The sequence below is a fragment of the Melanaphis sacchari genome, unplaced genomic scaffold, assembly GCF_002803265.2.
Source record: "Melanaphis sacchari strain LSU unplaced genomic scaffold, SCAv2.0 Contig44_pilon_pilon, whole genome shotgun sequence".
In the NCBI taxonomy this organism is placed as follows: domain Eukaryota; kingdom Metazoa; phylum Arthropoda; class Insecta; order Hemiptera; family Aphididae; genus Melanaphis; species Melanaphis sacchari.
The window spans coordinates 3,067,441-3,211,619 of NW_020271295.1; the positions used below are offsets into that span (position 1 = coordinate 3,067,441).

Here is a 144,179-nt window from a genome sequence, read left to right on the forward strand (position 1 = left end):
ATAATACAAATAATAATAATAATAATAATAATAATAACGAATGTCCCTGATTGTGGCCCAAAATGATGTTTTTTTTCTTTTTCAAATCTTAATTGCGGGCCCATAGATTTTAGGTAAGGAATTTAATTTTTAGTGATTATTAAAACTAAATTAACATCTTAATTATTTTTGTACGTATTTTGATATAAAATATAAAATACAACGTATTCACATAAACTAATAATATACGGTGCAAATATTCTAATAATAGGTATAACAATTTTATGAGGAATTCAATTCATTATTTTATACATCACTAAGTATATTCAAATTTTAAGAAAAATAAAAGTAATACCAAATATGTCTAATATATAATCATATTATATTAATTTTTCTATAAAAAAAAATAATTTAAAATTTTTGAAAATTATACTATGGTTCAATGTATTGATTTTTATTTTAGACTCATAACTTTTAAAATTTTATATTTGTATGATGATGATTAAAAAATTTGTGATAACAGCATATTTTTATAATTGTTGTCTTATTTATAGGTTAATACATAATTTTATTAACAAATGTAAACTAGGGATATTAGGGTGCAATTGGGATGTTGAAATTTTCAGGCCGCAATCAAGCATCTCCGATAGTAATAATTATTTGCTCTCACCGGATGATTTCACGAGAATTGAGCGATTGTTGAAAATGAAAAATAATAATAATAATACAGTTATATACAAGTCACGACGATGGGTCATTTGGATTTCCGGTCGCTGATTTTCGGATAATATTATACAATGGCACGCGGGCGACGGCGGTGAGCACCGGTGTAGGTGGTTTAACCCAGGAACGGGTAGCCTCCATATGGGATGAAATTGGGGAACTGTGCAATGGTCGGCTGAACGGCTACAGACTGAGTGACGTACGACGTGACCTGGGTAGGCACCACGGAGCTGGAGTAGATGGTAGTATATGCGGTCTTGGCTCCGAACGTGAGCTTCAGAACCTTGCTGTCGGTTTGCGTAACCATCGACTGAGTGATGATGGGCGTAGATGTGATCGCAAAAGATGGCTGAGCTGGGAACAGTGTCGGTTGCACCGGGAATATAGATTGTTGTTGCTGCTGCTGGGGTTGTTGCTGTGGGAATATGGGTGTTTGCTGGAACTGGAAAAGTGACGTGGGTTGGATCTGCGGAGGTTGTGGCAGGAACGGTAGCGATTGTGGTTGAGGTATAGCTAAAGTGGTAGTGACCAGTTCATAATCGGTTCTAGTAACTGTGCCTACGGGTCGTGAAAGGGTGGTGTAGTACGTAGCACCGCCGTTGACCACGGGCAAGGCGTGCGTCTCAAAAACGGTCTCGTACCGTAATACCGGTCGAGAAGTAGTAATGACTGGCGCTGGTATAGGTGCGTTTGGGTTCAATAGCCTGTACAGGGCCAATTGCTGGAGCTGTTCAGGGCTCATAGTGGGCGCTTGCGGCTGCTGTTGGTATTGATGTGAAGGATGTTCAACTGACGACGAGTTTCCTGACGCAGATGCCATCCGGTTTGCTTTCTTCAACCTCGGTCCATTAACCTTGTCCATCTGTGATAGATCGAACGCCGAGCCTACGTTTGATAGGTCCAAGCTGTCTAAGAATGCCTTGGCTGCGCTCGGGTGCGATGACTCATCGTCATGGTTTCCGTTGTCACCATACTCAAGTTCTAGATGTAGTTCTGACCCGGCCTCGTCAAGCCGCGTATTGAACTCGTTAAGTGTTTTACTAGGCACAAACTGGTACACTTCCATTGGTGGCAACGTTTTGACTGCAGTAACCAACCTGGTTACCTTGTACGACTGGACAAGTGTTACACTACTTGTGTCTGTTCCCCGAACTACTGGCAGGATATGCGTTTTGAGCATTAGCTCGGTAGTGCTAAAGCTCTCAGTCATCGTCTCCAGTGGTGGTGTGGCCTGGTCTGGTGATAGGGATATAGGAGGAAGCGTAGCTAGGCTCGAATCGATTGGCTGCTCGCGGCCGTAGAGGTTGGGCGCCTGGCTGGCCAATATATTCTCGGACAGTGGTTCCACTCTAGTAGGTGCTGGGCTGTCAGTTTGTTCTACCAAGCTCTTTTGAATCGTTGATGTCACCGTTATAAATCTAGTGTTCTTCACAGAACCCACCTGCAAGACACAAAAATATCGCAAATATAAAAACGATTACGTAATGTCACCATTTATTTTTTACCAAAAATGAATTGGCAGATAGTAAAACATACGTTAATAGTACATTATAACTTTTTAACACTTACATGTATAAATATTAGCATTAAATTTAATTACATTCTATGTACGATTTATGCAAATATTTAAAAAATAATTTTTAAATTAAAATCAGTTTCTGAATTTAAATTTAAACCAAAAATTTATTAAATAATTAAATCGACTTTGAAAAAAATTATTAAATATTTTTTAAGTAATATAAAATAATTTTTAGTATAATTTCTTGTGTTTTTGTGTGTAATAAAAGTATTTTTCAAGTTATCATATTCTAAAATTTTAATATTAATTAACAAATTCTTTTAAAGGGATTTTTTTTCAAAATGTTAAAGAAGCAATTTTGTACAATTTCTATGAAATTACTATCCGATGTCAAGTATTATAAAATATTAGTTGTTTTAGTGTTTTTTAATTTATAAATTGAACTATTTAAATTTTTTTCTTCATATATATTTTATCTTTTATAATAACATTATAATATTGGTATATACCATGTTTTAATAATATACATTTGATAAAAGTAAGTAAAAGTAAAGTTGTACTAATTATTTTGTAATTAATAAAATAAAAAAAATTGCTTAACTTTTCAGTAAAGAATTTAAAAAAAAATTAACAATAAATATTAGTATCTTAAGAATATGACTAATGGACAATGACAACTATTTATATATTTTTGAAGTAAAACTATTTTTTATACCATCGTGTTTCAAATTATTTCTAGCTTTCCACATTTATGTTAAAACTTAGAAGTTTATTTATATGCCAATAAGATATATTAATAAAATAATTGAAATAATATACTTGGAATGAGTACGGTGATTTGATTGTAGCAATTTCGTAGTATATGTCTTTGAATTCAGCTGGAGTAGAAATTTCCACTCGGATAGTCTCAGCATTCGCTGTCGGGCTCACATCTTGAACTAAAACATCGTTGTCATCATCGTGTTGTAAAGCTGGTAATAAACCTGAACCAGCCAATGCTTGGTCTCCGTTGTCAATCTGTACGTCAGGAAAATGTGGTGTCAATGGTGTTGTAGCATTTTCCTGTCCATGACGGTTTTCATCAATACGACGAATGGTAACACGAGGTTTGGGAGAAGTTTTGTATTCCCAGCGTCCAGTTGGTCGTATGAGTTTGGATTTGAATGTCAATGGAGCTGTAGGGATAGGTTGTGGGCTAGATTGGGGAGATTGCTCTTGTTGTTGAAAATGCTTTTTGAAAGCTCGACGGTTGGCTGGTGTGACTACAGCTGCACTCGTGTTACTGTCGTAACGCTTAACACTTGGCTGGAACCTTCTTTGAGTGCCGGATACTTCAGTTGATTCTACTTCTGGCTCACTAGTGGTTGGCCTGTTAAATCGGTTTTGTTTAAAATTGGGAACTCTCTGTGTTGAAGTTGTAACTTTCGAGGTAAATTTAGATCCTTTCCTGTAACTCGGAGTTGTAGGTTCATTTTGAGCAGAAGTAAATTCGTTTTGTTCATCATCGGTACTCAAATAGTCTTCGAATTCTTTTGATTTACTTTTTGGTGTAGGCGTGTACTTGTTTTTATTGAATCCTCCACCTATAGCCGGCCTCCTAGATTGTCGAACTAAAATTGAACCGGGTTGGGAGCCTACTAATGACTCTAAAGATTCGTCATCCAACCCTGAGCTAGCTGGAGTAGCTTCAACGTTTGGTGATCTGGTAGAAGGCTTTGGTGCAGCTGTTTTTAGGATTCGAACACCGGATGCAGATGGAGATATTTTTACAGCTACTTTTTTCGGTGCTTTATTTGTTGTAGGTTCTTCTTCTGTATTAAAGTTTGCTACTGAGTTGAAAGCACGGAGTTTTCCATCGGGACCTCGACTTTTTTGAACGAGTACGTGTCTTGATATGCTAGGTTTTAAATCTATTACTTTAAATGTCTCATCCACAACTTCTGATGGCTGTCGAGATAAGAAATCATATTCTGGCGTCGGTTGTAAATTGTTTATGGCCACTTCCTCGACCGGTTCACCAGAAATCACTTCTACTTTACTGTAAATTGCTTTTTCCACTACTTTTGATGGTTCTGGAGTATTTCCCTCAATAACTTCTACTTTAGTGACGATATTTTCTATAACTTTAGAACCATCCAAAACTATAACCTTTGAGCTTACTGATGATTCTTTATTTGAGATTCCAACTGGTTTTGGTTTTTGAGGCGATGGCGTAGTTGGTTTCGTAATTGTTTTTTTTGTTGTTACTGGAGTTCCTGTTGATTTTTTTTCTTGTTCAGATTTTTTTACTGAACTTTTTGTTGTTGGTGGTTCTTTTGTAGTTGTGGTAATTGGTTCGGTAATAGTTGTTTCCTTTGTAGTCATTATAGGCTCATTCGAAGTCACAATTATATCTTCATTTTTTGAATCAATCGGTAAATTTACTGGTTTACTAGGAGTAATTCCAATAGACTCAGCTTCTAGCTGTTCTTTTGTTATAGGTTTTTCTTCGATAGTAGTGATTGTAGCTTCTGTAGTTAACGGTGCATCAACTGTAGTACCTAATAAATAAGATTTATTTTATTTATACATAATCATTTTTATTAACGTTCTTTATTTTTATGGTTTAGTATTTACCTGGTGAAGCAGATGCACTTTGTGGCATAAATACCATAACAGTGTTACCAATCGTTGTAGTAAAGTCCAAAAATCCATATACCGTTTGCGTGATTTGAGAATCTGATGACACTACTTGCGAAGCGATAGATTCAGGTTTTTCATAAACTAAATCTGGATTGATATACACGGGCCCTGGTGATGAATCACCGTTGACTAACCCAAACGCTGAAACTAAAACATGAGATACTATAAACATTGATTTAAATTACTGTAAACATATTTAATAAAATTGTTTCTTAAAAATATTTTTACTTAAATGATCCGTAATAAGTACAAGGATTATTTTGCCTATAAATAATATAACTATTTCAGTTAACTATAAAATTATTTTCAAACTTATAAATTAATACGATTTAAATTAGAACATGATATAATATTTATATGTATAAACGTATTTTATAGATTAATCGTTTATTATTTCAAAGAAATATTATAGTTTAAAATAGGACTGTCAATTATAAAAAGGGTTCGAATTGTATAGAGGACGATGTGAGAAATTGATAGTAGCTAAATCCGAGAGATCGTAAAATTATTACTGATGATAGATAAATACTCGTACATGGTGGATAAACAAAATGCCGTTTAGTTGTGGATTCCAATAACATAGGACACTATGCACTATTGCGTTCGAACAATAGATGGTCATTAACTCTATATACGTTTTATGCATATATACATTATACATATTAGAAACGTTAGTGTTTATGTGTATTTATGTACGCTTGTGTCAGCGTATGTTACTCGACCATGGAAATTTATAACTGCTACACGTTGACTGGGGTGACAATAATATAATGTAATCATAAAATATACGGTTTGTGAGCCGAACAGTAGAATTCGTTCTTTTTGTGCTCACCAACACGCTTCTCCATTAAATATGTATAGTTGTCTATACACTGTAACGTTGGAATTTATATATAATTATAAATCTTATGTATTGATTATAAAAAATATGAATTAAATTCTAATTATATTTCAATGGATGATTTTTTTCGCTTTGTCAGAAAAAATATAAACAAATGATAAAAGTCAATCCTGAAAAAAAAATCTAAAAATATTGTAAAATTTTTTTTTCTAGGCTGTTGTGTATAATTAAATTATCAAAATTTAAAATTTACTTGCATTAGAATCATTTTAGTTAAATATTTGACGTACAATTAAATGAGATTATTAGAATATAATAATTAATAAAACCATAAAATCAACTTAAACATTTTCTCAAACACCAGTTGAACATTTAATAAAGATAACATAAAATAAGCAAAAACATGTGTTAATCGTTGTTTATGAAATAAATAAAAATAAATTAAAGATGTAGAATAAATTGGTTTCCATATTACAGAAACATTAAATTTCCAGCACAGCACTATGATTGATGATTTGTGACTTATTACATAATATATAAGGCTATTCGCTATTTTATTAATGAAAATAAAAATTAAAGGTAATGTACCTACATATAACTGTTAAGTCATTCAATAACAACTTTAATAATATATAATATATACCATATACTTATTAGAAACAAAATTTAATATAATAATACACTTTAAGACAAATAAAAAAATTGGGAACATTTTTCTCAACACCTAAAAACAGAATAGTGAAATTCACCTTCTTGAGATCAGTTAAACGAAAAATTTTAACTACTTTAAAACGAAAACCTATAATGGAAACAATTATTTTTTAATGGGTTATATGCATTAATGTCTTAGGAGTATTTAATTTTTCCAATGATTTTAAATTAATTAAGTAAATTAAAGAAAAATAAAACACAACTTCTCAGCTATTTTATTTTTATAATTTTCTATAAATTTATTAACATTTTTAGTTAATTACTAGCTATCAGGATAGGATGTATTGACATGGAATTTTCAGTTTGAAAAATCAAATTTTACTAAATTATCAACTATTATGGGTATTTGTTATAATATGTGTTATTAGTTTTTTTTTTCGAGTTCACTAGACCGTACAGGAGTCCAAATAGACCCGAGAAGTGCATTTTGAGATCACGATCTTGCTCGCGGTTCATGGCCCCATAACATAGCATGCTCTGAACTGTGTCAATACTTAATAACATGCTTTTTGTACGCCTGGACGAACTATGCGCTTGAATTCAACCACACGTCTACGCTGGATTTAACTAACATTAAATAGATCAATGATAATACAAATAACAACGATATTGTTTTTAACTCACGTGAATTTTTATTATACGAAATAATTATTTTAAAATTAAAACTATGTGTAAGTGAAAGTTTAATGAACAAATTTTATGACATATTACTTGGTTACAATTTTGTTGGTATTAGATTTTCCAAGCTTCGAATTAGCGCACTAGTACAACTGGACATATAATTATGAGCAACTATATTCGACATGAATACTATTACTATAAAAAACAATTACAATAATTGATGGCACTTATGAAATAGGGGTTCGTTAAAAGTTGTTGTTTTATCATTTTATGATGTGTAAAACATATACTATACACCCGAAATGTATAGAAAATAAGATAAGTAAATGTTAAAATGTAAATTTTAAAATAATATAGAAAACCAGAAACTATTTTCAGTTGAGCATTTTTAATTCACTGTGTGTAGATAAATAAATTGTTCAAATCAATAAAATTTGTTCTGATCTTTTTGAACATTTAATAAAAATATTATTGTATGAAATTTGATACGTGAAAAAAAGACAGAAAACTCTTTCCTTAAGTATATACCAAAAATAGAATTTATTAAATAAAATTGATTGAATATTTATTATTGTAATTTTTAATTTAAAAAAATCATTTCAATATGTTCACCATATCGTTAAAAGTTCCACCAACTTAGTTCAGGTATTGCTAATATAATTTAATTTGTTCAATGACTGCAGGTTGAATATTTATACTTATTTTTTAGCGTACATGTTAAAATTAAAAAAAAGTTTTATAACACTAAGAACGAAAAATGAGGAAAACTGCTGTCAACAGCACCACAACTTATCCAAGGGTTACAAAACATGTTTCTATACAACAATATGCAAATAAACCTAAATTTAAGGAAAAAAAAATTAATAGCTGATGACAACATTTCACTCATTTCAAAACTTTTCATATATACCATAATACATTTTCTATTGAAAATGTGCCAATAAGTTCCCAATAATCCACTAGAATCAATGTTTATAATGAGCAAAATATTATAATTTAATAGTTTGGATCTATTATTCATTCCGTTTTTAATATCATAGATATAGTTACTGATTACAAAGTATTTCACGGTTTTTATACATTAATTTAAATCGAGAAATAATACAACAGTAACTTACTTGGTTCTGTGTAATTTAATTTGTTATTTAATAAGCTAAACAAAATGAAATTAAGAAAGTTTGGAGTTATAACTGACAATAGACAGAAGAATACATGTCAAGTTGTCTTTAAAAACATTGAATCTTCTAAACTATCATCTAGAATTAATTTATTTTTTAATAACTCACAGCTGTGTTTCTAGACAGCGAAAATAATTATGAAAATTATTTCAATCACCAATATTACAATATCTTTTAAGTTGTCTTAACAGATGGTACAAAATTATATTGAACTAAAATAAATATTAACAAGAAAAAAAAAACATTTTAGTTTTTATTGAAAAACAAATAAATAAAATAAATATTAAGTAAATAGTTTTTTTTAAAACCAACAATTTTATGAGGTTTTTTTCCTGTTAATCAATTTTAATGTTGATTAATAATTTTTTTTAACAAATAAATAAACGTTTTTACATTTCATTTTTTTTTCTGTATTAAAGATTTTATTGGAAACTAGATATTAAAAAAAAAAAATGTATCATTATTACGTTATAGTGTTCATGAAAACAATAATAAAGAAAATTCAAAAAATTTACCCAAATTATATTTTTGAAAAAAAAAAGAATTTAATTTCCATTCTGTACCAACAATATATGCACGCTTTCAGATTAATGGAAAAAGTTCACAAACCACTTTGATATTAGAATAGTGTTTTCACTTAAAATAAAAATAAAACTGCTGTACCTAGAAAACAATAGCCCGAATAAATATGAAATAACGATTTTTGTTTTTGAGTACATAAAATTAATTTAGCATCAGGTGGGCGTTGCAATTAACTTTACTAAAAACATGTAAAACACATTAAAAGTTCACCAACTTTAGTAGTATAAAATGAACTTCTAATAATTTAATCAGTAGATGTAGTAGTATAATATTAAATATATTATAATATGCAGAAAATACATCAATAAAATATACAGTATATTTAATATTATATTATGTCAACCACCACGAAATTTTGTACACAATAGTTATTTAAAATGGACGATAGTTTGTACAATATCAAAACTATGATGATCGTAAAAAAAAAGGAAAAATATTACCACAGCCGTTTTTTTAAAACTTTTACGCGGCTACGTATAGTAACTAATCGAATAAGGAGTTTTCGTGCTAGGCTGTAATTTTTTCGAAATTTAAGATTATTTTAAGTATATACTCGTATGATGAAAAATTAGATAAAAATGTCAAGCTATTATAGAAACAATTTACGACGATAATAATATTGATAATCATATTAGGTTATACATAAGTTCTACGCTTTTTAGCGACCTTGAACCGATATTGTTTCCCCTGACCTTAATTATACTATCACAACTATTTAACACTAAAAAGAATATTACAATAATGTAAAAATTATGTGAGCCAGGATAAGCTGTTGCGCTGCTCAAGGGTGTGTGTCGTACATACATTATTTAATAAATGTGTGTGAGAAACCTATGATTTCTTCATGTTCACATCTCACGCTTGTAATAATTTCGCTGCATTTTTTAAATCTCATAAACGTAGTTTTTAGTGGTATTTATCATTTAAATTAAATTTGCATTGTACCAGGCGCACAATGGCCAAGGCGGATTCGTTGATGAGATTTATGAGTACAGCGCCGCAAATTTGAGAGAAAAAAAGATCGCACGAACCCGACCTGCGACCTAGATCCACCAATGACATCGGTGTATAATTAGACCAGGGAGACTCAATGACGACAAAGACGATGATGATGAGGAAGATGATGATGATGATAATGATTATCGTGTGTGCGAAAATGTATTCTCACGCGCAAATGACGATATACCATTGTTATGACTAACCCATTATACAAAACGTTAAACGATCGAAATCTGTGGTAACGATGAAATGTAATACACTGATCATAACGGCGATTATGATGATAATAATAATAATGCTAAAATATAAGTATAATAGATAAGTGGTAATGTCAGTACAAAAATCTTTCATTCTGGTGAGCTTATTGGCCGGGGTGTAAATCGTTATTGTTGTGCTCATCAAACGGTCTGACCGACTAAATCATGATTATTTTCTATCTACTTTTCAACGCCGTATAAACCATAACCAAAATTACTATAGTCGAACGACAGTTCTCCATTTTTACGAGCCCATTAGATCATTTTTTATGAATTCAGAATAACTACTGATGATAATTCAAAGTTTGTCGAACCAAGGAGCTCAATTATAATATGCATACAATTTACACGGATTGAACCGCAATCTGTGTTTATATTGTGCAAAAGTGCAGTAAAATGTGTCAATGAACTAAAACATATTCTCGCTCTTTATTGTTATTTAAAACACTGTCCCACGAGACTTTAATTCCAAACAGTTTATTACGATTCATCGATATAGTACGCAAAATTGGTCTATTGTAATGCTCTGGTAAAATATTGTAAGATATTTCTTCTATAAGCTGAACCAAATCGAAACTTTAATTTATAAAAAAATAAAAAAATATTTTTAATCTGTTTAAATTATACAGCTTAGTGATCATAAAAAAAAAAAATATAGTTATTAAAATTATAACGATACGAATACAGACACATATTATATATATAATTATATTTATAGCATACTCTCGAGTAAAATAATTCAATTTATCAAAATAATAATTTTCATTATTTATTAATCTGTGTAGTATACGCCTGATGGCTTTTATATTTATTATTTCATGTATCGCATTAACTTATTCACTAACTAAATTTAAAAAGAAAACACAAACAACTTGTTTTATAAAATGTAATTTACGCATATTTAGAACTACCTATAATGATTCAAACAGACAATTTTAATTATCAGTTTATGAATATTCGTATGTCTTATTAGAAACTAAAAAGTAATTTATACTTAAGCTTATAAGATCTGCTATCGCCTATTGGATATTTGTATTGAAAATTTTAAATTACATTATTATTTTCTATAGATACTCTTATACTGACGTATTTTCTACGTTTATATTTAACTATTTTTTACCGTAACCTATTTCGATGACAAAGCATGCCTAATTTAACCCAGTCTGGTTATGTATATTTGAATGTGGTTTTATGAAACGTACAACTCATTTTTGATCCAGTAACGTATCTAAAATTGTGTAACTACAATGATGTATTATATTGTCTAAGGTTTTTGTAAGAAAGCTTAAAAATTTTATGATATTTATTTAAAGATTGAAAATTGAGGACATATTTGTATGGTACTAAAAAAGATAGTTTTTTTTTTTTTTCAAATCTTAGAATACAATTCTGAAAATCATCAAAAAAATTATGGAAAACAAAACCTTTAATCAAAATGCTAGGAAATGTAATAGTAAAAAACTAGATACAACCATTTACTTTAAAAGTAATAGTAATAGTATTTAGAAAGCGAATTTTATTTTATTAAGAGGTTATCTGAACATTAACATTCTTAAATTGGATGCGTTATAAATAATTGCAATGTTTTTACAATAGGTTGTACATCTACCAATGACATTTTTTCATATGGATTTAGTTTAAAAGGTAACTGTAACAACATAGTTATACGACATTATTCTATATAATTTACCGTATAGGTATAAATTATAGCGCAACAGCATAAAATATATACATATATATAAATTAAAACCTTAAGTGCGCTTACTAATTTATACTGAACAAGAAACGTGTGGAGGTATAATCGACGAAGTAATCAATCTTACTAACTATTAGTATTTATTAAGCGTAACATTTTAATGAAATCGTCACATATAATGATGTGTGAATGACGTTACAGCGTAATTTCTATTGCAAATGATGTCGTATTGATAAACGATGATGACAGGCATGGATTCAATTCCACAGAAGACATTCGTGTCTCATATTGGATTGTGTACATTATACTTAACCAATAATCAGACACACTATCGTCAACAAAAACTGTTGATAGTTTCATTTAAAATCTATAAATTCTATCATAGAAATCACTTAAAAAAAAGTTTTAACATGTAATGTAACGGTGTGCGGTTTTCATATCAATCACTATGCCATTAGGTATAGTAATACGTATCGTATAACTTATAAAACATACCCGTTAAGCTCACTTAGATAACGCATCAAATATCGAATTACGACTGAATAATGTCTAGTTTCAAAATATTATAGGACTTAAGTTGAGATGTTAAAATTATTACTAAAATATAGGTAAGAAAATTGCGTTAGTTACGTTTTATTGCGTTTAAAAATTACATACACTAAAGTTATTTTATATTCAATGTTAATCCATTTAGAAACTATTGTAAAAATTTAATCATACTGATTCAATACAGATACACTTTAGCGACTAGTGAAAAGATATTTATATATTTTTCAATAAGAAAAATGATATATTTGTTATTGGGTGTGTAGTATTTGAAACTGAATAATTAAATACCAAAATTTTCAAATTAAAAATTGTTTAATATGAAAAGCATCTTGTTATATAATTTACATAAACGTAATATTTAATAAAAAAAAATAAAATTTTGATCTTTACTTGTAAAATAAATAGCAGTAGAATTATAAATAATTAATTACTATTTGTAAATATAGAAATATTAGTATGCTTAACTTATTAATACAATTAATTATTTTTATGATTTTATGCCAGTATCCATAATTTTAGTTCAAAACGTTTAATAAATTTTAAATTATAATCGTTTTATTATAATGACTCTATAAGTTCAATATAATGATTAAGATGTACAAATGTATTTTATTATGTAAATAATCAAATATTTATCTGTAGAATATTTAAATAATACACTGATAAATTTAATTTTAACAAGAATGTTTATTGAAAAACATTAACTTTTCACTTAAATTTTTTCTTAACATTCATACACATTTGAAAATTTTTGAAATGTATTAGTACTCTTTTAAAATAATCTCCCATTATGCAAAATAATTAATAATAATGAATTTCTATACTAAAAATGATATATCATGAGTAATAAACGTTTATTAATTTTCACACTTTATTGTAAATAATTTGTATATCATACAATTATTTTTTAGTAGTACATTTTTGCTTCATGTAATTAAAGTCATACTAACAACCATTAAATTATTATACTGTTGTTTACCCAGTCAAAGAGAAAAATACTAATTGAAATATATTTTATTATTTTTAAAAACGTCACATTATATATTATGCAAATTTATGTATTTTTAATTTATAATAAATAACTTACAACATACAAAAAAAAAAAAAAAAAATGTTTTTTGTTTGTCTCGATCACCGTTGATACTTTATGTGTAATATTTTTCGAAGAACTATTATTGCAACTGAGTACCCTCAACTTGATTTTGATTACCTATACTATAGTAAATTTTCTAAAAGTCCGAATCGTCAAATTCCTATAAAATACATTCCTTCCTATTTTTACATAGTTTTGAGCTGTGACTGTCACATTGGTAAAAATATAAATGTGTTTCCAATAATTAACTATTTTATTACAGTAAAATATCACTAGCACTAATTAATTCATTACATTTAATGTCTCAATAATAACCACAAATACATGTATTTACCATATGAAACAATTATTTTGAAATTTTTTTTAGAAAGCTTTGAATAAATTATATATTTACTCACTTTTTGTCAGCAGTAATACAAAACACAGCGAAAATGTTTTCATATCGGCGGATATCATATTGACGAACACAGACGACCAAATATTGCGTGTCAATGTGTTTATTTTGTGTTTTTCAACTCTTTTCAACTGTGAAATGACAAAGTGTATAATAATATATACACCTAGATAGTAATCACGTCTGCGTGTATCTCGGATGCCTTTCAGTGTTGTAGTCTTCGCCTACAAGAAGTCATCTCAACAAGCCAACTGGCAGTAGATATATATGTGCGAAAATCTGAAACGAAAAAAACAAAGATAAACGTGAAATTATAATCAAATGTGAATTACTACTAGTATATATTTAATTAAAAACCACAGAAATACCAAGAATTTTTAGTATAAAGAATTCCACGTAAAAATTATACACCAACCATAATATTTTTTTTTTAAATTATTCATTTTTAAATGTCGTTATACTTAGTTTATGTCAGAAAATTGTTATATTATATAACATGAATTATAAATACCTACTGCGATATTAATTGGGACGTATAAATCGTAATTCTCACACCTTTATCTATAATTTAAAAGCTGATGTATAATACTTTTCTAAAGTTATTGATGTACAAAATAATATAATGCCATTCATATTAAGCTTTTTATTATTATTATTCGTAAACATTTAAAGTATATATGAGCATGTGTCATGCAATCAATTTATCTTTGTGCCTATAATATAAAAACCCTTAACATTTATAGACAAATGAATTGGCACAAGTATATAATAAACTATATTTTATACGTTACAGAGTATAGAACGACTATATAAAATGAGACAATATAATGATATATTCAACATTTTCATATAAACGAGTTTTTTGAGCGAAAATCTAATAGGGTGTCGCTCTCCAGCCAGAGGCGTATACGGAGTGTATATATATATAAAGAGAGACAATGTATATATGTATAGTTGGAATAGCTGGGAAAAATGAAGAAGATATTTCCTGGGAAATTTAAAAAAAAATGTATATAGGTACCTACATATAATAATATTGCTTCGGTATTTTTTCCACTCTTCCGAGTAAAGTAAAGCGCTTTTTTTATGTATCGCGAGTAATACCACTACCACTGCCACTATAATACCATTTCTACCACTACTAACACTACAATACGTGTTCTACGTGCACGCGCTTAAATGTATGTGTGTGTGTGTGTATATGTATGTATGTATATAATATATATATGTATACATTATCGACGTCAGACCCGAAACGGACCTATCAAAAAACGGAACGACGGCGGGCACGCGAAACCCTCGTGGCTGATGTACCGTAAACGCGTGCATACGTTTAACACCGTCGGATTTGATCCCCCACCATTCCATCCATTCCTAACTACTCCATACCCACACGCGAGTACACCGATCTGGCATATACGAATACACACGAAAGTAGATCCTAACAAAGGCACTTTATTAGTTTCCGGGTGCGCGGGTTTTGCGGGTGTGTGCGAACAAGCGAACGTTCTATATAATGTGCGCTGATCGTATTTTCCCTAAAGACATATAAGCGGGTCGGTAGCGAATGCGGGTGGACCGTGGAAATACAACTTAGGGTCGATGGCGAAATTGGCATTTTTGTTGTTTTTTTCACCACCCCCTCAAACCCACCACCAGCACGAACATTTCTTCCCCAGACGCTATTTTTTTTATTTTTTTTTACAAAGTACGCGTTTGCTCCCTTTCAATTTGCAGTAAATCCGAGTGCGACAGACGTTATTTACATACGCGTGATGCTTAAAATGGCCACGGAATAACAACGCATACGACCGACGCTCTCTTGGATGGACGCTTTAATCCTCGAAGCCGGAACGTTTATAAATTATTTTAATGACGTCAAACACGCGCATCATTCCAGTTCGGATAATTTAAAATTTTTAATAATTCACACGATATTATACGTTGAATTTTACGCATGAGCGTATGATTTGTATTAAAGTTTATCTATATTAATAAAATATGATGTTTGTGTGTGTGGGTGTGGGTATGTTTAAGCGGTTCATGGTCTAGTCAATTACACACATCTAGTGTTCTAAAATTTACTAGTTCTACATAGGTAATCCAATACTTGAGTTTGTATACTTTGAAATCAATATTTAAAAAACAGTACCACACAAGATTTATTAAAATTAATTAAAAAAAAATAGTTATCATAAATATATATATGATTTTAGATGTAATTTATATTAAATAAAAAACACCCAAATTAATAATATGTTAAATATATATATATATATATATATATATATATATATACTTGTAGTTTTAAATACAATCAATCCACTGACATTTGTCACGAGTTACGTTGTAATGAACAATATACAATTATACTGACATCGGAAGTGAGTGGCTGGTCATTGCGGGATTACCAATTTGGTAATAGTCATATTTTGTGTCAAGCTTGAGTTAATGTGCATAACTGTTAACAGATTTGAAGAGTAAGATATATTAACTAATAAATAGTTAACTATTACTTAAGTATATATTTTTTTATAAATTGCACTCACTCTACTAATAACTGTATAATAATATACATGAAATAAAATTGTCAATTTTGAGTTGATACGCCTATAACATTAAATTAATATTTTTATTTTTTTTTTCCATCTATATATGTTATACGTTATCTTCTAACCTGATGTAAGACTAAATTATCTAATTTTACCGAGTTCCAATAGTTGTTCGATTAAAATACTTAAAATATCTATTTTAATGAACCATATAAATATAATTTTGTCAAGACTGCAGTAGGTCGATAAAATATTTACCAATAGTATAACAAACGTGTTAATAAAGTTATTGTTTTACGTGTTTATCAGGATATTTTATTAGGTGTGTCGTGTGTATATTATTGAGAAATTTCACAGTTTCAGCAAAAAATTATTTTACAGTTTTCACCATAAATTAATAAAATTAATGTCCACAATACTATAAGATATATAAGGGATTCAATCCATGTATTTTACATAACTTTGAATCCAAGTTGATGATATACAAAATAAATACTATGTTTACTTGCACATAAACATAGTGTTTGAAAATCAATAGCTTTAAACTTTAAAATATCCAATGTACAACGAATTTTAACCGTTGGTTTATGCGATTAAACCTAATCGAAAAATGATAAAGTTTAATTTTAAATTAATTACTTTCAAATTAATTATTGATTTATATTTTGAGATGATAGAAGTTTCGGAATAAGTGATGTAATAGGTAGGTGAGGAAATTTTCTTATTAATGTAATACCTTTTATGAGGTAGGTAGAAAGTGCGACATTCTAAGGCGGTTTGCTAATTATTAGTATAATTTAAACAGTTATATAAGCATCCGTTTTAAATTAAATGAAATAGTATAAAATAGGTAATTACAAGTTGTTTTTTTTTATTAAACCAGTAAATATTGTTTTTTATCACATATCTACTGTCTGCTAGTTTTAACGACAAAATATAGGATTTCTAAAAATTGCCAATGAATTAAAATTGTATAACGCTACTTGTATAATAGTAATATATTATATTTTATATGTATTTGATCGTCTTGATTTTTTAAAATAACAACATTAATTCTACGAATGCAATACAGTCGTTTTAATATGTTGATATTGATCCGCAATATTATTGATAGCTTACGTTTACCGAGATGATTTTATCCAAATTATATATTAGTCTTATATCATATTGGAATGTTATTCGACAAAGATAAAACAAAAATAAACATCAACTAAATCGATTTCTGCGTTTAAATTCAAATTAAATCGATCTCTGCGTTTCAATTCGAATTCTATTGTTTGCAAAAGCTTTTATTAAAAGGTACAACGATAAAAAATGTATCCAATTGATGTCTCCAGGAAAAAAAAAACATTGTGACTGTTACAAAAAAACCTATCCTCTGTTTACAGTTCCATTGTGAAAAATCCATAACACGTCGGCAAAAGAATGATTTCGACGAACGTTGATTTGTGAAGCTCGTCACAAAAATGTTAATAAAATAGAAATAAAAAATATATCCTCGCTTAATTGATAATGAATATTGATGAAAATATTTACTCGGAATCTATCACCGCCGTGACGTCTCTGACCGGTATAATATACGATTTACTCGTACATATTGGATTTATATCGTAATGGTAAGAATCACGTTCTGCACACTTGAATTTAAATACGTTCCGGGGGCCGTCTTAACATTTGCAATATTACCATTATTATGTAGAGATTTATTAAATATAAATGTGTGTACTGTACAATAAGTATTCGATCATTGCATTTAGCCATAATACATACATAATATATTATGATTGAAATTTATAGTAGCTTGTGGATTTGTTTGTATAAACGTTGATGAACAATTAATAAGCGATGATTTTTAAGCGGTTTTGTGTTTGAAAAAAATAAAATTATCAAAGACAATAAGGTTTGGTTAAGACCTGAAACAACCATCGACAGACGAAATTTATTACCCATCGGCCAAAATCTTAACACATAATACTAATATACTGGTTCCCGTATGTTCTGACGAAAGGACATACACACGACCGATTACTTACGTCACGTCAGGTCTAAAAATCCTGAAAAATTAGTCAACAGCAATAATAGCGACAACGATGGAGAGTCGACTGGACATCGATAATAATATATAATAATAAAATGTATGTAAACACTGGTGATAAAATCAACTTACGGTCGTAAATTATACGTGGATTACGCGTAACAGGTAGTCCACAGTCACAGCGTGCAGAGATAATTTAGATAAAATTTCCGATTTTATTAGTTTTTAAATTACATACGAGCACACAATATAAGCATGTCACATACATATTATATATGTGTGCAGCCGTGTTTTTCTGTAAATTCCTCGTTCCTTACCGACAGCCGAATGTCGTTTTTTTAACAACTTACTTTCACCCAATCATCGTGCAACCTTATGAGTAATAAAACTCAAAAACTAATAAATAAAAATCACAAAATAGCGTATTTCATAGGATTTTAGTATAATAATATTATTATAATAGGTAGATAATAACATAATAACAGATTTAGATTTTATTTTCGTTATCTCTTAATTGTTTGGCTATGCTAGTTTTCGACGGAGAAACATCATGGTATACATTATATTAACTAATAATTCATTCAAGATGTTGTATACCAATTTGTAATCTATGGAATGAGAACATATATCAAAAAAAAAAAAATAATATACATATATATATATATATAATATCGTATCAAAAATTCTATATATTTATATAAAAATTCAAATATTTATTTATATAAAATATTTTATTTTATTTTTAAAATGGAGAGAAATATTGAAATTAGGTAATATAGACTGAAAAAAGAGTTATAAGATATACAGAAATCATGATATAACAATATAATATATATCATTATAATATTATAATATTTTATATAAGATCCATATTTTATCAGCTAATCTCAATAACTTTATTTGTCAATGTTTGAAATTTTTAGTATTTTTTATGATATTTTCAACAAGTTTATCTATTTTACGGTATCAATTAATTTTTCTAAATAAAACTACAACTTTTCCGGTTATTCAAATATATATTTTCTTAAAATTCACTGAAATTGCCTATATCAAACTCCTTTAAATTTGATATTTTCCTTATCAACATTATTACTGTATTATCATTACATACTAATATAATACCTTACAATATTTTATCGCAGGAGATTTTTTAGATTTTTAATTTTCATAAATTATAAGCAGTAAAAGACAAAAGCTTTTCAGACGACTTTGATGTTTATGTATCTAACGTTGAACAGAAGCGTTTTTCTGTCAATAACAATATTTCATAAAACTATAGTTTAAATAAGCGTATAGCTCATAAATTATAATATAGTAATATACTTTACTATTTAAATACCCCTCGAAAGTTGTGAAGCGTTTTTTCACTCACCATGAACACTGTATAATATACACAATATGACATTACTCAGAATAAATTATTGAATCGTTAAACTACAAGTTACAACGATATATCGTGTTGAACAATAATTCACGTGAATCCGCACCGCTGCAGATAAATTAAACCGTCGTGACACAAAAGTAAAACCGTACACGTATTATAATATATCCACAACAACTATTATTGTCTCATGTGCTTACAAAGACAACGGATAATTGTAAATTTTATAATAATATTATTACTGTGATTATTTTTCCAACAGAATGCTTCGGCTATATTTTTACCATCACATGTTTATTAATAGAATTATATTGGTAATAATGGTAATGGTATCATGTTTCGACTTCAGTTTTTTGTTGCGACATGCATTTGTACATGTTGTTATATATGTCTATAACACATACGGATTAAAAGCATATTGGATCCTTGATCTATGATCCAAACACCTCACGCCTATATTGTAAGCATAAAGTACTATAATATGTACATGCAAACGCTTTAACTGAGTTAAACGCGTCAATTTCTAAACGAGCTCTTATAGTATAGTAAGTAGATAATTTATTATTTATATAAAATATTAGGCCATCGACACCTTAGTCGGGATTGATTTTCATCGTATTAACATCATGTTAAATATATTTTAAACCTCTTAAATCAAATTAAAAAAAAAAAAAATGTTATTTCTTATTATTTTATATTGTTATTACTAGGGTTAGGATGTTTATGATTTTGCATATTTTTTTTTAGGTTTTCCAATAGCATCCATTCTTATACAGAAATATGTTTCATGATATTTATATTCAAAATATCAAAAGTTTATTTTGAATATAATTGCATATTTTGACATTTTTTTAAATAAAGTGCATAATTTGTGATTTTTTTCCGTTTTTAAGCCCATATTTGAAGGTTTTTGGTGCAAAATGCTGAAAAACACTGTAATTTTTGTATTTTACTGAATCTTATATAAGTTTGATTATCTGTATTTTACATATTATTATTTATCACTTATTTATTGTTGAGAATTCTATATGGTTATACCTATACGGGATAAAAGTAGAGGTACCTACTTAAATAAAATTTTTGATAAGCCTCCTCAATTGTCACAGTCAAAACTTAAAACTCTTAAAACTGCGAGCCATTAAAATTTTATCAGATATTTTAACAGAACGTTTAATAATTATAATAATAAATTATAATTAAATAATAATAATTTAAATAAATACAATTTTTTACATGAAGTTTTTTTGTTTAATAGATTCAAAAACGTATTAGCACCAAACAGACGAAAATTTACAGCGGAACATTTAAAATAAACTTTAATTATTCAATGCAACTCTTTTTAATTTTTTTTTCAGTTTTTTCAATTTGTCTATAATAATAAATGTTTATTGCATTTTTTTTCCAAATATTTCTTTATTTTTACTGCATATTTTTCAAATTTCCCATGCATATTAACTGATTTTTAGTGCATAAGTGCATACATATTATTTATACATTTTTTAGTGCATAAATATCCTAACCCTAGTTATTACTGTAATCACGTTTGATCGTTATGTGTATGTAGGATGCTGTAAGTTAAATACAAGTTAAATTTTCACCCTAGCAAATATTAAACTTGGTTCATAACTAATACGAACAGTAATCGTTACGGTTTAATTGACTATAGCCATAAACACACAGACGTATTATTATGTATTTACTCGTATATGGTCATCGTATATTATACTCGTAAAACTAATCAGACGACAATATAACGACTTGGCGGTTTGACAATATCAATATCAAAGTGGAGGTTGACCGAAGCCGCCATCAATCAATATCGTTTGATGATGATTTAAAGGAGAAGAGCACTATAATAATAATTATAGTTCTATTCCGTATACCTTGATATAATAGTATAATGCTGCAGTATTATAAATTCGTTAGTCGTACCCGAAATACGAAGCCTACAGAGTGCACAACACGTCACTATACAAAATAGTATGTATATATTATACCCAATAACGGCGTCTTTGTGCTGCACAATAGGACTCGTTGCACAATTGAATGATAATAATAATAATATTATTATTGTTACAAGAGAGAATACCCACGTCTGTCTACGGCGCCTACTACAGTGTTTATCCGTTTGAATTGAGATAATATATTTTTCGGAAGATTCCCGCTACCATAGTCTGACTCGCCGTCGTCCTGACACGATATCGTTACGCGATATAATTTTATTATACAATACGTAGATGTATGGTTAGTGGTGGTTACCATAGTTGCTCACTACGCGATAGAAACACATTATTATTGTCGCCTCCGGTTCCAATATACCGACCAAGATGCCGCACAAAGTCCGTCATTTGACGGTTTCCGCTAAATCTGTTATGTTGATGTAGATACTACAGTTGGATCATTACAACGCGCTAATATTATTATTATTAAATACACCAATATATCTATACATACACATACATATATATATATTTATGTACCTGTATACATTTCTATTTCTCTGAATGCAATGGTCATGCATGAAACAGCTAATATTGCGATACTGCTCTTTAGCTTTGCCACTAGTGCTGTTTCAGTAAACATTGTTCACGTTGATATTAACTCTACTGCACGCTAGCGTTAGATATATAACTATTATACTAGGGTCCGGATTTAAATGAAAATAGCATTATTTCTTGCTTGATCTAGAACACTGTATTTCAAATAAGTAGGTACATAATAATATGTTGTATGTAACAAAATAAACTTCAAAGATAAAACTTTTATTTCATTTTTTTTATTTTTTGCTTTTTTATCATTTTTAGTTGATTTAATTAAGTTTTAATGTATATTTATTTTATAAACCTTTAGTAAATAACTGAATAAGAGAATAAAAAATATTTTATCAAGAAATATTGTTTTTGTAATATGTGCTTCAATAGTTTTTACTTTTTAGATATTTTTCATCCATATAAAATGTTCTATTTATTAATACGATAAAGTTTTTATATATGTATATCGGTTATCGGATTTATTATTTTAGCGATACTTGAGCAAATAACAACGAATATATCAGTTGGTTGCATCGCGATTGCGTTTATTTCGAGTATACTGTTAATTTATTGGGCATGCTCAAATTCAGTATTTTGTTATCGTATTATTGGTAATTTAGTTAAGACAAAGAAGTGTTAAAAGTTTCAAAAGTTATTAAAAATTCGTTTTCTTCTAGTTTGGTGTTAAAATAATTTGAATTATTTTGAAGTTCACTAATGCGTTAAAAAAATATTTTTAGTTATTATTTTGAGAATTTTTTGTTAATTTTTAAGACATTTAAGTCAGGCTATTAAATGTATATTATATATATATATATATATATATATATATATTCATTACTATTGCACTTACAAGACTACGCAATTCGTTTATTTTTCCGGATTAAATCTAATATATTGCCACCAAGTAAACAACGACTATTAAACTTACGACAAGATAGGCACTATAAAGATGGCGATGCTCGCGAGTCGCGATCATACACGTCTTGGTATCCGCGAGACAAAGACGGTAAATCAGCTACAGCCAATAAGTAATTTATTTATACGGCAAGTAATAATAATAATAATAATTTTTAATAGAGACGTCTACCTAATAGAGTATATGTTATAATGATAACGTTGAAACGTGATACAATTATTTTGCTTTTTAATTTTTGCACGCGTAATTGTAATTACATGCAAAATATGTTAAAATAATTAAACAATTTATTGCGCATTCGGTTGTTAATATCCACAGAGGTTACGAGGTGAAAATAATTATAATAACACTGCTGACCACGGGATGGTTAGATTCACATGATATCATAATATTAAAATATTACTGTTATGTGTTCGCATCGGTCATTTCCGTTTTGCACACGTAATTTGATTGCGATCCAAAAATGACTTCCAGAGACCCAATTCTACGAGTGAATATCATATAATAATGTTAAGTACAATGGGATTGTCGCAGGCAAATCGTACATGTTATATTATAAATTATTATTGTTGTGTGCATTTATTTTATTCTGAAATCGACGTCGGCGACGAAATTTTAATATAGTCACGGTTTCGCACGCGTCTCGAATCCGTAAACCGAAGAGTTCAATGATATCACAATATAGATATAATATTATGTTATTATTTTGTGATGGTGACGTCGTTGATATTCGCACATAATACTCGGACACTGACCTCCGGGTCGTTCGATCGGTTGACGGTCACATGCTCACATATTACTCTTGTATGATGTGTATAATTCTACGCTCAACCCATGTAGGCTAGTTATTAAATACAATTTTAATCAAATCACTCGAATTAATTTGTCAATGGCTGCTATGGAATACTGCTGCAGTCGATTAAAACGTAGACTGTTACAGCTACATTGTATACCGTAAAACAGATCGCGAATTTGTAGTCAGTGATTTTTAAGAGTGGAGATAGAGAGAAATGTTTTTTTTTTAATAATTTTTCTTAAAATTGTAATAATTTATTTTACACGATGCATCATATAATAAGATAATCTTTACTACGCATTTTAAAATTACTGCGGGAGCGACGCCGTTGCATTATATCAGCGCGTTTATACGCGACCAAAATAATCGTAGCAAATTAAGCACGGAAATATTTATCGCTGCCGATACGGAGAAAGTTCACAGTCGAGTTTTCAGATAATATTTCACTTGGGAGTAAGAAGTATAATAACAATAATAATATATCTGGCCGAATGTTTCGGCGACGGTTATTTATACACTTTTTTTCGTCTAAATCGCGTATAAGACTATTGGTATGCGCACAGTTTGTGCACAACGCACTTTTCCAAAACTTCCATTTAATTAATAAAGTTGTGAATATCTTGTTATTTATATACTTATTATTATAGGTGGTACATTCCTAAAATATCATAAAATATTTAATAAAATCCACTGAAATGCACAACAAACATCATTTAACAAATTATTAATTAGTAGATAATAATATAATCGTAATTTCTGTTATTTATTGTTCTAAATATTATGAAAAATATAACATATTTTGAATTATAGTTATTTTAAGGTTATAATCAATGTATTTTTATATAATTGTTTATGCGTAAACTCACCATCAAAAATATAACTGCATAGATGACTTTGTTGCAAACCACGTAACGCAAACATTATAAATTATGCTTAATTTTTTAATATTTCATAAAAATATAAAGTTGTGGTGACGTATTTAAATATCGACTTTATTGTGTTGTATTATGTAAGTATCTGTAATCTAAACTTTTGGTTAAATTGACAACCAAAATGGATAGAAAAGTAATACGTTCATTACAAAAACGAACATCCTTATAATAAAATTTCAAAATAAATATTATACACAAAAATATATTACATTGATATTTATGTTTAAAGTTCATGAATAGATATTTTCCTGAAAAATGGGTTAAATATTTCATTTTATTTCTTCGTGATTGAAAAAAAAAACAACGAACGAGTGACGTTTAATAACGAGGGAAGTTGAAAAACTCACATATATAGAGGTTTCTAAAAAGGGTTTTCTCGGTGATCAAAATATAAAAAAGCTCGAATTGAAATATATATACTACCAAGCGTTTCCCATAACACCTGTCACAGTTCACGAGTGAGAGGATATTTTGTGTTCTGCGATCGCGCGTGGCTGAATGTGAATGGTTTCAAAAGACGATGTGATATGACCAGCGAATTGAACACCGGCAAATGCAAACACAAAAAGCGTAAGGAAATGTCTCGGTAGAAATTCTTTAGAAACGAGTGGTACTTACAAACGACTGCGCCAATACACATTTTGTTTGATTGGTTTTATTTGATAGCTGTCAAATGTAGCATTCGACTGAATTTCGCATCAGTAACCTGAACAATATTACTGTAAAAAATATATTTTAATACAGGAAAAAAATAACAAATATTCAATAGAACGTGATGGCTATATAATATTTTTTCTAATAGGTAGTATAATAATTATTCACACTAGTGAAATAATAAATCCATTTATATTCAGTGTAACTCATGTGATTACAGTAATATTTTAATCGTTTCTAAATTTTCAAGAATTTGTTTGATAACAACATTTATGTTTTATCAAAACACATTGTATAATTTAATTTGTCTGTGCTTGCACAAAAACTTGATATTATATATTAGAAAAAAATATAATTATATAATTATTTTAAAAGTGTTTATGAGTGCATAACTTATAATAATATTAGGCAGGTATTTGCAGTGATGATTTTTTCATGGAGGTGATTTTTCCTTTAAAAATACATATTATGTGGTTTTAATTATAAAATATCATTGGATTAAATTCGTATTTTTAAAATTCTAAATAAGCGAAACAAATAAAATACTAAAAATATTATTAATGTACTATAAATATACAAATATAATTATAAAGTATACTAAAGGTTCAGTAGTTTAATCCTCTTCTTAATAAATGTTGTTTCGAGTGTAGCCTTGGAAGTTTACCACTTATATGTGAAATTTTTATATAAGGACTCTGTATCACGTCTTATCTTCATACTCATATCAATTACTAGCATGTCAAAGCACAATGATAGTGTATGGTATTATATTATAATAAATTATATATCTGTATTTAATAACAAACACTCACTCAATAGACATTAGTTGACACTTTTAAATCTTTTACGTTAATATTTATTATCACAATTGTGTTACAGATAAATTACAAATAAACATTTATAATATTATACTTATGTAATAATAATAACATAGGTACTTCCTACATGTTATGCAAAGTATTTGATCGTTCACGGTCACTCGAGCCTGCAAGCTTAGAATGACCAATAACAATTAACCATGTACCACATGGTCGCGTGATAATAATTATCTTATGATGTAGATGTAGGTACTCGTACGTCATTCGCCCGTGTTGCCTAATGCTTTCGTCGAAAGTTCAGCAGTAAAAGAAATTAAAGTAATTATGTAGTCGCTCCTCCTCCAAAATTTCACCGTGAGTGAAAAAGACAATTTACTTTCTTTCACATAGCCAACAAAAAACCGAGGGACGCACGTCAATTATTAAAATAAATAAAAATAATATTAATAATAAAAACACAATAATATGATATATGTGTATAAAATATCCATTCTCTTGAAACGGAAAATAAATCGTTATCAGTGGTAGCCATACCATTTAATATCTGAATCTCATTCTCATCCAAGAGTAATAAATATATAATAATACTACGTAGTAATAATCGTTATGGTGTTATAATTTATAGTTGCAGTAATGAGTTTACGGATATTCACATAGGCTCGTACGCGTGCACTGATCAGCAGTAAAACGTGTTTGGATGTATATATCTTCCCGGTCGGTCTTAGCATTTCTTCAAATAATACAAATTAGTGAAAAAAAGATATAAACTTTTAAAGGAAAAATAAAAGTGGAGAAAATGTTTTTGAAATTTATTCATTGTGCTAAATTTACACTAAAACATTGGAAATTAAATAAAACTTTAATTTTTGAAGATTACATCACGAACATGATATCCATTTTTCGGGTGTATTTTGAAAGTGTTTCATGACATCACATAAAGTTTCGGGAGGTATTATTGCAATATCCTTAATTATTCTAGTTTCAAGTGTGAAATCATGTTCTTCAAAAGACTCTCTAAATAAAAGTCACATACTGATAAACTAAAAGAACCTGACCGCCTGACACTTTGCCTATCAGGTCATGCGCAATTCTCAAAATCGACCAAATGATGGCAAGGTGGACATTATCTTATCATCATATTATCTTAAACACTTAGAATATGTGCATTTAGAATACGTTAGAATACATTTAAAAATTGTTCTCTACTTTTTTTTTTCTTCAAAAGTTTCATTCATTTTGTGGCACCTATATTATAATAATTTTTATAAGCTCGTATCACACAATTCGTTATATAAAATACACAATATTGTTAAATAGGACCCTCACTATGAAATATCGTCCTATTTTTAAGTGCAGTTAAGAGTGTGTTGCTCATTGGTGATATTTTTACCAATAAATGTTAAAACTTAAACTTGTAAATATGTTACGGACAATGTACACATTACTTAGTCAATGTGGTCCTACCCGTACAATGTGAAATTGTGAGTCATGATTTTTATTTTTTTAACAAACTAATATTACTGTTATTTTTTTTATAAATAAAATTTTATTATTACCTATTTATAATATTGATTTTTTTTATGAAACAATGATTATTAATTTTATTCATATATCATATTAACAAATATTATTATCTTATTATTATTATAAATTTTAATATCGAAGACGTACCGGCTAATTATATTTCATTACGAGAAGCAGCCCGCTTCTTTTCTAATTTGGGAGGATAGGGATATGATCGGTGTACTTGTACTCGGGATTGCAAAACGAATAAATGCAAGTGTAGAAAAGCAGACAGACTATGCAATTCCGAGTGTCATGTTTTTAAATCTTGTGCAAATAAATAGGTAATAATAAAATTATAATTCATGATAAAAATAAAATGATAATATTTGTTAATTTTTTTTTGTTATTCCATAAAATTATTCGTAATATTATGATACGTGAATAAAATTAATAATCATTGTTTTAAAAAATAGTCAATACTATAAACAGGTAGTAATAAAATTTAATTTTTAATAAAAAAAAATAAAAATAATATTTGTTAAAAAATCTAAATTTGTGGTTCACAATTTCACATTGCCCGGGTAGGACCACTTTAACTAGGCAATGTAGTACTACATTTTCCGGGATTTCACATTGTTCGTAATATATATACTGTTATAATAATATATATACGTTTATTAGACGACGAAAAGTTTTGACCACCGAATCTAACTTGAATTGGCATCTATTATTCGTTCAAAAATAGCGAGTTTAAAAAACTTGAATATAATAATTAATAATATACGTGTACATGGTTGGCCAGGCGAGGGATGCAATAATTAACGGTATACGTCGAGAAGTTCGACCGTCTAATGAATTTATGTAAGCCTGCCACTATGCGCGTATTTATGTTTTCGGTTCGGAAATTTATGGTTTTCCGCAGCGGATAATAACAATTATTATTCTTCGTTTTTGTTGTGTTTTAAGCTTTGAATTGATGGCGTCCATTAAAACGACGACCAAGGCTATAGAATGTTGAGAAAGTGAGAGAGAAAATAGCATTGCAGTAGCTCACGTGGGACGAAACGAGGGAAAAAACAATCGGAAGAAAAGCGAAACCACCTCGACAATTAAAAATGACTGAGACTAATAAATTCACGGGGGCCGAAAACAAACGTCTCTTTGGAGTGAGTTGTTGCTAGTTGTATAAGAATCGGCGAATATATCTTTCGTTTTGCGTACTCTCCCTGCCATTTTCCCATCATCTCACCATCTGACACCCGTTTCGTTTTTATTTTCGTTCGCCTTTGCCTAATGAAATGAAACATAATCGAAAAAAAATGATAATAATAATAATAATAAAAGTAATAATAATTCAGAAGTATTTTATCGACCATTCCACGGGTGAACAGATGCCTCCAGTCTCTTTGTCCATGTTTTTAAATATTTTACCTACCCCTGGAGTGAAAAAACCACTGTGTACAAATATATATATATTGGTCGCAGGGATCTATTTGAATTTACGTTCCGTTTAATGTGTTTTTTAAGTACGACATTATTTTGAAGGAAGATTTAATAACCGTTTAAATTACTTTTTTTTTAAAAAAAAAAAAAAAAAAAACATTAATCTGCATTCGCGGTTTTTGCCCAACAAAATTATTCTTCATGCTATCGCACGCCAAGTACAAAATATAAATAATGTAATCGCTTCTCACGATACTCCGGTACAACACATTTCATCTAGATTATAATATCATATTTCATTCAAATACTAGTATATAAATTATAAGCCTCGAACGATATGACAATAACAACTGTATCGTTATAAACACAATAATTACAATTTAGTCAAAACGACTAACGGCTATAATGATATTAAATGTATTTGTATAATAACGTGAATTTACATAATAGTATCTAAACTCATAGAGAAAACGTTCAATTGTTTGTAAATATTATCATATGCTACAGTTTGCTGTCTGTATTCTCTAGTACAACACATGCTAAAATAAGAAATTATTTAGGTACCTGTTGAAATATTATGTCGATAAATTACCAAAAAACCTGTTCGGAGTTTTTAATTTTCTGAAATACTGATATAATAATATAATGTAGGTTCATACAAAATAAAATAAATTCCCTGCAGAAGCAGTAGTGATGTTTTTTTAGTTTTTGTAGTTGTTCTTTCGACTTATGTCTGCTAGAAATTTCATACCTACGCATTTTTATATTTTTAAGTAACCATCATCAGTACTCGGTGGATTATGTTAAACCTTACAGATGTGACAGGTAAATTCGAATGATGTTTAAAAAATGTGTTTATATTAAAATGTATTTTGATTTATGCGTTCTATAAGTAAACAAAATAAATTAATAAAATATTACAACCAGAAAATCATTTGAAAACAACAGTCTATAGGACTTTTATAATGGTAGGTTTTTTATAGTCTAATTTGCGATTTTTATACAGTTGTAAACTCTATAAGTAATAAAAATCGAAATGTTTGTTTTTAGCATGTTAATTACATGTACACCGTTGCATATTATTTCGTGTGTCTTTAATTTTTAATAAATAATATTGCGTTAGTAATTTTTGTATAAATAAAATATCAACACATTAATAAAAATCTAATTTTATAGTTAAATGTTCACTTCTACACGACAACATTAAATTGGATGAATTATGAATATTAAAAACATAATGTCAACGTTGATGATGTCATAGGAACACCTTTACACTATGAAATCACTGTGACATAACAAGAAAATAATAACTATTATGCCATTTAAAAATCTAAAAATCGTGTACAATAACTGTAATCAAACAACGTAGTTTTATTGGTATTAGTTTAACGCGTCATTTCTCAACATCGTGTTTTTATAAATGCACGTCTTACAAAAACACGCGCGCGTACATATAGTATTTTTATTAGTTATTAAACATAATAAAATACTGTTATTAATCTACAGACAGAAAATAAAAAATAAAGTCACATGGCATACCTATATTTCTCCGAGTGCTAAAAGTTTTCCGGACGATAAATTCGAAAGACGAGATAAAGGCGTTCTCGGCCGTTATTGCTTATAGTAAAATAAAATGACTCGATGGGTCAACCCTTATGGATGACTGGATACGATTTTTTTTTTTACATTATGAACGATCTGACTACAATTTCGTATCTTTTATTTAAATAATTAACTATCAAAATTCGCTGGGTCATCGGATTAATATATTATATTAAATTTACCACAAAAGTCTGAATTATTTTCAACCAGTTTACTTCTACTCATCTTCGGTCAATCTGAAAATTAATCATTTAGTGTAGTCCAGGGGTGGTCAACATTAATAGGTCTTTGAAACACTTGGGTTAATACAATGATACCAAGAGCTCTAATGTGTATAGATATATTTTAATGATTCGATAATTATTTTTATGTAATGTGTATAACTAAAAAATGAAAATGTATTATTATAATGGTAATAATAAGTAAATGTCGTTGTAATAACATCAAGAGTCCGCATCTAACGATGACAAGAGCCACATATAGCTCACAAACCGTAAGTTGACCATACCTAGTATAGGCTATATATATTATAAAAGTCAAACATGCATTCGTTATCTACAGGGTAATTCTCCATGCATGTTTAACCCGATATTTTCATTTAATAATGTAGTATTTATTCAAATTCTGATTTTTCAAAAAAAAAAAAAAAAACATATTATCTTTTTATTAAACGAATATATTTTTTTAATATTGATGGTACGTACATATTTATAAACAAGCCGTTAAAAATGGTTTTACTGAAATTTTAAATAGAAATCAGTATTTTTATATTCGAAACAAGTTTAAAAAGTATAAATATTAATAGATAAATATTAATTAAATACATTTTAAATTCCCCACGAACTACATATCTTTCAATATCATAACCATGAACATAATATATTACTCTTATTGCAAAAAATTTAATATTTCAAAAAAATATTTTTTTTATATAAGTACAAAATAATATCAATATATTAAAAATTTTAAAAATCAGTTATTTTATTAGTACAATATATAAAATAAAGAAATAGGGAGTAAGCGTACTTGTTGAACTAATCTGTTACCACAATAGATACATATTATAAGTTTCTTATTTATATAATATTTTAGAAAATTTAATCGTTTTAAATCAAATAACAATACTCAAATTTTTAAATGAAATAAAATGTTATGTACATTCTATTGTACATTGTTATTTTGCCATTCGTGTTCTTGTTGTTTGAATTCATGACAACAACCCTCTTCCCAAAATGTCTGTCGTACAAGCGTTGTCAGTTGTCATGGTAAATAATATACATTTACCGATCCTAATTGACAACGCAAATAGAAGAGCAACTTATGTGAACATTTCAAGAGACATATAAGTCATAGTAAAAATGAATTGATCTATCTAGGGTTCTTGCAGTTCTAAATGCAAGCACACACGTCTTTTAAATACGAGGTTCCGGGTCTTTATATCGTGTCCGGCTCCGCATTACGGTTTACCCGGTTAAAACGTGTATCGGTAATGTCTGTATTCAATTTCGCGTACGTGTGCCAAATCTAAAAACACTTTTAGAAGAGTTTTAATAACAACGCCTGTACACGCATACGGAGATATATGCAGCTACGGAGTGGTTGTTTGAATAGAATTTAGGGTGTGTTATGAGATCGTGTGCGATGGATGAGGGACATTTCCTTTATTTTGATTTCGCTGAAATAACGTCTGCCTCCTAGTTCCAGCCACTGCTATATTATTTATATATAATATATATACCTATAGGTACTATAGACAATATGCACGTGTGTGCGTTATCCAATTAGCGATTACCGGACGGAAGCATTTAGTGGCGGGTGTAAGAATACGTCAGAAAATATTTGAAACCTACCCGACTTAGTCAGATGACGGTTCAATATTAAACATTAACTTTTCCACTTCGTAACGTTTTTGGGCACAGTCGCTTTGTACTGCTCTTTAAGTTGTGTACTGCAGCCTACTTCGACTACCACCATACAATATATATGTATATATCACGCTATACTGGTATTAATGGTTGCAAATAAACCTTAACTCGGTCGAGACTAATGAAGACAAATTACAACGGACCGGTATATTGCTATGTATATATGTGTATAACGTATCGTAACAGACAGCGGAAAAAGCAATACAGTCGTGTGTGTGTGTATTTGTTTTGTGTGGTTGGGGTAGGAGGTGGAGAGAAAACAGTAGAAAAAATTTAGCAAAACGACAAATGGTGTTTCGAAAACAAACTCGCCGGCAGATAAGCAACCGATTTGTCAGACTGAAAAAAAAATTCGTTTCGTAGGTGATTTTTCGTTAGTAGCTATAGTCACAGGTATATGCACATAATATTCTATTACATGGGTACCTTTCTCGTAACGTTGTTAATAGTATAAGCCCAACAGTTAGACGGCAGCAGAAAACAGGAGAGTGGCGTGAAACACGCACATATGATACGCTACTATAATTTACTATACTGAATAATGATTGATTAAAAAGTACGCGGATAAACCGGTCCGATATAATACTTATACATATTATTATAGTAATCATTTTTTTTTTTTTATTACGATCTATTATAAATGCGGTAAATATGTAATATTATTAAAGGTTATGCGTTGCAGCTAAGTGTGAGTGTCATAACACCAATATTCATTAGTTAAACTATAATGTGACAGGGTGGTTTTGTACTAAACATAGATGTATCCTCTCTACTTATAGTTATTGTTAAAACAACTTGTGAGAAATATTGTTCGTATAAAATATAATAATATTATGTATAGCTTATATTATAGCCGAAAACTTTTCTTTGTCAGAACACACCTTAATATATTTAACTATGTGTTTGTCAGTATGTCACAACTTACAAGAAAGCTTTAAAATTTTTAAATCACATATTATATATTATAATTTACGACAGCAAAGCATGAGTGAATCATTATTTCATCATTATTTGTAGGCACTGTTATAATGCGCATTCGTTCATAGTGACGTCGAATCTAATATGATAAAAATAATCCCAGCAGGCTGCTATTGTGTACCTCGTACAGAGATTAAAAAATCGATTTTTTCCTTCATTTTTTAATCAAACTGTAATTGCGGCGACATAGTCAGATTATCGAAGAAATTCTTCCAGGTCACAGTTCACGTGGCCGATGCCGAAGTCATTGGTTATGCCTGAGGAAAATTGCGACAGACCGTCACGACGGATATTCTGTACAATACTGTAGTATCTACGAATACAACGCACGAGGTCTCGGTGAACACGCGCTCGTGCTTGTACGCCACCGACACAGTTTAACCCGAAAATTTTTTATACGTTTCGCATTTAAAAGCGTTATATTATTATCATTGTCTGTACGTCGCGGTATCATAATAATACATATATAATACACACGGAATAATACACAACGATCGTGGGAGTTTTAAAAAAGTCGTGTTTTCTTTTACCGACGTGAAATAACGATAGAGCATACAGACATATATACATTATATTACATCATTTCTTCGAGATCGCAAAACATCCCCAATGACCGAAGAGCGCGTAAATCTTCGAAATAGCTAACTTCTATACTATAAATTGTTGTTGTTATTACTATTGAGTCCGACACACGGACGGCCGATTGCCCACAGAAACGGGTATGATACGCGCATATACATTATATTATACACTTACGATTTTGTAAATTCCAAACCTCCCACGAAATGTTTATATATATTATATTATCGTGTGTACCGTATCGTAAATTCGATTCCGTCCGTTGGATATTCCGTTTGTTTCGGTATATTCCACTAACTGCGCCGTGCTTTGTACAAAGTCGTTGTCGCAAGGAATTGATATTCCTTTCGGGTCTCTGGCCTGTAGATAGGGTGCGAATTTTCGCAGTGCGTTAGCCACGCCGAATACAAACGACTTCATTAATCGCGTGAAGCCGTGGCGGTTATCGCCTTAGGTTGGATGATGGCCGGACGGTTCTGAGTTTACTTCACTAGTGTGGGTGTTGGATCGACGGGTGTGGAGAAGAAAGACTGGGCCTGGAAATACGATGTTTTTCCGCTTCCCGCTAACAGACTCGCGCAGGCGGCTCACGACGCTGACCCACAAAACCCCCACGTTTGTTGGATACGACCAAAAATTCGATATAATATTATGTTGTTATATAATATACTGTCCGATGTGGCCTATTTTTGTATTTACCTATAACTGCCCGCTGCTATACGTGCAAGATCATCGTATTTGATCGCCCACTGTCGTTCACCATGCAGTGTCAGCAACTTTCAATTATTTAGTGCTTAAGAAATGTTTTTACGACTAACGAGAAGACCAGAATAGTCTGTCTCTCTAAACAGTCCTCAAATTATCGTGAAATCATCGTATAAAATACCACAGTAAGTATCTATAAGTTTATATACCATACATGTTCCACAAAAATCGGTGGTAAATATATAGCGGCTGGTATATGTTAAAATGTAGTCTCCTGATAATAACGATTCATATATAATTTAATATGTTATCAATGTTGCTGCTAGTAAGTGGTAACTATGACTGATATGGTAGTTGTCATGTCCGGTTTTGGACCTTGCATATATATAGCGTGTAATACTATTAGACTCACCGCTGTCTAGGTTCCAAAACAGAATTGCAAATGCGTACACAAATCATACTAACATATAATTCCGTAATTGTTCGATGTACCAGTCATTGAATAATACATCACTATCGTATTATAAGTGTGAACGTCCTAATCAAGACGCGTTCGAAATCACCACAACTACCTACGATCCCGGATTAGGAGTGTCTGTAACAATAAATAAGCCGGTATGCTGTAATGGGACACAACGTTGTAATTAGCTGTATTATAACGACAGCGATGTAATTATATATTATATTATGACGATATAATGTATGTAAGGATCTTTAAAAGAAAGTGGCAGCCTCATGTGTTACTCGATTGATTGTTAAACTGTGAATTATAGATAATGTATTTAATGTATTACACCTACAAATATATATTAATTAACGCACGTCTGTTGCATAACTTCAAGAATGATATCATATAGGATACTTAGGGGTGTCATATTATAGTATCTGATTTTCTTGACGTGTCGTAAAACCGCAGTTATTGATCATTTTAGCACCAAATTTTGCATACATCAATTCTTTGAGTACTTGATCGGCCTATACGCTATTTTTCATCCTGAAATTCTATCCTTATAATATGTTGGCTCATACAAGCATTTTTTTATAATTTCTGAAAATCGAATATTTTTTTTCATTATAAAGAATACAGAAAATAAAATATTTTTTTTTTTTTAATTTTATATTACTTATTCTAAATTGTATAATTTCTGTATACCTAGAGCCTAAACTCAAAATCTACTCGGCCGACTTTGAAAATAATTTCATGAAATAATTTTGATTAAATTTAAAAATATAGCAATAATTATATTCAATTCATTATACACAGATTTCTTATCTCAATTTAATTAATTAATGAAGCGAAATATAGCAACATTTTTTATATTATTTAGCTCAATTTTTCTGGACGAAGTTAGGTTATACGTTCAATATTATAATATAAATTTATACTTGTACTGAAGATGTTTACTTGTGCTACTTGTCTGTAACTCTGTTTAGTTCATAGATGCACGAGTAAATATCTTAAGCAGGCAACCTGATGATGTGTATTACAATTGATATTTCGTATCAAGTCTGATGATTATTATTCGACCGTAAAAGCGATATGAATGTTATGATTATTTTGCAAGTATAATATAATAAGCGTTGCTATATTGCGTGACAATTGGATTTCCGTTAATAATTTATTCGATGAAACTCATCCCAGGAGTACAATAATAATATTTTTAAAACAGTTGTTTATAATAATATAATGCCTATTTCATTAAATTTCCCAAGTGGCTGAATAAAACGGCAAAACTTGGGTCCATTTCTCGTTAATAATATATAATCGAGACGCATTATTATTGTCGGACCTGAGCATATTTTACCGTATTGCAGAGTTGCATTATGTTAACTTACAATCGATAATATTCAATAATATCATCACCGGATTTAAATATTTTATTAAATACTATAATTTAATCGATTTAATCTATTTTATGCACTCGATACAATAATATTTAATATGTAATAAATAGACTAATAACCATTAAAGACATCAACTCCGAGTATCCTATCTTTCTAATGTTTAACTTCTCTATAGTTTGTACATGACACAAAAAGGTTAATAGGTATGTGTGTTTCGTTGGACGATGTTTCATTATATTTTAATAAAGAAATTATAACACAAGTTCAATAAAATTATATTAGACTAAAAATAATTTTCTGGTTATTTCTATTTTGAAAAAAGTGGGATATGATTGCGTTTACAAAGCTCGATTAGGTTTCCATGTATATTTAAAAAGTAATTATCACGTGCATAAAAAAAAAATACATTAATTTGTTCGAATGACAGTCTAAACGCTGAATGAAAATAACAGTATAAAACGAGTTAGGTACTCAGTTAATTAAAAATACGTTGTTTTTTTTTTTTACTAACAAATGTAAATATATTTTGTTATTTTTATTTTTCTTACTGTTTAAAATTCTTAATCACCGTATCATAATAATATATATATATAAATATATATTATTAAACATTATAGTTCTTTAAACCTTTGTGGCTTGAGGGACTTGCGCGAGGAAAGCATACATCCTCCGCGTAGACCCAACAAGGAAATCGATTTACGCAATCGTATAATATTCATAGCTATACATTATATAATAATATAATTGCATGGCCCAAATCGAATTACAGTATTGTTATCGAAACACGGACCAAACGAGCTATGCATTATATGCTTGCCGATCCGAAGAAATCTGCTGTAGCAACTCGACCGAACGCAATGAGTATACGATTTTTAAATCGTTTGTTTGTCTGTTAGTTTGATTGATGTAACATGATTGAAGAACGAGTGACAGTATAATTACTCATTTCGAGTTCAATCAGCATAAAGAAAAAAAATAATAAATATAAATATTATTTTGCCAATTGTATTTATTTGTATTTTTATCTTTCACACATATACAGTCACACAGAGAATCTTACAATATTTAACTACCATACACGAAATATAACCGATTTATCTGTTGTGGTAATAACGTATTATAAACAGAAGCTTATTAGAATATAAAATATAGAATATAACACCTAAATAATGGAAAATTATCTATACCATCACGTTATCTGACCTAGCTTTAGAGAATCGTGTGATCGATACGTATTGTCCTAATTATTTTACTGTTGCTCTTCTAATATGTTTTTTTTCGTGTTTGCGGGAGTCTGCAATTTGAACTTTGAACCCAAAAATTATTCACAAAGTTGACTGAATCCTTGAATCATTTTTCAGTTATAAGTTTTAACGTTCAACGATACGAGTAACATTGCTATTATTATGATCAATGTAGTACACTTATACATATAAATTATAACTTTTGAACATAATCCATTGACAGTAATTTAGTAATTTTCTTAGAAAGAGCTGACTGCTAAATTTTTTTTCGCCAAAAATTTCTAATAAATACACTAGCCAATAATTTTATAGCCAACATTACGATATGTTACTACACTCTGTTCACCGAGATAACAGTAGTATGCAGCGGACGAAAATTTGTCGTTTTTCTACATTACAGCACAAAAATATTAGGTTCATCCACTTACCACCAGTTGCTCTCTAGTGAGAACAAGTAATTACCATCATTTGTAAGCGCAAATCGCTACTATTTTTTCGATGAATAGAATATATAATATTTTATGCTCCATATTATACGATACAATATTTTAGTTACGTATATAAATAAAAATTGATAGTTGATATTAATAATATTGTATATTGTAGACTAAAAAAATTTATATACATACAACATTCTTACCGCCATTGATTAAAAAAATGTATTTATTATGCATGTAATCGTATAAGTTTTAACTATTTAAGAGATATTTGATTTTACATAACGTTTATTTTGGGTAGGTATTTGAAAAATTATTCAAAATGAATTTAATTATTACATTAGTTATTTTTACAACATAGCTCATAGTATAAAAGGATGAATATAGGTAATGATTGAATATTTTAGGGAGACTAATTAAACATTTTAAAACTTTTGTTCTGCTTTTTTCACATTCCAATTTCTATTTTTGATATAATAAATGCTTGTATTTATAAATGTGTATATATACATATATATTATATATATATGTAATATTACGGGTAAAATCGAATGCGAAACGCTTGTATAACGGAATGTTTATGTGGGAAATTGAATAATGTAAATGGATGGAAAAGGTACGGTCAATTATTATTATAAATAGTAATTCCACTTTATACATTTTTTAATTTATTTTTATTTCCTTTTCATATTCTTTAACAAGTACTTTAAAATTATATACGCAGTAGCAGTTGATGATTTGCGCCACATGGTGCAAAATTTAGATGTGGTGCAAAGCCTAGACAATCATATCTGTAATATATTATTTTGCTTTCCAGCAGTACCATGATTGATAATTGTTTTATGGCCTTTCATCGCGTATATAATTATATCATATTAATTAAATTCTGTTTAGGCTATAATTTAAAACTATTTCACATAGAATGTGTGAATAGATGAAACGCAGTTCCTTTGTATCAGCTTATAAATAATTATACTTAAATATTGTGTCATCAAATATAAATTGGATGAAATAGCGTAAAAGTATATTGTATTACCATTAGAAGTTTTTGAATGGTTGTACTTATGTAAAAATAGTTAAGAATTGTAAATTTGTTCTGCATGGATATATACACGTATTTGCGTTACACAAAAGTCTTAAAAAAACGTTACCAGTTTACTGGTATGTACAATATATAAACGTATAATAGTAAAAAAAAAAAAGGTTAAAATTTACTTTAAAAATAGACCGATAAGTAACGTAAAATTACAACATAATTTTGTCATGGAAATGTACTTAAAAACTTATGATTTTTATAAAGCAAAAAATGTATAAAATATGTATTTAAATTTTATATTGATAACTCGGTTATTATTATTTATGTTTAGAAAAAATTCACTGTTGATGTTTTCGTGCAAACATATGATTGCTTGAAATGTTCACGAAAATTTAAATAGACACAATTCCACTGATGTAATCGTAAACAATTTAATTATATTTTTACGTGAAAATGAATAAAAATAAGTAACCACTTTACGCAGGTTGTTTACAAAAAATGTGCATAAAATAAAAAATTAGAAACATCCATTACGGAATACGAAATGCAGACAACTGCCAATGTTCTTCACGATAATAGTCGTTGATAGCGCTGTACATCCATGTTTATAATAATAATAATAATAAAATATACCTTAAGCATGTATACCTTTATAATTTAAAGCTGATTTATTTGTATTATTTCATTTTCCTCGAATGTATGTTTACTGTTGAATAAGCACCATAAAAATTGGAGAGTCGTGTGTGCGCGAGCGCACGCGCGTGTATGTCAAGGACCGAAAAACAAAACTTAGAATCGTTAAAATTTACAAACATGCATGAATATACATAAAAAAAAAAAACAACAACAAAAACACGTCCAGTAATATTATAAGTCACGAGATTTTAATCGGCATTGTTTGATGCATAATATGTGTGTGTGTGTTGTATTTGCATGATGTCGTCGAGCTGATAGACCATTCAGTATAGTATGTGCTATGAGGTATACACCACACAAGAAATACATCAATGTTATGCAAGATGCGTGTATAAAAAAATCATTTAAAAAAAATATATTAATTGTGAGCTTATCCTTTTTCTAGTAACATAACGAAATAAAAACTCACGCAGTTAGGGCTACCGCGGTCATCAGGAGTTCAGAACCTACAGTTCTCGGAAATAATCGGAAAACTTGTAAAACTAGGATTAAAAAGAGGATTATTTAAATTTAACGTGTAAACATAATGAAAACAAAATCTACGATATTATTCTGTAAGAAAAATAATATACTCTAGATTACTAGTGGTTAAAGTAAATTTAATGTAATCAGATTTGATACTATTTTGGGAACAAACATAAATTTCCGCGAAGACTTATTTAATAATATAATCTATGTCACACAATAACTATTATAAGAAACACATTTTAATATTGTAATCATTTTTTTTTATTTTATTATTTTATTTATTATTAGTGCACAGTCATATAAATATATAATATGTTTATATTTTTATTTTTTTCTATTATTGGAATATTGTAACGATTAAATAATTATATAACTAAATTTAGCATGAATATATTTTTACAATTTCTTCAATTTAAAATAAAAATTATTTTTAAATCACCTCATTTCATCTTCTATCATTAAGTTATTTTTAGTTTTTATATTTTTTTTTTGTCTATGCAACAAATAAAATTAATCAAACACACGCTATTGAACGAATTACATATTATTCTACTCGGAACGACTTTAATCTTATATTGCTCATTGCATACAATTAATGCAAAACTAATAATTGCTTTTTTTTTACTTCGTTTCTAAAATAAATCGATCGTACTGGAAACCATGAAATAAATGGTGGAAAAGGAAAACTTAATTATTTTATTAATGACAACGTTGTGCGCGATGATGTTCTTTTGATAATTATTGTATTTATTAAATATTTTGTTTTTACGGGACCGTAAGTTTAGGTGCTCTCCAAGAAGTGTTGATATAATAATAAATACGTAGTTGATAGCATATTATTATTACTTCTGAGTGCACGTGTAGACTTTTTGAAATAAATTACGAAAAAAAAAAAATAAACAGTTGTGTATATTTTATTTCCAAGATATAATTTAAAAATATGAAATGGAAACCTTCACGCGTATTCGACGATGCGCATTTGTTGTGACTTTAAAGTACAAAAATAAAACGCAAAAAAAAAAATAAGAACTGATAAAAAAATAGAAAACAATCACAAAAAGTTTTTGGGAGTAAAGACCGAGACTTGAAAAAGTTTTTAGACATGTTCTTTTCTGTTTTTTATTATTGTTGTATTTATTATTCCTTCCAAATGAGATCTGTATTACTCTTATATTTTTTAACAAAGTATACGTGCATTATACATAACATATTATATTAAATTAAAATAATTATTATATTGCATAAAAAGGAGTACATTTTTAAAATTAATTGGAATACAACTTAAAAACATATTGATAACGAAAAATAACCTGAAAATGTTGTAGTATGTGGTATACTAATAATTATATAGTTAAAAAAAATAATCATAAAAAATAAAAATCACTCGTTTTTAAATGTATATATATATATATATGTATATAAATATATTTTATGTATTTTAAAATTTAAATCATATATATAAAACAAAAAACTGTCAATATTTTTATAGTTTCCAGTCACAATATATTGCCACTTTATAAATTTAATTAATACCATAACTTTCAGTATCAAACAATTTTCAGTTTAGTGAAATGTATTAAATGAAAAAAAAATATAGTGAATATATATTGGTAAATATTTTTTTTTTAAACATTTATATATATATTATAGAAAAGAAAAAATAAGAATATTTCTCAAGTCATAGTGATCTTTTTTTGTCTTAGGATGTCTTCTTAACAAGTGCCGTTTTAAGATATCAATACCTAATTTTTTAAATGTTAAATAACAATTAGGTATATTATATTATAAAAGTATACTTTAAAATGGTGTAAAAATAAATAAATCAATAGAAAATAGTCTGAAATGTAGAAAAATAATATTCTACGAATTGTGATTGCAAGAAGTATTATATACGTAAGTTCCACAGAAAACTGTACAATATAATGTAATAATAATTAATAAACGTTTAATTTAAAATTAAACACGAATGGAGAAATTACTTAAGTATATATATATATATATATATATATGTATTTATCAGGAAAATATAATAACATTTTTTATTTAATTATCCGTAGTTTTTTAAACAGACGGTCGGTTGTTGGCTACGAATTATACACTAAGTAAATTCCGCCCGTCACGCAAACTTGCATAAGTTTTGCTCCCCTCTCGAAGACTTACGGATTTTATATTGTTTTATTTATTTTTTTGTATAATGTTATGTAAATTTTTGCAAGTAAGGCAATCTAATATTTTATATACTACTTGAAGGTTTTGGGCGTGTTTCCCTGATAAAAGTACGATGTTGAATATAATAATACGAAAAACTATGTTTACCCTTTATAATTATTATTACTATTATCATCATTTTTTTTATAGTTACAATTTTTAAAATATCGGGGGCTTAATATTTTTATCAGAAACAAAATTTCCGTGTTATTTTCTAAGTTATTTTGTTATGGTCGTCGATATTATTGTTGTATTATTTATCTGTTCTTTATTTTATGTCTGTTGTTAAATATATAATTATATCGTATTCCTCATCAGCTATATAATATACTAGTCAAACATAACATTATCATAATCTTTTTACGTAAAACCATGGAAGTGAAAGAATATGTCAAGCATGTCAAGGTTTCCGTAGTTAATTTCGCTTAATTAAATCGTTTATCTGATTTGGCCTAGCTAACGTGTTATCTTTTTCTATCTTAAGCCATTTAATTACATTTCGCATATTCGCGCATATAAGTAGATGCGCAACATAATCCCATATTATCATCCAACGGACATTTTGTTAATGAAAAACAATTACGCAATTTTCGTTCTTAAGTAAATGAAAAGAAAATTGTTATTTTTGAATTTAAGTGATAAATAATAATACTATTATAAAGTCGGCCGTGTATTTTAATGATGTCTTTTAAATATAGTACTTCTGTTAATACAATTATTAATTATGACTCGATAAAGAAATTTTTTTAATTTGATTAAAATATTAAAGTAACAGAGTAACTAATAACAATTATATATTTTAACAGATAATGTGTTTGGTTTGATCGAAATGTATAATTGTTTGGAAATCCATTATCCATCACTTATTTCAATAAATTGCTGTGGGCCAGCTGATGTCTCAACTGGGAACTTGTATATACTCAATTTTGTATAGTTGCGGTACACAACTCTATTACAGAAAAAGATTATTATTATCATATAGTACGTCGCTTAGTCCCTTTGGGATCATCGTCTAGATTACGTGAAGCCGTGCAGCGTACGTCTGTTGAGACTTGAGTTTGATGATTAAAATCTACATTATACGAACACACTTTACAACGCATCATGGTAGTAAACTCCGATAATTTGGAGCAAATTCTCTCCAACCCTTTTAAACTACCTATGTGGTAAGGTTACATACATTTAAGTCAAATCTACAGAGTGTGTAAATGGTTAATAGTATTTCGTACAACAGTTAAAAATATTGGTTAATACGATGTTGGTATCGGTGACGAAAATTACAATTTAATAGTAGGGAGAATTTTCCACTTACTAAATATATTTCATTTATTTTTATAAACATAATTGCTTATAATTTAATGAAATATTATAAATTAATAAAATAATATAATATACATTTTCAAAATATAAATTATTTTTTTTATGTTATCTCGGGTAAAGGTAATAATACTATTATTAATAAATTATAATACTAATGTATTATATTATATAATACAATAAATTTGATTCATTTGTGTATTTACTATATTAGTTAATATTATACTTAATCATTTTAAAGGTTTTGAATGACTTTGACACTTCCCAACGATAGCATTATCTTTAACTTGAACAGTGGTATTTTGAAAACTAAATCGTGATGAGTTCTAAGAATGTAAATTAAAAAAAAAGATGTATAATTAAACAGAAAAGTTTAAAAGTAATTAATTAAACTTTACTTTTTTTCAGCTATCAAAAATATTAACTTATTATTAAATGATTTGTGTGATTGCATTGTTCGAATATAAAAATTTTGAACTTAAGTGTAATTATTCGACTTAAAACAAAATTCAGTGTATTTTTTATCCAGAAGCGATTCTGACGTGATTTAGAAATTTTGGTAAGCAAACGCTGAACTATAGTTGTTATATTATTTTATAACTAACAGTTGTAGGTAGTATGTTAAATTTATAAACGAATAACTGGTGGGAATCACGGAAGCCGACCACTGCTGCAGCGGCCGACGATGCTTATCGTCATGAATAATACAGAGTTTTAGTATTTTGCACGCCACGTAATATTTATTTTACTATTTACACGATTAAAATCCTGCAGAATTGTTTTATGTTATTATTATTATTTTGGTCACAAATGATGAACAAAACGAATAATATGTGTAAAAATGCTCCTTATCAGCGGCGTATGTTCAAACAATTTATTTGGATCACCAGGGAAGTTGAGTTATAATATACCTAATATATTTTGTATATTATTTGTAAGTAGAAATAATATCTCAGTACGCGTTTTCGATAATAGTGTTTAGCACGCAATTTTGACGTTATATTTAATACCTATAATAATATGTGAAAATTATCCACCTCCTTTAATGGTTTTACACGGCTGAACACACATTTTTAGTATATAATATATTATAAATGAGTGCATAAGTACAATCGGATGTATAGCTTTGCAGATATGGTTTACGCATAATACATTATTATATTTTAAAGGTTAATAATACATCAATAAAATAATTATTAAAAAAAGGTGAACAGAATGATAGGTTGTAATATTATCAGTTCGATTTTAATACCATTACCAAATTTTTTTATTTTTTTTATTTGTAGAACGCAATTAAAATAAAACAATTGTTTATATTTTGTTGATATTATAGATTTTTTTTATGTAAAAAATCGTCTATCATAGTGTTCGATAACTAAATGATGATTAAAGAGATATACTTATCTTATCTATAATTTTTCTGTTTAAAAAACCAAATTTGTTATAAATATGCTTAACCCAAATCGGTTAGCATCAAAAAGAAATAGCTTCTATTAAATAAACCCCACATTATTATTATAATACAATTATTAGTCGACATATAACTAAGATACTATATTAAAACAAAATATTTTCTTAAAAGTGTTTATGTTATGAGCCGTTTATCATAAAAATAGATAACCTATTATTTTTGTTAAATCACTGTCGTATTTTCAAACAGAATCGATTTTATTTCTATGAAAATTGATTTAATTTACTAGCGAGCAGAAAACCGTGAAATATTTGATTTACTTTTAATTATAGACGATTTTAAAGACTGATCAAAAGAGAAACAATCATATTATACTCGTAAATTTATGGATGGTATACTCGGTAATCAGATTAATACAATAATATCTGTGTCTTTGGTAAGTCAATCTGATGAAACCATGATCACTAGTCGTTTTATCCATGTTCGCTTTTTCAATGAAACAATTTTCAATATATCAACAACCAACATTGGCAAAACATCATTTAAAATTGTTTGTTTATATTGAAATACATAATTGAATATTTAAATTATGTTTTATAGCTTATATTTTTAAAAGTTAAAATCTGTGACCCTGCTTTATGATTTTGAGATCCATTATGTATCGTTCGGTACACTGGTTTAGTGCTGGCAACCGAATCATTCAATACATTTAACACGAGCTTTATTATTTTTAAAATCCTAATTTTTTCATATATATATTTTTTTTTATGATTCATAGGATAAACATATTATGCGGGAAAAACCTTATACCTATGATATTGTATTATTAAAATACATCTTGATCGTAGGATTTCATAAATAAAAAATTAAATTAAAAGAGAGTTGGTGAACAATATCTGAGCTCAGCTTGCGATCTGGTACCTAGACGGCCGCACGCAGTGTCAACCAATAATATGTAACTATTGTAGCCTTGAACTTCACTGGCCAAAGGAGCGGCGCTGGTCTTGGCAACCGGTCGCGTCGGGGAATGCCGGCTGCTGCGGCTACGTATACGATTATTTATTGACTATTTGTATTCTGATTTTTTTTTTTCGTTTGTCTTTACCCCGGTCGAGTGATTCCGCGACTGCTCACCAAACGATATTGCATGTGACATGCTTGCGAGAAAAAAACCCAAAGAGAAAAGTAAACACAAAAAACGTTTCAATTTCACTCAGTCCAGCGGTATCAGCCATCGCATTCCGTAGCGTTTGTCGACGCGACGACCACGTTGTCCGCCCACCGACTTGCAAACAACCAGACCTGTATAATGCTAATATATATTATACGTATAAGCGTTCAACGACTGTATATCGTAATACTTATTACGTGCCGTGAAATATATTATATTATTCTTATTAATCTTATATTATAAGTTACAAGCGGCACAATACTTTGTTACTTATTATGGAGGCAGCTATTATAAGTAATATACACTGTGCGATTTTTCGTACGTGAAAAAAATAATATTCACAAGCAATGCAGATAATTTGATCATTATCGTTTTGTACGCTCGTTCAAACTACAAAATTCTTGACAGGGTCGTCTTTAACATAATCTAATGGATGGGTTTGCTAAAAAGACATAAAAGAGTAAAATATCCACTTTATTGAAAAAATATAGAATATAAATAAATATTAAGTGAAAAATTCTTTAAATATTTTAAAATGTTGGAGGCTTTTTAATTTTTTAATTTTGTGTAGTTACAAAATTTTAACAATCTTTCAACAGAGACAAGTTACTTAAATTGCGTCATCATTTACAACTCGATATACAATAAATCATGATCATTTATAAACACAAGAAAGTTAGAAATTTTATTTTTAGATTGTATCAAATGAATCTTTATAAAATATATAATAAGATAATGGTGTTTATAACGATAGATTTTTCTGAACTCATACAAAACAAATTATTTATTAAACATTTTCCCGTATAAAATATATTTTATAAGGTAGATATTTGAAATTTATTTTAGTACTTTTTAGTATACGTTTATTAATATAGTTCTATAAAATTATATTTTTAATCAAACAAGTAATTCCATTTTGTTATTACGTTTCTTTCAAAGTACTTTAGGGCATTGATTTGTATTACCATATCAATGAAAGAACAGTACCTATAATATTCATCTTAAATAAATAATCTTTTAATTCAAACAACTTTTTAGTTAGTAGTATTTTATAAATATTAAATATTGATGTCAATACAAATAGAGCACAGACGCAAATAATTAAAAAGTTTTCATGTTTTTTTAAGAACTTTCCAATGCAATTTATTAAGGTAATAATTGCGTAGCTCAACTTCTCGAACTAAATATAAACGTTTAAAAAGAAAAACTAGTAATCATTTATAACATAAGTAGCTAATATTGTGTATATTTTGTGTACCTAATATTATAACCCGGAGCGTCATAATAATAAACAATTTGATAATATAATAGTTTGTTATTAAAATGGTAATGGAATAATATAAGCATCGTACTTACTATACAATATTAAAATGTATGTTTATATAATATAGTCAATATTGATTATATTGTATGAAATGTACATCTATACACATTATATAATACATATGATTTCAACGAATTACGCATCAATAAATGTACACAGACGTGCGAGTATAGCTAGTACGGATATACAATATAATATATAATATAATTCGGAAATAATAACGAGGAAAGAGAAAAAAAGTAAACATACTATTATAACAAATTGATACGAGTGCGGAAGACCGGAAGAAAAGCAAAGCTTTTCGTTTACCGTAATAATTGTAGTGCGTAAATACTAAATAATGATATAACGCAGTTATCTAACGGGGCCGGTTTTCCATGAGGAAATTTGACTTCAGAGTAATAATATAATTATTGTAGTACTATAAGTCGTTATATATCTATATATATATGTATACATAATATATAGGTTCCGAGTACTTACGTATTAAACAAATATTAATTGTCTCGAGAATCGTTGGTTCAAAAGTGCTTATTGGACGCTACCGCTGAGTTGGTCTACTCCGTAGGTCGTAACCCATCTCACTAATACGGAGAAACGTTAAAAAATCGAAGTTCACTGCTAAGCATATATATATAAGAACACACACATAGACACAATAACGTTATAATATCGTCTATGGGGATGAAAAATACCATTTATATATATCGTCGTCGGCGGAAATTGCGTTGCATCGTTTTCGATTACGAAGCATCGCACGAGTTATTTGACATTATGATGTCACGCGTTCGCACAATATTATATTATATTGTTAACGATTTTAACGCGTCACAGACGTCGTCCTAACGATGATTTCGCGATTTAAATCCATTACCAGCTCTTCCGGGTCGACGAGGTATGACTGTGCGAGGATAGGGTGTCAATATTCTACGACAAAAATATTTTTCATAGCCGAGCGGGTGGCGTCATCGCCGTTGCCATGAATTCAGTGGGAAATTCATGAAAAACCGGTTAGATAATCCGCATACACAATTGTTTCAGAAAAAAATAAGATAATTATGTAAATAACTTGCAAAAAATCGCATTGTTTGTACCTATGCAAATAAATTATGTTTTCCTATTTCGTCTCGTGGATGATATACTTAATACCAATCAGACTCACGCTTATGAAGTGTCATCTACAATATCAGATCGGATCAAGAAAACCTACTCGTCATAGTATGTAGTACGTGGGGTTTTTAAACACAATATTTTTTCTGAATAAATTAAGCGATCGAAATTTAAAATCCTTTTGTTTCATTGTCATTTTCACATTATCAATTTGATTTTTAAGACGTATTATATATATATAATTATTAATAATATGAAATATAAACTTAATATTCATTCGTTATGGTTTAATAACTAATGGATTGTATGTACTTTATCGTTTTCTTTGACTTAACACTGGAATAATTTACAAACAATTTGCACCATTTGTGATTATGTACATTAGTGTTATGAACTTTGAAAATAAATCAAACGTGCGAGTTTATAAGCCTTTACTTATTTACGATAAATTTGGTTTTAACGTAAACGATATATTATAGTTACTAAATGATATTCGTATTGCATTATAGTACATTTAATAGTCAACAATAAAACAATAATAAAATGACCAAACTAGAAGTGTATATTTTCCATTCTGCGAACAATATCGTTACAAGTATTGTAAACAATAATTTATAGTATTTTTATTAGAAAAATAATCATACGTTTCCATTAAATAAGTCGTAAAAACGGCCAGCGTAGCCGAAAGTGCCCTAATGGAAACATTGTATGATATTATTGTATTACTGTTTTTACTACATATATATATAAATGCATACATACATACATACATAAAAATATATAATAGCGGGTGCTTGTTGTTTACTGTTGTTTGGTAAAATGTAATTTTGGTTAATTGTATTATCAAACAATATAGGGACATATATTCGAAAATAAATGTGGTAGTTAAGTATATGGCATTAATAAAAAAAAAATTCGCTTATGATAATAAATTTCAAATTGGAAGACGGTGATAATCTATAGTATTGATATCTATGCAAAATTAAAAATAAAGAATCTAAGACCTTTTTGTTTGGAGTATCTTCGACATAAGTATATATGATAAAAAAGTATTAATATTCTGTAATGTAATTAATAATATCTGAGTGTAGAACACGATATATAACATCATCAATACATAATCTCAGTGTCGTTGAACTTTTTTAAAAAACAAAAGTCTACCGAGTAATCATCATATCGTGTACCTATAGATACTATCGTATTGAAGAGAATATATTATTATTTTATAATATTATTATAGTTTTACTTCCCTTCTCCATATTGTTTATGGCCATGACAATTAACTTACATTATTATTTAAAACATTGTATATGCTGTACTTTGATAAATTACATGTACTTTAGTTAACTTACATAAATTATTATATTATTGTGTAATGTTTTTTTAATGACACAAATCACCAGTAAACTTACCAAAAATTTCCAACACAAAACTTCAAGTATAAATAAAAAGTAACTCGCAAATATATTAACTGAACTTAGTAGCAAATACACAGATCAATGCCAAAAATAAACAAATCGCGTAATATTATATGTAGGTATTGCCAAAATAACGGGATATAAAAAAATATTTTGATCTGTTTTCACGATTTTAATATCTTATTCTACTCTCCATCGCTAAGTCAGAACGAATGTTGCTTATTATCATTATATTATTTAAAAAAGAGCTTTTTGTAATGTAACTGGAAAAACGAATACCATTAACATAAAACGCCAAACAGTCACGACACTGTTGAATGGTTATAGGAGAAGGGGGAGAAGAGTGGACAAGTTTATATTCGGAATCGGTTGCACGCGATTATCGTTTACACACGACTACCGATCGAGCGGTTTATTTTGGAGCGTTTCCAAGTTTCAATTTCTCACTGCAAAGCAAAGAAGTGTACGCGCAAAACTTTCCCGACTGCGCGTTTCTATACAATATAAAATATATAATATTACCAAGATACAATATCTCAATAAAAAAATACTACGATAACAATTTTTAACATCCATTCTGAATGATCTAAGGATTTCGATAGAAAACTCAATGCGTATATAACGATAATTATTTCGTATCATGATTATCTATAAATTATTTATAATATTATAATCACATGGTGTATACTTTCGCACCCGCATCACGATAACTATTGACTAGGTATAATGTATGTGTAAAACGCCATGTATGTAGATCTCAGGATTATGTTTTTTTTTTTTTTATTATTGTTGGTTGTTCCAATATATGATCGTAAACATTATTATTTTATCATTGACGGATTGGCAGACCTAGTACCATAATAACACGTTATTATTGCGTTTTGTGTAAGCGCATATGAGCTTCCGATTAATTATTTTGTCATTATAGCAGTCGGTCCCCGAGGGAAATATCGTGATATTCCCTGTGATTTTTATCATACTCTAAGTACACAATTTAAAACGATATTTATCGTACTCTTAGTATACAATTTTCAAATTAATGCCTCCCTTTTTCTTCAATTATGCACATTTTTGTTCTACTTAAGAAATATCCTGTCAAAATAAAAAATTCAGTTTTAAAATGACAACCCCTCTTTCCTAGTATAAATTATTTAAAACTTATTTTTTTGAAACTGACCTAATATTAAGTCGAAATTCGGAAATATAAATTTTTGAACTAATAAATTAATATTAAATCTGATATTATACATATATTATGTTTTTATAAAACTATTATTTAAGTCTATTAAACTTAGTTTTAATATTTTAATAATTGAAAAACAGCTCGTTTAAAATTTCAATTAGGTATATCAACATTTTCTTAAAAATAATCCACTAAATATTTTACAGTAAAAAGGTAAATTTTCATTTGAAAAACAGAAATTTACCATTCAAGAAAAATAGGAAAGAACATGTTTTTGTGAATTACCCTATATATGACATGAATACAAATTTTAAATTGTTTACGGATTCAAGAATAATATACACTTGAGAACTGTCACTACAAAACATTGTGCCGAATAAGTACAACATTTATTTTCATTAATGACGTGTACTATTAATTACACAAAAATTTCAAAATATCGTCAATGTTTTAATTTTTGCGTGTGTTCTGTTAAGAATGGGAAGGGGCATGAAAGAGCGATCAATCGGCTAAAACATAATAATAATATATTTTACAACGTTACCTTCTTTATTCTAGTAGAATTATTTTAACAATAATGTGTCCGTTTAAAATGTAAACACGTTTCACATTTGATTGACTGAATATTCAACAGAAAGTAAAACCCTTAAGAGTTGACGCAAACTATAGGTAATAATACTATACAGTACGACGTCGTGTGTGTGATAAAGTAAACGTCGACCAGGTGCAATGTACACGTACCTGTAACACAAAATGAAAAAGAAAATTATTAGTTTATTTATTATATTTATTATTTTTGTCTATATATTATAAATAGTTTTCGTGTATATGAAAGGAAATAACACTTTCGCTAGGCTCACAGCTGTGTAATATAATATAAAAATATAGTATAGGTAATATATTTTTCGAGCGTTATATAGTTATTATATACCCGTCACGGGCATATATATTACTATTAAACTATTACTATTATTAGGTACGTTTTACTGCCATCAGAGCGCTCAATCAAATAAGTGCGATACGCGTTTTGTTTTTACAGCTTGGCAGCCCGATAAACCCGGAAAAATTCGCACACGCGGTGCGTCCAATTCCCCATGGCGCCACATTATAATAATAATACAGCTGTGCGTAATATATAGGTAGATAGCTTGCGTTCACGTCTTATTTATCTTCTATCGTCCTACAATATGCCGAACGAGAGAAACACGAACGAAACGGGTCGATTATTTTCGATGTATAATATACTATATACATAGACCAAACAATTCACTAAACCATAAATTTCTTAGAAAATGAATAACTTTAAAACATTTTTTTTTACAAAATAATGGTTGAGGTGGTCACAGCACAATATTTTTGGAAAAATATTTTATTTTTCTTAGAAGCACGTGCATTAAGAAAATGATTATTTGATTCTACTACTCAACTCATATTAAAGGCATTTTATAAATTAAATTATAAATTTTATGCTCCCATTTTTCATATTATACAATGCTTAGTGATGTTATTGTAAGATATTAGGACAAAGACGTACTATTAACTTCTAAGTATAATAACACTTTTTGAAATAAAAAAAATATATAAAAAAAAGAAAATGTATTCTTATCACATAAATGCGATTGTAATATTGTAATATATATTATTATATATTCACAAAAAAAAAAAAAAAAAATTATATCATTTACTTTATGTGATAAAAAACTTAATTTTCGAGAATACTTAAAAACCTTATTAGTCTTGAGGAAAAAATGAATTGTAATACTTTCAAAATATTAGTCATGAAACTCACAAGGTACATAAAATAAAATAAAAAAGTCAGTTATACCATCTATCAAATTATTGTTAAAATATTTTTTATGAAATAATTGTATAATTTTTAATTATAATAATATAATAGTAAATAATAAAAATAAAACGATTTTCATGATGTTTTTCTTTGATACTAACATAGTGTTAACAAACCTTTTTATAGTTATTTTTAATTATATATAAATATAATATTAAAATAATATAAATATTTTTAAAATAATACATTTTGGTAGTTAATTTAATATTATAGATATGTTATGTAAAGAATAGTTATAGGGACTCCCATAACAGTGCGTTGCGTATAATTACAATAGAATTATCTACTACAGTAGTTTATACAATCGGTATCCATCCAAGTGTGTTCGAAAAAAGTTAGACGATGGACGAATTTTTACATAGGAAATAATACTGTATAGAAAAAAATGTCATATATACTCGTACATATATGTATATATATAATAAATTTAACCTAAAGCAAGCTGCAGTATACTACTATTGTGGTATATATTGTTTACGCGTCATTCATTTAACTATAAAGCCGATTCAAATCCGAAATACGCATGTGTATGTACGTACTGTAATTATATGTAATATTATTATACATATATTTACACAGTAATTGCGATAAATCTACCGTTGAGAGCTGTACACGACGCGAACGGACTTCAATAGAGTACAGTCTGCTCGTCATTTGCATAATACCGATGACTATACTATATTCGTTACAAGGATATATTATATATATTTATTATACACGTGGATATTGTGTTAAATATATAAATATATATAATGGGAAACAAATCGTAAACAATAACTGCACACTGGAATAAATAAGCGGTTATATACGAAGGATAAGCAATAATATCATCATATTATTTTAACGTAAAAATATTATATACGATTCACACAAGCTAAAATACAATTGTGGCCAAGGTTCGCACGGCGAATAATAAATTAATATTGCAAACGTCTGTAATATAAAGATGCAGCAAGCGGCTGCTATGGCTTATAGATAAATGGGTATTACTTCAAATAAAAAAAATAAAACACTCGAACACGGTATACTTATAAAAAGTATATAATTTATATTATACTGTACTTAATGACAAACTCTACCCGTTTAATAATCAGCCCGTAGCAAAGAAAAAAGAAACTACGTAGACTGAGATTTCATTTCATTCCAAAAATTGAAAGGTAAACCGTTGTTTGGTGTGTATAAATTTAGTATGATATTCGCATACACAGATGATTATTTGTTGGACCCATGACCCTAAGGCGAAACACATCTATTCAATTTTAGATTTTCTTTTTTAGTGTGCCTACAAAATTAATTAGTTTGATGTATTATTCTGTTTTGAAACACTTCATTATAAATATATTTATATGGAACTGGCTCTCACGAGTACGCATATAGTTATGCGTGTATTCGTTTGAGTAATTAATTTTACGTGGTTTTGAAGTTAAAACAAAACAAAACAAAAAATATTCGCTGTTCTTGACCTCGACAATAATTCTAAAGTTTTAAATGTATAGCCCTCTGTGTGTAACTATATAATAATATTATTTAAGCTAGTTAACTTGTGTAACATATAAATCAGATGTTCTCACTATAGCAGTGCACTATACTATGCTCTGTCCACAGATCGTACGGTTTCTTTATCCTCAGTATCAACTCTCATCTCGTCGACCATAGTTGGTAACCACCTGCAGTATCAGGTTAGATAGGAATTTTAATTAAGTCTCTCGTTTCTCTCAAAAGCATCCAATCAACGAAACGCGCGTGTATGGGACGGCTAAGTCGACTCGCGTTCATTTTGAGTCCGGAACGGGCTTAAGTTCAATTTTAGTTATATGTGAGGCACGTGCCTATTCGGTATATCCAAGAAGGGCAAATCCCAATCATAGACGACGGCGCCGATTCTACCTCCTACGTCGTTTCCTTTATATACAATATGTTTACGTATACACGCTCTCTCGTTCTGCCATTTGATAAGCTTCGAATATAGTAACGCTATAATCCACGACGAGGGACAAAATCGGATTTTGGATCATTAGACTTCTCAGAGTGAGTGTACATGAAGGCGATTGCGGTGTCGTTTGAGAAAATAAAGCTTGAATGTGGGTGTTCCTACAGAACTCTTATATATATATACTGACTTCTTAATAAAACATTATATATATATATATGTATTTAAACTCACCGCAATCCTTCGTCATAGCTTTGATATTCCGGCAGTGTAAAGCAACGAATAGAAAAAAAAAGGTTGCTGCACACACAATAATATATAGATCGAATTGGTCAAATTGATCGAAGGCAAGCGGAAAGAAGTAGAAAAAAACGACGTGTATATATGATAAAAAAAAAAAAAACAAATTGTATTGTGTATACCAATAAAAAAATAAAAGGAGGAAAAAACACTTTTGGACCGACAATTGGCCGGCGGTCGATTTTACGGTTGTTAGACAACCGTATTAGCCGCCTTGGTAATCTGGAAAACGCGTGCTCACATATTTTTATGAAAAGTGCCACACGAAAAACATTATTTAAGCGAACGGATGAAAAGAAATTCTCGTTTAACGATATATGTTTCAACGACATTGTTATATGACATGGGGTTTATAAGTATCGCTTGTTTGCAAGTTCCTAAATTGTACAATATGAAACTAGTATAGTATAGGTCTGAAAAATAATTTGAAATACTTAGATTAAATCCTTTATTTTATAATACCACGATTGCGTTATTACGATAATTATGTGTATAATAATATTACGTTTGAAATTCGATAAATATTCGACCACATAATATTATCATGTTATATACGTTGGTGGCAAGAGAGTAAAATGGATGAACAATTTTCCTTGAAAATTCTGAATGAATGGTATGGAAAAAAAAGACGAAATAAATCGACGAGACGTGATGAGAACATGCACAGAACTTATTTAACTTGCTCAATTTTAGTGATAAGTATATAATATAATAATACAACAATATAATGATATTCTATAGCAGTGTGTATATACAAGTCTTTTAGAGTAATTGCATAATACCTACCTACTAGTACCTGTAGGTGTACGCAAAGGCTACTAAATTACCCGGTGCAATTTCCATAATTTGTGGATTTCGCGTACACAGGCATTGTTCATTTAATGTTGTATTACATTATAATAATGTTATGCGGTCGCGTACGAGACGATGGGATCGAGTCTTACCCATGAATTTAATGACCAAACACGAGGCAGACCAATATTATAATTTGTTAATAATTGAGAGCTACAACGCACGCATACAACTATAATGGTGTACGTGTCCCGCTACAATTATTTAGAATCTACAAATATCAAAAATTTAATAGAAATTTAAAAATATTATGATCTGCAGGCTGTAAGTAAGATTTTATTAGACACATGGATAGTATTATAGGCCAGGCGTCATCGTGTTTAACCAAAAAAATAAATATTAATTTCAAAAAAACCACTCACTCAAGATATGCATAGGTACGCAAAAACAAATGTGACAATATTAACATATACTTTATTCGTTTGAAATAATCTCAGTAAACTGCTTGAAAATATATAGTAATCCAGCGAGAACAGTTTTTTTTTTTATTCTTAATTGCATGAAAATAATTATAAATAATTGTCTTACAGATTCAGTGCACATGGTTCATCGACCAATCCTTGTAGACTTTTGAGTGGCCTTTGATTCACAAAACCTTTTTTTTTTTTTAATGAAAGATACTTATTATTTAAATAATTATATCATAGTTACTGTAATAAAATATTATAGTCAGTCATTAAGACCTCGTATCAAAACTTCTATTGATATACAAGTATACAAATCGTTGAAATAATTGAATACAATAGTACAAGTGATAAAATAAATATGTTCTGCGCATACTATATATATATTACTATATAAAAATTTCGACAAGCAAAATATACTATGATTATTAAACGTTAAGTTTGCATTAACGTACATTTTAACTACAAGGTAGAACATAAAATATAATCTCACCACAAAAATAACACAGTAGGTATTAACATGTCATACTATTTCAAAACATTACCAAAACCATAAACTTTAAAAGTCAATCGATCCGTTATTAGACGTCATAATTTGTATGGTAAAAATGTATAGTGTATACGTATATATTACACTTGGTTAAATATTATCTAATATTTTATTAATATGCTGTTTATAAATGTTGTTTAAAACGGAACTCTTATGGAAAGGAAAATGTTCTTGTTGTCACCTCTTCCGTTATCCCTAAATACACCACTGACTTAAAATGCACGTGTATAAGCAATGTGCGTATGCGAATATTAACTACAGTGATAATAATATTTTTCCGTCCAGTTTTTAGAAGACAATGACAAATAGGTAGGTGGTTTAGATTTAACCCGAATGCGACAAAACAAACGTAACAGATGGATTTTAGCGGACGTATATTATTCATTTTATTTATTTATATATACATAAAAACAGTTTTTTGGTCGTATATAGTAATATTATACTATATTGTATGCGTATATAATATAAAGAAAGAAAAAAATGTATATAGCGTTATATATTCGTTGGGTAGTCTCAGCTCCACCGTCGTCGTTTTTAACTTGGCAAAAACCCATTTTCTTTTCTTTATATGATTTATTATTGTTTCTTATTCGGTTGTCCGATATCGTCGGATGACCGTTGTGGACTCTCGAGAAAACACCTTTTTTATAATAAAAATAATGATAACGACGCACAACAACAATAATATATTTTATCTAAGTCAGCAGCGGGAAAGCACTAAGCATTGTGGCCGTTTTAAAATGGTTTTAAAAAACAGCACGGCGACTGTTCCGTCGCTCGTCAGTTAAATCATACAATATATTATTTCTGTATTCATTTGTATTTTATATTTTGTCAAAAAACAAGACAGTATACGTTTCCATTAGCATATGCTTATCGGAAACCGTGTTATACACGGACCGTAACCTGTAAAATCGAATCCAACGTTTCCATAAGTATTTTTTTCTCACAAAAGAACATAATATTATATTATTATACACATAATATTGCAACAGAATAACACGCGCAATTATCGTATGAATCCAGACATATATACATGTATATAACATTATATATATATATATATATATATATATATATATATATATATATATATATATATTACATACAAATATTGCGTGAACCCATGATCTATATCACTATTATTATAATATAACAATATGATAACCGAAGGTGTAAATAATAATAATAATACCGATAATTTGTATGGCCGTATTAACGAAATATGCATACACGTCTATCACGCTCGCGTATAACAAGGTGTGTGTAAACAATAATTTTATGACCGAGTATCAAAACGTCTATACGATTAAAATTCGAAAATACTTACGACAAATTCGATGTTGTACCTAACTATAAGACGTGTTTAATTTGGTTAGTTGTAGTACTTAAGCTAATGACTACAGGACTCTGATTAATATTTATATTAAATTCAGTAATATATACGATATACAATTGCATTAAATCTATTTATATCAAAAACTGAATTATTTAAATACCATTCAAAATAATTAATTCAAAAATTCAGGAATATAAATACTCGTAAATAATAAACAATTTATAAATTAGAAAAATTTCATATTTTATAAAGTAGTGTTAAAATGAAATTTGTTTCTCTATATTGGTAGCAGTTAAATATTATATTGTATATCTTTAAATTTTTCAAGTTAAATATTATCTGCAATTTGGTTTTAAAATAGATTTTTACCGAATAAAACAAGTTTGACGTCTTCAATCTATGCAATTGATTATTATATAGGTACTAATAATCCTGTAATAATTAATAATACAACGTATTAAACAAATTCAACAATATTATATTATATGAGAATAATCGTTTATCGTTCCTACATATAATATTTATAAAAAAATATTTATACTTTTATAATAGGATATTAGTTTAAATCTTATTTTGTTTTTACGTACATATAAATATATTATTTTTTTGACTTGATTAGTCAAGTCATGACTTGTTCAAAGGCTTACTAAGGAAAAAAATTATAAATATCTATGTATTTATAGATTCGTCTATAAATATAGAATTCAAAACTCAAAACATACTCTTAACTAAAAAACCATCGCATATTTTCGTATCAATTAATAATCAAAGATCAAAAAACAACGTAACAATTACTATTCGTGACAAATTATCTTCATGCATTTATCACATAATATGTTCTAAGTAAATATAAGCTAAACTTTTACCCACGATAGGACTGTGATATTTTCACATGTACAATAATCAGAAGATCGTCAAAAGCGGTTTATCGCGATTTTTCAAAACCATAAATAACGTAGCTACGCATACAATATAATATAGGTATATGGTTTTTTTTTTTCCAAACATGCATGTATACCTATAACGGGAATATATTATTGTCAATTGTCCGCATACCGACGACATAACGTATGTGTTTTATATTCAAATTATTATTGTTGATGTATTATTTTTTAATTCAATGACTTTTTCTCTGCACGAGCTTCGCGATCGCTGACGATGTTGTACCGATAACGACTTCAACAACCTTTGATCCCACATACCGTGTAGCATACATATCATTATGAATATTTCTACCTTAAGGTCACTATAAGAATAAACATAATCAGCAAAATGACTAAAAAACCAAATTTCCAGAATCACACGTACTGACTCACATTGTAATTTTATCATAGTACCGTCTACTAAAAGTACTAACAGATATTTGTTTATACTCAAAAAAACTTACTTCTCAACTAAATAATTGTTTAACGACAGATTTTTGTAACTACCGTAGTTGTATAAAAATAGAATGGGGATATATCATGTTATATAATTTATTATTTAGAATTCAGTCTTTACAAGGAATATTTGTCTTTACATTTTAGTTATTATTTAAAGTATACAAATTTAAAAAAAAAAAACCCCTATCATTTGAGATCATCATTTTTTTTTTTTTTTTTTTAATACCTATACTGTTTTTTATAGTATGCTTATTATACTCGTATTAGTGGTATTTTTTATAAAAAATCCTGTTTTATAGTGGTATTATATAAGTATATTAAATAATTCTAATCTTTGTTATTTCTTAAAAGCTTCATACCATGTTCTATAATGTACACAAATAAATTAATAAAAACCATAATAGTTATTCGCCTGATTATATAGCGCCATTATAAAATCACAGACTGTTACAATTCTTTAACGCATTTTGGTTTTAAACCCAATTCTGTCTGTAGAATTTCTGATATTTTTAACGTTTTATAAAATGTATATTCAGTGGTGTGCTGGATGTTGTGCTGGTTTGTATTTTATGCGTTAATATTTAACAGTATAACATACGCGCAAACTAGCGACCTAATCTTTAAAAATATTGAAGAAAATGGAATCTCGTACGTATTATAACATACAGGGTGATTTTTTTAAATTGTAAGCCCGGAAATATTATCTTAGTAAGCATGATAAATTTATAGTTTTAATTTTGAGAATGGATACTACATTAACCACTTAAAAATGTACGTCGAAAACTATAACTTAAAAATACCTTTCATTGGGTATTTCTTAAAATATTTTTAGCTGGTTAATATATAAAATATCACTCTATGCCTTCTTGGGCACTACAATATATAATTATACGTTTATAATTCTTCTTTACCCAAAATGTTTGTCTTTACTGTTTTGCGAAAAATGATTCTGAGCAGAAACGATTTGTCAGTTTATATTACTAAGTATATTTCATGATATGTGTTTTGATATTTATTTTTTTTTAACTTTTTATTTTAAAGCGTTTAATTTGTTAATAAATTATTACAAAAAGTACGAATGCGGTAATATAATATAATATAACTTGACAATAAACGTGATAAAAGTAGCCCAATGGCGACACTTTATGACATGATTAGGTTGAATTTAAATTTTACCTTATATATTTAGCTAATTGATATTTAAGTCTCTACACCACTTTCTCTTCAGTCGATGAAGAGGGTTACCAGGAATGGTATGTGTTTTGATATAGCTATTAAAATTATTTATTTTACTTTTAGCATTACAGTAGATTGATCGATTTTTTATCTAAAATATTGCAATTATTATAATAATATATATTTATACCAAATTAAATTAGCTTGTACAACTCAAAATGTAATAACATTTCCCTGCGAGCACCGTAAACAATAAAAATAGATTCATAATATAAATAGCTAGTAATATCTTAAAAGAAATAAAAAATGTAATTTTATATTGTAAAATTCATAATATATTTATGTACGTAAACATTTGAAATTCTTACGAACAATTTTTTTTTTTTATCATAACAAAATTATTCACATCACTATTTATCTTTAAATAAGTAATTTTGTCTATATTTTAATTTACAATAGTTATTAGTTATTACGCATATAACACATTTAAAAAGATAATAACGAGTTACTTGATTCTATGAATGAAAAAAATTATCTCTGTAAAATTTGTAAATACTGAGATACTGTCACTAGGGACAATATCCAATTAGGTTCAAATACAACATGGATATTGACTTTCAAGCAGTTTACACATCAAATAAACATTTAATGCACATGCAAAATAATAGCCATGGCCACTGCGATCTTAATTAATTGTGAATTCAATAAATAAGTGTTATTTTAATAGTTCTCTAGTTTTTTATACGATCACTATGTCAAAGTACAATATACAAAACTAAGCATTAAAGACAGATTTTGATATAACAGTAAACAGCTCGGTTTCCGAAAAATTATGAAAAACAGTTCTTGTTTACGGCAGCTTTGACGGTATTGCTGCGCATATAATATAATTTATATTTACGTATAACTTTGATGGTCGACGAGAAAGAATAGTGTATTAAAGAAAAAATATAATAAAGTACCAAACGTGCGGGATGGTCGATTTATCGCGCACATCTTCTGCACTGCTCAACCCACTACGCCTCAAAGATATACGAAAATTTTGTGCACTCAATGCTATAGATATTATATTATATATAAGTATCGTGATCGTAAAAGTTTTTAAGAAACGAATATGTACCCGGAGGAGTTAATATTGTGGGCGCCAGATGTGTCTTAAACCTTCATCCTTACCCGCCATAGACCCACCCTATTATAACCACCCAAGACTCTCTCGGCGCGATTTTAAACGCCCAAGTCCACTGTTGTTCTCAGACTCTGCATACCACGCCTTAGCTCTCTGGTTCATGGTGGCGCCGCTGTTGTTTGAAATTACGGCGTACTTTGTCTGTATGACAAAAACAGTTAATACTTAACACTCTATTATTAAAAACATAGTAGATATGCGAGTATCATTTAACAGATTCAGGTGCGAGAACTAATGAAATCTTATATCTAATATAATTGTAGTATTTATATATTGAATATAAAACTTAAATAGTACATAATAGAAATAGTTAGACTTAGCTAAACTCAATTTAAAAATAAGTAACGTTTCTGATAAGATTAATTCAAAAAAAAATAAAAAATACAGGTTAAAATAATTTACTATTCAGTAAGTACTCGTATTTTATGTTTGTTATTAATTAATTAAACTTAAATTTGTAAATTTTGTCGTATTACTCTTGGTTGAGAGCAATGATTTATTACTTTTTAGGTTCTGTTAAATAAAATTTTATAAATTCCAAATAAACTTAATATAACATTAAAATATTTTTTTACTTAGTATTTTTGATAAATGAATTCGTCTTATGATTTAAGCGTTCAATAACCACAACAAATTTAATCAACTTTTGCCGCTCTATTAAGCATTTCTTTTTTTTTTAACCTTACTGCAACAACTGATCTTATACTTGAGACAAACTGTAAAATATAGACTGACAATCTAATATAATACGAATGTATATTCTAAAAATTATTGCATAATAATAATAAACAATATTATTATATAGTCTAATGGTTATAGGGATAGTTTCATATCATTTTAATACTGCGATCAACTCATTATGATGTGTGCGGTCAATGTCGATGTATATTTTGTAACGAGAATAAATCGAAAGGAAATCAGATAATTATTATACACACGACCGCTACGATAGTTAAATAAATGTTAAACACTGTTGTTGATGTCAGTTGTCGAATAGTATTGTTATGGGTCGTTAAAAGTCAAGACCCGTCAAGTATTGGTATTAGGCAGATACTTACTCTTGACCCGTAAACGTTACACGTAAAATATTATGCCAAATGTTCAAGGTCTGGTGTCAGTTATATGTACGTGTGTCAGCAGGTATCGCATATTAATCAACAAGTGGCGATTGCATTTGTATAGGAAGAATATGATTTAGTGTTAACGTTAAGCCAAAATAATGTTCTTTAATCAATCATAAAACGTGTATAAATTTATAATAACATAAAAAAAAAAAATATATACCGTTTAAGCATTAAGGTGTCATTTTATGAAAAAATATTTCTGACTAAGGACACGTTTGAAATAAATGTTTAATGGCTACTCTTATATTTCAATAACACTACTAGATATAAAATATGTATATTCCAAAACCCATGCATACAAAATATTATTTTACCAACAGTTTGATTGATTAATATATTATTATAATATATATATTCGCGAAGAATCGTCGCACTCGCGTCTTATGTCACCCGTGAACAGGTTGCGGAATATTTATTACTCATAATATTATACCATTTCCATGTCTTATTCGAGTTAAACTTAGTTTCACTGCTATATGCATATTAAACAGGAGTGGTTTTATTAAAATGGTTTAAAGTCATTCCACGTATTTATTTATTCATACACAGCTAACAAGACAACAACAACTATGAATCTATGAATAATTATAAAAGTTGGGTTGTGAAATACTTTTATAACAATATAAGATTGCTATATAATACGTAAATGTATATGCGTAGTACTTGTATAATAAAATATTATATATAGGTAGTCTCATAAAAAGAAAAAAAATGATCAATGGCAGATAAAAAAATAAAAATGACAAAAATGAAAATTATGATATCTATCTATTTGATTTTTTAGTCCAAATTGTTTTTCGCTTTAGTAAAAATCCTCTGCAAATTGAATTACCTTCACTATACGAAAAAACATATAACAAAACGCCTTAAATAATAACCTTAAAAATGTAGATATTTTTATTTTTTTATTGTAAATATTTGATATAATATTAAACTATGTAGGTATAGTTTCTCTATATAGTATATATGAAGAAAAAAAAAAACTTTATAAAAAAATAAATATTTTATGAGCATCAATTAATTTGCGTACAAAATATTTTATTTTTACAACACTTTCTACACAATTAGGGTTATACCTTCTAACACAATAACTTTTTATTAAGATTTTTCGAATACTCAAAAGTCCAAAAATTCTACCATAATGTATAAAATATTTTTGAACAACATAGACTTTCCATCTCCAAATTTCTTGGTATACGTACATTAAATTTTTGTTTTTGTTTTTGTGTTTTTTTTTTTTTTTTGAAAGCCATTACAAATGAACACATCATGCTATCAGTTGTAGTTTTGTACTCCAGTTCGTATTATGGACTTTATAAAATCAAATGCTTATTATGTATCACTAGATATATTTATTATTAACTATATTATATACTATTAACAACTTCATATAATGATGATCATACTTTACATAAAGTTCACTAATAATTAATATAGCGTGTAAATTTTTGAATTTTATTTTTGTATACATTTTAGTTACTTTTTGAATAACGTGACAATAAATAGTTAAGTTTATAATTTTATTATCGATGATCATATTTTGACTACAGCTACTGCAAATCGCAATTAACATCGTTACTCTTACAGTATAAAACATAACTTAAAATCGTTTCAAGAGCTTTATATTGTTTATTGTTAAAATATTTTAACTGTGGGAAACAACAAATAAAGTAATAAAAGTATATGTTATTTGATTTTGATTTTAACCAAACATTAATATTTTGTAAGTTCATTGATACTTATACTCATATTAATATATTATTATGAATGAATTATAGTTACTAAAAATTAATTTAATTAGTGTTGGCTACAAGAAATCAAGTATAAATATGATTAGTACGTTTATATTTTAACTTTATAAATATAATACATCAACATGCTCTAATAATTCATGTTTTTTTTTTTTTTACAAAATATAATTATAAATATATTTTCATACGTGAAAGTAATAATTGTATTGCTTTACGTAGAAACTTGCACTTAACTCAAAAATAGTATTTTAAACATTTTAAATTTTCACGATCTCCCTCGTGAATGCAAAATCCTACTCTTATTATTTTAATTTATAAATTAGATTATTAATTATGTATTAATATTATGCTTGATTATTTTATTTGTTGTGACAAAAAACTAAAAGTCTTAATGAAAAAAAAAATGTCGTAAAGATTATTCCAAAAAGCAGTTAGATAGTTAAATTAGCTGAAAAAAAAATTAAAATATTTAAGAGTGTCACATAATTTATTAAAAAATATTTACATTAATTAATAGCATTGCGAGTATTGATAAAATACGTATTACATAATACATTTCATATTAATTTATCAAATATAAATTTAAGAAGCTATAGAAAAGCTGTAAATGTGTATTTTAAGTCGATAAAACTAAAAGTAACTATGATCAAATGAATAACTTACAATACAATTATGAAATATTTTAAAACTGGTATAAATCGAATTTTATAAATTTTTATTTTAATTATGCCATCATCATTTATGTATACGAATTTATATGTATACCTAAGTAAAACCAAAACTATTATTAATTACAACATAATATCCTCCTGGCACCTAATTTGTTTTTATATTTAGTAATTATATAAATAATAACTACCTGGTGCCCATTAAAATGGTCAAATATTTAAACCCTGATAATGCTTTAGCTTATTACATAACGTTTGAAATGGTATCTACATGATGTTCATTACAATGGATTTCTATTTTTAGTTTATGGTTTAATGGTTGTTTTTTTTATTATTATTATTATTTATTACTACTACTCAATTTGTTTCTAATTAACGTTTATTAGTAGCTTATAACATTTAGTTCGACGTAAATAAATCATAAAGTAATAATAAAATGTATTATGAAAGTATTTAGCTCATATATAAATACTAAAATACTTAAAAAATGTCCTATATTAACTAACTATAATTTTTATATTTATATTATATTTTTTTTTTTTTTAGATTTATAATTTTGTTTAAGAATCAAGGCACTGAGTTACAAACAATAATAATTACTTAACATATTTATTTTATGATTAAATTAATAAGTGTAAATGTGTAACGACAGAAACTGTGAAGTTAAATCAAAAAAATGTTATAGATTAAATTTATATTAATGACAATTCTATATTATGTACATAATATTAATATAATGTTAAAGCAGTAATATTATTAGGAGTGGTAATAATAATAACAATAAAAATAATAATTATAATAATCATAATCATAATATTAATGAGTCGAAACTAGACTTTAATTACGCGGGCTGTGAAGTTTTCCGGTTGGCGAGTGAACTTAATTGACTATCTGGAAAAAGGTATCGGTTATGATGATAATAACGAAAACAGAGGCAGTCGGTGAATAATGAAATTTATTCTACTTTAATGGACAACTTAACCGAAAGGATCCTTCAAAAATCTCATCCAACCATCGTCATATTTACATACTTACTCGTACATATAATAATATCTACATGTATTATATTAAGTGCCTGTATAAATAATGCAAACCTTGTTACACGCACAGTTATTTCCAGTAAACTTGTACCTATATGGTTCTAACTAATATCGTCGTAAATATTTAGGCCCGCAGTATTCCTACTGTATAATATATTCAATCTAAGCAGTATAAAAGATGTAGAAAAATAACTGTCTATCGAATAATAATAAAAACTATTAGATATTGATAAACAAAAATTAAAAGCCTTATTTATTTTTAGAAAAATTAATAGTATTTACTAACTAACCTAACCTAATCTAATACGAGACTGACTTAACAATTTGTTACAACTACGTGCGAACAATTGAATTTTATAAGTGGAGGGGTAACACCTGAAAACAACGTTTGCATTTCTGCACGACAGACTTTATGTGAGGGAAAGAAGAAGAAAATTGTCATTATTAGATACTTTCAAACGGTCATCCATCGTGCGAGTTTATGGTTGTGTGCGCACGTGTGGATAAAATGTTTCTAAGAACTCGGTCAAGAGGAATGGATATAGATAAGGTTATAGCTAATGTACGGACATCGAGAGACGTTTTGTTTTGATCGTAAAAATAATCGTCTTAGGGACGTATATTCTTGGACGATTAAATAAATATATACTATTTTAAATAGACATTGTTTGTTCAAACCCCATTGAACCAAAAACGACAATAAAGTATCATCGAAAATCATTATTATTTAGTGGACGGGAGCACGCTGTTTCAGGTAGTTAAATAATATTTTGTTTTTCGACTATGCCATTATGAATATGTGGTATAGTATATATTATTATATTATTCAACTATAATATTATTATAGTTAACTTTTATATAATTTTCTAAAACAGAGTATAAAATAAAAAGATATACTCGAACAATAAGTTTTATTATCGCATATTAAAATATTAAAATAAATATACCTTTAGGTACTCGTTTAAGTCATAAATTATAATTACGAAAACTGCTATTTTGTAAACAAATAAACTCATTTTTATATTTATTTAATGAATCTTTACATATTTTTTTTTTTTTTTTTTTTTTTTTTTAATTAAATAAAAACAAGTGACTTTTATGGGATAATGAGATTTATCATTGGTGTTAAATAATTTTCAAAAATCAAAATATAATAGCTAATTAATAAAAGAAATTAGGCATAGCTCACATATTATATACTGTATGTATATTTTAGGGTTATTTACAAATTGACCTTTTAAATATATACCTTCACTAAGGTGACTGGTGGGAGTAATAATCTACTAGATCTAAACAATATAAAATTGGTGAGACTACGAAACGTGCTTGCAAACTGGACTAATATTTTCTAAAATATCAACGTTATAAAATGTAATCTCAATATTCATAACACTCGAAAGCATTAATGAAAAATTCACAGACACTGAATATAGTCAAAAATATTTTCTTTATTATTTGCAGATAATAATTGAAGTAGGTACGATAATACTTAAGAACTCATTTAAGTAACGTTGTCTATTACGCTCTTTACATATTCGTTATATAAAACTCCTACTGTATAGATGCTTCAGATTTAATCAAAAATTCACATTATAACACATCAGTTTGAACTGTTTATGAATTCACGACTTATGATCGTAATAATATTGAGATATCGCATAAATTATTCGTAACATATCATTGTGTCACGTACACTTGAAATATGCTGTACGTATATTATGCACAACCACCACACAGCGGTCCTACAACGCATCAGTGCATTAATATTGCATACACAGTGCGCCGTGCACTAGTTAGACTGAGGCAACGGTCGAGGAAGAAAATCAAAGTTTGCACAAAGAATATGTAACAACCGAACTCGAATTTTTTTTAAAGTTTTCTTTTGTATACACACACACAGTTTGATGAACGTCTCCCGTTTGGCACGTCCCTAACTTTATTTCAGACGAGACATATTACGCTAGTACAGTGCTGAACAACTTTCCACCATTATTATTTTTGTTGTTGTTTTCATGGTAAGCCTTGTGATAGTCGATTAGTTTTTCATATATATTTAATGTGTGTTTTTCAAAAATTGACAATGTAATCTTCGAAACATATCAACAAAAATTGAACATTGTTTGAAAATAATGTGCTATAGAGTAACAAATGTCATAACACACATAAAATATATCAATTCAATGAACATTTTATTTTTTCTTAATTAGTGTTTGAGACCAGTAGCGTTAATTATTTCATCATACAATTTTGAAAAGTAATACTGATTGATTGAAAGTATTACTATAAATATAATTTTTAGATTTGTATTGAGATTTAAAGACAAAAATGTTTTTAAACGCGTGCCATGAATGGTGAATATATTAATGTATTAAAAATTCAATGATTAAAGATTAGATGCATTTTAAACAACACTATCAATGATTTTCAGTCGCAATAAGAATTATAAATAATCTTTATTATATACATAAGTTAGGTTAGATTAGGTTAGATGCTTATCCTTACAAAAGCAAACAGTTGATAATGTGGCATAATAGAGTAATAACTTATAACCATACGTCTTGTAAAAACATCTGTGTTGGTCGGGGAAAAGAAAACTTGTTTTATCCAGGACGGGTATTACTGGGTTGTTGACATAGTGAATATTATATTAAATGGTACAGACCATGACTACTGACCGGCATGCATCGGACGTAATCTATTTCGACCGACGGCAGTAAGGCTAATGCTGCTGTCGCTGTTGGTTTAGTGAATATTTATATGATAGTGTAGTGGACTGTGTAAATACAGGCGATGAGGGGTTAAAGTTCTGTGAATAACTACCACCACTCATCCACCACATGAGCGTCACATCCGCCATCGGCAGACTACCCGGTTAGAGAAACTCCTAATATCGATCACCATGCGGTCACGCGAGAGAAACGTCGTCGTCTGTCCATTATTAATGTTTAGAAAATACTGGTACATAGTAAAGGTTTAATAGTAATATGATAATTATAGTAATATTATGACGGCGCATGTGTGGAAAAATAAGATAATAATATTATATTACTGTGTATTTTATTAAAAGGGGTTGAACAGTCGTAGCACCGTCACAATAATGACGCTTATGCATTATTATAATATAGATTATATATTATCATAAAGTATCATTATATCATTATCTACTTCATCGCCTATGTCAGTCGCGTGACGTTCATGTAACCTGATGAGACACTTTTTGTAGACCGCACGACATGCCTCCTCCTCTTATATGCTGACCAATCCAATCACCATACCAACAATTATTAAATTATATCCATCTGTCGATAAACGAATTTAATAATAATGATATTATCACACAACGTTCTCACATCATAATTTCTTCGTTTTTGTTATTAATGTAAGTTATTGACTAAATTGTTCGTTATTTAATAGTTATAATCGATTTTCAATGGAAAATCATTGACCGTTATTATTTATTTATTTATTTATTTATTTATTAGATTAAACGGGCGAGCCCAGTTACAATTTAAATATGGAACAAAAATAAAATTATTTACATATATGAGGATTGTTGTATAGAATAAATTACTAAGATACAAATTAAAAGAAACAATAGAATTACAAATAAACATATCAATAAAATTATAAGTTATATATTTTGCAACGATTAACCGAACGGACTTGCAGTTCTGCAGCAAAAGTTACACAACAATAGTTGCATTATCCACATTACGCGTGTCGAGATTTTAACGAAAATCGTTTTTTGTACGTTTTATTTGAGTTATAATAAACGATCTGAAAATAATAGCTCGCGAGGGATAAATACATAAAAAAATAAATACGTAGACACATTGTGCAGGTATATTAAAACACCAGTTAATTTAAACGTAACAGCTTTACGTTAATTACTATATACGTTTTCGGTAACAAAGTTGTATGTGTATACGTATCTATATAATACCATTACCATTGCATCAATAAATTATAGACGAGCAAACTACGATGGTATAGTTGATGTGGTTCGAACCAAGAACCGTTACAATTAACCTAAATTCGCTACAGTCGAACGGAAAAAAATATGAGAGGATGAGATGGTAATAGTGAAATGCGCCGTTCTTTTATTGTATTGCCGTGTTAATAATAATATTATATAGCTACATCATTTAGCTTAGCAAGGGTGAACAGTCGAAGCGAAAGGGGTTTTGATGACGTCAACATTGAAAGAAAATTGTAATAATCGTGGTTTAAATTATATTATTATACGTACCTAGTACACAGCATTGTAATATATTATATTATTATTATAATGTTGGGGCCCATGCGTGACGCATTTAATGTGAAATTAATTCTCACGTGCTAACGCGCAGATACTCTATATATTATATATTTCACAACCTAGTTAAAATGTATTGAAAATGTATATACACCTAGAATTTTAACGATTGTTAAAAAATAATTGGTGTAAAATATATAGTAAAGTGACGATGGCGTACGCGAAAATCGTTTAACGCTAATATCACATGGATGGTACATAACAACTACAACGAAGATTGGTTGGGATTGACGTGTTTACCAACTGTTAATTTTGCACTCTAAAATTGAGATCAAAAACTCTACATACAGATAATACGAATTTTCATCATCATCATTATCATCATAATCGATGTCGTCGTCGTCATAATTCTTCTCTGTACGTGGTGAGACAGCTGTCACGTGCGCACGCGTATAATCTGACGATAACAAAAACCAATACGGACGACCGCATAAAAACCTATTAGGTCGACGAACCTTGTGGTTATAATCTCGACGCAATATTATTTTTCACTCGTTCTAATTGCACAGATTTGTAATATATGTATATCACGTAAGTGACGAAACAACGTTTGCGGTTACTCCACTGACGAAAATCTTAAATCACGTCAAGTGAATTGATATCTATTTGTATAAAATTAATATTTGGTTTTTATTTTATTTACCAAGTATCTAAAAAAATCAAATTTGCATGCATAATAAAATTGATAAGCCTAAAATTTATGAATTTTATAGTTTATTCACTTTAGTTAGGTAATCGATTTTTATGTAAGAAAAAATTCAGTTCTTGAAAAAAGTCTATTAAATAAAATTTGTTGAAATTTAAAAAAAAATTAAAACTTATATTAACCAGAGTATACTCAAAAACTATACTTGAAAATTGAATATTTTTTATGTGAATTCACAAAAAAAAAAAATTAAAAATATTGTCAGTTGCTAGTGAAATAATGTTAGAAATAGTAATATAATTATAAAAAATTAAAGGTGTATTATAGACCTTCAATGATATAATTAAAATTAAACTTTACAATGAATAACAATATTTATGAACTATCTAGTATTATAAAATGAAAATGAAAATTTTGTAAATAATAATAAATATTAAAAACAACAATTTTAAACCATCGGCCGTCACCATATTTTTAGAACACATATACCTATTATGTGAATTTGACATTTGTTATGACCTTTAACAGACTTTATGTGTGCGTGCAGTGACTAAACACGAACGTTCTTCTTTGACGTTTGTGCGATCAATTATTTTTTTAATAACCAAACTTCCACCTCATCGTGTCATCAACGTATCGTCATTTGGCTGCGGTTCAATAACGACGACAACGCACAGATGACGTCAACCGCAGCTAGGGTATGACCAATCTTTGAAAACTCGACGCGTTACAATATTGATAATCAAAATTTTAAATGGCGTTAGTATGGGTATATATACGAGGTAGGTCGTCTTATAACCGACAATATATTACAGTAATAATATTAATAATAATAATAGTAAATATACAAACAAACACATGATCGGTGACCTGGTAAAAAATAAAATGTATAATACATGGTCACCGATTAATATTATTTCACTGACGTAATATTTAGTCGTCGCCTTACTCCTCACTCACAAAAATGTATTAATTTATTGTAATAATATAATTTAATATAGATAGACAGTCGAAATTCGAATTATTACGATATTGTGCAAAAACTTATACGATGTCCAACGGCCGGGTTTTTCTCGATTATCAGTTGACGGGAAAAACAGCTATAGTATTATATTATTAATAATACTCGTTCTTTGGAAGAAAACTCGTGCAGTGACTCCGAAATGAGATGATATTATATTTCAAACAATAATATACAATATTATATAGATGGTTATACGTTTATATACATTATATACTACTCAAAACTACAGCGGAGTAATACATATTTAAATTAAAATCCGTCCTCTCCGAATAAACTTTAACTGTGCTTATTTTTTGTTTTGTTGTTGTTTTTTTTTTTTTTAGAAAAGTGTGCCGGAATCGTTTTTAATGCGTGGGACAAAATGCAAATTTTACCGTTTTTAAAGTTCAACTTTTCACAGAATACCAGATGCTCTTTTGTACCGAAACTCAACTTGAGTGAATATATTTTATATTATATTATACGCATATATAGGTACAATTCCGTCGTCACCAAGTGTCGCTACCCGACCGTACATTTTGTGTCTCCACTACCATAAGTACCATAAACATTATAATAATTATAAAGATAATAATAAAATACGTTTTCTCTTAATAGTTTTTTTCGATTTATTTTTCCACGTCTCCCATAATAACTAATGTGACTGCGTAAAGTTATACTACCTATAAAAACTACGCTATACACTTATCAATAAAACTGTAGGAGTATTATTGGTAGTTAGTATTACATTGACAATAATAATAAAACATGATTAATACTAGGACGGCTAAATCAATAGTATAAGACTTTTATAATTTTTATGTATATTATGCTGTAATCTTCGGCTAGAGCGCAGTTTAAATAAAAAAATTAATTTTTCAGTTAGCTTTAACTTTACTACCACACCATCGCTGAGTTTTACTGTTATAATAGTAATTTATTAATATGGACTAAGACTATGGAATAAATTATAATGAAGCTAGTTTCCAAACTAAGGATGCTAAGCACACTTGAGCATCTCCTCTCAAACATAAAAAATTGCTCTTATATTCTAAAAACGGTCCGACATAAAGCTGGAAAAAGGCTACTCCTTGAGGCTACTATAGAGAACATTTTTATGCATTTAGTAACAGTAATATCTTATAAGAGAAAACGTTAAATTTTTCTTCCTCTAAATTCTCTCAAAATCTTTAGTGTCTTGTGCATGAACTAAATAAACAAGTAGGTAGTGAGCCTAGTGAGGTATGTAAAAAAAAGATTTTACGCAAATATCATAAGCGATAGTTGCCAATTAAGAAACTATTTTCACATTTACAGGATCTTCGATACACGTAGACATGTATACTGTCTACTTTAATATAATAATATAAAAAGTCCTTAAAATTATTATTATTATTATATTGTGCGCGTACGTTTTTTTTCTTATATTGTTTCATATTCCGTGTAAAGGGAGGATGCTGGTAAATAATATAGTATCATGCATATCATTAAGTAGGTATTAAAGTGTTTCGGCAGGTAAATATCCATTTCGCGTATATTATATCCGTCGGTGATGTTATTTATTTATTTATGAATAAAACTTTTTTCTTTCTTTTTCAAGTATTTACTTATGACGATCACGTCGATGTTACGAAGAAACCGTTCAAGGTCGGTACATTATAATAATATGGTGTTATTCTTTTCAGTCGTCTGTCGGAAAAATGTATGATAATGTATGTAATATATTATTATTATTGTATTTTATAATATTATTCGCAGCAAGATATTTTTGCTCGTCTTCTATTTTTGTTCAATTTGAGCCAATTATTCAAAATATACCACAGACAATACAATATAATTTCATAACAATATTGTTACGTCATATTATATTGTGAGAATAATATATTATTATAACGTATCAATTTTAAAATATACGTATTTCTTGCGAATTCCGGTCAAAATAATAATTAAAAGCAGACCAATCGAACGTCATGTAATAGAATAATAATTATTATTATCATCGCGTTTATTAGTTCGGATCGGATTGGTTTTAACACAACTCGTCTGCGACTGCATAATAATACCTAGGTAAGATACCTACTATGAGAGATGCACTTTTATACTATTACTATAATATTTATTATGAATTGCGCAACGGAAATAATACGCGTATTGCTTCACGTCGTGTAATTGTTACGGATGTTGTAAACTCATTTCGCGCTGAGCTTGGAAACGCGCGCGCATGATTCGATTGTTGTTCGTGATCAATAATAATGTATACAATAAGCCATAAACAATTAATTTAATAATAATAATAATAATAATATATATATATATATATATATTATGATACTGTGGTCCATGGTAATGAGTCGGCTGTCGCTCAATTTTTAATATTTTCACTTTATTAAGTAATAACATAATATTATGTTACATTGTACTCTGTGGTTAGATACATATTATACATACTACGTCAAAGGTAACAATACGGTCTATGATAATACGAAAACAATGATAATATTCCCTCATAATTAAACAGCATACGAATGTAAATATTACTTTACATTTTATGGTATATAGGTACAATAAAATTATACTATAATATCATTCTATAAATTATAATTATTTTGAACACGATTGGAGCTGATCGACTCATTTTTTTCAAGCAACATTTATGTTTTTCGACAAACAAATACTAGTGTAAATTGGTTTAACCAGAAAACATTAAATGTTATTATAAACATCATTAAAAAAGGACCTTTTTAAAAGGTTTCTTTTCTCTATAAATTAAATTATTTTGATAACATGCTTAGCCACCTTTACCCGTTACCAATTTATTTTATTACGCTTATTTAACTCCAATAATATAATTACGTTTTTACATGCTACCAATTATCATATCTATAATATTTATACGTTTATCATAAAAATACTCTTATGTTATTATTTTCAGTTTGATAATTATAAATTATGTTTTCATTCATTTCTAAATTTATCATTTTTTTACTAAATTATTGTATTAGTATACAGTAGTATGTATAGGTTTACATTAAATAATTAACTTTTTTTTTGTTTTTAAGTATTGGCTTATAGTTTTGTATTTGTTGTACGTAGCTTATGTAAAAATATTTTAAAATTTATATTTATTACTTAGTATTTTATTAAATAAATATGTACATTATTAAAGGACAAAAAACAACTATCATTGTTTGATAAACTGAAAAATTACAAATATCACACATATATCTAACACTTTTAAAACTCATGAATGAGGTAGCCTTAACCGAAAAGCAAACAAATTTAAACTAATCCTATTATTGTCAAGAATGTGTTTAACAGTTTATATGACATAACATTTTAGGACCCAATTTAGAATTTTCCAAATTAAATGTTGTTTTGAATTCATCAGAACCACGGTTTATTACAATACAATAATAAAGAAACTAAATGCATTATATTTTTAAATAAATTGGCGACCTATTCGAGCTATTTGTTTTTGAAAGTCGTCTATTTACACAATATTGAATATGGTGAATGACTATTCATAAACCATCTACTACAAATAATATTTTGTCAATTTTATGTTTTTATAATGATAAATATAGTATGATTGATCAAGCAGACTCACTTCTATTTAAATTAATTAATTTAAATCCAATTTTTGGAATTTTTAAATTTATTTAAAAATCGTATTCCAAAATTCTTGAAATTTTTTGTTTTCCTTAAAAAATATTTTGTGGTGACACAAATTTATTTTTTTCAAACGAGGCCCCCCCTATTTTTTAATTCAAATAAATAATTGGATAATTGAATGAAAACATTTTTATGTCAAGTTCCAACTCTATCAAATTCAAAATTTAAATTAACAATTTCTTATCAATTATAGAAATGTTAATATTATACTCAATCTAATAAACATGGTTTTAAAAAATATAAAATATGTTTAATATTGGATCTAGTATTTACTCTGCTTGGATCGTTTTCAAAAATGATAAATATTAACAGATCAATTAGGTACGCATACTAATACTTTCAAATTACTATAGACCCCTTATTTTCTCAACCAATTATATTATGAACCTATATTATCCTTAGTACCTAATCAAAGTTAAATAACTGAAAAATGTCTTATTTTAATTTTGATTTTGATGTAATCAAATTAAAAAAAAAAAAATATTCTCATAATAATATAAAATGAAAAAATAGAGTTTTCATTTAAAAAAACAAAAATTATCTCCACAGGACACTTCTTAGGTATTATAAAAATGTATAAGAATTTAAAAATATGATCTTTAAATGCATTTAAAGGTTAAGTTTTAACCAGGTGGCACGTCTGGTACTCGCATGCTGTAGCCCCCGTGGAGTAGTAAATATTTTAAAACTCTAGTATTTTTTTCCCTTTTTAACCACAGCGCTGTAGTGTTTATATATTATATGTGCACACTCTTTTCGCTGCCTACGCTGGATAATGTAATAACGTCTCATTTCCTTTTTTTTTTCTTTATTTTTATTCCGTTTTGTCTACGCAAACAAAACAAATCATCCGGAGCGAAGGAAATTACCGCGCGTAAACGGTTTGTGCACCATGAATATTATCTAACGTCGTTCAGTGTACAACTACATAAATAGGTACACAATTACGTTTTTTTCTCATTTTTTTTTTTATTATTATATTATTATTATTACTATCATTTGTATCCCTACAAATACGTGTCAATCTGACCACTCACACTAACAGTTTCTACTATTTTGCAACATATCATTATACGACTACATATTTCCATTTGCCGCGTTTGAATCACACACACGCACACAAATGTTAACCCAAGTCTATAATAATAATGTATATTTAGAGTTATAATACTTCTGGTATTGCGGTGTTAGCTACGGCAAGACGTCTTGGCTTGTAACACACTCGTTTTTCCGATGACAGCAGTGAACGGAATTCTGTGTATACCCATATAGTACTCGACCTCCGAGATATTAATGTAATATTATAAAGTTACTGAATTAGTTCACGTGCACAACATTATATATAAAATATATATATATATATATAAAATACGTCAAAATGTTTATCTATGTAGTATATATTATACGATCCGTATATATAAAACATTATAGGAAACGTGTCGACACGCGCGTTTGCGTATGCGATTTCATGGTCTATAAGTCGATGGATCATAGGAAAATAATAATTACATGTAAAGAAAAAAATCTGACGGGCATCATGAAACTACCGAGACCCTGGAAAAAATACAACTTTGCGGAAACCCTACGTCAGAGAGAGAGATAGAGAGAAATATGAACAGAAGTTCTTAAAATCCATCGTTTCAATGTTAACGAGTTCGTAAAGTTGTGTCATGAACAACTCATCTTGCGTGTTCGAAAAGAAAATCAAATGACACGCTCAAGGTTGTGATCGACTCACGCAAAATTTAAATTAAGTCCTCGTGATAATTTTGCTCGAGTGGTCTTTCCGCTCGCGAAGATCTATATACTTGTATGCATGAAGAAGTTTAATTCGATTCATTACCTAACCTAAAAGCAACTTATGCAAAATACTCAAATTATATCTTATATATAATTGTTATATGTATATATATTGTTGTATATATGTATGTTACCCATACCGAAGTATTAAATTATTATCAACACTGCTATATGTTACTAAAGAAATATATATTATTTTTTTTTTTTTAACAACTGTATTATACGACTAATAATATAAAATAAACGCTCGATAGCCAAACGGGCAAAACGAATTTTTAATGACAATATAATATCATTACTGTTATCATTATTCTGATGTGCGTGTCGTTTATCATGACAAATGAGTTACATAATTACGGCAAAACAACCGTAAAATCGTTTATGATTTTGGTATCACCATACATACTTTTTGCGATATAAATACATATAATGTTTACCAGATATATCGTATACGTAGTTAGTATATATATCATTATATCAACCATAATATAAGTATATTATACATGTATCATGGTAAACATGAAAAAAAAATGGTAGACATAAAAAACGATGATTTATATTTATACAATATACATAGTATGCAATGTAACTGGTATAATATATTTGGCGAGCGACCGATTACCGCAACGACAACGATAAAATAGTGTAAGGTAGGCGAAACGCTGCTGATTTGGTGAGCGTATAATATAATATGTGCATTATTATACACATAAACGATAAACCAACATAATATATATGTGTGTGTGTGTGTTTATTATTTTTTGATAAACAAATGTCTATAAAATGGCATTTAATTTGGCCAAAAATATAAAAATAAAAATAATAAAATAATTATTTTTTCGTGAATTATTTATAATAAAATAGATTGAGATTTAAATACGTCGTAAACTTAAATCAGTGGCGTACAAAATATTATAAATTGTAAAATAAAGGTGAACGATAAACGTTTGTATATAAACGATAAGTAAAAAGTCAAAGTTTATATCAATAACAGTATAGTCCATAATGATCACCTAAACTTAAAATACTAAGGATCATGATTACATTTCTTTAATAATCCATATTTCATACAAATATTAATATAGTATTATAATAATATAAATAATAATTTGCTCTTATAATAAGCCAAAAAGGATATTTTTTAATAAAATTAAAAAATTGGAATGGCTAGTTAAATTAAGTACTCTTCTTCTATGTACTTATATTTTACAAACTATAGATATATCAAACATACACATATAATAGCTTGTACATCAGACGTTATATCATTAAATATATCTATAAATAATATATACATATAATAAGTTAGGTTCAGGTAAAATAACTTACCATTATCGTTTCAATAATCGGTAGCTCGGTTTATGGTTCAGCCAAGTCATTTTTAGCTGAGATTTTAATGAAAATAGGCAAAGGGGTTTTTAAAAGAATGTCCGGAATGAATATTATCCGTTAGTAGTTTTCATCGGCGAGTATTTTATTATGATATGCGAAGAGCATTTTCCGGACGCTAATTGCTCACTAACCCCTCACTGTGACAATCTAATTCATCGGACAGTGAAAGCACAACGGATTTTCGGTGCACTGGCCTCGTGGCCGCTAATGATACCGACTTTTAGCCGGTCTACAAGGGTAATCGCGTGTATAACTCATCACAACAGCGTATTAAAGTCTTACACAATAAATGTATTTAAAAGTATTTATATTATATAGACCAACATTGAAATTGGCATTTAATGGTAGTATTTTTAAGGGGTACTTCAATGAATGCATATACAGAGTAATTTGCTTCGTTATACAATATGTATCTTACAATAAAATCTCAGTCACCAAATTGAAACCACTATTTATGGATTTCCGTTTTTTAAAGAAGGTAGAGATGCAAATGAAAAAATGAACAAAATCAAAATATGCAAAAAAAAAAAAATTGATTTACATTCATATTATTTTTAAATATGAATATTTTTATGTGTATTGTGTAAAACAAAATCAACTATCGAAAAATATAGTAATTTTTTATGATAAATAAGATAACCTTAAAAGTAAAATAAAGTAATGTAATTGTTTAGATTAAGTTTAAAAAAAATTTAAAAGTGAAAAATATAGATTTTAATAAAATATACTTAAATAATAATTACGATAAAAATTATCAAAATCTAGCTATAAAAATATCTGTTATTTAAAATTTCTCATATTTATAGGTTTTCTTAAAAGTAATTAGTAAAGATATTCCTGTTCCCGAAAAAATGTCCGCCATTTAAAAATCTCTTTTAAAAATGATTTTACGGTATAAAAATTATTAACAGTTTGAATATAATATATTATATTGTATTTATTGATATGTTAATATACCGCTGTTCTCTTAAGGAAATGTTGTCTTGTATTAAAATATATAATATTTATTATAGACCGGGATCGGATAAAATTGTATCTCTATATGGTAAATCATCATAAGACTAAAATGCCATCATTAAAACCGTATTGTTATCGAACATTATACCCAAAGTGGAGACAAAAGTCGTACCGTTTTTTTTCTACATAACACTCTTCATGTTCACAACCCATTGTTCGTCGACACGATGTTAGAATCATCGTTTAATTATCTCCCCACTTTTTTTTTTTTCATAAATGTTAGCTAATAGTTGGTTGACAAGTTATAAGCCACAGAAACACAAATTTTCTATCAGCAACAAGATATTGTTATTTTTAACGATATCTTAATCGACCTAAGGAATTTTAAATTCATTTTCGAGTTTTCTAGATGTCGATACTTTATAATTTAAACGTAGCTATTTAAAGACTATATTACTCATATAATATATTAAAAATACATTTGGTTTGGTTATGACTTATGGGTAGAGAAACATGAATTAGAGAAGGTACATTTTAGTAGTTAAATTTTTGTTGACTACTATTACATACTGCATTTACTTATTTGTTTAAAGGTTAAGCAATTTAAGGAATATTAAAATGAGAACAATTTTTTTATACATATAGAATCAATTTTATAAAAGTTTTTAAAATATAAAAAATTGAATACATTTATTTTTTTTAATAGCTTTATTTTTAAGAAATAACAGTCTATACAATTTGTACAAAAGTAATATTTATAATTAATATACAGTAAATGAGTTTTTATGCATAAAGAAAAATCAAATATTTGTGACACCTCGTAAAATTATAAGTACATAATCCTAAAGTTATTAAATCGCGGCACCATTTCCTTTTGAAACGTCTGGTTAAAATGAATATAATATATTGCACTTTATTTGAGAATAATATAAATCTGATGTTTATTAATTTTTTATACGTTTACTAAAACATTGAGAATGGTTTATTTCACGTTTTTAAATATTAATAATAGTTTTTAAAAAGTGTCCATAAAAATTAAATTTATATATATATATATAATTTGTCAAAGTATTAAAAGAAAATTACAGCATGTTGTAAATGAAATATTTATAACTATTGGAAATGAATATAAATAATTTTAAACTTCTACATGGGTAACTAATTCTTTTATTGCACACTTTTGTTAAAATGTTTGACTTACTTAGATCTTTATTTTGTACGGCATAGTATCATAATAGAACATGTATTACAATATAACATCGATTGTGAAAGGTAAATTACTTAAAAATCTCGAGTACCCACGGATAAACTATCGAAACTATTATAGAGTAATATTAAAATATATTTATAAGTTAACTACTAATACATCATAATATTTAGCTTTCAAAAACCCACATAGCGAGTAAAAATCAACTAAGTTTTTGAAAAACTTTGGAATGACGATAAATATATAGTTATAGATAAATAATGTAGTATTTTACCAATGACCTATCACTTGATTTGAAAATTGGTGTCGGAAAACACCTGAAAATAAAGTAAAATAAGATATACTATTATAGTAAAGTATAGAAAGTTTAGTGAGTAATGACCTTTGAAAAGAAACTTTATATGGATAGAAGACAGATGTACGATAAGATACTAGGAAAAAACCAATCGGCTAACTATACGACGAGAACTTACCAAACTAAGGTACTTTAAATAAATCAACTAGATAGGTAACATATTTTTTCTTTCATAGAAAACATTTCAAAGCAGATTAAAATTGGTTATCTTTGAATAAAGATATCCTATTGGTCACATATTATTAAATCGATAGTAAATTGATTTTATACAGCATAATTTCTATAAAACAAAACATAAATATCGTATAAGTATTATGTGCCAAAAACTCGTGATAAATTAATATTATGTTTTATAAAAATAATTTTACAGAGAGTTCGTAGAATTTTATAATTAGTTTTTATATACGCAGAATATATTATTTACCTGACTTTAATGTAATTTGCAGAAACCAATATATTTTTGCTTTACTAAGTTAAGTGTATACATTTGTGTTTACAGTAGAGCTATATATCATATATATACTCAGGAGAAAAATGTGTTCTAACCATGTTTAATTAAATATCTACTTTATTAATATATAATGCTATATACTAGACTAATCAAAATAAACCGATTCACTAGACATAATTAAATAATATTCTTTGTTAAAGTAGAAATACAAATAATTTATACAGTTATGTTCGAAGAATGTTATCATGCTACATCATTATTATCTTTTGATCTTTCGGTTTGAATACTGTTACAGTAAATACAATATTATATTATCTTGGCATAGCCGTATAGGTATTACATTATACAATTTATACGGGAAATAGAGTATTAGACATCAAAACACCGCTTTGGAGTCGAAACATAGTAAAACACCATCAATATCGTTTCTATTAAGAAATATATAACATATACAAAACACGTAAAATAAAAATGCCCGTTTATAATATTTGATTGTACATTATTAGACAGTTTTAAAAATCAACCAACAGATACTTATTGGTAGCTAAAAAAAAAAACAATCACTATTTTACATACCTATTACCTAGAACCTATTTGTATATTATAATTGTTTCCTTCTTTCTTTATCAGTTTTCAGGGAAATATAGAAGTTATTTGTTGCAAAACAAAGTACCTACCGTATCGTTCATCATATTAGATAGGTAAATCGTAATATTATAATATGCTATGTATATATTATAATAATTTTGGTTCTGATCGTTCTTTTGCTCGACCGTAAAACACAAGCGCAAACAACCGGAGTGAGTAACTACCCCGTTAACACCCCATCGTCTATAATACCACCAATATCGGCGACGATTCTCATTCCATGGTTTTGACTAATGGTCTGTGTGTACAAACAATCGGAAGCTCGGTTGCCAGTGGGCCAAACCGCACATCCGTCACCCGAAACTATGTTAGTCCAACGCCAAAAATAAAGGAGAGACGGTGGCGCGCAGATGTTTACTGATGGTTGGCGTGGGGAGGTGCACAAAAATAACTCAAAACCTGATAGTCTTATAAGAACCATACTATTGTTTGTGGGTTTGCTCTGTATAAACGCTTTCACGGTTTAATAATATATATATATATAATATCACTCAATATATCGTGCGCTTTCACCTTCTCTGCGATGGGTTGTTCCAATGAAATTATAACGGAATTAAATATCAAACTTCCGCAGATTTCATATAAATGTATGTAAGTGTGTAAACAGGAAGTCACACGCCACAACTTGTGAATCTAACGGATGTATATTATTACATGATGGCACGTGGCCGGTAAAAATAACAGATATACTTATATATATATATATATATATATATATATATATATTTATTACTTAACTATATTCTCGAAATGGCAGAAAAATAAAACGCTCAATCGCGGAATTTTCCAATTATCGAAATTGATCGATCGGATAACGTGCAAAACAGGATTTGAAATCCGGATCATATTTCAATCGTACAGCCACGCGCGTAGGTCGAAAACAGAGTAGCGTCGGGTGAAAGCGAAATGCATTATTATACTATGAATTTCGGCAGTACGTCAACCGCGCAGGTTTACGATCGCAACTCCATACTGTCGATTATTACAACATGAAGTGCCGAATATATGTTAAAAGAGAGAAAAATAAGTTTCCAAAACTGATCAAAAAACCTAAGCACCCATATTATATTATTCTATGTATTTTGATTCTTGTGGGTAATTGAATAGAAAAATGGTTACTAAACTCGTAAGACAATTCACAGTCCCGATTATTTTACGACCAGTACACCATAGATGTACCTGAAAGGTTTATTCTTTATTTTGTGTTTCACCATATATTATTATACATGTTCACGCGGTATTAACGCTCACTCGGTATGTGGTTAATGAGCCTGCGCACGTTGCTTTCCACCTAACCGAATCAGAGCACATATTATTACGGCTTCCTGATTACATTTTCTCTTGGTATTGAATAACTTTTATTTTTTATCTTCGTCTACCAGCTAAGGATTATGAGTCTTGTTTACTTGCTTTTATTTTTTTGATCCATTATAAACAGTCGTTGTATGTGTGTGTGTGTTTTAATGTCGGTATCTCGGTGGAAGTCAACATCTTCGGTCTGGTTGATGAGTCGCAAAAGATCGTGTCCAGTTTTTTTTCTTATTCATATTCTTCTACGATACATAATATGATATTATTACGTTCTAATATTATTGTTCCGGCCAGAAAAAGAAAAACGATAATTAAACAGAAACCACTTTTGCGCCTCGCGCCAATAAATAACAATCCAAAGAAAAGAAAACACGGTCGCATGTAACCGGACTTACAGCTTTGAGATGATTGCGACACGGGTCGTATGCCGATTAATAATTAATTCCTTAACAAATAATATAATATTTAAACACATATCGTTTATTCAAAATAAAAATATTATCTTAAATATTTGCTAGGTCTGTGATAATAACTAATTAACATGGCATAATTACAGAAACTCGTTTAACACAGGAAACAAAAAGATGAATTAATAATTAAATTAAAGTGTGGATAGTAAACAGTTTTCCTTCTAAGGTATTCAATACGATTCATTTTTTATGTTTTAAATGATTTATTTATTACACATTTTTTGTAAAGATTATAAATATAATTAATTATAAAAATAAAAATATATAATATAGTTTTTAGGAGTTTACAATATCAAAAAGTTTCAACATTATGAAATAATGAATGTAATTTGGTTCATCGGTGATTAGCTACCGGAAAATACAGAGAAACTAAAATTGGATCAGTTTGAAAAAAATATATAATATCGATTGATTATTACTCCTAAATACCTGATATAAAACTTTATCAAAGTGTTTGTAATTTTTTAATTAATCGAATCGTCACAAATATGACGTATGCAATACATGCGTGTGATTAGTACGAATTATTTTAGGATTAGATGAATAAACTATTGTCGAACAACACAAGACAATATTTCAAAGAAAACAATCAAACCAAGAAAAATATCTTATGTTGATTAAGACCAAGCTTATAATTAAAATATAATACATTTTATAGAGCTTTAATAAAGTTTTATAATATCAGGTGTCACCTTAAGACAGTGCGTGTTATAATATAATATATGTGTAAACGCGTACACAAACCTACAATTGCAGCTGCTATAATAAAATCTTAATTGCTAGAATCATATAAATGCTATTAACATCATGGCAGTGGATATGCATACGGATTAATAATTTTATATGTACTCACGGATTCACGTGCACAGATGGAAATACACATTTTCAAAATTCCTCCGTATAATTATTATTTATATGAAAATTATGCCTGCCGTTTATTATATATATATTTATAAAGTACGCGTATTAGAAACGTTTCGAAATATAAATCACTGAAGCATCCATTGTATTATTCATCAACTTGGTAATATTATTTTCTTTTATGTATACAAATACAATTCTCTATACGGGAGTTTCATAGTTTATGTGGATATAAGACGTTGATGGAGTTCAACTTCGTTATCTATGGAACTATTTTATGGCTGCTGTACAATCGGAAAGAAAAGTATTAGCCGAATCGCCAAAACTCGTATAATATGTTTTGAAAGTTTATACATCACTCTACTGACTATCGAACGAAAATAAAAAGAGAAACAGTGCATTATTATTCATATACAGATAGATTACCGCTATAAAATGCCATGTATGAGCATGTGGTCATGTTGACTCAAATAGAATTACGCTATACAATGCAATTTATGATGTGAGTAGTGCTATTATTATCATTAACGATCGGCGTGTGATATGTAAATTAAGGGTCATTACGTGTGTTATTGAGTATTGTTCGCGTAACGTCATATAGATAGGTACATATAATATTGTTATATTTCTACACGGGTTATTCGCGCATGCTCGCATCCAAAAAAAGAATAGAGAAATTCTGTAGTCGTTATTGGACTCGGCTCGTTTAATAATTTCGATTTATAATTAACACAACAATGAGATCGTTAAAAACATTCGACTGTGGACGGTATCGAAACGATGATGTTTTTATAACCAAATCTGTTGGTGCTGCGTAATAATATTATAATAACAACACTGCGTGTTGGATAATAATATTATAGTAGTGTTTTCCGAACCGTCAAATTGCACAATAAGACCAGCGCGCAGTCCGACTATCGGGTTTTTGCAACTGCTATGTGTTTTGTCATTGTCGTCAGCTGTTTTTGACGAATATTCGTGAGGCGTGGATCATCCGTATTATAATATAAATCGATTGACGACGTCTTGACATTTTCAGATGGTCTTTTTCTATACGGTACCACACGAGTTATGCCGTTATTAATTCTGGGTTATTATACAAGACTTTCTATATGCGAAGAGCAAACAGAATAATAATTATTTTTATATTATGAGCCGTGGAAATTTCAGAACAAGACGTCTTAGTTATGGAGATGTGCCCGAATAATACTATAAATAGACAATATAAATAAAAATGAAAACTAGCATAGTGTTATGCAACTACGTGGCGGTCAAGTATGTTTTTTTTCTGTGATTGGCAAGGAAGTATGACATATTGTCAAGTAGAAATACGTACGCGTGTACATATAGGTACATAAACATATAATATTATTATACATGTATACACTAGCCAACGACCGAAATCGTATTTGTTTATTAAACATTTGAATAACTACGCCTTCTATACACAAACATCGACGATACATCATCGCTTTCACTTTATTGCAATAGGAAAAAAAGAAGCTTCTCGACAATTTCGTAATCCGCGAAAAAAAATGTATTTCCTGCCACGGATGCACACATCTCGTTTTCCCCTATCCGACGTTTGTCGTATACTATACTGTTAATCATAACGTCGTTGGTGATTCTTTTTTCACGAAGGTTTTTTTTCTTTACACATCTTTTAGTCCTCCGTCTCATGGTAAACACGAAAATAATAGCTCGAACGAGTGGGGCGTGGTCGTTACACAGCCGTCGCTAATGACTACGCGGCTCCGGAGAGGCGTCTGAGTTATTTACGGCCGCGACGGCGATTAAAAACGAATTACGGCGACGATATCCATCGAAGCACGATCCGTCTCACACCTGCCCGTCTACCCGCTACCCTCCGTTTTCCAGGTTGCAAGAGAAACAGAGAGGGTTGATCGGTGAGTCATTCGTACGATTCACGCACGCACGTTGCACCCACTACCAGCGTCATATTTTTGCGTCTTATCTACAGTACACAAAACGAAACGTTTATGAAATTCGTGATTCCGAAAATATATATATATATATATTATTTATATACGTGCCGTATATGACGACGTGAAGACGATCGGCGGCGGTATTTCGACGTTGATGGATTGTGTTTAAATTTCTTGTGCGAGAACCCGCACCACACTTGAAACGCCACCACGACTACTGCTGGCTTCGTTCCCGTTTTTACTGAGTTTTCAATACCACCACCGTCACCCTTCTCCACCTAATGTGGTAGAATTCATGGTGGGAGGGTTAAAACACACACACACACGTCTACAACGCATATTACACCGTCCCGATGATTTATGATTTTCCGGCAACTTTTGTATACGAAATGTTTACGCCGTTGAGTATATGTGTGTGTGTAGTATAGGGGCGTTATACATATTTAACAGCCATTTGTCTGCGTGTCCCCGCACCACCGCCGTCCAAATATTTTTGACGATTACGCGGCGTTTAGCCTCTCCACCCAAACCGAAGGTGATTGACGACGATGCTTTTATATATAAAGTACACTACAGTCAACCAACACCAGTCACGGCTCGACGAACCCAATCGATACATTTTTTCGTCGATCGATTATTGCTGATTTCGATGGAAAATCGTGCTCCGATCGTTGTACTACAACAATAATATTAGATATATAGTATATACGCTGAAAATATACGACTGCTATTAGATATATTGTGATAATGTAATGCTGTCGGACAAAGTGGCTGATATATCAGTCCGACAAGTGCGATTATTCGCAATTTAACAGGCCATTCACGCAAGTCGTCTCTGAGTCCATCTGCTGTTGGAAAATAATAATTATTCAGTCCATATTTCTACCCATTGAAAACTGATACACAATGGCCTGCTTGACTGAACTCTGCGTTTACGTGTTGCGTGCGTAGTTTTTGGCTGTGTAGTTTAGTTTGGCGTCTGACCGTCGTTTTTCGATTTTTGCGTCCACGGATTACATACTTACAATTTTCCAATAATTATAGATTTTTATTACCATGATTTGTGATTACTACACTTTTTTCTAATGAACATTTTATACTTTTTTTGGTACCAAAATCAGAAAAGAAACAAAAAGAAACTTTTTTTTTGGTTTATACAATGTCCATGTGATCAAGGTTTCCTGCAGTGTTAAAATATTTTTGTGAAATTGATTTCCTACCCATCTTGTATACTTTCTTATTTCTTAACGATGTTCGCTTTTATTTAATGCCTAATCTACGGTTTCTAGAAGGCGAAGTTTAATTTTATTTCTCAGTCCTAGAAAACAAATAAATACATATTTCCGTCGTAATACTCTTCGGGGATTTAGTTTCGTATCAATATTGGCTGCATAATATGTAATATAATGAAATAGTTTCATTTTTCGTGTTAAGTTCATTTTTGATTTTGCTCAAGAACTCAAATTTAAAAACTTCAAAAGATTTTTTTTTTAATTTATTCAAATCATATTTTACTGAGCCGTTAAATAATGTATTTATTCTTGAAGATACCTTCTATGTACCTATGTATTAAATCACGAACAACTTATTCATTAATTAAACATATTCTACCAGACTTTCATCTTAATAACTTAACCTTGACTATATTATTTATTGCTCTCGTTTATCGCCTTCAATCTAACAATAAGATATATTCAAAACATGATGATAGTCTACACACAACTGGTTTGTACTTTCTTCTCATTTCTTTATTGCATATTTTATATACTGGTATATGTGTATAACTAACTGATAGTTGTTCAATTCCCTTTCTTTTGCCTATACTACATCCAATCCATTAAAAGCGATAACATTTTCGATGCCTTGTACAATTACGAAAAATAAAAAAAATAGTCTTGTTAAAAAATATTGTAAAAATGTATCAAAATAAAGAAAGTAAATGATATGACATGTATACGTTTATTCCATTATTAAGTATAATATTGTTGTTGATTTTTGTCACCGTGAATAATTAAAATCAATTAGTCTCGAGAAAAAATGAGTTGGATGTAATTTAAACTCATATATTATGTTCGTATATTGAGTGAAAAATAATTGGTTTGGTTAATGAGAATATACGAAATGCCCAGCGATTTATTTATTATTTTTTTTTTTTTTTTACTGTTTGTAGAATACTTATTTTAATTTATGTATTGTATATTACGAAGTATCATTATCATATATGTAAAACTACAAGGTTTTATCACAGCAAACAATAATAAAAATAATTAACTATCAAACGTAATATGTATACTTTGACATTTGTTCATTTGTCTCATCTTCGTCGTATTATATAACTATGGATATTGGTATGTTTTCGACTAGGCACAAGTCACAGTATACATTTATGTGAAATCCGGGGAATAACGAAAGTTACCGGATTATAGTGAATTGCAGTATAGCTTTATATAATGTCATGTATAAACAAGCAGCACAATATTAAACATATAATATTTATGACATAATGTTGTATATAGGACGTGACAGTACTACGCTGTGTGTTTCTTTTCAATCTCGAACATTTTGCGTTCGAGATTGACTTGTATAACAGATAGAGCGCAAACGTGTGAGGTTTGAAAAGATTAAATGTCCGGACACAGCCGTTATAGACACGCTCCGAAGAGTCACAACAGAGAATTCAATTTGTCATTATATTTTTCTCCACGTTCCACCAATAGCATTTGCAAATTTTACGTTAATAGATATTTTCTAACACTCCGACTGTCGGCGGCGGTTGTCGTTATGAATGGGCGGAATGTGGACGTGGTAAACGTTCGTGACGGCTGGACGAATATTGCTTGCTGTTTTCAGTTTTCAGAGGAAAATTTTCACCTATATAGATACCTGTGAAATGTCACATTGTCGTAAAGGCCGTCACATTTCACATGCAGCCTTTCATTTCTATTTCCTGCTGAGGCTCCAGCCGTGTCGACGCGAAATCCGTTCTATATTTTATGTCTACGAATATCGCCGTTTTAAACAAACGCCGCAATGCTATTCGTCATACGAGTAACATTTTTCGTTTCCTATAATTTTACTTAACTCGGAAAACCACGTTTTTTGCTTAAGTGCTATAAAATATATTATGTGACGAGTACTACCTACGTGTAACAGTTTTAAAAATAAAACAAAAAAGTTTAATTCCATTTTTGAATATTGTAATGCACACGCCAAATTCTTATTATAATGTGAATTTGGTCAAAATTAACTAATGATAATTATTAAAACATCTCTTGCGCAACGCGTAAGGTGGAAATGGAAATTTTAATAATGATAACTGCCTTAAACGATATACGAGTATATAGTATGGTTTCTTGTTCTGATTTTTCATATAAATCAAAATAATTTAATAATGGTATAATAATTTTCTGTTGATCCGCTCTTCCGTAAGTTCAGTACATTTATTATAGTCTTGTTGCAGGTATATAAGAAGCGGGACGTAGATGGCATATTATTTTAATATTATGTATTATGTTATAAAGAGAGCCGTTTAATATCGCTGGGCGACGGGAATGTTGTACGCGTTTTATAATGCACAAATAAAATTCCTCGGGGCCGTTTATAACTTTAATTTAAATGGCAAAAAGCAGATAAAAACCCGCTCCCTGGGATTTATGATGACATTATTTGCTTGCTACTCTACCGCACGGCGCGCTGAAATGCCCACGTCTGGCTATTATTATTATTATTATTATTATTATTATTATTATTATACATATTTTGGATAACAGCCTACCCCTTGGTTGTCTGAATTATTATTATTATTTTTTTTTTCATTATAAATTGGGCAACATGGTAGCGTTCATAATACCTACTGCAACCAAACGTGTACAAACACAGGCACACAATCAACGACAACAAACGACGTATAAATCTTATTGGGACGAGTCTTTTGTTCCGGTGAAAATAAAAAAGCAATTTTATTGTTTCCATTCCACCTCTCTGTGTACATTCATAGTGTAGGTATACAATGATTAAATATATATATATTAACACACACACACGCAATCACTGAAGGTACACAGATTTTGACCTCTCTTTAGCATATGCAGGCATCCTTGTATTGAATACCGGAAATCCTTAAAGATGACAACTTTTTCTTCCAACCAAAATACCTCTCCAAGTCAATTACTTTCTGCATCTGATATGGAGATCGAGTGATTTTTAACAATGTCTGATATTGTAGGTAGCAAATCAAAATTTATTTCGAAAATAATTTACAATTGACCGTAGGTGCGAAGCATGTAATGTATAAACCCAAAAGAGTATACTGTTTTTTTTTTTTTTTTTGTTCAATACTTGACTGATACGGCTTTAATGATAATTTTTGTCAAAAATTCTTAAGCTAATCAACTTAATTGAATAGAATAGCCTCGCTATATGGTTTCAGATGATTATTGGTAAGTAAATATCAGTATTCTTTTGACGACTAGTCAACATTTATAAACCATAGGATAGATAATAGATTTATCGTGTAAGGTTGTATGGTATACTTTATAACATACGTTCGTCGTCCATGATTATCATAAAAATAGTTAACAACGAAATCGGAATTCATTCACAAACATTCAATGTTAACGCCACGGTGTCTAGAAATAATTGTTTAAATTACACATTTTACAAGTAACATTATAAACGAACGTTGTTGTTTTTTTTTTTTTTATTTATAGTTTCCTAATTAATAATAATAAACATCTCAGTTTTTACGATGTATGCTATAACGTGCTAATCTAATGCACTAATTGTACATTATATTACGTACAAAATATAAATAAATTAGGAGTATTACGAACTTGAATATGTTTTTGCATTGTCATAATGGCTATCATATTATTATTACATAATATTTTATTATAGTGGCAAATGGTAATGCACTTTACAGTATCGTATTACATACGTAATACGTTTCTAAATTAACATTTAAAAACTTTTGCTTTCTCGGAGTCTTATATCTGAAAATATTATACATGTAATTGTTTTTATTTAAAACAAAAACTGAGGTCGGTTTCTCATTGTTATAATACGTTATTTTCATCGAAACAAATTATTATTCCGGATTTGAATCCCACTTCACACACACGGTATCTACGTAAGAAATAATATATACGGGGAGATTCATTTAAAGTAAGATACTCATTATTTTAGAAAACATTAGGATTTTTAAAAATATTTCTTTTACATAATTTTAGGTCGTTAAAAAACAACGTTTTTGAAAAAAAAAATTATTGTTATAGTTTTTAAGTTATCTACTCTTTTAACGATATCATACATTTTTTATTTTATATTCAAAAAAGACTTTTATTCAGAGTATTTTTACCTATAAAAATTAAATTTCGGATCAGTAGTTTTTGATATTTAAAATATTTTAAGTAATAATGACCAGAATAATAGTAGTAGATTAACATTTAATGTATACCTCTGTAATATACCATTCCATTAATCATAACTCTAAATACTTATAAGTTATATCTCTTAAACTACTTGTCAAAATTTCAATTTGTATGTTTCAAAGTACTCCGTAGAATATTCTACTCTGAATTAAAAAACTTAAAGTGTATGTTGTCACTAATAACAATTAAAATAATTAGAAAAATATTAAAAAATATTTTTATTTTATTTTTTTAAATTGTTTTATTAATAAATTAAAATAATCTTATTAAATATTTTTAAAAGCGTTAATAGTTTTTGAAATAATAAGTGTCTTATATTAAATGAACCACTCACTTTATAAATAGACTGCACGACGCACGTGGCATAACACTACAACAGGTAAAAGAAACGCTTTCATTTTCCGCGCAAGCCAAATTTGTATTTCTCTCATACCTTTTTGACGGCCATCTTTTAACGGGTCATTTGACAGAAAAATATCCATTACATTACGTTATGGCATTTTATCTGCAGTCAAAACTTTATGTATAATACACGTAGATTATAATAATACATCGTCGTAGTACTCTCATCTTATGGAATTCGCCGGGTCGAAATGGAAAGTGCACGCGGTCAACCGGTCCGGCCCCCGTCAGGTTATCGACATTGACATTGCCCGGGCGAGAGTGCAATCCGCCGCCGAAACGACCTGCGCTCGCACAAAATGGTCGCCCTGGGGTCTTACAGTGGTGAAACCTGTTCAACGACAGAACGTCTATGCTGAATGATGTTTTTCCGTCAATCGATTGTCGACGATCGATTTACCGTTTATCGTTGTATTATCGTCTAGTGAGTTTGAATATTATAACATACCTACGTCTCACAGTAAATTTGTTTCCATAATTTTAGGTTTTTTGTAATTTTTCCACGTAATACGTTACGCATCTACGTCTTCCACGGTATAATAAGTTTTTGATCATAATACATCGTGCGGAATATGAAAAAGAAAAATGTACCGTATTTATGGGTTTTATTTTCTTTCACTAGCCTTTTCGATTTTCCAAAGTAGCAATAAACTGACGCCACTGTAATATCGTGTTGGTACACAACGAAACAGATTATAGGCTACTGTAGACAAAACAAATTATTGTTCTATTTAGGTATATAATATAGGTTCATCGTAATTGCATTGTTTTCCTTATTTTATTTCATTTTTATCGTCTTTTTTACTTATATATGTGTATATAATAATATGACATTTCACATTTCCTGGACGTTCCCCTCACGGTGAAACGTCACGTCGAGATGGCGACGAACTTCGAAGAAGATTACTGCCACCATAGTGAAAATGAAAACAACGGCATGCGAGTATCGTACTATATTTTCTATTTCCGTTTTTTATAGGACAAATCTATATGCGTTGTGATGTATAGTGTGATTCACAAATTATCACATTATTATTTTTTTACAATTAAATAATTTATACAATTTATAATTTTTAGAATATTTAAATACACTTAAGGACTGACAATATTTTTCCGATTATTCAAATTTTTATTCTATTTTGGAATGCATAGCATTTAAAGAATGTTCTGCGGATATACAAAATTCTCTTTTATTTAAATAATAATCAACCAACTTAACTATATACTATTGAGCTAATCATTTCTTAGCTTAGTTATTTTTTTCTAAGCATGTTTGATAAATCGCTCAGTAAATGAGTACAAAACTTATTATTATGATCAGTATAGATCAATAGTGATTATCACTAATGAAACTTTTGAGACATCATAACATTACTGTTTTAAATCTGACTTGACATCGTAGTTTGATATTATGTCTTAATTCATATGATTATTTTTTTTTCATTTCTTCAGTTTTTTTTTCCAAATGCGACACATGAAAATTATTATTATGAATGTGAAGACGTTGACAGTGCGAGTGGTACACGTCGCGTTTTAATGATATTATATTATATCAACTACTGTATACTATAATTATATCATTTTAACCTTGGACATTTAACATTGCATTAAAATATACTTGTGAACAACGAATTCAAATTTTGTAATAGAGTTTTTAGTTTGAAAAAAAAATTCATTTCAAATGGGTCGGAGATGAAAAAAAAACATTAAAAATGACGCCTGCAACTCCTACATTATGAATGATTATTTATAATTGTGTTACTCCATGAAACGTAGGAATTAAGTATATAGATATCATTAATATAGAAGATTCAGTACAAATAGAATGAAAACAAAAAACTCATATATATATATAGTTAATAACGCCAACATTATTTTATATACGTCTATATGCATATTATATAATCCAAAATGATTTAACGTTTTCATTCGACGTTTTGAAAACACGCTTATTACTTTTATCATAAATATCCATGTTAATAATATTATACCCTATGGCCAATAGGTAAAAACGCATTTTAATAATACCTATACTTAAAATATACGGTTTCAAAACGGAAATGAATATTATAATGACGGACGATACCTCCACCGTGGTGCAGCATAAGGGGTTTGATGACCTTGGAACATACAGTTGTTTAATAAAACGTTATATTTTTTTTTTTTTGGGAAAACAAGGTCAGATTGAGAGTTAACAGCCCGTTTACATGTTTAAGACCGAAAGTGAATTTCTAATAGCTGTACCGACAGAGCCTTTTATTAACGTGCATATAGGTGCCGTATAATATAATTAAGTATAAACGTGATATACATTGTAGTATAAAATATACAGCCACGGGGTACCACATGTAATGGGTAAGTTTAAATTATAATGTATCTAATATTGTGTGTTTGACAATCGTTTAAATTCTGTGATGCGATCTTAAAAAAAAAAAATCCTGAGCGAAAGCCAATATAATTGGTCATATAATGATAACGCAGAGAAATGATAAAAAAAAAATAATAAATAATAATAATAATATATTCAAAACAATGTGTAAACAGCAACGACGACGACGAGTTAAGCACAAAACGTATTATTTGATAACACAATGTTTTACTTTCTTTTTCCTCTCCTTAGCGCAATTCACACTTCTCGTGATCGCCCAGTGTACACATGCACACACACACGCGCGCTCTCATATATAATACTATGCATGCGCTCTTTCTGTTTAATCCTAAGTTTTTTGCTGAAGTCGAATATACGCCGTTATCATAGAGTACGACTAGAACTCGTAAATTCGTTATTTGAATACTATAATATTGATATTATTGATCTAATAATAATAATAACATTCTTAGTTTCTTACATATATTATTATATTGCACGACTCATTTAAACATTGCCGAAAATTTTAATAACCTATTTACTATTATAATATAATTGTACAATACAATGGCAACGATTGTACGTTGTGGGTAAACAATGCACGTTGACCGTCGAATAATATTCCTACTGAGAAAAGGGGAAAATAATATAGTAACGCGACATGTGGGAAATGAATTTACTGCGTTATACATATGATTGTCAACACAACATATGCATGTGTCTATTGATATTATGCATATACAATATTTGTATAAAACGATGACAATCAATCAGTAATGGTTTCAACAAAATTTCAAGGGGACTGCGATTTTAGTACTATTAAAAAAAAAAAAGTGCCGAAAATTAAAATTTTAGACGTACCTACTTATGTTTTATCCTTTTTATGTTTATTTAAAAATGTTTATAATACTTATATTGTTAATAATATTGATATAAATTATTAATTTTTAATAAGTTAATATTAAAATAAAATATTCAAGTATTTGTAGCGATTACCTATTACAATCGTCGGTATTATTGATTAAATAAAAGAAAATTATATAATATCTAATAAAACAACATAAAAATAAAAATCATTGTGTAAAAAGTAATGTTATATGACTAAAAATACAGAAGTCATTAAATTTAAATTAATTTTTATAAGAAGTTTTTTAATCGTGTTGGGTATTAATTTCATTGACTAGTTGCATCAAATGAATAAATTCTACCAAAACAAACCAACAAATGTAATCAACCATGGATTCGTATTTAAAAACGAATTTTTTATTTCTTGGTTTTAAAATGAAAAAAAAGACATAGGTATTTATATTTGACTTGATTTATTCATTATTTAATAGCGTATAAGAAACATTGAATATATATGTATAAAAATTATTTTAGTAAAAACTACTATATTGGTATTAATAATTACATCATCCATAAGTAATTATCATAAAATTGGTAAAAAAAAAAAATATAATTAATATTTTATTCATTTATTATAACATTAAATACTTGTAATACATTGATGGAAATACTAATTATAGTAATCAATATTATTGTTTTATTTTTATTATTATTCGAAGAAATAAGTTTTGAGAGCATAGCCAATAAGCGTTGTTACATTTAGTTAAAATATTATCGCAATATTTATATACACAGTTAATACGTTGATATATAATACATCTAAATATTACATGCTTGGTAAAAGCTGTAAAAGTATTAAGCTTAATAATAATAAATTAAGTTTCTAAGTTTTTTAACATACCTTATCAAAATAATATGAGTTGTATTTAAATAATAATATATAATAATATAAACACTATAGAAAGTAATCATATATTGTATTATTATCGTTTAACGAATTTAATATTTTTTCATATTTTTTAAATGCTTTTTTGTATTTAAAGAGCAAAAACTTAACAAAAATGTAGTAAATTCAAAACAAATTTATAAAAATGAATAAAATATTTCAGAAGATGATTTATTAATACAAAAATTAACTGTGAAATTGTATTACTGAATTTATTTTCATGTATTTAAAAATATAATCAATCAAAAAATATAACATAATATATATATATTGTAAATCGTTTATAATCATTAAACAAAATAACATTTTTTTTTTTTTTTTATTAGCTTAGTATAATGTATAAAATAATAATTAAAAAATCTACATATTTAAGTAGAAGGAATTTTGGGAAAAATAATATGAAATATGAAATACAAATTTAACCGATTCTAATATTTTAAACACGAAAATATTAAGAACTATTTTTTATTTATCTACTGATAATTTAATTTATAGATAATATAATACTTAATATTTGATAATAAACTTTAAAGAAATATAATTTAATAATTAATAATATTACACACTAATTCAATTATTTAAATTTAAATAGAAAATTACAATTTATTAGAAAAAAAAATCATTTTAATTGTTTTGGGTATTATCATTAACTATGCTCGCAAAAAGTGTCTAAAAATACTGTTGAGTTTTTGTAGATATTTAAATACCTAATTTATAGTTACCAAATTATATCTGAAATATTATCATATTATTATACTTTACTGATCATCAATAATATACATAGGTAATAAATCGGTATTTTTTTCATCGTTAGTAATATGATATTATCAAGAGTATTTAACAACGATATTTTTTCTGTGTATCAGCATCAAAGAGCCTAACAAATTTTAATTTTTCAATGTTTTTAGTATTAATTTGTATATCAATATTAATTGGTACCTATTGAATATTATTGATTTGTATATAAATTATATAATTAAATATAATAAAAAGAAAGAAAAATAATTATCATTACTTTAAATAATATACATATTAAATATATTTTGTTTTATTTTATTTTAGGTTAAGTTTAAACTAAACCACTGCATTTTATTATCCTATAATAACACAATCATTAATAATGATAAAAATATATTTTTTACCTATAGAATTATATAAAATACTCTTATGACGTTTTCAAAGTAAAAAACTACCACAAACTTTGTAGCCTAGCATTCAAGTCTCGAGCATACCTTAATACTACACATTTTTACTATAGATATAAACACATGGACTATATTTTTTTTATTAAAATTAACTTAAGCAAAAATAATAAAAACAAAAATAGAAGAGTGAAAAAAATTGAAAATCTAAAACTCATTTACCTGTATATTCGGCGGCTGGTGGTTGCACTTGAACCCTGCTGCGATAGATTTTTCTTCTTTAGAACAAAAATCAGTTCGGATCCAATGTCGAGTGTATAATATAATATTATTTTATTCTATGAAATATGACAAATGCGATTTCATGTATGTCTGTGTGGTGAAAAAAGCTCTTTCGTAGGAGACTTAGGCGGACGGGTGGGCTTATGTCTAAGCGAGTGTGTGTGTGGTGAGTGTACACGCGCGGATAATGTCTAAATAGTGACTGCACAAGAAATTAAACCTCCGACGTCGACGTCGTTGCGGTCCGTTCATTTCGCCGGGCGAACGTGTGTTCTCGCCGCCGCCGTCCTTACCACCGACCGGTCGTTCTTGCGGGAATAACAACAGTTTTATGTACATCGCTATAAAAACGAACAGTTTTCGCCGTTTAATCGGCAGATTATCGGTTTAGGCGCGAGTTCTGTAGTTCCCATTTTTTTTTTTTATTTTTAAGAATTTTCAACATGTTTAAAACGCACCTCATATATTTCAATTACGTTTCGTTTCGAATAATAAACTATACAATTGCGTTATAAATCGATTTTACGAAATTATTCGCACGAGAGCACAATTTCGAGGTTGGTGAATAAACATATCAAGCAACTGACTGTTGATAATATGTCCAATAAATCATTGCTATTCCAATAATGATAATTATTAATAAATTTAAAAATAATATATTTATAAAATAATCATAGAACCTATAACATTTGAATATTTTTATATAAATTGAACAAATTTTAATAAACTATTCAGATTCAATTTTTTATAAAAATGATGTATAAATATATTTATTACTGGGTCTAACGTACGTTTTATCGTATATAAAAATGAAATCCTATATAGCTATATAGATTAATGTTGTTTTTTTTTTTTTTTTTTTATACTGAACCAGTAGTGAATATTTTTACAGTATTATAAATGTAAAAAGAAAATAGATAAATAATAATATTTGTATAATTTAAAACATATTGTAACTATAGTTCATAACATTATATTATTTATATATTAAATGAAGAATATTTTTTTATATATACAAAATAATCATAAATTATAAAATACAATATTAGAATATTATAATTAACATAGTTATAAACATATTTTAAGCTAAATTCTTGTGTTAGAGGTACAGAGTAAAAATTAATAATCAATAAATTACCTAATGCTATTAAAAATAAAAAACAGCAAAAAAAAAATAAAAAATATACAATACAATTAAACGAAAAATATCACAAAAAGTAAAATAAACATTGATATTAATAAATTAAAAATTTGCGAAAACAACCAATCATAAAAAAAAAAAATTTAACATTACTCTTAGAATCGTGAATATAGTTACTTTATTATATAAAACATGTTCTCTAGAAACATAGATTATAGAAATAACAAATTAATCAATTTTACTAAAGACGTTCTATATGATAAATTGAAATATACATACGTCATAAATACATTAAACGGTAAAACCTTCTTTAAACCTACTAAGATTCTAAGTGCTATAGTTAGTAAAATTGTTCCATACAAAAATATAACTCTAGTAGTTTTTTCTAATAGCTATAAAGTTTTAAAACAATTTACAAACTTGATAAAGTTTTTAAAAAATGTAAAAAAATAACTGAATCATATTTAAAAAAAAAAAAAAACTGTAGCCCATAATGTACTTGGGATATGCTCCGTTTCAATTTTTGAATTTTAATAAAACGATTTGTTTGTTCTTTTACAATAAACATATTCTGTATGAACGTCATCAAGTATGACAAATATAACTATAATTTATACGATACCTATTAATCATGTTAGAAGTCTGCTAAGATTCAATAAATTATAATTATAATATCTTAACTTATTGCATTTGACCAGGAAATTTTTTTTAAATTTAATAATATTAGACATATGTTTCTCAAGGTTTATAATATGAGTTTTATTATCCACTGTAATCATAAATATTTTGGTATTAAATTTATAGGAATTTCAACAATAGAAAAAGAAGTAAATAATTTATATGTATTTTAAAGTGATAAATAAAATGAGCAATAAATAAACAGTTTGGTTAGAAAACATTTCATAGCTTCGCAATCCGTAATGTTGTATATTTAAAAAAAAAATAATTATACGCCTGCATTATTTTATAACTGTTTTTATTAATGTAATGCTATATTTTTTCATTTAATTTTACGAACGTGAATTAGTTTACGGTTGAGTAAAGATGATTACAATTTTGATTGTGTTAAATGTTTCGAAATTAAGTTAAACGTGCAGTTTTTAACATTTATCAAATGCACACAAGACGTGAAAAATGTTCAGAGACGATGAGTTTTACTTTTAATTTTTTAAATGTTTATGTGGTAAACTGACAAATGACAACTATAGCCAAGTATTTATATTATAAAATTTAATTTTAAATAGTCATGTAAAAATAAATTATTTATACATATATATAGGTATATAGATATGTCAAAAAGTTTATATAATATGATAAAATTCTTCGGCTTATTTAGTTTTTATATTAAACAAATTTACCAGATGATGGAAATGTAGAGAAATAAAATCATCCTAAAATGTTCTTGTAAATAACACATATACGTGTGTATGTAATATATTTACTCGGTTAAATTGCTTCAAGGTGGAAAACATAAATATAAATATTATTTAATATTTCGAAACATACGTTAAACGTGACGGTCATTATTCATATCAGGTAAGTGTGAATCGTGTAAAAACGTCTCGTAGATAATCAAAAAATGTAAAATATTTTAATTATTGTTACACATAATATGTGTAATTAGAATTTCTAATAATGTATTCAGGTTCAGCACAACAGTGTACTAAAAATAAAGTAGATATTTCATATCAGAATAAAATAAATTATTACTCAATAAAGTAAGATTAATGTTTTTAATTTTTTATGTTTTATTCCAAATCGATAAATATTACAAAAATTATTAGATTTACAATTAAAAATATAAAAAAAAAAAAATGACATAACAGTCACCTGTAAATAAATCCAGCTACAAGCTTTTTTTTGTTGAAAGTTAAATTAAAACGGTCAATAAAATAAAATGTTATACATTTTAAATTCTAAATCATACGAAGTACAATATTTATTGTTTTAGTTAACGTTTTAAATCGAGAGCATTGAAAATTATTATTAAAATTTCAATAATTATTATGCTATTTTAGTGCTCATAAAATATTATGACATCGAGTGCTTCTACTCACTTTATCATGACTTTTAACATAATCGTTTTAATCATATCATGGAGAAATTGTTTATTAATTGGGTAATATTAATTTTGTTCTATAAAAATTAATTTATTTTCTGATACCTCCTAGTAATTCATTATTTAATAATTTGATAAATTTATTCTGAAATTGATGTTGGTTATTAATTGGTATACCATTATATTATTTCATACGTTATGTTGGTTTTTATTTTAAACTGTAAAATAAATACAATTGTTCAGTGTCTACTGCAAAGGAATAGACCGCTACAAAAAATGTATGCATTTTTTATGACCAAATTAAAATAGTAGGATACAGACATAAAATTACGTAATAATATAATAATATAATAATATAAATATTTTATTTATTTTCTATATTAAAGTGTCATATTTAATTACAATTTAGGTAAAAATTTAAATAAATAACATATTTCTTTTAAAATGTGTAATTATCTATGTTCTATTATATATTATACAAATTAGTAGCATACGCAGAATTTTAGTTTGATTAGGGTTTTTACTATGGATTGATCAGACACCCATGGCCTATGAGGTCTCTGCCTCCCCCAATACTCTATAGCTAAACAAATAAATATCACCAACATTTTATAACACAAAATAGTTCTTTTAAGTTCCTATTTTTGTATTAATTGTCTTCCATAAAAATAAAAAATATTTGAAAATAACATATTATATAATATATACCTAAAAAAAAAAAAATAATAATAAAATTTCTAAGCAATATTCATACAGTTATAAAAGTAATTATTTTTTAAATTATATTTTTTTACTTAACTTATAATAAATTCTTGTTCAAAAGACCATAAACAATAGACATATTATTTAACATATAAAAAACATTTTGGGAGAAGGAAGACATTTTGGAGAGGGTTAAAACCCTAGAACTCTATCCCTGTGTATGTCACTAAATCGTATAGAATGCATGTAAATAATATTAAACAAGCTTAAAACGTATTAATAATATTATGATTGCAAGTCATACACGTCAATTGGAATAAATATTAAATTACTCGTATATGTATTATTAACGTTGTAAACGCTGTTAAAAATGAATTGTGCTATCACAAATAATTGTCTTATTGTTTTCAATATATGTTCTTATATAATATATTATACCCATGTATTAATATTAAAATATATATATATATATTTATATAGATAGTCGATTGATAGAAATATGAAATAGTTAATACTGAATAGTGAACAATTACTATCATGCAAGTTAATAAAAAATGAAAGTACGAATTAATCAATATTGTACCAGCCGTTTAAAATTAAATGTTTTATTATGGTGTTTCAGTATAAAATTAAAAACAATACTGTGTTAAATGTCATGTCTATAAAAATAAACGTAAAGAGGCTGCAAATAGATTATAATTACTAGTATCTGGCATACAGATAATATAATGATAATTTATACGCATAATATTTGAATCATCTATTGTCACAAACAAAGAAGGAATACTCTGAGTCTCCGAATACACTATAACTACAATTTACACATTCCTAAACATAATTAAAAAATAACAACAGAATATTATAGCAATATTCTATATAAAATTTATAATATATTATAATTTAATCAGTTAATTTTATCTAGTATCTAATTAAACTTTATGAACACAATCATTTAAAGTAGATATTAGTATTTACATATAATTAAAATAAACTAGTTATTATTTTACGTATATTGTGTAAAAAATCTATTAAATAGTTTTTAATTTTATTTATATTAAACAGTTGTAAGTTGTGACTTATAATGAATATCTTGCAATTATAATAATTAATAGTTCATACATCACGATTCGACGACCAATATTACAACATACGATTATATATGATACATCTACGATTGTATATTATGCGACAGTGGTAAATAAGTAATAATTTATAAATAAAGACAATTAATAATACAATACTTTATTATATAGGTACCTAAACTTAAAATAATATTAAAATCGCATTATTTATCATTTGTAATATACTTTTTATCGAAGTACAAGGGTAAGCTGTGGTTCCAATACTTAGGTGACTTATTAATTATTATTATAAACATACACCCTGGTTCATTTGGTATTTTGCTAATTCTGTGATATACATATTTTGTATCATATGTACGGAATTCATTATTATCTATATAGTACGACAATAGTGTAGTGACATTTATGGAAAATAATAATAATGATATATTTTTAAAATAACTACTATACTACGTATATGGAATATAGTAGATTAGACTAACATCTAATCATTGTACGTATAATATTGTGTCGCTGACATTTAAAATAATTACCACGATACTGAAATGTCAATGCTCAGCATGATAGAATGTGTTATTTAACCGTATCACAAGTTACGACTAAATGATCTAAATTATAAGTTTTGTATAATATAATATGATCGGGTGATAATCCAAAATAATAATATAGTTTAATTTTATCAAAAATATTAATATTTGCGCTTTATGACTAAATTTTCCTAACTGATCGTCGTTTGTTTGTGAGGCAGAATCGTTAAACAATCGAAAAGTGTCCATTATTAAATGGATACAAAAAAGATAAAATAACGGGTTTGGCTTACAAAATTTCCTGGCAGTTACGAATTCTATAATATAAGTAACTGCTGTTGGGTTTAGTCCAAATCGCTAAATATTTGTATGAATATTAAATGCATAAAATACTGGTGCTCGTCACCTGATGTAACGATACAGTGGACAAAAATAGATGTCACTACGAAATAAAATCGAAAACCAAAACTTGCAATCGCAGTAAGTAAAATCATCGAAATGACGATATCACATCATTATGCTAACCGTTTGTCGAATTTACAGGCGAGTTTAAAGTCATATATCACAATACTATTATTAGTTTATTATATATAATATAACATAGTTTACACATTTCATTTATGAAAATATTTTAAGGCTTATAATTACTAAAATAAAAATAAAATGGTCACAAAATTTATGGAAAAAGGAAACCGAACTAAAAAAAAACCAATAACTAAATGTTAGGAAACAAAAAGCTTTAAATAAAAAATAAGCGATAATCCTAAAGAATAACGTTTAAGAATAGGGCATACCAGATCCTCACTCACTGTGTTATCTTATGATTAATATGAGAAAAAGGTAAAGAAGATCAAAAAAATGGTATCAATTTGCACAATTCAAATAACAGTCAAATATCTCTTCATCTAATACATAAGCTAATTAAGTTAAATACAATATTTTTAAGTCCATTCATCAATATCTAAGACAAAGCAAGAGTCAATGAACTAATGTTAAATTTAAAAATAAATATAGTAAATAATTTACTGTAACAAAAAAATATAATCTATTATAAGAACAATAACAATTTTTAATATCATATTATTATTATTATTATTATTAGACAAAAAATTATTGTTAGTTAAATAATTGTAGAGGCTTATTTTTAATAATAATAATAATAAAAACGTTATACGTCCGAAACGGAATTGATGCTATTAAGACCATCTGTACATTCACACTAAATGCTTAAAAAAAACCTTGAGCCTTTTAAACCCTTTTAAAAATATAATTACGTATATTTATTTACATTTTTATATGTTCTCTAACTGTCATATTATAATCACAAAACTTTTAAACATTAAAATGTATAGCTTGTAGACTTTGTAGAGAATAAAATTAAATATTTATGAAAATTTTGAAAATATTGATTACCTACACTATTTATGTTATTTGATTATTTACGCATTGTGATAAGCATTTTTAATTATTGATAATTCACACAACTTAATACAATTTTCAGTAAGGCTACATATAATGTAACATAATGGGTAGCAACCAAATACATGTTATTATTATCATAAGATCAACTTATGGGTACAAATACAATTCATTATCGTCGATACCTTTTTGACTATTACGATTGAGAATGCTTAGTTTTTATAATCCCATGCAACGTCACCAAATTTATAGTAGTCTGAAAATCTAAACTTAAATCTTAATACTACTTAAAAAGATACTGTTCAAAATATATCGAAAGTCGAAGAAAAAAAAATCAAAAACAATACGATCGTATTGTAGGTACCTACTGTTAAAATAAGTGTTTAGAAAAATTAATGAAATATTTAACTTTGTGATTAATCAATTTCGGACAATTAAAATATAACTCATTGTTTTTATCTATGTTGTTTAATTACTTCTATTAATATATAACTTTTTATAACAATTTATGAAAAAAATTTAACAGACATTTTTAAATTTTAAATATGAAATATGAAATATAACTCAATTTATTTTTATCTATATTTTTCAATTGTTTTTACACGTTATTTTGAAAATTTATAAATGATTTTTGAATTGAAATTTTAAATTTGAATACCAGAATATGAAATTCATACATACCACTTATACATGGCAACATTACACAGGATTTAATTTTCAATAATACTGTTTTCATTGTTTCATTTCAAGCATTCTCAATCTTACTTCAAAAAAGAAAAAACGTTTTTAATCATAATATAACCGATTAATGATATATACCCCTTATATATATTAGATAATATGTAGGTAACGCATGCACCATACTAAATAACTTAAGAGTACGAAGATTACACCTCCCTCTCTTTATTCCATCATAACGTTCATTATACACATATGTGATACAAGTATATATATGGTGTAGGTAGAATAATGAACGTTTATGAATTTCAATAATATTAATATTATTAATACCTATAGAACTCAGCGAATAAAATATCATACCTAGCTGTATATACGTGTATTGAGACACACAAGCGCACGTGAGTGCAGTCTTCCCAGTGGAGGAAACTCCACCGGGAATTGCAAAATTAATACGAAAAACACAATGGGCATTGTCTCTGAGACTGCGTTATCATCAGGACGACGATGAAGAATCGTATGCCCACCGTATAAATCCAACGGAAATAATGCTCGTGCAATTGTTATTTTTGGTTTTATATTATGTTATTGTTACCATGTATTATATAGGTTTAAGTATACATACGTATATTATAATAGCGTAGCTTTGTCGGCATTAGTAAAATATCCCATCGCCGTGTATTTTATTCTATATACTTTATACTCTATGTACACGTCGGAGCAATACTTGCACAAATATAATGTTAAATTCCACGTCACTAATGATGAACGGGGCGGGATGGTAATCACTGGTTTTATGATTTCCGATATGCCCATTTATATAACGATGTATAATGACGGGCATGGCCATTTTCGACCAAAATCGTATCCTTCCCTTTTAACAAAATTGTATATAATATAATATATAAGAAAATAAAACAATTGGTATATAATTTTGTAAAATTAGGGCATTATAAAATTACAAAATTTTTAAAATGATTAAATGTATATGAAATTTATAAAATTTTGTAAAATAAAAAGTAGAAAATTATTTAAAATATAACAATATCTATATATTATCATAATTTTATTGTTATATTAATATGTCACAGTATGAAATAATAATAAAAATATTACATAAAAAAATAAAATTTAAATCACATGAGTAGGTTTGTGAAATTAACATAAAAATTATGTTAATGTATAAATAGTCTTTTATTTTAATTAATTTTCCACATTTTATTTTACAATATTTTATGCAACTTACATTTTTAATCATTTTCAAAATTATATAATAATAAAATTTCCCTAATTTTACAAAAAAATATATGTCAATTATTTTAATTTTTTACATGCATTACATAAAATTTTGTTTTGGCCAAAAAGGGATTAAGGGAATCAGTGTTTTTTTTTAATTTGGTCGACAAGTGAATCGGCCATATTGGGAAGGGTACGTTTTTGGTTAAAAACGGTCTCACCCATAATGACAATATGCACAATACACGTCAGATGGTTTATATTGTGACATACCTATTATACCTATTATATTATATTTATATTATTATAGCGTTAGTTATTTTTTTTTTTTTTAATTGTATATAATAATATACAGAATGATTCATTAACCATGATTATACCTCCTTTTTTTTTACTTTAATAATGTATTTATTCCAATAATTCTAATATTTTGAGTTGAGTTGTATACTAAAATATCATATTTTCAATTACTTAGATTTGTATACCATTTAAGAAGTGTCTTGTAGCGATACATAATCTTATTTTTCAACGCGAGAACCACATTTAATCACTCTTTAAACTGTCAATTATTATTTAACAGATGATTTTTTTCGACATTTTGTTATATTAAAATTAAAATTTGAACAAGTAGTTTCCGAAACATAAGATATTATGCATGATAAAAGATAATAGTCAATTATAATGGATAAATATTTGGGCGCTTTGATGATATTAAATTTGTAGCAATTAATATAAATTTATGAAAATTTTATAATTTGTAAACAATATCTAAGTATAATAAATACTAGATTGATTATTATATATATTTTATATTTAAAAAAAAAAAATTAGTATTCTTAATGATAAACATTTTTATAATTAAAAACTACTCGCTTAAATTTTGATTTACATAGGTCAAATCAACATTTAAAAACATATCTACTTATCAAATTACTATAAAAAGGCAAAGATTCTCGTTTGAAAACAAATATGATATTAACAATTTAAATATTCAAACATATGGCCTTTAGAAATTACTAGTTGAATTACCCGGTTTCGTCCATGTGTGGTTTGTGTTTTCTTCAAATCTTACTTAATTTTATCAAGTGCTAAATAGTAGTAGTAGCTAAATTATAAATAAAAAAATATATTATGAACACTCGTATTTGTACTTGTATTTAGTACAACTCAGTGAAAAAAAAAAATGGAAAAATGTTAAATAATGTCGTTACAAAATGGGAACAATCAAAATACAACCCCCTCACCACTCACCACAGGAAGAGGAAATGAAAAATAGGGCAACGTGGTGACACCTAGAAAGGTATTTTGAACAACTTGGCGAAAAAAAAAATTGAAAAATGTTAAATAGTGTCATCACAAAACGGCAACATAAAAAGGGGCTGTTCTTTTATATATATACAAGGATACTAAAAAATTCCAAAATATGAAATTAGAATAAATGTATTTTTAAAAAAGAAAATTGAGGCAAGCACACTCGATGAATGATCGTGTTTATTAATACTGTATTTTATTTGTATTCCTTAACTTAGAATTCGTATTATGATGGGTCAGCAAATCGATTTTAACGGTATGTTGTTTAAAATAGACAAGTTAATGATAACTTTTATAAAATTATTTTTAACACATATAAACGAGTATTTTGTACGCACTATTACGCATCTATACTTAACATAATATAAAGATATACAGTATAGTGAATTTCAAAACATTCGACGGAAAAAATCACATTATACCTACTATTTTCTTAAAAATTATAAAACTAGATACATTCATTTTTAATAACTTGAAGGCACGGATTTAATCACGTTTTTCTTACATACATGCTTGTACTTCTTTTTTTTTTATTTAATTTGCTTTTTATTTAATAATAATTATAGCAAATGCTTGTACTTATATTATATATATATATATAGCATTTAATTCATGACGTAGTTCTTACAAGATATGTATGAAAAAAAAAAACATGAACATAATATCATTATACATTTCAACTACAAATTCGTAAAACAAAAACAATAATAACATTGTACACCTTATTATCATTAACTAACGAAGAAAAAAAACGTCTTAAACCCAAGGTCTAACCACCTATGTGTGTTATAATAGTATAATATCAAATACCATATCAGTAAGTAGAATCTAATTTTTGATTAATTATTCACCCCAGCTTAGAATTATCATATATAAGATATATTTACATTGTTTAATATTCATTGTACAATGTCTCTAATACATTGGAGTTAAATGTTTCAAACAGAAAAATAGAATCTTTAATGAACTTCTGAATAATTGGCAAATTAAATTAAAGTCAGTGTCTTGCGAAAACCGATCATCAGTAAATCATAAAAATACTGTAATATTACAGTACGTAAACTAATTATTATGATCCAACTATACGACATATGTTTAATTTTAATATATTCAGGAAGCGAGTATGATGTATCGGTTTATCGACTAACATAATATTATAATATGTCACTACCGCGTTAGGTAATAATAATAATAATAATACAAATAAAAAATAATAATAATATTAATATTATTATAAAACGCATGAGTTTGTTTCCGTCACTGGAGATTGATGAAAACTTACGAGTATTCTTCGGTAACACCCGTCATCTCCTCGCACGGAGTGTCTGAGGGCCGTAAAACCGATCGACGTAGTGTTTCTACATACAACACCACAATATAATACTATACTATAAACGTCATAGTGAAAAATTATACTACATAGAAACAAATATAATAATACAAAAAAAAAATTATATTTAATAAGACCGTTGACGATGACGATTAAAGCTGACTCATCTAGGTTAGGTTAAGTTAATCACAGCACGAACTGTCCGAAATTCCCTATCATAACTATTACGCATAACTTGTGACTAATGTTTTTTTTTTCTTCCACTTCTCATCAGTCGTGATTTAAATTTTTAGCCTCTAATCCAAATCCAACATGTCAATGTGAATAATTTTCTTCATTAATATAGTTGAGACACGAAAATTATACAGCAAACTGGCTGTATTCAAATGTTTTTATGGCGAAACGTTTATTTATACGTCAAAAATGCATTTCCTCTTCGTATAAGTACGTGTTAAGTAAGATGCGGAGACTATTTTGTTTCGAACGCTTGACCATAAGCCAGAAACGCATTTTAGTTTTTAATTTTATATAAAGCCAATACAAATATACGACAATAAATTATTGACTTAAATGATATATCTAAATCATTAATTTAAAAAAACTATATTACATTTTAAAATGAGGTTTATGTTAAATTTGGTTGACAACGGTCAAGGTATTGTTAAAAATAAATATGTCGTAAACGTGAACACATTTTTAAACCATTTTTCCAATACTTTGCATATGCTCAATGAATTGGTAAAATAAAAATAACCACTTTAAAGTACAATCTGTGTTTAATTTCCAATTCCTTAAAAGTTTGTCAGGGAGAAAAGAAAAGAAAAGAAATATTTTTAAAACCAATAGGTCCATGACTTGATTTTAAAAGTAAATTATTTTCAAAGAGGGATTCGGTAGAAAAAGAGAGTAAAAAACATCAAACGATTTTTTTAAAGTCCTTTTTCAATTTTTGATTACAAGTATAATATTATGCTCTTTTCTTTTATCTATATAAAATACCGAAAAAATGTACTTTTTTTTTTTTACTAGTGAATTTCAGTCTACACATATGTAATTAAATGCCTAAATATTTGTTTGCGAGTCTGACATAGTTATGTAGACAAAACCAATAAAAAATTAATAGTATTATATAGATTTATTGTACGATGAAAATAAAATAAAATGAAAACTTGTGTATTCACTTTGTTATTAAAGCGTTCAGTATAAAAATTATAAATTACTGGTGAAACTTTAAATTATTAAAAATAATTGAGTGTATAAATTATACTTATAGCCAGAATATGATAGTAAACATGATATAAATTAATTATTACTGGTTTATAGTTGGCAAGTTATTTATAGTTTTATAATATGTAACATTTCATTCGTCAGCTGATTATACCAATAACTAGTGAAAAGACAAAACTGAAAACAGTGAATCTAACAATGCAGTTATCATTCACGTGAACTTAAAATATAAGCCAATATACTTCAATTAAACCCTTTGGATGCTAATTTAACTTAATTACCATTTAGGGCACTGTTTTAAAGTTTAATTAGCTTCTTCTGAAAACTTGAGCTTTCTAACTTGAGACTTTAATACCCACGAATTAATATCCTACACGCAAAAAAAAGAGAGACAACATGACAGAGTCTGCTTTAAATGGTTGAGTGGTTAACACTATAATAGAAAAATTCAAAAGAAAATTAAGATAAATATTGACAAGACAAAAATACTAAAAATTAAATTAAATTAATGAATATAAAAATGGGAAAAATTTAAAATGTTATAAAAAAAATATAAGAAAAAAATACCAAAATAGTATTTTTGTAAGAAGCACTTAATCGATTTAAGGAATATTATTATAGCGAGTAGTAACAAAGTTCATATGATAATAAAACATTATAAAATCATTGTAAATGTAAAACAGTAGTCAATTCAACGGAATGACCTATAAGAAAATATTAAACGAGCCATAAAATTGATTACTAACAAACATAGATTTTCAAAAATATATATTGATAAACAAAATACATAAAAACGGTAAAGATAAAATTTCTTGTTATCATTTTATGCCGTTATAAATAAAAAAATATTATTGTTTAATACTCGAAACATAAATTATTTAAATACTTGAAAAACGGTTACGTATTATTGATAAAATTATTTGAATAATTTTCATTAATCATTTCAACCCTTAACGAATAAAATATAATAATGATATCATATTCCAATACTCCATTAATATGACATTAATTATTGAAATAATTTCTTGACTTATGGATATTGCTGAAGTATAAGATTATTGAGTGGTTTAGAGCTAATGAACATATAAATATGATAAATCTAGTAATTTAAAAAATCTTATTTACCATTAATGGCAGATTTCAATACCGTAAGAGGTAAATTAAAATATGTCAGCTTATTTAACGTATTTACTATAATTTTTCTGTATATAATTAATTGTACTTAGACTATTGTTGTTTTGAGAAAGCTTTAAAATAGCAATTTTTTTATCACTTAATTCTATATTTTTATAAATTCATAATAGTAAAATCATCCAAATATCTGAATGTGGCTGTTATTTATGAGTTAAGAGAAAAAAGTAGTGGAAAAAGATTAAAAGAAAAAAAGCAAATAAAAATGCAAAAAAAAAAAACAAACAAATCAATTAAAAAAGAAATAAGAGTAAATGTAAAATATAATTTAAACAATTTAAAAAAATTTTAAAATCTTACTTAAAAAAATATTTTTTATATTTTTAAGATGCATGTAAAATTTTTGTGTAATAATAAATGTTATACAATTAATATAAACACATATTATAAAATTGTTATTTAGTAATAAATACAGGTAATATAAATTATATTATTATCCATGTCCTATAATACACGTAAATTATTTTACTTAAATCTTATATATTATTATGCTGTGGCGTTCAAAAAGTCCTTGGTTCTAAGTTTGAAAATCAATAGTTAAATCCCTTCTTTTATTTGTTGGTTCGTTCTCAGTTTTAAATAGTATTTTCATGCACATTATAATATGTATTAGGAAGAAAACTTAGAAGTATATGTCGAAAAATGCTTTGTTTACCAAATTGAGAAATTTTAACAGGTCTATTTATACCAAAAATATATAATTATGTAATATTATATAATATAAATTCGATCAAATAGTTAACTTATTGTATTCCGTTATTTGGCATGTTACTTTTAATATAGTCCATTATAGCAAGAGCGTCATCAATGGGTAAAAACCTAAAGAATCAATTATTATCTTACAAAATAAATTAAAACTTTTATTATCCCTACACAGGATTACTAAACCGATGAATTGTATCTTTCTAAAAAAACTTTGCGTAAGGTGAAAAAATCAACTTTTTACACGTATATGCACATTTAGTACAAAAGTGAGTGCATTTTTAGCTGCTTTTTAAAAATCAATATTTATATTTACAGAATCTAGTTAAAGTTTTTACTATGACATAAGTAAAAATAAAGACATAAGTGGTTTGAGTTTTTTTTTTCTAATAGACGAAATACAAAAGTCATATATAATTTTATTAATTTATCTTTACTCTAACTGCACAGAATAGTTGAAAATTGGAAGATCTTAAGGCAAAATGATCGTTAATATCCATGTTTCAGCTTCTGCAAGACGTCTTTATCCATCATCAGTTATAAAAATTATATTTCATTCTTTAAATTGGTCATCTTCGATATCTTTCAGAAATAGTTGTTATCCATCACTTGTAAATGCCTAGTCACCTAAAATGTGATAATTTATTTAAAAAACGTTATAAATAACACATTAGCACAAATGTATGAGAAAAAAAAATTTAAATAAATACATTTAATTATAATTAATAATAAAATAATAATATTAATTAAATATAGATATCTTTAAACTCACCTTTAATTGTACATTTTTTTTTAATTTGTTGGTTCTTTAGAATTGTTTTTAGAACGTTGATTGCGTTAAGTTATTTTAGCTATTTTTTCTGATGGAATTTGAGCTTAAATTAGGTATTTTAAATTTCCAAGTTCTTCACAATAAATTTCAACTGGATTTGTCTATGTAATTGCAGTTTTATAATTTATACGCCCTAAACATTTATTGACTTCAATTTCATTCATGTCAGAAGAATGTCTATGATATTTTGTCAAGCATAGGCTTTTGAGTAGAATTATTTTTAAAGGTTTTTAATTTTTCTGAATATTTAATAATAAATGCTTTGGAGCATCTTAAAATAACGAATTTTAATGTAACATAGTGTTAAGAGTTAAGTATACATATATATATATTATTACACAATTTATTAGTATTTTTAATAATTTTAATTAATTTTGGAAATATTTGTTGAAACATTTTAATTAATAAAAATAAAAAATTATACCGTAATTGTAAATTGCTTGAAATAAATTGAGATATAAGTAGTTGTAGTTTTAGACATTATTGACTGATAAAACATTATCTACTTCGATATCAAACTGGTTTTGATTATATTCAACGTATCGGTCACTTGCTGAGAATTGTATGGACAAATAATGTATTACATAAAAAAAAAATTAAATTAGATATGTTTATTATAATAACACACTAAAACTTTTGGTGGCATGACACTGGCGACGACACAATGATCAATTTGAAACGATTTCGAAACGTAGGTAACATACTATGGGTATTATGACATCATTTATAACATTTAACGCATGCTCGCCTATAAATTGCACTTGCTACAAAGAGTATCAACCTAATGAAATACTAATTTAATAATATTGTAATAGAGACGCTCTCAAATTGACTATATGCATTTATAAATAATATTCAGTGCCGAAACGGTTAATTGTGATTCCGAACGAAATATCAAAATTCCAACAAAAAAGTAAACGTGCTCCAGGGACATAGTACATTGTAATAGTAATAAATTATTACTAATAATCATATATAGTATATAATATTATATTATAGTAATTAAATAATACACATATATTATTTTATATAATACAAAAATTAATACAGTATGATTCACCAAGCATGTTTAACCGCATTTATCCGTTAACGCTTAATACTATTATACTTCATGCATGAAAGCCAAAAATATTTACAATGATTCATAAATTATGCTATTATATACAAATAAATATTAATGAATTAGTAAATTAATATTCTATAGTATTTTAAAAACATTTTTTAAATTATATTCACTAAAAAATATATATTTTTATATTTTTTAGGTTTTAAACAAAAAAAGTTCAATAAATCAGAAATCGTTTGAATTTTGATTTAAAATTGAAAATACATAATTTGTTTGACAATTAAAAATAAAATGGTAAATTTTTCATATAATAAAAACGTTTGTAACAGCAAAGTGAATACTTCAAAATTAAAATAAATCCACGATCAACAAATGAGAGTGATTATACTAGGTGAATCATACTATATTAATCCGCACGTGCCGTTGAGCAGCATATTTAGTCTAGAGTTTTGGGTGGATTTTGTGTGGAGAGAGACATCAGAGGCAGAAGGACAGTAATTAATATCTATATAATACAATATATAATAGTAGCGCATATATACAGCTCAAAGACAAAACATGATTAATGTAAGACTGCAGTGCCGCGCCACAACGGCGGCAAGAAGAGCACTGTTATAGTAATAATAATAGAAAAAAGAGAAACAAAGAAATACTGAGAGAAATAGAGATAGATAAAGAAAGAGAGAAAGGGCTATATAGTACAACATAATATTATTAAATTATATCCACGCGAGACGTGCGGTCTTAACGATATTATTATGTTTTATATGAATGATGAAGCTATATTATATATTATTATGACAACCGGAAATGTTATTATCTGCGACTTTATTAAAAGTTAAACCCGTCTAGGAGTTTTAGGAGTCGTGTCGTGTTTTTATGCTTTTACAGCCTTTTCGACTGAAGTCCGATAAATTTACGACCATACATAGATACGTACTATATTATGCATATTATAGCACACTGTGCCATTGTACGCGGAGTAAATAAAATAATAATAATAATAGGTAATAACAGTCTTGTAGGAGGAGAAACTATACAACAGCGACAGTCATACATAGTGTTTTTTTAAACGACTTTATATGTCCAACGCCCCCGCACGCGTTTCCTATTTGGTATTAACATTAAAACTCGAATAAGTACCTCATTGTATAGCACACAGTTACAAATATTTACTAACTTAAAAGATTTTCCACCCGGCGGTCTATATCAACTCTATTTTCGTTCGCTGTACCCGTTGCTTTTATGGATGGCAAATAATGCTGTGCGTTGAAAGTAAAATATTTAAATAATACCAAATATTATAGAGAATACATTTTTTTAAATTTTTATTATTCTAACTCAAAATTCGAGCATTATTTTAGTTATTAAGTTTATATTATCATTAAAAAAGGTTTTACAAAAATATAAAATAGAAGTATTGATAAAATATTAGATCTGGTATTTATTGTGTTTAGACAATTTTTATGAATTATAAATATTGAAAAATGAATATAAGTTACTGAAATATTCAAAATGTCTATAGGTCCATATCTTTAAAACCCATTATCAAGGGCTTATTATTTATAACTAAATACCAGCTTTATATGCATTTTAAATTGTAAAATATGCATACCAACATGCACCAAAAAAAGTCAAAATATGCAAGTAAAAAATCCATAACATGCATTATAAAATTTAAATTTTTATTACATTTTTTATTCGATTTTAATTTTGCAATGATAATTATTTATTATTTAATTTAAGTTGTCATAAAAAAAAGTATAAGATATATAATATAGCAAATCTCTCTCTCAGTCTTTATTCCTTAGATTGGTTTGCTGCAGTTCTCCATGCGTCCCTATCGTTACTCAAATAATTCCTTTAGTTCCTTATAACTATTCTTCCCCATGTCAATTATGATTTGCCTCATGTACTCCATCCTTGGTCTTCCTCCTCCTATATGGCCTTCAACTTCGCATTCTATGACGGTTTTCGATAGACTCTCATGGCGTAGTAGATTTCCTATCATTTTAACTCTTCTAACTTTTATGGTATACCATAATATTTTCTTTTATTTTATTTTTTTTTACTACTGCTTCGTTCGTTATTCTATCAATCCATTTAATTCTTAACATTTTACGATAACACCACATTTCGAAGGCATCTAGTTTTCTTTTCTCTATTAAACAGATTGTCCAGGTTTCACAGCTATATAAGGCAATACTTCATAGATATATTTTTAAGAACCTTTTTTTTACCCTTAAGTCCATACTTTTGGTGGTTAGTAGGTGTTTTTTACTCAGAAAAGCCCTCTTCGCTTGTGCTATTCTATTTAGAATTTTATCTTTACAATAACCATTTTCCGTTATTTTACTTGCTAAGTAATTAAAGTGATGCACTTGTTCTATGCGTGCGTTATCTATATGTATAATAAGATGGACAAGGTTTGTCTTGCTGCACACCATAAATTTTGTCTTTTTTTATTTAATTGCATTCCATATTTTTCCCATAATATTATATTAACATTAGATAAAATCGTTTGCAGGTCATCCTCTTTTTCTGCGCAAAAAGCAATGTCATCAGAAAATCTCAGTGCGTTAATTGTTTCTCCACCAATTCTAACTCCTTGCTTTACTTCTATTCTTAATTATTTCATTACTTCTTCAATATATAGATTAAATAGTATCGGTGATAGGTTTCAGCCTTGTCGTACACTTCTTTTTAAGTTTTGCTATTTTTTTCTTTCCCATCTATATGTATTAACAAAGTTTAGTTTTTTTATAAATTATAGATGCATCTTCTATCATAATACTTAATTCCAATTGTTTTTAGAATATCGAATAATATTTTCCATTTTACATTATCAAACACCTTCTCCAGATCAAAAAGAGCTTTAAATGTATCTTTGTTTCTTCTGATTTGTTTTTCAATTAGTATTCTCAGCGTTAAGATTGCTTCTCTGGTTTCTATATTTTTTCTGAATCCGAATTGATCTTTACCTAGAATTTCTTCTATCTTTTTATCTATCCTGTTTTTGATTATTTTGGTGATAATTTTGGAGGCATGTGTTCAATGAGGTTAAATGAGGTTTAATGTTCTGTACTCTTCACATTTTTATGATCTTTTCTTTTTTGGAATCAGTACCACCATACCCTTCTCGAAATCACTAATGGTTTTTCCCTTTAAATATACTTCATTGAATATTTTGTACAGTTCTTTTCTAACAACTACGTCTATATATTTAAGTAATTCTGCTAAGATTTTATCTACACCATACGCTTTATTGTTTTTAAGGGAGTCAATCGCATGATCAAATACAAAATATAGCAAATATACAATACAAAAATGTAATTTGTTAAATCATAATTTAATGTTTAATCATTAGGTAATACATTGTAAAAAATATTTTATAAAAATTAAATAATAGATACATTAGTAATATAAATAGAAAAAAAACATGGTTTAATGTAGTATGTTAATTGGAAAAATAATAAGTTAAACATGAATTTCAAATTGTACCTATCTGACATATATGTACCTATCTATACATAGTTTTGAACTGAAATGAACCCATTTTATTAAAAATCAATTCATAACATACATAACGTAAAAATCGATTCATAACATACATAACGTCTAAAATTAATTGAACTAATTACAATTTACAGTAATAATTATATATATCCAAATTAAATAAATCAAATTACAAATATTTTGAAATTTAGTTTATTGCATTTTTAAGAAAGAAACTTCTATAATTATATTGTGTTATTTATATTAAAAACAATTTACTATACTAAGATATTTTTTTACATTTTCATTACCTATGCTTATAAATAGTGTTTATAATTTATATATTAAGTAATTAAATGTAATTTAATTTTCAACAAATTATTCATATTATAAAAACAGTACACATTGTATTTTATTGCTCAGGCCATATTTTGTAATAGTAAAAACACAAATATTTAAAAATAGATACCTAATAATGTATGTAGTTAATAATTATTTTACTAGAATAATATATTGTTGATACTGATATATGTAAAAAATTTTAACCATAATTATAGTTAATCATAGTAAGTCAACAAATGTAATATTAAAATTAAAACATAATAGTATTGAATAATAATGGTAACACGTGAAGTATATGTCTTGTGAACAGGATGTAAAATTAAACAATTAAAACATTTTTAGTAAATATTAAACATATTTCACGCCCTTACATTACAAAAAATTTATATATTACCTATTACATAATACAAATTTTTACAAGACACGTTTTTTTTTTTTTTGTACAAGGTATAAATAATTAACCTGGAGCAAAATAAATTGTTAATCGATAAGAAAACTATATAACTATAAAATGTAAAAAATAAAATAAATTTTACGTATGTTAATTTAAATAAGTATCAATAAAATTATATTATCTTGGTAATTAATGTTGATTTATTAAATGCTTGAAAAGCAACAAAATTTCGTATGCAGTTTATTAAACTTTTGTGAAATTTCTTGGCCTTGATTTTTTTTAAAGTGAAGTTGTTCCAATTAAATTCCAGAGAACGTATGACGAGGAACGGATTTGAAAAGTTTTCCAATCGACCAATATATAGATATAACATGTGTTAAAGGTAAAATGTTTTTCTTCCATATCAATACTAAAATATTCATATTCTTGATGATGCGATTTTAAAAATGGATTTTACTGAAAGGTCATGGCAAGCGACGACCACGCTGATTCACCTATAAAATAATATAATACCTTGAAATCTATTGTTTTCAACGCTATGAAGACAATACGTGAGAGAATAATATTATTATGAATAATCGTAAAACCGTATTTGAATTCCCATAAGAAATAAAAAAAAAAAAAAATCCAGCTTTTTAAAACATTTGGTTAATGTACTCGTTCCTACGTTTCATGTGCAGGTTGAGATGGCTGTAAGCTTAATACTGACTAGATTTTCTTGATATTTCCCATAATAATTATACATTAATTTTATGGGCTTGCAGGTTTATTAACATACATTTTATTCTTATTAGAAATTTTATTGTAATGTGACACGTCATAATATTATTACCCTCTGGCTGTGGCCTTGGATACTCATACCTACATATAAGCTTGTGCTTATATGTGTATGAATAACAATTAAAATAATGATATTAAATTTATATATATATAAGTTATTTTCGATGGACAAAAGGAGTTCCCTAACTGTCATAACGATGTTTTTACGTCATATATTTTAACTTATTGTTTCGATAAAGCAAACTGTGTAAACTTAACCAATTTATTGATTTATGAAAATTAAACAAACATTCAGTTAAATATTTAAGTATATAGGTACGTATTTTATCAATGATATAATATTTATAACTGGTCATTCGAAACATTTAAGCTATAATAAATGATATTATATTACTTATTAATTTATTTTATTTACAATTTTACACGTATATCAAAAACGAGCATGTTATACGTCAAATTTTTATTTTTATACGTATACCTAAATAAAACTGTAAGTTAAAAATAATATTTTTCAAATTTAATTTTTAATGACATAGATTTTGAAATGAAGATGATAGTCTAACAAGAAGTCGCTAACTGTAATTAATGATTATAATAGGTAAAATCAATAGAATTTTTGTTTACGTGATATTATACACTACTGCGTTGATTCGTAATAAATCTTAAAATCATTGTATGTGTTTAGCAATGCTGCTAGACAAATGCAAATTCAAATCGCTGTTCAAAAATTAAAAAACATTTATCTATTCTATTTGAATAATAGTTGATGACATTCATGTGCAAAATTGTTTTAATATTCGATAATTAATAAACATTTCTTAACTTCCAAACGACTGAATTTATCTTGAAAGTGTGTATAAAATACTGAAAATTGATTTTGAAATGACCTAAGTTCACTTTTTTAACTATTATACATATATATTTTATATTTTTATTGTGTTTTATGCATATTTTTGAAATTTTACTATATCAACCAAAAAAAATATAAATCTGGAATGTACAATCGTTTTCAGCGCAAAAATACTCATAGTATCAATAGAAAATTACATTTATTTTGTTTATGAATCTATAACTATGTAAATATTAAAAATCTTCAAGTGTATTTTTATAATTAATGTATCTATACCATACTATACAAGTAGCTTAATCATATATTATACGTTGGAATAACATATGCATTTTACTAGTCATAAAACAAATTCCGGCCAAACATTGAAAGTTTGATGAACAAAAATGCTGTAGCATGAATATGTGATCTTTAATTATACAGCACATGAAAACTATATTGTTGAATTTATCTAGCATAATCTACTTAATTAATAATAATAATAGCATAAATCATTATCCTTTATGTCAGTAAATTATTTGTGGTGTAAATAATAAATTATCAGATAATTATACGAAATTGTTTGTTTTCATGATCATTTTTTTTCGATATTTAAAAAATTATCTTTGAAAACGTCTATCTTTTCAAATGAATTAAAAATAATGATCACAATATTGTATATTTATATTATATTTTATGATATTAGTAATAGTTACACAGGATAAAATGTTTTTATAATTTTACTATACATTGTAATTAAATTCATTTAAATACCTACACTTAACAAACTAATTAACTCTTAACGTGAAATGCAAATTTACCATTAATTTTAGCACTAACTTATTATTTTCTATCTTATTCTAAGACTTAATTAAAATATTATCTAGTTTGTTCAGAGCTTATTAGTTAATATCTAAACATACAAAACTTGAATGAGTTCTCATTTTAATTCAGATCTATTTACAATGCAATATTAATGTTTTAAATGTTTTAATTATTATTCAATATTTTTTTTAAAACTAAAACGTCAATTTATCATAAAAAATTTATTACTACAAATTTTACTATTGATCAATAATAAAAATGGTAATTATATTGTAAAACTAACCCATTTTTACATAACTATGTTTTATAAAATTATCCTTAATTAATATTATTTAAAATACTCAAACAATTATTTTGATCTGATAGATGTCTTTTCTAATGCACGAAACAAATCATTATTCAATTATCAAGTACCTTTAATAGTTTCATACTCCATATTATATAATAGGATAAACATTTTTACTAAATATGCATTCACTATACTTATTATGTAAAATATAAGCGTAATTCATCGATTATATGATTATTTATTTAAATAAGATAAATAACTTAATGAAATAGATATGAAAATGTCTTGTTTATAACATATAGAGAGTATTTTTTATAGTCATACTCAAATTCATCATTTTTATTTATTTTCTACATAAACAGTATGCGAAGATAGTATTAAAATATCTTAATTTTGAATTGAAAAAATATATAAATAATAGACATGTTTTTTTGCCATGCTTATAAAATAAATTCACTTTATTAAATTGTATTAATCAACGTTGAAATATAATTAACAAATTAGGTTAAATATACTATTAGAGTAGTGAAAAATTGAATTTATATTAAATTCCAAAAAAATATTAAATTCAAACTGTACATTATTATTACCTATGCATTTAGAATAACGGTCAGTTTCATCATTCAACTGTTAGAATTGAGTTCAATTGGCACACAACAATTGAATTTCCGATTTCAATCATAAATCAATTTAAGTCAGATTTTTTCTAGGTGTTCACTTGAAGTCGATACAACCATTGTTAATATTTAATCGCGGTGTTTCATCTTCTGTAATATTTTGTCTGATAATTATTATATAATTATTATTGTCTTAAAAGATCACATGTTAGATAATTTTCTTAAAACTATGTATTGCTATATTTAATAAGTACGCAACAAAGTAATTAAGTTGTACGTTTCACGAATATAATAAATTAATTTCACTTCGCCGATTTCAAAATCCAGTTAACAATTAATTTTAACGATATAAATTAATATTAAAATAATTACACAGAAATTAAATTTACATTTCATTATCATCAAATTAGTAGTTTTATTCACGTGGGTTAAGTAAAAATGGCATATCATACATGCCTACCGCAAACCTATAAATATATATATAAATTTTAAAAACAACAACAATCACAACATTTAAGTTCGTAATCAATCTAATATATATCTGAGACGATGATTATGCAAACGTTTCTTCATCTTATGATGACTACTCGTTTATTATATAAATATTATTTAACAATACCTACTCAATCTTTCATTGATTTTTGTTGTAAATTTTAAGCACCTGTAACGAATCTAACCATTTTATTCGAAGAAAACATTATTCTAATGGTTAAAATCACCAATAGAAAATAAGCGATTTCCGAGATCGTTCAGAGGTTTCCTGAAAAACGCGTTTCGATGTACGGTTTTCTTGTTTATGCAGTGGAAACGATGACTTTGGTACCGTTTCTTCTTATATAGGTATCAGGTGACTTCATTACAGTTACGTGTATTCTTTGTGCACTAATATTCACCTAGGAAAAAAAGAAAGTTGACATTTTAACAAAATAATAAAACGCAATAAATCCTTAATGCGTCCGTGAAATAACGTTTATGAAAAAACCAAAAAGCTCATTGATCATCTCCCCTCTGCAGGATACATTCATATCAACATAAGGTCATTATATAGGTCGATGATGGCAGAGATGATTGGACTTCAATTGACTAGGTCATTACGACGACGACAAAACCTTGAACAGAAATCTTTGGGTGATGATATTATTATTATTATGCGTATAGGTACTCATACAATGACATTGTCGCCATTTCTACGGAAGGTCGATTAACTAATTAAACGGCGCTGGCGCATCGTCGCCCACCACTAATACGCGTTCCATCTGTCTGACTGGAGATAAATAAGAAAAAAGAAAATTGCATAGAATGTGATGTAGAGGTGCGCATATTATGCAGATGTATTACGCCAATACGATGATATTATCATTAAATTCCGGTTAGTATATTAAACACACACGGTCTTAGATTAAATCTGCGCTGAGTATAACTTGACGTTATTAGAGCAAAAAATAATAAAATAATATAACATAATGTAATGTCATAAAAACGAGCAAAATCCGTCGATGACGTGTTAGCCTCTATAATAATATAAGTATATGAGTTATTGTAAAACATAATATATATACTCGTTCGATATACGGTTTCCAAACCTTGAAATCGTTAGTTGCTATATTATATTTGTTAAGATTCAGATTTATACGAAAAATCGTGTACTTTTCTTAGCATAATTCACCGATTTTAACAAGTTATAAATATGGTTCAATAGATTTCGAAGAAAATAAGCAAGTACATACTTATTAAAAATACTTTTGAACTTTATTTCAAACAGGCATTAAAAATTAATATTAAAAAGTGTTAAAATATATTTTTCCAATAAGTGTTTAAATGCAAATATTATACATATATGTGTAATATATACCTATATTATTATTATTTTTTTTTTGACATTTACTTTACTTGTCTAAAGTAAGAATAAATTGTTTTAAATAAGTTTTTTTTTTGTAACTATTTTTATTTTTTTTATAAATTAAATGGAAATAAAATCAAAAGTCAAATTTATATAAAAAGTATATGCTTGGAGCTTTTTTTAATATTTTGTGCTTTATACATATCCTTGTTAAAAAATAAATATATGACTAAGCTTTGCATTACATATTTTTTTTTCAAATATGTTTATATCTTTCCATCCAACAAAACTTTTCGAAAAAACATAAAATAAGAAATTTAATTTTATGTGAATCATCAAAACGATCATCGATATCAACACTTCTGTTCAATTTTGAGCTAAGTTCATAACAATGACTTAAACATGCATTAAACGATAGTAAAATTACATTTATTTAAACCAATAATACCTTTATATTTTTACACGTGAATATTTCATTGTTAGGTATTGCATATAAGTAACGTATTACTTATTTTTTATTATAGTATGGTTATGGGTATTATTTACAAATTATAAAGCTTATAATTTCATAAAATAATTTGAAAATTACTCATTAAACAGGAAATAGAACTGAAGTGAAAAGATCTGGCCTGAAATCCGCAAACCTTTAAAATATTTGAAACCAGAACCGAATTTAAATATTTTCAAATAATTTTAAGTATAATTTAAAAAAAAAAACTGTTGCTATTTAATAATGATTTTAATTATAACTCTAACTTTAACCCATAATTTATATTTTCCAAGAATTGAAATTGATATTAAAAAAAAAAACAAAATATATGAGCCCCTGTCATTACTTTAATCCAATTTATGGTTGATACTTTTTATATTTTATTATAATTAATACAAATAATTATTTAAAGTACATTAATAATTATAATATATTTAAATTTATATATTTTAGTATTTTTTAAGCGTTATTATACTCATATTTTTCTTTACTTATATATGTATATTATATGAACACATATAAATCTAAGCCTTATTTGAATGATAATATAATATTAACATCAATTTACAGTTCGTTTTTAAAGTTATTAAAGCAAAGTGGTTTAGGCATAACAAATAGGATACATATACTAACTAATGCATGCACGGTTCAATTATATACGTAGCTATGTAATATTATTATTGATTATATATATGTGTGTTTTGTGTTTTCCCTTTCGTTATTATTTTTTTTAAATAACCAACATATTATTATTATATACTTTCTTCGATCACTAACGGAGACCTAGCCAGTTAAAACTGGTTTGTTCTTCCCTGATAATAGTACATATTATATTTAGTTTAATTAATATACTAGTAGATATACAATAATACGTTTATATAATAAATAATAATAATATTCTTGCGCGCGTTATACGTATTATTATCATGAACATTATATTATTACCGCGTGCGCAAACTAGACGCACGCGATTAATGTCCATCACTGAGTGAAAATTACATGATGCTCATTGCCAGAGGCGGAACCAAGCGTGCATCACACCCCTTGAAGCCGTTCAGACTGTTTTAAGTTTTATTCAAAAATATAAATATTAGATTCGTGGTATTTCAATAGTAAATAAGTACGGCTATAGTTGTACAATCATTAAAATCAATAATACTGCAATAGCCTTCATCGTAGGTTATATCTACAGCCTACAGTTATAACAGGCGTAATCACAGGAACTGAATAATTTCCGAATTCAATTACTCCATACGCTATACTTAAAATAGGTTTATTCCTTTTTTTCAGTGATGTATATCGCTGCCATAAACTCCAATAAATCGTTTTTATTTTTTTTCATTTACGAAACCAGTTATCGTATTCGAATATAATCAAAAAAAAAAACTTGGACAAAAAATATTTTAATATAATATAATTAATAATATTACACCAATAATCTATACTTTTTAAATATAGTCACCATATAATGTCAATATTTTTATCACAAAAATAAAACTAACCTACACTTATCCAATATACGTACTTTTTAACTCAAGAAAGTTTTTCATAGTATTTTTTTTATTAAACGTGTTGATAAAACAAAATAAATACGATTTGTGAAAAGAATTTCTATCATTATTATTAAAATTATGATAGTTCCATGTTATTATCACTTTATGGAAGCAAATATAGTATATATGTATAGACATATAGCAATATTTTATATTATTTATGCAATTTCGTTATATAATAATAATATATTTTGTAATTTTAGTTTTAATTTTGGATTTATAATATATATATATGAAGTCAAAAGCACAGTTAAGACCACTTTGGTCATACGACTATCACACCAACGCCACCTACTACCACATATGCTACATACTTGCCCACTACAATAACTATTGTAATTGATAGCATTTGTTTTCATAACTTACGGCAGCTGGAAATAATATTATTACTTCACCAAATCCCGTCAATTATTAAACAAATATTAAATGGTAATACAAACACAAATTTGCAGAATCGTAGGTACAGCAAAATATTATTTAAATCATTGTTTTTGGTTTTATATACATATAAATATATATATTTATCTAAGAAAATACGATATTTAATTTGATAATTAATAACTTTTTCTAAAAATTAAAAATTTACATAATTCCGTGGTATTAAAAGCTAGTTAAAAAGATTTAGACAATGCACAAATAAAAATAGCAGTAAAAATAATATAAGTACCAGCTAGGTATATACTTCTTTATACCAATGACTTTTGCTTAGACTTCGAAATTGTGTTGCAGTTGGCCACTTTTGTGTGATTTTTCATAACGGTTTTTGATCAATAGATGCAATTAATATATTATATTTTATCATAATTGTTTTGAGTTAACCCTTCAATGGAAATTACTATGCATTTTATTGTTAACCAATCAGCTCTACTTACTAACTACTGACGTTGTCTGTCTTGAATGAATTTACCACAATATAATTTCTTCACTTGCGATTTTATTTTACAATGAATAATATCATAATTATTATTACGTCAGCTACTGTCAAGATCGCTGCTGTTTATACACCTTTTATATGAACGCATAAACTCAGTAATTATACATTCGTAGTAAATCAATATTATAATGCCGTCGTTATCAACATTAAGAAACGGAAATATTATGATACAAATCTATACATACCTTATGTAATAATTGTATATACTTACGAATATTTATAAAAAATATCGTTTGTTTTATATTTGGTTTTTAGATCTTGTTCAGATTCACTAACAAATATTATGATTTAATATAAAAACATCAAATATAATACTATTATATAATATAGTGCAAATAATAAATCTTACTAATAACCTCTTCAATACCCTGAATTCAGCATATTAAATATAATTTTTACAACCTGAAATTCTATGCATTTGTATTATTATTATCATTTATTTTAAAAAATAAATTATAACACATATTAATCTTATATATTATACATGTAAATATAAATACAAAATACAAATGTATTAGTATATAATACACTGAGTAATTTACCAAATATGCTCACCTCTTATTTTTTAATAAAGAAGTTGTTCAAAATATGATTTTGAAAATTTTTAAATATACTTCAAAAAAATATTTTGAAATATTATTTATTAATATTATCATTACCATGTAAATAGTGTCTCTAGACTCTAACAATAAAAATAGATATTTTTCAAATGAGAACTATATTTTTTACTTATAATTATTCAACAGAATATTAATTCATTGAAATAAAATTTCAAACGTGTAAATTCCTAGTTATTAAACTTTAAGTACTAATGAATAAAACTATCATACATGCTTTTGCACATGACATATAATCATATAATATATTATGTAATGTACTAATGTATATAATATATTATATATGTATTTGTTTATACCTATTTAAGAAAAATATTAGATAAGAGAGTCAATGTTTGCTTTTTAATTAGCTTACAAATTATAGTAGGTAAGTTATACAGTCTTATATATTAGCATTTTAAATATGCAATAAATATTTAAATAATAACTAAACAAAATATATTCTATTTGCATCAATTTTAATTGTACATAACTATAATCAAAAACTCGAGTCAGTATCATGGAGGATTATTATACAGCAATAAGTATAATTCTTATTTTTTAGTACCTATCTACATTATATTCAATAAATTGACAACTATTTGTTCGAATTTTGATTTAAATATATTAGAATTTTTAGTACAATAATTAGTTGAATAATTTTAAGCAAACAATAAGTAGATATCATTTGAAAAACGATTCTCGTTATCTAACTTAATCTTACCACATGAAACTCCGTAAATGGTATAAAAACTTTCTAATATTCGAAAATGTCATCTTTAAGTAGGTATATTTAAAAATTTAAAAAACAAATTTCGAAGAACTAAATTATTAAAAAAAAGAAAAAAAACGTTGAACATATTTTCAGAATCATTCTGTACATTTCACTCAAACTGCTATTGATAATTATATACGTCTTATATACATTATAATTACCGGTACCATATTAATTATTAATTAAACTTGTTGCAGTGTTTTAATTATTATACTATGTGATCCGTTTCCAAAAAATTAAAATACGAGTTCTTTCTGTACGTATATAATTTCTTAATTAAATGTTTTCAATACACAGTTACTGCGTGGCCGCTAAGGTAGGTTATATGTCTCCCTTGTATAATTATTATATTAAGGAGTATTACAGAAAAAAAAAAACAATAATAGAGTGTATACGTAAATATTATTATAATGTCACTAGAGGTAAAATAAATAAACCCGCTCGTCTGGTAAACCCGTGTAACACGAATTAGAGCGGAAACATTATATGTTAAATGTATTTAAGGGTGAACAAAACTAATATACAAAATTCCATGAAAACATCTTACATCACTCAAATCCTCTTATTTCCATTCTTGCTTCTATTACATTATTAGACAATCCTCTTCATTGTCTTATAAAGAATTGGTCACACGATCTTCTTATCATATAATGAAAATAATAATAAAAAAATAATAATAAAATCCCTCGCTTCTCCAAGTTCAAATCTTTGAAACAGTGACCTTTTTTTTTAACACCATTTCTTACTATAAGTATAGTATATATTATACAATACATAACATATATTTATTAGTTATTTTATAAAATATTATGAAGTGGTCAATTAATAACAATCGTCGATAAATAAATTATAGTTATAAGAAAAAAACAATAAAATTATCGAAAAATATTTTTTATTTTTATTTAGATAATACTAATGTACCTACAAAATCAATGTAAATACATTTTTGCAAATGCCATTGAAAATAACAAACTATTATATAACACTATTAATTATTAATTATAATAATTAATAATAAAATATAATTTTAGAAGTTTTAATCTTAGAAGTATTAATTAATTATCATATTGAATAAATGGAAAGCTATATTAGCCATTTACCTATATATTATATTAGTTTATTATCTAAAACTATAAAATAGCTAATATGTGTAAAAAAAAAATGTGTAACTTTTAACTTAAATTTTTAAGATTTTATATGATTTACTGGACTTTGGTATAATATATAATGCACAAATTATATAAATCAGTATTTATAATAACAATGATAATATTCTGATCTAATCAAAATCATTTATGCTGTAGAGAATTAAGCTAGATAATATCTTTACACTATAAATATATATCAGTTAATCCGAGATTTTCCTTATTAGTTATTTTTATTATAGTACATTACCCAATGATTATTATCTGAATTTAAATTATATAAGTTTTTAAATTAAGTCTGTAAATTACACAAGATACTATTACATATGTGTAAAATTGTAATCCTATTAAAAATGGGAGGGGGTGATTAACAGCCACTTATATTTTATAAATATGAATAATATTTATATGGAACTAATACAGTAATACCTAACCATTATGTATTGATTAATAATAAATTAACTTATCAATTTTCATATTAAAAAGATTTTTAATGATACAAGTGAAAGCAGTTAAATTAATTCTGCTGTTAATTGATCAAATGCAGAAAATATATTTTATGCATTCCTTAGTATAACATATTAGTATAATTGATTTCATTCATAAGTTTTTAACTGTTAATAGTTAAAGCTTAAAATTTGCATAATAGGTAAGTAGAATTATAATATTTAGTGTTTTGTTTTTTACTGACATAACATATTAACTTATTAACCAAAAAGTCATCTATAATACTAAGTCAATGAAAATATTGAATTTCTCCATCGTGCTATACGTATACTATGATGTTCACTTTTTAACAAATCATAATTGAATTATACAATATCAATGATTATTCTGAACAAAATAATTTTATCCATAAAATATTTATTCAAAGATATAAACATTATAAACCTTTTTGTCTGTTGGTATTTGCATATTTTTAAATTACATAGCTATACAAGTATTGTGTACTTTATGAGATCATGATTAATTACCTTAGTCACTGAAAAATAAACAATTTTATTTCGTGTAATTAGTAAAAAATAATTTAAATAAATTAAAAAGGGTTGAAATTAAAGGATGGGAAAACTTAAAGATTGATTATTTAGTATTGTATCTTATTATTGTACATTAATACATAATATTATATAGATACTCTGGTAGTCAAATTATATTAATATACGTTTACATACAAAAAAAAAAAAAAAAAAAATCAAATAATTGATTTATTTGGTTTTTTGATTAATACTTATGATAATAATGATTAAAAAAAAAATTCTCACGCTCAACCATATTTTCTAAAATCCATCAGTTATATTATTATTTGTATGGTATAGTTGTATACCATACAAATGTATACAATTTATTAAAATTATTCTTTTTATGATCAAAATCATTTCTTTATATTTCAAAAATATAAAAAATTCAATTTATATCAGTCTTCTCTTGTTTAAACATTACGCATTTTCAAGCAATAATGAAATAAAAATATTGACGAGTAAACTATTTTACATAGTACCTATGTAGTCTTATTTTAATAATTATTTATCTATATTACACATTGTTATTAATTAACCATAGAATATAATAGTGTAGAATGATTATCTGTTTCTATAAATTTTTAAATGTATTACATATTGCAAGTATTGTTTTTTTTTTAAATTATTATTATTATTTTTAATGCAGTTACATAGCCTTATGAGTTTTATAACGACCAAAGAATATTCCGATAATACATCATCAGACTTATCATATAACGTTGGGTTTAGTGTTTAAAATTTAAATATAATAATACTAAATAGTATATTTAATTTTCATTCGTGTTCAAATTGTATAAATTTCACGTTGTAATACAACAATACAATTTTATTGTAAAACTTCTACCTATGGTAAATATTGTTACTTTGATCTAGATTCAAAAATCAATTTGTGTATTGTGTTTGAAGTGTTTTATAAAATATAATAATATAATAATAAGTATTAGCTTATATAGTATACGTTATTATAATAAACATAAAATAATTCACCGTTAAACCAAACCTAGACATGTTAAAATATTATATTCCTCGCTGCACGCGGTCTTTTTATGGTCATGAACCATGACGAATAATTAATTTCATAGAGAGAATCAAACGTAATTTATACAACAAGAAAATAATTATTGCTATATTACTATTTTTTTTCCTCGTTCGATTGGCACGCACACGCATTCTGCAGTGGCAGGCGCAGGGCACAACACCCGCATAGTTTAAAAGCGGTGATAAAATACACGTAAGTATATATTCGCGTAAAACTGCACATATAGGTACGTAAGAAACGACATACTGTCTCCAGCCACAGCTGTTCAGCTTGCTTACGACCTGTAGATATAGTGAGAACGTGTGATTTCCGAAGGACATCTATGGACAATTTTTTTTTTTTCACATGTTCAAACAGATACTGATCTATGAATATAACACTATACGTATATATATAATTTATCATTATATAAACGCTATATTTACCACAGGGATCGAGCGAACGATTTATGTTTATCTAACTGCCTACTTAAACCTATAGCTAAGGTGCAATAAATTTTCAACAACTTTAAACGTTCATGACATGAGTGGAAAACAAAAAAATATCGAATCCAAGCAGTGTACTGCTATACATCGTTACCACAACTTTTTTTATATAAAGTTCATTTGAAACCCTGATTATAACACTCCGAGTTGATCAAACTGAAATTTTCCATCTCTTTCCTAGGTTAAAATTTAAATTATTTTCATAAGTACTGATTTTTACAGCAATGAAACTTTCAATATTTGTATTATTTAAAAGTTTAAAAATTAAACAATATTAGTAATATAGAATAACAGGAAAGTAAGAAATGTATAATATATATAATAAATTATTAATAGTTTATTATGAGTATTCAATTCATATAAATAATTGTTAAAATAAAATAATTTAAACATTGATAAATTATACATATAATATATGACAAAAAATAAAATAAAATGTTTGGTTACCTACCCATAACAATTCTCAAAAAAAAAAAAAAATTAAAGTATAATATTATAAAGCATGTGCAATATAGTAATAGTAACATATGCCATATTATAGCCAACCGGGCTTATATTGTAGTGTAATTTTTAACGCTTATATTTTATATTAATATATTACGAATAATGAACAATAGGTATGTAGATAAAAAACATAAGTTTATACAATAAAAAATAATTGTGCATTATTATTTTAAATAAAAAACCATCCATTATACGGGTTTTCAAACCAATCACAATGAAAATAATAATAAGATGAGAAAGATACATTTTTATTTAAACACTTTTCACTAAGCTTTGTCTTTGAAAAATGTCTTCGACTAAAAATTAACCAATGACATACATATTCTTTTAATCGTATTTTCATTAAAGATGTTACATTTTCAAGTGTCTGTCTTATTTTAAACTTATGTTTAATATGTGTTTATTTAGATAATACTCGTTTAACTTATCAATAGGAAAGAAAAAGTATAATTTTATAGAAATAGTAAATTACAAAATTAAATATTAATAAGTGAAAATAAAATATAAATATTGCTATGACTTATCATAAAGCAATATTAATAAACTTAGGTTACATAGTTAAACCACATTCACTAAATAATAGATTACTTAAATTATAAAATAAATTAAATTGTGTAGTAAAGGTTAAATTACTGTGTTACAATATTTTTTTTTTTTTTTTATTAAACTATGTAAAATATATTAATCATGTATTAATAGATATATCAATTTTAAGATATTATCAGAAGTAAATTACTTTTAACTAAAATGGTACTTATTAATTTATCGGAAGCTAAACAAAATTAATAATGTAACCTGTTGTTTTCTATTTAAAAATATTGGTTCTAGTTTTGATTCTGGTTAGATTCTGATTCTATGAACTAAAATTTAAAATACCTATACAATGATTATAATTGTTAAACATTTTAAATAATATATATAATAATTTAAGTTATAGTAGAATGTTTCAATTTTCTTTGATTAATACTTTTTGAGTTAGAACAAAATACTTAATATAAAATCGTTATTTTTCTTAAAAATATACAATTACGTCAACATTTAATATCAAAACGCTAATAAAAATTTAATAATACTGTATAATAAACACCTTTTCTTTTTTTAGTTATTATCAACAAAAAAAAAAGTGATAAACCTTGTATTTATTAAATTTTCAAATCATAGGTACAAAAATAAAAATAATTTGAACTTTTAATTTACAAACTAATTTGAAAATATCAGCAGTTTTGGCAACATTTACAAACATAATTAATATTACTTAAATGCTAATAAAAATAATTACTGAAACTATATTATATATTTTCGAGAACGACTGTAATCACTATTTATGAGACATCGATATAATAATAATTACACTTTTAAGGTTTTTTACTTAAAATATGTATAAGCATAAATAAAAAAAAAAAACAGAAACTAACTCAACAAAACTATATATATATAAATAAAATGAAAAGAGTTAATATTTAATTTTGAAAGTGTCTAGAAAATGCTTAGTTAAATATTCTTGTTTTTCTATATTTTTTTCTTGATTATTTTTAAAAGTACTTGAAATTTTTTACCCCAAATTTACCAAATTAATCCAATTTTCTAACAGAAAGCATCCTCTGAGAAAAATTTTAAAATATTTTTACTACCTTTAAGGCAAAGGCATCTCATACAAAATAAATTTCAAACCAAAATATTTATTCCCCTACTCTCTGAATCTAAAATATTTCTACCATATAAATATAGTATAAATATGTAATAATATTAAAAGCATATTTGATACTGTGAATTTATTTTTAGATATTGTTAAATCTGGAGACAAAAATAAATTTACCAAGAACAATATATTTTATTAATTTTGAAAATATTTTCAACAAGTTCCTTATTTTATTTATTAAATATTTATTACATCAATTTACCATGTTCTCATAATGTTTTGTAAATAATTTAATTTCAAAATTTTTTTCTTCAATCATATGATTTATCTCTGTACACTTTTATCCAAAAAAATTATCGACAAATATCGACGTCGACAATGCTTTTTTCTTTATAAAGTACATTATATTTACATTTTATAAATATTAATAAATTGTATTTTATTTATTAGCTGTATATGCTTTAAGTTTTAAAGATAAAATAAATAGCACCAAAAATTATTTAAAATAAAAAAGTATAATATTCTATAAATCAATAACTTATTATGGTTTATTATTTATAGAGAACATAAATTATAAAATGCTCTTTTTTTTATTTGAAAAAATATAACTGCGTAAAAGGTACTTATAATATGCTAATATATTTACTTCTTTAATATTTTTTCGATAACCAAATAACTTTTTTCAAATTTTCCCCGAATCTCTGGTCAAATATGTATTATACATATTTGTTGCTAGTAAGAAATGTTATAATATTCATTTCAAAATACATCGATGTGGAAAAACAGTAAATCAAATTCGGGTTGATTTCTAAGCCTATAAGATGCTCATAAATTGTATTATAATACTTTTCAATCCTCTTACCAACACAACTTCACTATAAATTGTATGCTCCAGCAGACACTGATGACAATCCATATCAATTTATACATTCTCTATTTAAATAAAAGTTTTGTCCAATCAAAATTTCTGAAAGAACAATCTAACCAATTCATATTTAATTTTTTTAATTATTAATATTATTTTTTTTTTTTTTTTAACTAAAATTTCAATTTGAAGTTGGTCATATTCAATGCTCTTATTTTTAGTTTGAAGTATTATGTACACCTAAATGTATTCTACAAATGTTTATGTACTAAAATACGTTATTTATTCAATATTTATTAATTATTGTTCTAATTTTCGATAAAAATAAATTATTTAAATATTTTTATGAACTATTTAATTCAACTTATCAAATACTAGGAAATGAAAAAAAAATAGTATTTTTCATAGTTATGTTATAAAATTTTAGATAAAATTGTTCTTTTAAAACAAACTTTAGTATTATTCAATGACAATAACCATAAAATTTCATATTATATTTAAATCGTATGATAACCGATTTTAGATACCATACATAGTATTCCATGGATATATTTTAGTTAAAAACTTGAAACCTACTTAAATGCAACGAAATTACTTATTGACTTTTGTCTATAAATAATGATCCAATACTTTTTCATAACATTGTGTTTAAAGACCCCCCCCCCCCCTATAAACTTAGTCTGTTTTTACTGTACCATGTTCAGTCTTTCATAAATCCCATCCTATAATATCGATATATACTTTCAATAATTTCTACTTTTGGTATTTCTTTACCTACCTATGTCTAGACATACGACTTTTTACATCGTAAAATAAATTTGTAATATTTACTAACAATTATTTTTTGTTCAATAAAATTTCAATAAAAATATTGTTAATTGTTTTAAAATATGGGTGAACAAAAATAACCATCGTCATTCCATTATACATCATATATCATAAAGGTACTATAGAATATTGAAAGCATTTAAAAAATTTAGTACGCATTTTCATCTTTTTTTTTTTTTTAATAAACAATGATTTTATAAATGTTATTTAAATATGATATGGTCCACATTCAATAAAATATTTTTTTGTTTATATTGTACCCACAAAAGAAAGATCAGATATAAATAAATTCTATCAATTTGTACTCGACAGTCGTCAATCATTTTTAAAATACAGTAATATAATCATGAAAACTATAATAATTATAGTGATTGTTATACACTTACTTAAATTAATATCTTTTAATTAAAATTTTAAAAATAATAATGTAACAAATAAAAAAAATATATTTTAAAATTCTTGAATATATTTTATAAATATCTAACTATATTGTATATCAACCACTAAATATTTTCAGTACTACAAATATTTTTTTTTTTTTTATATTTTAAATAAAAATATAAGATTTATAACTGTCCGTGAAGATATGAAGTAAAATTATTTCAGATAAAAACAAGAACCGATATTCAAGCATGTAGTTCTACTAAGAATTTAAAAACTTGGTACTTTTGCTTAAAAATCAAAATATCAGCAACGAAAGTTATCTTTTAGATAAGTTTATACTTACATTAATATACTGATCTCGCAAACTTTTATTTTTGTTTATAAAATATATTACTCTTATCCAAAGGCAATAATGAACAAAATAATACATAAGAAATAAACGAAAAAGTCTTTTGAATTTTAAACTAAATATTATCTTAAACATTTATCATTTATCACTTATCAATATCATTTAACGGTATATTATTTTTTGTTTAAAAATAGAAATGCTATAAATATTACACCAAACTCCGTTTATTAACTTAATTTTCTTTGACAATTTCAGTATTTTCGAAGGCATAACTATGATACACACATTGCGCTTCGATTTTTATATTATGATTATAAACTACAAATGTTTTTTTTTATTTTTTATTTTTTTTAATGTTTTGAAATTAAATAGGTATAAAATATATAAATATATGATATTTATACATTTTTAATTGAATATATTGTACTACATTATAATGCAGTATGTGCATAGTAAAAATTAATCTATTAAATAATATTTTTTTATATGCAGTAATGTAGGTTCTTGAAATATTAAATATACTTTATCATGTACATCTACCACGCTATAAGTAACTATTATTTTAAACATTTTTATTCGTTTATTGATTGTAAAATTTTAAACGGAAATCCTGAATGACCAACACAGTTATTGCGATATATATAGCGTTGACGGATTTCTTATAATATTATGTTTAGTCGACACGCACCTAAGTCAGTGCCATAAAATATTATTAATTAATCACTCTAGTAGGTATCTCATCACAAGTGACTGTACATAAAACACATTATAAAAATAACTATACAACCACTCATCGGAAACCATCTTAACCCAACCTAATATTACGTGTAAACTAACAAAAAAAAAAAAAATCATAAATTGTTAATTTTTCAATAATATAATAATATAGCATACACACATTATTATTTTAAATATATTTTTAATGTGTTATTTTATAATAGATGAAAAAAGTAACATTTTATTTTTTTCAAAACTTTACTATATATATACTTTAATTGTAAGAAAACAGTTGCAGATTAAAACGGCTACAAATTTCAATTTAAAAAAAAACATCACTAAATTCATATAGCACCTAAATATAGAAAATAATTGGGGGAAGGGGCATTTTAAAATTAATTATATGTGACTATAGGTATAAGTATCTTTAAAAAAAATTTTTAATAGTTAAAATATTGTTTATACAAATATTTATAATAAAATAATTACGTAACTGTTATATTTTATCCACTATAAACTATATAAGTATTTATTTACTTCTATGTATCTTCTATAGAATCTTATTGTAAAATATAACGTCATATTTTTTTTTTTAGAATTTTTTAAATTATAATTAAAGTAATTTTGTATTATCTATTAATTACGTTTTACATCTTAAATTCTGTTATCGTTAAAATGTTGATAATATTGTGGTATAACTAACCCAATCAAATTCATATTGACGAATCACTCATTATTCTCAAAATATATTCCGCCAAATAATCATTGTTGCGGCACTATTCAATTTGTATTATTTTTATAAACTCTCATCGAAATCAACTATGTAACTAGCGTCTCCTATTTTTGAATCACTTTAAGCAAGTGCCCATACACAATATACATATTACTTTAATAAAATTATTCCGATATACTACAATAGATTTGGTCACTCAAAATTCGCGTTTACAAAATTCCACTGATGTTAGTTCATAATTCCAACCATAAATGAAGTGAATAACAGTTGGTAACTTTATCTCAGTACTTTGTATTCAATTATTATTAATCTTTACACCTGTTCTTCAATGACATTGCCACAGACCCCTTCGTACATCTAAAACCATTCTGTGTCCACTGTCTTAAGTTCTAGTTCTATGAGTAATATTTACGTTTCGTAAAAAAGTTATTGCAGATGAATCATTGAGCAAATCATTATAATTTTTTTGAAAATTCGTGTTTTTTGTTTTAGTACAACGGAATTTTTAATATATATATATATTTATTTCAGTGATGATAACGACTGAATATCTGAGCTAGATACTCCATAAAATTATATACAGTACACGCTGTTATATCTATTTTATATTTTTATATCACTAATTTTACTATACGAATTTGACCAAATATTATTCTTAAAATATCTAATAAGTAAATTTCATACGAATACCTAACGTATTTAATATTTGTATATTTTTTATCTACAGTATATAGGTACATTATTATTATTTATTGTATATGCTAGCAATAATTAAATACTAGGAAATACAAATTTAAATTTATTTTTCACTATCGATTATGGATAATTATTTTATTTATTTATATCTATTAAATCGAATTTTTCTTATTTTTATGTGTCATATAATTATTAATAAAGTAAGGGCAATTTTTACTCTCATATTGATGTCTCACTTCATAACTACAAAAACAATCTAGTTATTTTTTTGTAAGAAAAATGTCTACTGTAGAAAAAAATCACTTGAAATATCACATATATGATTTTTTTTTTTTTGTGTGTGTGTGTATTTTGTTAATGAATATTATTTAAATTAATTTAAATTACTTGGTTTTACTGATTGATTGCCAATTTTGTTGTAAATATAGTATATACAAAATTAGTAAAGATTAATAAACGTATACCGAATCATCATTATCCATTGATTCATGACCTTACAATTTACCAAGCAACAATATAAATAGCATTGCCGTAACATAATGTTTTTGACAAATAATTTATGTAACTCACGCTATTTTAATATCCTGTTTGAAACATATTATATTTATGTACTTAATCATTTGTCAAATCTCGATATAACTTTATAAATATTATTATAACTATATAATATACCCATCACACTTAATATAACTCCTTAAATAATAAATTAAAATAGTATACATGACTACTTTTTTTTATTATTCATTTTTACCACTTAGAATATCAATTATTATTAACTACAATTTATACAGTATAATTTATATTTGTTTACATGTTTAGAGCATTTTTATGTCTTTAAAAAATTGTTTAGTATCAAATGTATAAATAAATTTTATTTATAACACACTATAATATTTTACAAGATTTAATCTCATTATAATAATTTTTAATTCTTACAATAATTATCTGTTAACACTTATGCCTATGGGAAACATTTTATTTATTTTGAAATCAAATGTAGGTTTACTATAAAATTACTTTTAAGTAATAATGATAAATAATTATGTTCAAATTTTCAAGTTAATATTTTATTATGGTCAACATAAAAATATGACGTGAAACCTCAAACCCATTTCCAGTATTCCAATTACCTGTTGAAACTCCCTACAATACTATACTAAAAATAAAATATAGAAATATCAATTTATAAAAATATACTTACATAGATTGTAGAATTTTAAAACCGCTTTATAACCAAGAGGTGAAACATATTTTTCAACCGGAATACAGTCTTTTAAAAAAATATTATTTTTTTTTATTCAAGATTTTATGTCACATACAATATTTTCTTTGTATTTATAAAATTACTTTAAATTTTGAATTGTATTGAAATATTTTAATTTTTTTAACAAACATAAAATTATCTAACAAAATATAAACAAATAAAACTATATGAATACGTACGATAATCAGTAAATGTCTAAAAATATCTAATGCCAATAGTTATTATGTAGATATAGATATTTTAAAGACAAGATTATTAATTATAAGCGAATTTTATTATGAAACCTCTTAAATAATTGTCTAAATTCAAAAATATATAAATTATATATAATATAAGTATATAGAACTTAAACGTTTTATATTGCGATTTTTATTTTTGTCTTTATGTTTGTTGATAAAATCACATTTCACATAATATTTTGTTTCATAAAATTGAACCTTCATAGACTTTATTATAAACATAAAAGCAGACTGTTTTTCAAATAGTTGTCATGTAATTATAAAACGTAAAATAAATATTTTAATCCTAAAGTTTTTAGATTAGTTTCCTACTTTTAAAAATTTTATTTTTATTCTAAATTTAGTTTCGTTAACTATAAATAAGAATTTTTAACTTCATTGAGATTCTAAGAATTATACACTGTAAGTCAGTAACTGTCAAAATTAATATTTTGTATTTTTTTTGTTCACATTAACTACCATAAAAAAAAACCAGAAATTTTTCATTTATCAATACTAATGAAAGCGTCAGTTAAACAATTTTCTCAGAAAAAAATACATTTTTAATAACTTTAAGTATTTTTAGGAATAATGTATACCTAATACTGAATGGTAATTTCTATTTCTGGATAGAAGCAATAAGTAATTTCAAAAGTTTAAAAAAAAAAAAACTATTGGAAAGATGACCTAACGAGTTTGAAAATATTACCATAAAACGTTTATGTAGTATGTCAACTGAAGAATTTACCGTATAGTTTAACATGCCAGTAAACTTTTCCATCATTAACGTCCATCGTTTATGTTTAAAAGGCGTTTACAAATACGGTATCATTATATAGATTGACGAAAGTAAATTTAATATCCCGTTAATGCGTTATATAATGTACGTTTGGCCTTTGTGTTTCATAAGTTACACAATGGCACGACATGAGTATAGTGTTGTTTAACCCGAAAAAGTTTACGCACCTGAAGTGTATAAAATAATAATATTGCTTATGTGGCTTAGAAGCTTTAAAATATTAATTATTATAAGAACACCTTAGTTATAATATTAATAACAAAAATAATAAAATCTCTGTTAACAGACGACTGGCATGAGAAGTATATGTGAACATACCGGGACCTTTTATATTGATATTAACTTTAACTTTAATGTATAACATTTTAAATTATCGCAAATTGTAATCTATACAGTATAGGTTTATAAAATTTAAAATTGTTACTACAATTAAATAAAATAATAGTTAGTAGGTACAATAATATTAATCTATGTGGCTTGGTGTGGCGCGTTGGCTGCTGCCAGTTGCGGAATGCAACTGGGAGTAAGTAACGGCCACAGCTACTAGTTCCCGAATGGGTGACCACCCAGGCTCGAAGTGGTTAAAAACCTTGCCACACATACACGTGTTTGCTATCAACCGTAACAACCATAACAATCGTAAAAAAACAACCTATCTGTACCAACCTTACCTTTACCCACAGTTCATAACACCTACAACAGCTAATGGCCCTAGTCGCCGGACTTAAGTTCAATAAAAAAAATTTAAAAAAAAATATTAATCTATATTTTTAATATATTATACTGAACGTATACTTAAACATTATAATGATAACAATAAATGTATTACAGACTATATAAACATAATATATATATATATATATATATTATATACTTTTTACCATATCTACACTGTTCTTAGTAAAAAAAAAATAAAGTTGAGTTGGAAATTAGATTCAATTGTTCGGAAAAAAATGTAGGCCTCTTGATTAATTTAATTTCAATCATTTAAAATAAACTTTCAAGACCTAAACTCAGAGCCAGTTTACTACTGATGGAAGTTTTAACCATAATTTTTGTACTTTTTGAGGTAGTTAATATTACGACAGTCGTGTTTATTAGTTATTATAGTGTTTCATATTTACAAAATAAAATATTTAATTTACTATTTTTTATATATTTTTTGAATGACTACAAATATATCTTTCAATT

The 144,179-nt window shown here is 26.9% G+C and overlaps 1 protein-coding gene across 2 annotated transcripts; it reads right to left on the reverse strand.

Annotated features, from left to right (window-relative positions):
* Nucleotides 1–484: 484 nt before the first annotated feature.
* LOC112597915 lies at nt 485–100,236 on the reverse strand. 2 transcript variants are annotated; one of them, XM_025344148.1, is made up of 5 exons: nt 99,986–100,236; nt 13,829–14,103; nt 4,838–5,050; nt 3,041–4,761; nt 485–2,143 (listed from the first exon to the last, which is right to left on the reverse strand). In XM_025344148.1, the coding sequence occupies exons 2-5, from the start codon at nt 13,884–13,886 to the stop codon at nt 818–820; spliced, it is 3,318 nt and encodes a 1,105-aa protein (XP_025199933.1). In that variant the 5' UTR covers nt 13,887–14,103; nt 99,986–100,236; the 3' UTR covers nt 485–817. The 2 variants fall into 2 exon arrangements, with proteins under 2 accessions (XP_025199933.1, XP_025199935.1); XM_025344150.1 differs by lacking the exon at nt 99,986–100,236 and adding an exon at nt 25,589–25,609.
* Nucleotides 100,237–144,179: the final 43,943 nt, after the last annotated feature.

What these genes read in the sequence shown, in the direction of transcription:
- LOC112597915 (XM_025344148.1), bottom strand. Translation starts at nt 13,886, where the DNA reads ATGATATCCGCCGATATGAAAACATTTTCGCTGTGTTTTGTATTACTG. An exon ending in TGTATTACTGCTGACAAAAA is followed by an intron (nt 5,051 to 13,828) that starts GTGAGTAAATAT and finishes CTCATGTTTTAG; the next exon opens with TTTCAGCGTTTGGGTTAGTC. An exon ending in AAGTGCATCTGCTTCACCAG is followed by an intron (nt 4,762 to 4,837) that starts GTAAATACTAAA and finishes CTTATTTATTAG; the next exon opens with GTACTACAGTTGATGCACCG.